Raw genomic sequence first — 144,179 nt, forward strand, 5'->3', positions numbered from 1 at the left:
ATGGCTGAAATGACTTGTAATGACTGCTGATGACTAGGATATGACCAACCTGTCTAGCGATGGCTTGAAATGACTACAATTGATTTATCATCATCAGCTTGATTACGCCCACTGCAAGGTAAAGACCTCTCCCATACTTCTCCAACTGTACCGGTCATGTACTATTTGTGGCCATGTTGTCCCTGCAAACGTCTTAATCTCATCCGCCCACCTTATTTTCTGTCGCCCCCTGCTATGTTTCTCTACCCTTGGAATCCAGTCCGTAACCCTTAATGACCATCAGTTATATTCCCTCCTCATTACATGTTCTGCCGATGCCCATCTTTTTCTTGATTTCAACTAAGATGTTATTAAGTCGCGCCGGTTCCCTCTTCCAGTTTGCTGTTCTCTTATCGCTTAACATTACACCTATCATTCTTCTGATTGTTCTGAATTCTGATATTCTGAATTGATTACAAATAACTAAAAATGCTTAGTAGTCAGTAGTAATGACTAATCATGACTGAAATGATTTGTAATGACTAGTAATGACTACGAAATCATAAATATGTCTATTGTCGTTAACAACTACAATTCATTAAAAATGAGTAAAATGCATTATAATGACCAGTTATAGTTAATAAAAACTGAAATGACTTGAAATTACTACTAATGACCAAGATATGACCAACGTGTCTAACGACGGCTTGTAATGACCACAATTGATTACAAATGACGAAAATTGCTTAGTAATAAGCAGTGATGACTAAAAGAAAGAAGAGAAAGGGAAGAGTGAAAGAGAAAGAGGCGAATGCTAAGAGGAGGAAGAGTAGGCTTCCGCCATTCATCTCTTATTGGAGATCTTAAGAGCACCTGTTTTCTTTTTTTGGAAATAAAGGTGCAGTAAAGTAAGACACTTTACAGTGAACTATAGTTCGCTGAAGTAAGTTCGCTGGTAAGACTAAACAGTTCATTCTCCTTAATTCCGACCCAATATGAACCTTTACTAACCGGTCCAAACCAGTCAGAACCATTATATTTTTACACATTTTTTCACCGTAGCTGAAGTCGAACAGAAACGTAAAATATGCATAAGTCTTAAGCCTGACGGCGAAACAAACCCTATGGCTTTCCTGTTTGACACCCTGCTTCTGGCGGCTTTTACTCTGCAACGAGATGTCCTCTAAAGCAATAAATCAAACCTAATCAATAAAATTTTGTTCCTAAATTTATTGCTGATAAATTTCGCACAAGTTCTGATACCCCCCCCCCCTTTAATGAAGCTTTCACAGCAATAAAAGGTCATTTTCTCTTGAGTTCCTAATTTTGGGCATAGATCATCGGCCGTCTCATACCAAGGAGTTCTGGACATGCGTTTAGTTTTTTTTTTTGGCCACCGCGTGGCGTTATCAACCTTAAAGATTTGAAATTCGTGCCATGACGTATGCCATGGCGCACAACTAAAGAAAACAAAATAAAAAGAAGCAGACTCTGAGACTCTTGCTTCACCTCGGCACTTGGAAACGAGCGCGCTTATGTATCAGCGTTATCTTGAAGACAACCTGCTACTTGCTCGACTTGCAATGAATCGACGATTTTGCTAGGCACCTTGCCAGACAGTTTGTCGGCCTTCCGGGTGAGATGTCTGGCCGTAATAACAGCTCCTGCAAAGCTTCCGTCGGGTTTCCTTTCTTCATTGTTTTTTCTTATTATTTGTTCGCCAGTGGGGCCGCGGGCTTCCGTATAGTCAGCGTTTTTTTTCTTGCGTTTTCTATGAGCCGGTGTGATTCAATAAAAGGAAGCTTTAGCTCGGGCCCTTCTTCGATGCCGGCTGCTATAAGACATGTCAAACTCATAATGACTTCATGAGAAAATCGCTGAACCGATCTGAATGAGAATTGTTGCATTCAAGAGGGAACGTTAGATCACAGTGATCGCTGCAATAATAATTTTGATCTAGGCCATGGCATTATTGACTAGAATTATCGGAAATTGGCAAATCTGAAAAATGAATAGAAGTACGAAGTTTACAAATCCGTTAGTTCGGATAAAAACTGATATCGCATCCCTCTAAACTGCATCCCTTGGAGTATCTTAACCGGACAAATTCGATGCATGAATTTATAACTTATGTGCGGTTACAATGCCTGTAAAGATTTTGCGAATACCATATTCAGGAGTTAGCGGTGTATTTAAGGGTCGCATATGATATATCATTTTTGTCTGCATTAAATGAAATATTAGGTGCAGCTTACAAAATTCTGATATCATGTTTAGTTGCTGAGGTACAGAGTACAGATTACAAATTTCGCATTTTTATAACATAAAAGAAGTGGAAGCTAAATAAAAATTTGCTTTCTGAAATCTCATTTTAACTGTTTCTTTCAAGTTCAACATAACTCCTGAATTGCGCAAAAGCTTCCCGTTAAGTTAGGTTTAGAATAATATTGTTATGGAGTTAAAAACAGTCAGACGTGTATTTACAGAATATTTACAATAATTATATCAGCTGACAAGATGGTAGCCAGCGCGCGAAGCCCAGAACATTGTCTTCTTCTGACGATGATTAAAACATTCTCTTCGTCATCGTGTCACATGACCCCCGGCGGCTGAAGCACCGGCTCGGTGCTGGTTAGGAGGTGGGCGAGTGATACAACTTAAGACGCGCGACGTGGACCACGTCGGAGCGATGCGGAGCCACGGTTAGCTCAAGAGGGGCGATTTCGTACGTGACGTCAGTTACTTGACGCAAGATACGGTACGGGCGGGAGTAGCGTGAAAGTAACATCTCGGAGAGGCCAAAGCATCGCGACGGCAATCAAAGGAGAACAAGGGCGCCCAGAATGTAAGGGACTTCACGATGGCGGGCGTCATATAAGCGCCGCTGATTCTCCTGCGACTCCACAAGTCGACGTCGAGAAATATGGCGTGCTTCTTGTGCTATGAGCATGACTTCACGGGCACACTCCGATGCGGAATTCAGACCAGCAGGCAGAACGGTGCCGAAAGGTAACGTAGGGTGATGGCTAAACAAGAGGAAGAATGGAGAGAAGCCTGCGGTATTATGGCGAGACGTATAAGAGGCGAAAGTAACGAACCGCAACGCAACGTCCCAGTCACGATGGTCATAGGAGACATATATGGACAGCATGTAAGGGTGCGATTAAGGCGCTCGGTTAAACCGTTCGTTTGTGGATGGTAAGCCGTAGCAAGTTTGTGTTTAGTCGCGCACGAGTGTAGAATGTCATTGACAACTTTAGGAAGGAAGTAGCGGCGTCGGTCGGTGAGGAGCTGTCGAGGGGCGCCGTGGTGAAGGATGACGTTTTCTAGGAAGTTGGCGACGTCGGTCGCACAGCATGTCGGAAGAACCCGTGTGATGGCATAACGGGTGGCGTAGTCTGTTGCTACAGCAATCCACCTGTTTCCCGAACCAGACCTAGAGAAAGGCCCTAAAAGATCAACACCTACACGGAAGAATGGTTCTGATGGTACGTCAAGTGGTTGAAGGTGACGAGCAGGGACTGTGGTCTGCTTTTTGCGTCGTTGACAGAGATCACACGCAGTGACATAATGGCAGACGTCATGGTATAGACCAGGCCAAAAGAAGCGCCGACGAACGCGGTCATAAGTCCCTGACACGGCAAGGTGACCTGCAGTCGGTACATCATGAAGCTGGGCGAGAACAGTCTGACGCAGATGCTCAGGCACAACGAAAAGTCGGGCAGGGCCGTCCGGGCACATGTTAGAGCGGTACAATATACCATATTGAAGTTCAAACATTCGAATGGAAGAATCGGGCGTCGTTGACGTGAGCCGTTGAATAAGGTGTTGCATGGATGGGTCCCGACGTTGTTCGGCTCCAATGCCGCGAAAAGCAGCCAGAGAGAGAACGGTGACAGGTATGCCGGCCGCAGAAACGTCAGGAGGGTCGACAGGATGGCGCGACAAGCAGTCCGCATCTTGATGCAACCGGCCGGTCTTGTATACAACAGAATAGTTGTATTCTTGGAGGCGCAGAGCCCAGCGGCCAAGGCGCCCTGAAGGATCTTTCAGGGACGAAAGCCAACACAGAGCGTGGTGATCAGCGATGACTGTGAATTGGCAGCCGTACAAATCGGGGCGGAATTTACCCACTGCCCAAACGAGAGCCAGACACTCGCGTTCGGTGATAGAATAATTGCTCTCCCCAGAGGAGAGAAGACCGCTGGCGTAGGCAATAACACGTTCTCGCCCTTGTTGTTTTTGTGCCAAGATAGCTCCAATACCGTGGCCACTGGCATCGGTACGAACTTCTGTTGGAGCTGACGCGTCAAAGTGAGCGAGAATGGGCGGGGACGTAAGCAGCCCAGTCAGCTCAGTGAAAGCACTAGCTTGCTCAGGGCCTCAAATGAATTGAGCGTATTTCTTGAGGAGCCGATTGAGAGGGCGCGCAACGTACCCAAAATTTCGGACAAATCAACGGAAGTAGGAGCAAAGGCCCAAGTAGCAGCGGACATCTTTGGCACATGTTGGCACTGGAAAGTCTTTGACAGCCCGTATTTTATGGTGATCAGGGCGTACACCAAAAGAATCAACGAGATGCCCAAGCACAGAAATTTCACGACGACCGAAGTAGCACTTGGACAAATTTAGTTGTAGCCCCGCCTGAGGGAAAACAGATAGGATCGTTGACAGGCGCTCGAGATGTGTCGCAAAAGTCGAAGAAAAAACGATCACGTCGTCCAGGTAACAGATGCAAATTCACCACTTGAAACCGTGTAGGAGGGCGTCCATCATTCGTTCAAATGTGGCCGGGGCATTACATAAGCCAAAAAGCATCACTTTGAACTGATACAGGCTATCGGGATTAATAAAAGCTGGGTTCTCGCGGTCCATGTCATCGACGGAAATTTGCCATTAGCCGGAGCGAAGGTAGATGGACGAAAAATATTGTGCTCCATGCAGACAATTCAGGGCATTGTTAATGCGCGGTAGCGGATAGACGTCTTCTTTTGTGACCTTGTTGAGGTGTCGATAATCGACGCGAAATCGCCAACTGTTGTCCTTCTTTTTAACTAGTACAACACGGGATGCCCATGGGCTGCAGGCTGCAAGAAGGTTCGATGATGTCTCGTGAAAGCATCTTGTCAACTTCGTGTTGGATGATATGTCGCTCAGTAGGCGAGACGTGGTAGAGTCGCCAATGGATCGGGCTCGCATCACCGGTGTTTATTCGATGTTTTACGACAGATGTTTGTCCTAAAGGGCGTTCTCCACGGTCGAATATGTACCAGTATGAGGCAACGAGGCAACGTAGTTCTTGAGCACGCTGGGAAGGAAGGTCGGAAGCAATCATTTTTGTTAGGGCATTCAAATCTGAAGGACAGGGGGAGAAGCAAGCGTTGAACATGAGGAGCTGTCACAAGTTAAAGCCGAAATGTGGCAGTCTGTGGCTGGCGTTATTAGCGCCAGGCATATTCCGCGCGGGAGTACTTGTGTACAGAGTCCAAAGTTCACAAGCGGAAGGCAGGATGTGTTGTCCGAAATGGTAACGACGGTGAGAGGAAAAGTGACGTAATGCGAGAGCAGGACATCCGGATTAAGAGATACGATGTAGTCACCGTCGGGGACAGGTAGAACGGGGGAGACACCTATGTAGGTAACGGCACGATGAGGGAGGCGAATATGCTCTGTGGAACACAGCCGTATCGGATCACTATCGGGAGAGTCAATAGCAGCAGGTAGAGCGAGTTGCACAGCACCAGCAGAACAGTCTATCAAAGCGGAATGTGTAGACAGAAAGTCAAGGCCCTGGATGAGGTCGTGAGGGCAGTGCTCTAGTACATAAAATAAAACAGACGTATGACGTCCGGCGACACTCACGTGAGCCGGGCACATTCCAATAACGGCTGGTGTTCCATCGTCGGCGACTTGGACCATAGGCGAAGGGGCAGCAGTTAGGACTTTCATGAGACGATTCCGAAGCTGAGCATTCATCACAGATACGTGCGTGACAGTGTCAATCAGAAACGTAACAGGTACACCATCCACGCTCACGTTAATGAGGTTCCGATGTGTGGGCAAGGTCGAAAGAGGATTTTTACGTCGGGTCGGTTTGGCAGCATCTCCTCTAGGTACTGCACACGTTAGTTTTCCGGAGGGGTGCGCCGGAAGAAACTAGGGGATGGTGATCGGTGAGATGGGGACGATCGGGAGAAGCAGCGACGTGGTGAAGGAGAGCGGCTAGAGCGGGTAGGACAATAAGTGTCGCCAGAATTTGCTGGCTGCGTTTGCGGGGCGAAGCGCGGAGCAGCATGAGGGCCGTGGCATGAGTGGTAGGACCAGGGGGTCGAATTCCACGAAGACCGGAAGTGACGTGAAATATGGCCGATACGGCCACAAGTGAAGCATATAGGCCTGTCGTCTGGAGTACGCCATTCGGCCGGCTTGCTATACCGTGTTGGGGCATTCAGGCTGCGGGTGCGTATGACAGTGCTGGACGGAGTGTAGTCAGGGAGATTAACTGAGCAGACGTTGGTCATGCCAAAGTTGGCCAATTCTTGACGCACGACGGGCTATATCAATGAAACGGTCGCCTCGCAATTGTAGGGGCCATGGGTTGGAGTCATGACAGAAGATACGGCTTCTATTTCACGTTCGATGACATGGAGGACGTCATCAGAGCGATTAGGTGTGGGTGGACTGCGGAGGTCTTCGCAGGTGGACGTAGCAGCTGTGTTGGGAAAGCGGGGAAATGGCTGGGCAATGCGGCGACTTTTGGCTTCTTCAAAACGCCGGCATTCGGTAATGATGGCTTGCACAGTGGAAGAATTCTTGAAGAGAAGGATATAGAAGGCATCATCTGCTATGCCCTTAATGACATGTGCAACCTTCTCTGGTTGGGACACCTTCAGATCCACTTTGCGGCACAGAGCGAACACGTCCTGGGTGTAAGTGAGATAGGATTCTGTGCGCGTCTGGACACGCGAAGCGAGGTCTTTTTGCATTAGTAAGATCTTGATGAGGGCTAGTTGGTTCATACTTAGAACTGAGGTGAAACAGCGCGAAAAAGACGAGGACACAAGGAAACAAATACCACAGACAAGCGCTGATCACGCAAGCGTTCACACAAGCGTGATCACAAGCGCGATCTAGTAAGCGATCGCACACGCAGGCGTGTGCGATCGCTTGTCTGTGGTGTTTGTTTCCTTGTGTCCTCGTCTTTTTCGCGCTGTTTCACCTAAGTTCGAGGTCTTTTTCGGCGGCGCGCTGACGTCCAACTGGCTTGCCAAACAAATCTTTGAGTTTCTGTTTACAAATGTCCCAGCTGGTAAGTTTTCCCTCGTGGGTCTGAAACCAGACGCGTGCCATGCCCACGAGGCAAAATATCAGATTCGCGATCATGATGGTCTGGACCCAGTGGTTGCTGGCGCTCACCCGGTCAAATAGTTGAAGCCAGTCTTCAACATCAGTGTCGTCGGTGCCGGAAAAGGTTCCTGGGTCGCGGGGTTCTGCTAGAATGACGGTGAGCGACGGTGCCGACGGGCCCGTAGCATCCTCGTCTTGAGCTTGCATTGTAGATGCAGCCAAGAAGCGCCCGTTGCGTAAATCCGTCTTGATAATGATACCGCAACCTCCACCAAAAACGTTACTGTGCTAAAGACAGTCAGACGTGTATTTACAGAATATTTACAATACTTTTATCAGCTGACGAGATGGTAGCCAGCGGGCCAAACCCAGAACATTGTCTTCTTCCGACGATAATTAAAACATTTTCTTCGTCAGCGTGTCACAATATTTTTGCTGAGAGAAGAAGCATGGCGGGTAGCGCATATAAAGTATGGCGGCCGCAGTTCGATTGGTGCGAAATGCGAAGATACACGTGTACTTAGATTTAGCTGTACGTTGAAGATGTCCAGGTGGTCGAAATTTTCCAGATTCCCCAACTACGCCGTGCCTCTTAATCAGATCGTCGTCTTGGCACGTAAAACCCCATAATTTCTTTTATTTAGAGAATGCACAGTAATTTAAAATAATTGACAAAGCCAGGCCTACAGCAGGCTAGTCATTAAAGCGTTCACTTCTTCATACCTAAGCTCGTGCTCATCTTCCTCAGCTTTGTGCAGAGCTGCGCAACATATTTCCACTTCGTGTGGAAGCGCCGTCCCGCTGCTTTTTAGGCAGAAAAGTACTGGTAGCGTTTTAGGCGGCTGACCTCAACGACGTGATGTGAAGTTTCGATGGAGCGAGTAGTAGGCGTGACCGGAGACAAATTGTTACGTGTAGCTGAAGCCCAGTGCTATATACACTCTATTTACGGACACGCTAACGGAAGGCCAAAATGACGATGCTATATCAAGCGGGCCCACGTCGTCTTCCTCCTCCTCAGTGCAGCCACCCTGTGGCGGCTGTTCCGTAGCATCACCCCCGGCAGTAGAAGCACCGTCCCGGTGCTTAATCTACACAACCGCGGTTAAAGGTGTGTGGTATGACTTTAGTCTCGCCACGTGAACGATGTCACTTGCATCCGACGATGACGCTGAGAAGTCGCCGGAGATCACTTCATACGTGACACCGATCAGTTGTCGCACCACACGATATGGGCCAGTGTAGCGCGACAGCAGCTTTTCGGAAAGGCCCACACATCGAATGGGTGACCAGAGAAGCACCAAAGAACCCGGAGTAAAGTGCACGTCGCGATGGCGGCAATCATAGAGGCGTCTCTAATGCTCCTGTGAAGCCTGTAGACGGGTGCGGGCGAGCCGGCGCGCGTGGTCGGCGTGTGCGATCGCGTCGCGGGCGTAGTCAGTGGCTGAACGTGCAGGCGACGGCAGCGAAGTGTCCAAAGGCAACGCGGATTCTCGGCCATATACGCGATAGAATGGTGAATAGCCAGCGGTGTCGTGACGCGATGAATTATACGCAAACCTCCCATATGGTAAGTGAAGATCCCAGTCGTGGTGGTTGGTCGCGACGTATTTCGAAAGCATGTCGGTGATGGTGCGGTTGAGGCGCTCCGTGAAGCCGTTTGTCTGTGGGTGCTAGGACGTGCTGAACTTGTGCTTCGTCGAGCAGGAGCGGAGGATGTCCTCGACGACTGCCGACAGAAAGCTGCGGCCACGGTCAGTGAGTAATTGGCGCGGAGCACCCTGCCCCAAAATGATGTCATAGAGCAGAAAGTCAGCAACGTCAGTAGCACAACTTGTCGGGAAGGCTCTGGTGATTGCGTACCGCGTAGCATAATCAGTAGCGACGGAGACCCATTTATTTCCGCAGCCCGAGAGAGGAACTGGTCCAAGCAGGCCTAGGCCAACAGGGAAAAAGGGTTCCGGTGGGATGTCGATCGGCTGGAGACATCCAGCTGGAGGTGTGGAGGGCTTCTTCTGGCGCTGACAGGGCTCACAGGCGGCAACGTAGCGCCGCATGGAGCGGTCGAGACCCGGCCAAAAGAATCGACGTCGTACACGGTCGCATGTGCGCGAGACGCCCAAGTGTCCAGCCACGGGAGCGTCATGAAGTTGTTGGAGGACAGTCGAACGCAGGTGCGATGGAATTACGAGTAGGTCAAGGCCGTGTGGATCGAGGTTGCGGTGGTATAATGTCCCCTCCTTAAGGAGAAACATCCGGAGAGAGGCGTCGCCAGGTGTTTACTCCAGATGGTCGATGAGGGCTAGTAATGAAGTATCGCGGCGTTGCTCGTTGCCGAATTCAAGCAACTGGGACACAGAAAACGCAAGCGATGGCGTCCGCATCAGTTGGTTCATCGACGGGGTAGCGGGACAAACAATCGGCATCCTGGTGCAAGCGTCCCGTCTTATATACCACGGAGAAGGCCTATTCTTGCCGGCGTAAAGCCCATCGAGCGAGTCGTCCCGTGGGGTCCTTAGGCGAAGACAGCCAGCAGAGCGCGTGGGGATCAGTGATGACACAGAAGGGGCGTCCGTACAAGTATGGACGAAACTTCGCAATAGCCCACAGAAGAGCGAGGCACTCGCGCTCTGTGATTGAATAATTGCGCTCGGCGTGTGATAGAAGTCGGCTGGCATAGGCTATAACGTGATCATGTCCACGCTGGCGTTGTGCTAACACTGCTCCTATGCCGTGACCACTGGCATCAGTTCGAACTTCCGTTGAGGCAGACGTGTCAAAGTGGGCCAGAATTGGAGGCGTGGTAAGGAGAGTAGTGAGCTGCGAAAAAGATGCGGCATGGTCAGGTCCCCAAGAAAATGGGGCGCCTTTCTTCAACAGGTCGGTAAGGGGACGTGGGATGGTCGCAAAATCCTTCACAAAGCGTCGGAAATAAGAGCATAGCCCTATGAAAGTACGAACGTCCTTCGTAGACTTCGGAACAGGAAAGTTCGTAACGGTGCGAATTTTTTCCGGGTCAGGTCTCACGCCTCTGGCGTCCACGAGGTGTCCATGGACGGTGATTTGGCGGCGAGCGAAGTGACATTTTGACGAGTTCAACTGGAGACTGGCGCGGCGAAACACATCAAGAATCGCTAAAAGACGGTCTAGATGCGTGTCAAATGTGGGCGAATAAACGATGACGTCGTCCAGATAGTACAAACAGGTGGACCACTTGAACCCCTGAAGCAGAGTCCATTCGTTCGAAGGTGGCGGGCGCGTTACACAGACTCAAAGGCATCACCTTGAACTGATAAAGGCCGTCAGGGGTAACAAATGCAGTCTTCTCTCTGTCCATGTCGCCGATGGATATCTGCCAGTAGCCGGACCGTAAGCCGATAGAAGAAAAATAAGTGGCACCGTACAGGCAATCCAGAGCGTCATCAATACGTGGCAAAGGGTACACGCCCCTTTTTGATATTTTGTTGAGGTGGCAATAATCTACGCAATAACGCCACGTTCCATCCTTCTTTTTGACAAGTATGATGCCAGAAGCCCAGGCACTACAGGAAGGCTCGATAATGTCCTTTGCAAGCAACTCTTTGACTTCCTGTTGGATAACAGCTTGTTCTGACGCAGAAACACAATATGGACTTCGGTGAATAGGGTTCGCATCGCCAGTGTTTATACGATGGGTCACGACGGACGTTTGACCTAAGGGTCGATTGTCAAAATCAAAAATGTCGCGATAGCCTTCAAGAACGCGGCAAGGAGCTTCAGCTTGAGCAGGTGTAAGGACAGAGGAGACCATCTTCTCAAAGTCGACGTCAGTAACGTGCGATGATGTCACGGTATGGGCTGAGCTGTGACGATCTTCCACTGTGAATGGGTCGATCTCATCATCCTGCAGAGTGCTAATTATAGCCAATGAAATCCCCTGAAGCAGAACTTGCGTGGTTAGCGCGAAATTGACAAGGGGAAGGCAGGTGCGGTTGCTAGTAATTGTCAGCACAGTGTGCGGCACGGTAGCACCATGTGTAAGTATAACTGCCGGAATTGGTGCGACCACGTAATTACCGTCAGGTACAGCTGGTGAGGACAAGTCGACGTGTGTCACAGAGTAAGGTGGTAGGCGAATAAAATCCTAGCAGCTCAAACGGCTTGGAGGCGGGTCCACAGGGTCGGCAAGAAGAGGCAAGTCAAGTCGAAGGGAGCCGCCCGAACAGTCAATGAGGGCACAATGATTGCCAAGGAAATCCAGACCGAGAAAGAGTTCGTGAGGGCAATGCTCGATGACGGTGAAGAGAACGGCGGTGTGTCTGTGAGCAATGGTGAGCGGGGCAGAGCACATGCCAACAATAGCGACAGTCCCTCCGTCGGCGACTTGTAAGACTCGGTTCGGGGCGGGTGTCAGAACTTTCTTGAGCCGACGGCGAAAGCAGCACTCATAATGGACACATGCGCCCCGGTGTCAATCAACGCGCACACAGGAACATTGTCGATGAGGACGTCCAAAAGATTCTTGTTCGTGGGTAATGTGAAGCGAGGATTTCGTGCTAATGTCGTCATTGCAGCTTCACCTCCAGAAGCTGCACTGTCTAGTTTTCCGGTCGAGGGTGCGGCGAGTAGGTCGAAGAAGGAGCACGGCGAGACGGGGGCGAGCGAGATTGACGACGGGAGGGAGGAGGCGAGCGGGAGTAGCGGGGTCGTGTCAAAGGCGTCGCAGGGTCAGATGATGGAGCGGGCATAGAAGGGGCGAAGGAAAAGGATGCACTAGAAGGACGAGGGTGGTAATTAGGAGAATAGCGTGTCGGAGAAGTCCAGCGGCTGCGGCAGTGGCGAGCGACATGTCCATGCGGCGGCAGTTAAAACAGATCGGCTTGTCGTCCACGGTTCGCCATTCGCAGGGGGTGCGCTGTCCATAAGAGTAAAAAGGGCGCGGTGGGGCCGTGCGTGGAGAGAGAGGTTCCGAACATACGGAACGAAAGGAGTGCAGGCCGACATTGGACAACTATTGACAGATGACGGCCTGGATCAAGGAGATTGTCACCGAAGGATGATCAGGTGACGGGAATGAAGTGGCCGCCGGTTGTGCCGCTTCAACCTCACGACGAATGATGCGGGTCAAGTTGTCACATCGCGACAGCTGGCGGAAGAGGTCCTCACAGGATGACGTAGCAGCTGTGTTGGGAAGTCGCATGATGTGCTGGGATACCCGGCGGCTTTTAGCATGATAGAGACGGTGGCACTACTTGAGCATCGTATCGATGCTGGTGACGTTCGTAAACACCAGTAAATTGAAGGTGTCGTCAGCAACGCCTTTGAGGACGTGATTAACCTCATCGTCCTCAGACATGGTCGGGTCAGCCTTGGCACAAAGGGCCAAGACGTCGAGAATGTACGACACGTAGGACTCGGTCGAGGTCTGTACACGTGTGGAAAGGGCTTTCGTGGCATTGACTTGTCCACCAAACGGATTGCCAAAAAGGTCGCGGAGCTTGTCTTCGAAGAGATCCCAGCTCGAGATCTCCTCTTCGTGGGTCTGGAACAATGCAAGTGGAGCTCCGTCGAGGTAAAAAAGGACGTTCGCAAGCATAATAGTCGGATCCGACCTGTGACTGGTGCTGACACGTTCGTATAAGCGGAGCCAGTCGTCAACATCAGGACTGCAGACTCCGTTGAAAACACGAGGATCCCGAGGGGCGGAAACGGTGACGTAGGTCGGGGCTGCAGGCGGAGACGGTTGTGTAGATGAAGTGCCGCCTGCAGGAGCCGAAGTTGCACTGTCGCCGTTGCGACCGCTGCGAAGCTCCATGATGGGTACGGGGAACGTCCACCTCCACCAAATTAATGCTACGTGTAGCTGAAGCACAATGCTATATACACTCTATTTACAGAGGCGCTAATGGAAGGCCAAAATGGCGACGCTTTATCAAGCAAGCCCACGTCGTCTTCCTCCTCCTCAGTGCAGCCACACTGTGGCGGCTGTTCCGTAGCAATATCGTAGGTTACGTAGGTTACTTGACAGAGGACCCGGTAAGCGCCGGAGTAGCGGGATATCAGTTTCTCCGAGATGCCAAAAAGGCGGGTGGGAGATCACAGAGGGACGAGATCCCCGGGAATATAATCTGCGTCCCGGCGACTACTGTCACAAATGCTTATGCTCTTGTTCAGAGAAGCACAAAGGCGACCGGGAGCAACTTGGCGTGTTTCTTGGGTCGAGCAAGGACATTGCTTGTATACTGAGACACGGCAATATTGTATTAAAAAGCAATACTGGATCTCAGCCGCACAACAAACAAAAATGGCGAGTAATGTGCAGTGTCATGGCGGGAGGAATTGTACGCGAATAACACAAATGGGACAGCATTATCCCTGTCAGGATGGTCATCAGAAACATATATGAAGAGCATGTCTTTTATTATTCGATCAGGCCGATCAGTAAGACCATTCGTCTGCGGATGGCATGCATTAGTAAATTGGTGCTTGGTAGAATAAGCACGAGGGAAGTCGCCCACAACTGTAAAGAGGAAGGAGCGACTCCTGTCAGGTAAGAAGTTGACGAGGAGTGCCGTTGCGAACAATGACGTTGCGCAACAGAAAGTAGGCTGCGTCTGTTCGTAGGGCTCTGGTGAAGGCGAACCACGTTGTATAATCTGTTGCGACGGCAATACACTTGTTGCATCAGTACGATCTCGGGAAAGGCGCCAAGAGATCTACACTAACGCGATACAAGGGTTCGGTATGAACGCCAAGAGGTAGGAGTAAACCAACAGCGAGCTCAGATGGGTTCTTCTGGCATTGACATAACTCACAAGAAGCGACGTAATGGCAGTCAGGTCGGTACTTACCAGGCCGAAAGAATCATCGGCGGATGCGGTCGTATGTATTGATTCCCCCAGGTGACCAAAAGTTAGTAGATCGTGCAGCTTGGACGGAATGGTGGTGCGAACATGACGTGGAATAACCAGCACCATCTTACATCCACTGGGGTACATGCTACGCCGATATAAAGTGCCGTCCTTGAGTAGGAACATACCAAGAGAAGGATCACATAACCTGTATGGGAACTTTTCCATGATGCTACGTATGCTTGGATCTTGGCACTGTTCGGCAGCAAGGTCAGCTAAGCATATAGAGAAAATACAGAGCAAAAGCATAGGTCGTAGGAACATCGTCTGGGTAGCAGTACAAGCAGTCGGCACCTTGGTAATACGGTCGGACTTGTAAGCAACTTGTGTACGAGTATTTCTCTAGGCGTAGCGCCCAGTGACCTAGGCGATCGGTAGGGTCCTTGAGGGATGAAAGCCAGCAGAGCGCATGGTGGTCTGTGGTGAGTCTAAAAGGCCGACCACATAGGTGAGGGTGAGATTTCGCCACTGCCAAGAGAAGTGCAAGGCACTCACGTTCAGTAATGAAATAATTCCGCTCAGCTGGAGAAAGCAGACGGCTGGCGCAGGCAATCACGGGGTCGTGGCGTCGCTGACGTTGGCAAAAAATGGCACCGATTCCATGACCACTCGCATGAGTGCGGACCTCTCTTGGAGCAGTCTGGTCGAAGTGCGCAAGAAGAAATGGAGATGTAGGGAGAGAGATAAGCTTCGAGAAGGCAGTTGCTTTTTCAGGTCCCCAAGAAAACGAAGCATCTGCCTTCAGAAGAGCAGAGGACGGGTGACCTCTGAAAAATTGGGCATGAAGCAGCGGAAATACGAGAACAGGCCCACGAAGCTCCGGACATCTTTAGCGCATGTTGGCACGGGAAACTTCTGCACGGCAAGAACCACTTGAGGTTATGGAGAAGTGTGTCCATCATGCATTCAAAAGTAAATGGAGCATTACATAAGCCGAATGATATAAATTTGAACTTGTATAGGCCATCGGGTGTTATAAAGGCGGTTTTCTCTCAGTCCTTGTCGTCGACGCAGTCTGCCAGAAACCGGAACCAAGGTCGATGGAAGAAAAGTATTTCGCACCATGGAGGCAGTCAAGGGCGTGACCAACGCGTGATAGCGGATAAACGTCTTTTGGTGATTTTTTTGAGGTGCCGGTATTTCAAGCAGAAGCATCAGCTGGCGTCCTTCTTAACTAGAACGACAGGGGACGCCGAAGGACTGGATGATGGTTCAACGATTCATCGAGAAAGAATCTTCTCGACCTCCGTTTGAATGACTTGTCGTTCTTGCAAGGACCGACGGGATGGTGGCCTGTGAATAGGCTGTGCGTCAGCCATGTCACTATGGTGTGTCGTGAGAGAGGTCTGGCCTAAAGGGCAGCCAAGGTCAGAAATGTCGCTCAACGCGGAGAGCAGCTAGTTCATGTGGTGAGGCGGAAGTCCGCGAGCAATAACGTTTGTGAGCTGAGGAAGGACAGCCGGGAAAGAAAAGTCAACGGAAGACGACGTAATGTAAGCAGCCGAGGCTGAAAATAGGCAAACTTGAGAGGAAGACAGCGTACCTAAGGCTATGCCTTGTGGTAGGACGTGGTGACCGATTCCGAAGTTGACGATTTGAAGGCTGATAGAGTTGTTGGTGATACTAACGACGGTTTGCGGAAGAGCAAAGTGATGAACGAGCAGGACTTCCGCGGGAGGAGACAACACAGTCAGCATAAGGCTAAGGTTTAGCTGTATAAAGCAGGACGCTGGTCATGACTTGTGGGGCGAATCCAATGTGCTCAGCGAAGCAGGTCCTGCTGGGAACTTCCTCAGGAGGGTCAGGGCAGGTAGGTAGGCGGAGCTAAACTATTCTACGCCAAGTAAAAGATGGCGGCTTCCTACACTAACGACACTCTTGTAGCCAGTGTAGATAAAACATAGCCCTATTGACTTCAAGAAGCACAAAATTTAAACCGTAAGGTGTTTTATTAGAGCTCGCGCTGGAACTGTAATTGCAGAGCAAGTGTGATTCACTGTGCACGCAGTAGCGTCTTGAGAGGGAGCAGGGAGGGAGAGGGAGTGTATATGCATGTACACATCTTGAGTGTGCATGCGCGTGTACTTGAGTTTGTGTTCGCCCGTGCTTGTGTCTCCGTATTTGAATCTGCGTGCGCAAGAGCGCGTTTATGCGTCTACGAGCATACGCGCATTTGTGTATGCGTGCATTTTAGTTTGCGCGCGTGCGTGCGTGCGCACATTTTCCTGTGTGTTTACATGCGTGGGCGTGTGTAAATGTGCGTGGAGGCGAAGATGCCAGTTATCTGTACGTCTGTATGCTTGAGAGGGAGAGAGAGTGGTGAAAAGCTGTTTGTGTGTATAGGTGTGTGTAAGAAGCTAGCATTTCGTTAGTTGCACCTATTCTCGGATACAAATGAAATATCTACGTTAAAATTACCGGCTTTCTACGTGTCAAACTCACAATCTGATTATGAGGCACACCGTAGTGGGAGACTCCGAAATAATCTCGACCACTTGGGGCTCTTTAACTTGCACCTAAATCTAAGCACACGGGTGTTTTCGCATTCCGCCCCCATCGAAATGCTGCCGCCGTGGCTGGAATTTGATCCCGCGGCCTCGTTCTTAGCAGCCCAACACCACAGACACTAAGCAAGCATGGCGCGGATATAGAGTTTACTTGAATCCTATTTATATCCACAGAGACAAGAACTAATGGCACTGCCTTTATACCATTATCACTTTCCGAAAGTGAAACCGATGCAAAAAGAAAAAAAATACATTGGGAGCCATTCGACTCCGTGAAGATGGATGAACAGCTAAGCTGTACCACATCCCACAGGATTAGACAAGGGGTCATATAATTATTTTCACTATTTGGTGGCAGTGACGATAGCCTTGTGATTACTGTGAGATATACGGGTCGGCCCGGTTACAACCTTAGACAGAACCTTGGCCAAAGTAGAACTTGTGCACGACCGTTGTTACTTAACTGAGTTACTTCGATTGGTCTAGCACTTCAAACCAAATTCTTCTTGCACAAGCTCAGTGAACCATTTCTTGTCTGGTTTTCAAATGCCCACATTGAAGTCTCCAATGTTGATCATAAGGGCAGTGTCATCGTGGCTAAACAGTGCAAAGTGCGTGGCCACGAACTTCTTGATACCACAGTTGGGTGTGCCTGAATATATTGACACGTGTACTTATCTTTATCGGGCAACCACGTTTCGCCGCCTTTGTGAGAGGCACCCGGGTCCGAACACTAAGTCTGGAAAATTCGACGATTGCTGTGTAAAAGCCGACGCGCTTGACCGGCTGATCAGATTTTCGACGATCGCCGACCGTGTTCGCCGCTGTCGTTGTGCTATAAGGGTAGCCTGTTTTTGTGGGCACAGGTTCGCGCAATAAAAGTTAGTTTTGTCTTTCACAGTATTGCTACTGTGTTCTTAACGTCCCCACCACGTGACAATATATAGACAGTGGATATTATAATTCTGTCTTTCGTTCGTACGGCACAAACTACCCCACAGTCGGTGCACCTCTCCCCTTACGAGTAAAAAAAATTAAATTATGGGGTTTTACGTGTCGAAACCACTTTCTGATTATGAGGCACGCCGTAATGGAGGACTCCGGAAATTTCGACCACCTGCGGTTCTTTAATGTGCGCCTAAACCTAAGTACACGGGTGTTTTTCGCCCGCCCGCCCGTCCGTCCGTCCGTCCGCCCGTCCGTCCGTCCGTCCGTCCGTCCGTCCGTCTGTCTGTCTGTCTGTCTGTCTGTCTGTCTGTCTGTCTGTCTGTCTGTCTGTCTGTAATCTTACGCTGACCCAGGAGTGGAAGTAGGAAACCTGCATGGGCCCCTAGGTGTGTGCTCCTCCATTCTTGATGGCGCGAGGAAACCAAGCCTGATGCCACGAACGCTCAGAAAGCTATTAGGGAAAGCAAATAATGCTCCCGCACACCTTTTTGATGTACCGTGGGGCTGAGGCGTTTAATGTACAATGTAGGATAATACATTGTAAAGAGAGAGGTGCACGGTTGAGGGCATGTGTTCTAAGTTCTTCAACTTGAATTGCGTCAATAAAACCTGTCCAAATATTCGCTTTATTAGCTGCCTACTGCACCATCAATATACAGGCGGTCATTTTAGCCGCACCAAATTTTAAGAAATAGATCAATGTAAATCATCCTGAAATAATTGTTGTCATTCGAGTGTTCAGATGGTAACCTCCGGATACGGAGAAAGTTGAGCAGTTGTGTGCGTAATTTACGAAGGTATGTTATCTTTCAAATAATTGATTTTGGGTGGCTAAAGCAAATCCGTAGTTTCGAGCCTGTCTTTCACATTGTGTAGTTGAGCGAATATATGCTTATTAATCATGCTTCTGTAAGAGCTAAGAACAAATTTTGCAATTAGGCGTTCTCTGAAAGCCTAACTGATGCGGAAAAAGATCGTGCGTAACATCGACCTGACCGCTTCCAGCCTTTCGAGATATTGTCATGAATGGCACAGCTCCGTGAGCATGTTACTTGCGGCCAGACGACTGTCGATATTTATTTACATCGTTTTTCCGAAGCCAAGTCGTTTTAAGTAGAAATTTCAATGTAGCAACGAACGTGCGCTGCCGAAAGCTTCCTTGGTCACAGAAACGATACACAATTAAATGATAGTGCAGATTTAGCGCGTCATTGCCCTCAGGACGTTGAGCTGCCACCGACGGAAGCAAGATAAAGAAGTTGAACTGATTGGCAGCTTGTTACGAGGCTGTGCCAGCCAAGAGCGGCAATACTGACGTCACAGGCGCTTTTTTTTGTTGATTTCGCTTTAACAAAGAGATAATGCTACAAATGCAGTGTCATTTGTTCTTGTCTGGAAAATTTAAACACGGCTTTTAATGGTCTCCGCATTGCCTTTGTTTCCAAGAGCAGGTGTAAGGAGGAAAATATTCGCTCACACCTGAAAACACACACACCCTCGCACGCACACACACGCACTGTCTCTCCCTCGCACGAGCACACACTCTCTTCCTCACAAGCACTCACACGCTCTCTCCATCACACGCACAGATATCCATGCGCACACAAACACGCACACTTTTGCCCGCAGGCATGCATGCTGAAAGACGAACACGCACGGTCGCTCACGTGCACATTCACACGTCGCCATGCATGCGCCGCAAACACGCAAGCGCTCACACTTATGCACTAATACGCAGATGCAGGCACGCACACACGCCGCGAACGCTTACACATGCATACACGCACTCGCATGCAAGCATACGCAAATACGGAGGCACTAGCCCGCGCACACACGCTCGCTTCGCACGGACACACACGCACAGTCTGTCTCTCCCTCGCGCATGCACAAGCTCTCTCTCCCTCGCACACACGCACTCTCTCTGTCTCCCCCGCATAGAGGCGCACTCTCCGTCACGCGCATGTACTCTCTCTCCATCCGTCATACACACACACACACACACACACACACACACACACACACACACACACACACACACACACACACACACACACACACACGCACGCACGCACACACTACACGCACACACAGGCACCCATGCGCACACAAACACGCACACATTTTTTCGCAATCGTGCATGCTAAAGTTCCAAAACACGTTGGCACGCGTACACGTTCACACGCGCCCACGCGTGCACGGCAAGCGCGCGCACACGCGCCCGCACACGCAGGCACGCACACGCACCGCGAACGCTTACACACCCATGCACGCACTCGCGCGCATGCAAACGCAAATACGGAGACACACGCCCACACACTCATACACAGAGCGCACACGCGCATAGAACCCTACCAAGGCACGCTCAAGACATGCACACACATAACCACTCTGTACCATCTCGGCTGCTTCTCAAAAACCTGCACGTGCTAATAGGCTGCATAACACTCCCTCTACCATTACCTTCTCAATGCCAACTGGAATAAACCGCTTTACGGTTCAAATTTGGCGCTTCTTCAAGTCAATGTGCCCTCTGGCGGGATGGTGCAAAACCATTTCCTCCTGTAGTGGGACTTCACCTGCTCTACCTGACCTGCTTTGCCTGCGTTAACGCACCCCCAATGTTCTAAGTGCCAAAATACATATGTTGTTAGAACGGGCTACTCTGTTGTTGTAGTCAGTTGAAGCTTTTTGACCCTCTCCCGATATTCTGAAATATAATTTTGAAAAAAAAAATTCCCATTGAGTTACGCTTGTGCGTTGCTGTGAGTTCCGAAGGATAAAGTCCAGAATTCCTGGACGTGTTTTTGTCCCTTTCAGTATAAGCACATTTCATAAATGCATCTAGTCCTCTGCAGCGTCCTTCGGGACATGCCTACGAAATTTCGACATTGCTTCGTCGTCCATACGTCGCATTTCACCACAATGCACTAGAGTAACTCTATCAACAGCACCTTCGAAAATTGATATTTAAATATATCGGCCGAAACGCAACAATTTCAGTTCGCAGTGCCCAAAAACAGATTTGTCTGATAACATACGCTTTTACGGCAGTTAGTCGTAACTTCCCTGCTGTGTTATAGTAGTGTTTTAGTCCTGACCAAAATGCTGCTACAACGCAGCAAAGAAGTTTAGACTAAGTACCGTAGATGCCTACCTTATCAGAAGAGAGTAATTGATAACTGAAAGTTGTTTAAATTCGGTTAGTCTATTCACATGTTAGTCTTATAAAGTATTTCTCAGTGAGCTACGCTAGTGCGTTGTGGCATGTTTAACGGATGGCCGAAGGAGCAATGGCTGCAATTCATGGGCAAGCATGGAAGGATACGCGGGGGAGGAATTGCAAGGTGTTATGCCAATACGAAAGGCTACGATTATAAATCCGCTACAGCAACCGCGAAGGTAAAATGGGTTAGTTGCGCCTGTTCTGAAGCTTACCTATAAATATTACCATGTGCATTTTAATATATAGGTGCACAAGTTTGTGAGAATGGGCCCCTTTATTAAAGATTAGTATGTAACATGTATTTATAGGTGCAGAATATTGTGAGGTTATTGCCCTTTATTGAAGATTACTTGAGCTAAGATTGCTCAGTAACTTATAATAATTTATAGTCGCATAAAATTGTCAGGAAGTGCACTTTATATAGACGTTATGCATGCGAAGAGTATAGACATGCCTGTTGGACGCAAGGGCGACGTTTCTGCTTCGCAGCAATGGTTCCTTATAGCGTGACAAGACAATGTGTCATCGCTGTGTATTGTTAACACTCCGTCCGAGGAGCTCGAGCGCAACGCTAAGCCTTTTTTCTCACTTGCTGTGTTTCCTCTTTGGGTGAAAGTGCAAATATCAGTCAAAGGTAAAATATAAAGCGGCTCTATGGACCTGTCGACCTTTATGACCTCTATGGACTTTATGGAAATTTCTGAAACTCGATGTACCTTTTGATTTCGATAAGGCGAAAACAATGCACGAAGGCGTTGAAGCAACAGGAGCTGCAATTAAGTATATATCTATGGTCTACTCTGCGATAACAGGGTACTGACCAAACGCTGTCTAGTGTGCCCGTGCTCTGGACTTTCGGTAGCTTCGATGTAGGCCTTCGGCGTGTTCCCATGGATGTCTGGAAAAAAGAAGGTCTTCCCTTTTGTTGCTGTAGCAGTTTTCTCAAGCTTGTCTTCAGCCTTGTCTCCTATTGCCATAGCCAGAACTTGGACCTTTTCCTCTAAGAGTTGCGGCAAGACGTCGTCAATGTAGGGGTGTTCATTCTCTGAGCCGTCGGTCAAAGCCACTATAACTGCGCCCTCTGGAGTCTCGTCAACAGAACGCAGCACCTGCACACAAGAAAGATGGAATCAATATACTAGGGATGTAATAATACCATTCGTAATGACACTGATGATACAGTAGAACCTGGTTGATACATTTCCGCTACGTTCGTTCTTCCGGCGCCAACGTTCACATTCGAGAGCACATAAAATTACATAACAGAGTTACGCTCATTTTTTGCAGGATCATACGTTCCCGGAAAACACACATTTTCGGCACCGACGTTTAGTGCATCGCCAAACGGCGATCGTATAATACGTTTTCCGGCCGCTAGATCCCACGTGAACAAGAAAAGGCGCTAGCTGCGCAGGTGATCGAGCACGGTATATAGCCGCCTGTCTCACTGGAAAACTACGGCGCGCGCAGTTCCTTATTCCGGTCAAAGCGAATCTCCGCGTGGGTCGTCACACGCCGAATTCACAGCTATCACCGCCAAACCTATTGCAATAAGCATATTCACCTGGCTATTTTGCAGCGCGTGGTGCGTAGTGTCATTACTAGCGTACTGCACGCTTTTAGTAGGCGATAATCCGAACGCAGCGCCCTTCCCTGCTGCAGGCCACGTGATGTGGGCATCACGCTTCGCGTCACCGGCAACCGGTGTCACCCACCAGCGCGATTTTGTTTAGAATCCCCCTCGCCCTCTTAAAATACCGCGCAAGAACAAAACAACAAAACGCGTCTCAGGCCTCAGGAGCATCACCAGCTCGACGCGTGTCGGCGTCTCGTGCCGTAACAATCCGCGCTAGGCTTCGCATTATGTAGATGTCAACAAAAGTTGAGTCTGTCAATTTTTTTTTGTTATTCGGATTGTACGTTTACCCGGTAAGTACATTTTTTCTCGCGGTTTTTCCCGAAAACGTATGAACGAGGTTCTACTTATATTTAAGTTGTACCCTTGCCGGAATATTGTATCGGTCTTGGACCTAGATCATTTGGCGGCACAGCAAATAAAAATATATTGCCACATCAGGTAAAAGCTTTCTGCCCATTTCTATGTACAATCATTCTCTTATCGTATTCGTGTAGCGCGCCGAAAGGCTCGTGTACTGTAAATACCGATTTAAGCTCAGATTTCCCCCTTTCTCTGTGAATGAAAAACAATTTCTTTAAGTGAGAAACAAAATAATGGGTGGATGAACATAAAAGCAGCTAGAGATTACACAAGGATGATAAGCTCTCACATGAGGGACACAGCGTCTGCACAGGCACACCCATCCTTGAATATCGGAGCACTCACACTCAAGTATGTTGAAGTAATACTTATGTTTCTTGAACAAATGCCGCCATGCACGTGTGTTTCGAATAACTCATTTTTTCCGCAGACACACTCTTTTTCTTACTGCAACTATTACATAATATAACTGACTGCTCAAATCTGGGACGGCAATTTAGAAGGTTCATACAGCGCCCCATAACCGCCTCCATTAAATTATATCTGACTCGTTTTTCTTTAAACGCACAATTTATTTTTCAAACCATCCTCTCGATAAGCGTGCAGCGTCATTGCTACAAAAGGGGAAGGGGAGGGGGGGATGGCTGCCGTGCAAAACCAAACATAGAGAAACCTAGTATGATAAACCACATGCCGAGCATCAGAATAAGGTTGCACAGAGGCGGCAAGAAAATTATCTGCGCAATTCCAAGGCAAAGCACAGCAAACATTAGCAGTGCACCGACAAATACGCTGGGATGTATACAAGCCACTTATTTATTACCGATGCGTTTGACCCGCACATCAAATTTCGGCGATGAACGCAACGCTTGTGGCGAGCACGGGGGTTCAACTTGCGTTTGTACGCACAAGATTGCCCGAGAAAAAAGGTTTGTTTTGCGACATTCCTAGTTCTGATTCTTCACAACCAGGACAGCGCGACAATACAGATGCTTTTTTAAAGGGTTGGTAATAAAATTTTCACGATATAGCGTACCTCAAGCGCCTTCTCCAGAGCGCAACCAAAACAGGTGCCGCCTGCCGTTGACATGTTGTTCACAGCAACGCGAAAGCCTCCCACGGTTGCTTTATTCACAGCCGTCATCGGGTGCTGCACCTCTGCCACCCTGCTGAACTTGACGATGGCGAGCCGGATCGAGTCGTCGAGTAAGCTCAGGAGGAAGCCAACAACTGCATTCTTCACCATTTGCAGTCGCTTGTGTCTCTGCAATATGGAAGGCATACAGTGCAGACATAGTCCAGAATAGCAAGGCGGGAGTAAAAATGTTGCGCCTTGTGTGGAGTGGTGTGGTCATGGCACTGGCGTGCCACAAGTTAAGGAGAAAGCGGGACAAGTAATCGACTAAAGAGACATTGTTAGTTTTAAATATTTCACTAGAAGACGCTGCATAGACAACTCGTTTAACACAGTGCGACATCTGACACAAGATCGATCTAATGTGTATTTACAGAACCAATTTTTTATGTTGCTCCTTGAATAAAAAAAGCGTTAGAATTCACAAAACGCAGGTATCACATTTGAAAATTATAATTAGCAACATTATTTCAAATTGGCAAGATCCCAAAACAATCTATGGCACGGTGTTTTTTTCGGAGTCAACACACATACACGTTTTAATATACCATGAACTTCATTCGGTCTAAACAGTCGATTGGGCAATTTCACTAAACCTTACGCAACGTATGATGGGAAACTCAGTCCGAACGCGAAAATGAAGACCCCCCATTTTGACTTAACAGCTATGCAGCGTTCTGGGGGCTCTAGGAATCGCACCAGCGACTTCTTACTGAGAAGGAGACGGGGTAGTTGGAACAATTCCCGGCCGCTGCATTCTAGAGATCATTTAAACAAACAGTGGCACTCGGAACATGTGTTTAGATTGTAGTGAGAATAGAGAAGATTGCGCGTTATATAGAGGGACACGAGCATGCTCGTATCTGATAAACAAGATATATTATCTTTAATTTGGCTGTGAAAGTGGTGCAAGCATCACATGCATGTGACGTCGCTCGACAGTGAAAAAGTGTATGGAACCACTGCACCGTCACGTAACAAAAAATTGTGCAGGAAGAGTTTTCTTACTTAGATGCAATATTGTATCAATTGCCTGAACTTGAATTTCATCTTGTCCTGCTAACTTAACACGAGAGAGGTATTTCTTTCATGTTTCATGTTACGCATGTCGGAAATTTCCACCGCTTGTGAAAATGAATGGAGCCACAGTGATTGGAGTAATGCATCGACACGTGGTCTCTGAGATTGCCATCGCGTCCAATAATTACTATCGCCGCTATCCGTACACACTTTTAAGGGGAAGCTATGGAGATACAAAAATTCTATTGTAAAAATTTCTACTCACTTACCGCAGAAAACATTGCACATTGAGACACTCCAAATGGAGGGATTTCTATTGTGCTATAAGATAGAAGGTCCTTGAAAAACGGTAGACAGTCTCTTTAACATGTATGCGCATTACGTACGCGAGAATTGATGCAGTCTGATGGGTGCCGAGTGAAAAAAAAGCGTTGAGCGTCATTTATGTGCATGTAACGCCCCATGGATGGCAGAAATAATCGCAGAACCCTCCCCTGCGACGTCCTCTGAAACGACTCTCTGATATTCTGAAGCGCAAATATTTATATTTTCAATTCCACTTGTAATAAACCTATCCAGAATATATAGAGAAGAAAGCGGGCTAACCGAGGTGCCCGTTTTATTAGTCAAGTTTTATTATTAGATAATATCGAGTTATTGAATCAAATATTTTAAACAGGTTGTGGATTTTCGCCCTGCCCCCTCCCACGGCAAGAAAAATATTACTACCACTGGCACATCTTTTTAGAGGCTTTGTACTATTATAATATGAGCTTAAATAATCAGTCAGGCCTCCATCTCGCGATCTTGAGGAAAACAGTATCGGCCCAAGGGCTGCCTCCGATACTGGCGCAGTGGGCATTTTGAGGCCACGTATATCATGCACCATTCCCAATGTTCGAATAAAGAACAAGACAAACGCAAAATGTAATAGCCTTTTAACATAAATTCACATCACTACGGCGTGCTAGATGCCTTGATGCCATTTTGCGTAAGGAGAAGCGGCCGCTTAATATCCATACGGCGTATACATTCTGCATATAACATGTGCGCTGGCAAACGTGAGAGCAAGAGAACCCGCACGCGTATTTCCAATTGCTATAGTAAGTACAGCGGGGTGTGAATTTGCGGAGACGACGGACGTTTGCGCGCATACGCGAGTAAGAGCGGGTGCGAAAGAGGAAATGAGGGGATTTTTGCTCGTTTAATATACGACTCTACCTACACACTAAACATTTTTACACCCTTATGGGTGTTGGGATGGGTGCTTTCTGCATTTACACCCACGTCCACACCCTCTTAGCGCCCTTTTCGGTCAAAACACCCTATCACAAGGGTGTATACCACACATAAGGTGCGACTTTGCTAGAAGAAGGGTGTTAAATCAGCGACTGAAGGGTGTTGAACGCATTGATGCATAAACCTAAGTAACGTGTACACGTCCACGCATTGAGCAAGGCGTGTATGTGTTGCATTTTTAATGCGAAAGCATTTTATGGACTTTCAGGTAGGAAAGATGGCGTTCTCCGCAACAACCATCCATACGGGACCCTGCTCATGCCAATGTTGTCATTTCCCTTGAAAGCATTCAGAACCGCGCCGACTTTTATTCTCTCAAATTATTTACGTCATTCTAGCGTCACGTCCATGAAAAGAACAATAGGTCAATCTGACCTTTGGTTACGTCGTAGGTACCTTCTTCTCTGTATTTTTCATAGAATATGGTACTTCAACCCTTCTCTTAAAATATTTTCACCCCACCAAGTTATATCTCGTCTAGCATGGACCATCAACACAAAATTCATGTGCAATTCTTCCTTTTTGCCAAGAACAGCCACTGAATGGAACCGCCTTTCCGCCTCCACAGTCTCAATTTGTGACACCACTAATTCAACATCGCTGTTCAAAGTGTCTTACAGTTTGATTTTCTATTCTTACCCTGCACTGCAAATATTGTATACTTTCATCCCTTCTTTCTGTTGTATCTACTAGGCCTTGAAAGTATGTAAAATAAAGCAATAAAATGTGACGTCATCAGCGTCTTGTATGACGTCAGTAGTGATACAGAAGGTAGTAAATAGAACAACGTTAATTATGAGCAATTATGGGTCAATAATGTGTATTAGGGTGGAATAAATTCGGTTAAGGTTCGTACAAACTGTAGCAAGGTGGATTGCGGCAGATGAAGGTAGAATTGTAAAGGACACGTGACAATGTAGGACGTATCACGGTCACGTGGTAATTGCAAGTGTACATCCATGAAGTCATTAAGTTCCTAAGTGACTGCCCATCTTTTTCTAGGATTCTGATGTTACTGGCATGACAGCCACTCCAAAATGTATCATTGAGAAAATGTACGCACTTTCACTTACAATTTAATTATCACTATATTTTGTGCTCACAATTATATTATCATGCAATTAAACACTTCTAAGACAAACTGCAATAGCAGAATGAAAACGCGCGAGCAACCTGCACAATTCTGCACGAATGTTTCGGTGTCCTTAAAAGCCCAACAAAAAGTGGCGAAATTAAAGAGGCTGTGTGGATACATTGCTGAACAAACAGGGACGTGCTGTTAGACGAGCCTCTGCTGTACAATGGCATCAACGCACAATTTGCTTGGTGAAGCCATAACGAAGACATTTAAAGCGGCGAGATCACGCTGGAAGTTCTCAAATCCGAATCTCCACGTACCTTGCCTAAGTTATTCAGAGTTTTACTAAGCTGCTGGTCTGCTTTCTAAGCGCATCCTCGGACACAGTTTGTAAGGCTCAGCCTATATATTAGGGGCTGGTGTCGTCAAAGCTGTAATTGCTTATCCACAGCATACGCTCTTACAAACACATTCTTTAGTCGCCTCATGAATGCTTACGCGTCGCTGTCGCACGACCAAGATGTGAGGGTCTTTATCGAGCCAGGATATCGCTGTAACTACGCTGTGAGCTCGCAAGGTTCCTTCGTTCGGACGCAGCAAATAATCTAATCGCACCAGCAGAAGAGCGCCGATCGTCTCGCTCACGGTCCCCATTTTTGTACTGTACCCTTAGTCATGCAGCACAGACTGCGCCCCCCCCCCAAAAAAAAATGCTCGGCACAAAACGTAGTAACAACTACCCGCCTCACCGCTCAAGTTGGGAACCAGAACGAAGCAGCAACAACATAGAGTTTCTCACTATAACACCTAGAGGGTAATCTGGCGCCACCGTCTATGGGAGTTTCTTAAGGGGGCACCGTGCCGTCATGGAATCGCGGTATATGTGTCTGCGAGGCTCGTGTTGGCTGGTGTTGTAAGAGGCTTCGTCTAAAACGTGGATATGGCTACGCAAATAACGCGTTCTCAAAGTAAAATCTTCATAAAATGTTTCCATTCACGCATATTACATCTTTACTCACCCACGATGCATGACCAAGCGAAGAAATGCAAGAACAGACGACCAACTGTTTCAAAGCGGGCGCGAACCTTGTCGTCTGTCCTCCAACTTTAGCGGCCCGCTGATACTTTTTACGTAACATGTAGTCGTACACAGAATAACAAGTTCTCATAGTTAAACAAAACATGTTTTCGCGTAATAATAAAGCTTAAACAGCTTTTTACGTGCTGTTCTAGTAGAAAATGAATCATTGTGACAGACGGAACGGTACTTGCCAAGCGCGTCTTCAAGGTGTCCTGTCTCTGCGAGAACGATGCCAATCCGAATCCACAATATACCGGCATTCCCATGCATACCACAGCGCAGCAGCGCCAGATTCCCCTCTAGGTAATGTAGTGAGAAATTCTATGAGCAGCAAACAGGCGGCCATACGAGCAAGCAAACCTGTCAGAATAAACGTTCAATTTGCGCGGCCGCCCCCTGCCCAATGAAAAGCGACCGGAAGTGACGGGAGGACGCTGTACAGTCACATGCCGTCACTTCGGCGCGTGGCAGGACGGGAAGGCGGAAGCTACGCCATTATTGCATTCTCTCGCTATATGAAATGCGTTCGCGTCTCGCGCTGTGCGAAATAATTTTACACGTGTGATTAGTTTTGTGCGCGGTGTAGAAAAAGGTGTGGCCCGCGCTTTGTGTGTTACTCGTGCTCCACTTCAAAGCAAAGCGTTCGTACGCACTGGAAGATGGATCCACGGACGCTGAGACGAGCAGTTGCAATGTGCCCTGTGTCGGCGGTCGGTAGTACTGCCATAATGGGAATTTTCAGGGAAACGCCCATTTATTTGGTATTTCTTTGGTGGGTTACGTGTTTTTGTTCGCTCTAGAAGTTTCTTACTGTGATCTCGTAGCATAATTCACTAATGTAAGAGCAAGAGCAGCTGCACTCCTAGTAGGGCAAGTTAACTACCATCGCGCCCCTTCTTATATCGGGCGCGGTGCGCCTGCATAGTTACGCTTTGTTTCTCAGCGCTTGAACGTTCGTAGATGTGATTCTTTTGTGCGTTCAGCGTGGCTTCTTGTAATGTGGTCGACCACTTTTGCGTCGCGTAGAAAAAGGACGACTGACTTTGCCACCTTTCGAAAGAACTGGCGCGGTATTGGTTCTCCCTGATGCAGTCGCGTGCTGCTGTTGCTGCTTGCCGGGCGCCTTTAGCATGTTTTCGGCTCGTTTTGTCTGTGCGTGTGTGCGTGCTCGCGCTCGGCTCGATTCGTGTGTGCGCGTGCGCTCAGCTCGCTTTGTGTGCGTGCGTGTGTGTGTGTGTGCGCGCGCGCGCGCGCGCGCGCGCGCGTGCTGTACATGCCGGTTTGTATGGGCCGGCGTGCTTGCGTGTGTCTAGTGCGTACGTGTTTTGTGAGCTTGTTTCTGTGTGGGTCGCTGTGTGTGCGTGCACGTGATAGCGTGCCTGCCTGCATGTATGTGTGCTTGTTTGTGTTTATCAATGTGCGCGTGCGTGCTTTTGTGTCTGCGCTTTGAGAGTGCGTATATTTGTGTGCGCGCAAGTGCGTTTTGTGTGCGTGCATATGTATTGCATAAGGCCGGTAGAGTTTTACTCGCAATGAAACTCTTCCAATTTGGTGCAGCGAGTGTTGCCGCCTGAAACCCGAGTTTGATTTCAAGCCAACCTGGACAACTGCTGTATGAGGCGCCGTTTCTCAGGAGGATCAGTGGGAAGGCGTCAGGTATACGCTTCCTCCTTTTTCCCTCCTCTGCCCTGATGAATTGATATCCTTGATTGTTATTCTAAAGGGAACGTTACATCCAGAGCATAAATAAATGAATAAGAAATCTGGTAGTGTGTTTCACCATTACACAAATTCTGATCTTAAAGACGTGAATTTCCCATTAGCCCACATTTCCGTTGATACAGACAACCGCTGAAATTGTGAACAGCAGGTTATTCGAGACGTCCTACGTTTATAGCAATTGTCCTCAGGAGCTCCAATGAATTTTGAAAATTTGGAGTGTTGTTGTTGTGCTTTAGAGGTATCATATGCAAGCTTTAGGTCTTTCCTGGTAGTTTGCATGCCCTTCGAGAGCTGTCGCCTATAGCCCTATTGAAATGCGTAACTACAGTTTGGAGAACTGGGGAAGCTGGAAGGCTTGTACTGGCTCTCGAGAAAGTGTTGAAGCTGGAAGTGTAGGTTGAGGAGTTTGGGGTTAGTCACACGAAGGCTTTTTTATGCCTTAGCAGTAGGAGTGTCAAAGGATAAAAAATGCAGTGTGTCAAGCGTGGGAAGCTGCTAATGTGGCAGAGGCTTGTGTGTTTGTTGTGTGTGCGTGTGTGTGTGTGCGCGCGCGCGCATGCATGCGTGCGTGTATGTCAATTCGCTCCTCACAAGGGAGTGTGTGTGTAAGTGAGCTACTTCTTTGCTGGTGCTATTTGCCAAAAATTGGGAAGAAAACACAATGATCAATATAACTTGAAATAATAAGCTATGCAAAGCATGCTGGCAGTGTAGCAACAGCAGCATATAAGCATACAAACGTGCAGCTGTGTGACAATGTTAATGCATGACTGCAACATCTGGAAGGAAGCTTGCTTCTTTTTCAGTAAGCAGCACAAAGTCCACATTTTTTGCTTTTCTCGTGCAAATCAAAGCGAGGCTCATTGCCAGTGATCTTGTCTTTCATTCTATTAGCAGTTGTTTATCTTGAACTTAGAGCGTTGTTTCTCGCAGGTCATGCAGATGATAGCAGCAATTTCACAATGCCCAGCCTTAGTGCCCTCCATCAAGAGCAAGCCACTTGCGTTCGCCTTCAGGCAGATAGATGGTTGATGTCTTCTAGGAAGCAGTTGGGAAGACAACATTGTAAGTAGATATAGGTGTGAAGTTTAATATAGTAAGTCAAGTTATAATTTAAAACTCTGAGGCTCCTTGGCGGCCTAAGCTTGATATTATGTGCAGTTGTGTGTGTTTTTAAATATTGCCGATTGTACTGCATACTGCAGGTATGACTGCTGATCCAAAGCATACACTTGCATTTTCTTGATGGCCTTTCATAATTACGATTTTCTTTGTGCAAGAATATTCACAGACTGGAGCATTCCAGCATGATATTCTTTATTGTGCATTCAGTGCTAATTTCGTATGACCTTCCTGCTACCAATGTTTTTGCAGGAAAGGAATATTTCTTTACTCTATGCAATGAGCTTGTTATTTGCTCGTTGCATTACTCTGCTACCTTTAATTTAATCCCGTATAATTCTCAAAACCTTAAAATTTCAGCTGTTTTTATTTCAAATACAATATCAAAATGCGCCGGATTGCAATCTAGACTGCAAGGGATTTGAAGAAATTACAAGAAACTAGGACCTCTCATGGGTGTTAAAAAACATTTCCGCAGGCATTGCGCCTATTTCTTGTACTGAGCTAGCTGCTCATGAATATTGCAAGCATATGTCATTTCACACAGTTTTGCATGATATAGTAGGCCTATCATTGTCACTAAGCACAACCTTTCCTCATTTGCATCATGAAAATCTGCCTCATGCTTAATTTGGGACAAGTCTTGAAAAATAAATGTTTCATAATTTTGAATCTACACAAAGTATTGGTTTGGGCTTGGCAGTTTTCAGACAACTTGACCATGTTGAACCTAGCCATTACAAGACAAGAAAAAAAAACTTGCACAGAAGGACTCATTCAATCAAATGCAATGCTGTGGTGATTTTCCATGTGGAAAAACGTACTTTTAGGCGGGAGAGGGTGGGTAGCCAATTTGCAACCATAGCGACTCATGCGGGTAGTGGCAACACAGGATGAGAAATGGTTGTGGCTGTGAGGTTCATTGAATATGAACACTTATATACAATTCCCAAAGGTCATAAGTTTATTTAAACTTATGATCTTTGGGAATACTACTTGTCACCATATCGCCAAGCTAACCCATTGAAAGAAAGGGGCCTGCTCTAAGGAAAATAGTTAACCCATGCTAAATTTTCAAGTAAAGTATGCCGAAATGTCAGTTCTTACTAAATTATTAAATAAGAAATACACAATAAATTTCAGTATACAGAAATGGTCTAATAAACTGCATTGGAGAGTTGGAGATTGTTGGGCCGGATGCAGATATTGCAGGGCAAATGAGAATGCCAGTGGGGGTTCGCTCATTTTCATTTTGTGTGCACTCTCTGTAAAACTACTCTTCGTCTCCTAGTGTAATAATGTTGTGTAAAAACAGCCATTTTTAATGTCTTGTGCATGTCAGTCTTAATGTGCCATATCCCGTAAGGTTCTCAGCTGCAGTACTTATAAAGTGTAATGCAGGGATATATTGCAGATTTCATGTCAATTTATATTAAGGTCACATACACACTCTTGGACAAATGTCTGTTGAGAGATGTCATTGGTAGTGTCATTAAATTTAGTTCACTCTTATTTTCTATGGTGAAAAGGCTACTGTAAATTTATTTGCTTTTGCTGCTGTATGTGCCTCGTATTCAAAGTGACATAGTGGTTTAGTGTTCACAGTAAATGCAATTCCTAAATTTGCAAAATAAAAATTTCTCCTACCTTTCACCTGTCTTGCCCAGTTGCTTGAGCTGTGCATTGTTCCCAGTCACATTAATTAAGTTTGTTACTTTCAGGAGCTTGTTGCCTTATCAAATTTTCCACAGTGTACATGTGTAATTGCACAGACTGAACTCTCATGATTCTCTTCTTATTTTGCTAATGCAGGACGCAAGATTCCAGCAATGCCATGCGCTGCATTTATTGGTCAAGATGCTCAGAGAATGGAGTCCCTGCACCTCGTGGTTAACCGTGAACATTTTTTTCTTTTGGCAAGCTAAACGTCATTTGCTGCATCAATTGCATTTTTGCAGCTCAGATGTGTAGTATATTTTTCTAATTTTGAATCAATTAATATTCACTGTGCAGAATAAAAAATGATGTACAGTGGGAAGGACAAGGACTGCGAGAGATGACATACACTGCGCTGACTTCCAACAATATTTTATTGCGTTGCCACATAGTGTGTTTATACACAAGAGGGGTCATGGGGGGCGCAGAAAATGAAAGGCAGTCACAAGGGGTGTTCTAACAGCAAGTAAATGTACTAAGAACATGGTCACGAAAAAAAAATCACAATCTCTATCTGTGGAGATACAAGACTTCACTAGGGGTCAGCGTGATAGAGGGGGAACTAACGCACACACTACCCAATTTCCTGGTGCAATCAGCTTCAATAATGTACCGGGTGAGCTGTGTCTCGCTAGAACTTGCGTATCTTCAAAGAGGGGCATGCAGCGGCAGTCCCGGCAATGAATGTCCAAGTGGCCTTGAACAGTGTTATGGACGTTATAGTGCACTCTTAAACGATCATTTAGGCACCTGCCTGTCCGTCCAACGTATTTACTGCCTCAAAACAGGGGAATATGGTAAACCACATTCGGTGCACATATCGCAAAATCTTTTCTGTGCCTGACAGAGCAAGAACTCTTGACGCGATTTAGGCGCGTTTGCATGCTTACAGAGCTTTGCCAGCTTTTCCGGGGCTGAGAAAAGGACTGGGATTCCTGGAGGTTGCCGAATCCTTTTTTAGCCTATCGGAGACATCATGCACATACGGTAGCACTGCGAACCTGTGTCTTCCAACCGGCTGGTTCCTTGACTGTGCTCATCACGTTTTGTGCCCTTCAGAAGCTGTTCCGCTATGGCTGAAATTAAGGCCAAAGGGTAGCCAACCCAAGAAAGGTGATCAACCTGTGCAGCTATACTATCTTGCATTTCATGTAAGCAAGATTTATTGAGGCTGTTAATGAGGCAAAACTTCACAATACCTCGTTTAACAAGCTTTGAATGTGCAGAGTTAAAGGGCAAGAGTGACTTCTTACTTCTCGGTTCAAAGTACTAGCACACCTGTTTGTTTTCAAGGCACTGCCTGAGATCTAGAAAGCGCAAAGAATCAATGGGGACCTCATTTGTTAGTTCTAGAGGCTGCAGCTCTTAAAGATCTCCAAGTCTCCCAAAGCAGCAGGCTCTAAAGCGTGATCAGTGCAATCAATAAATACGAAGTAGTCGTCCACAAACCTGCACACTTTGACAACATGAGACGCATCCAGGTGACCTTGAATGTTTCAATCATGATTAGCTAGATAAATATCAGTGGCGGCGCCAAGCATGATCCTTCACAATATACAAATAAATGGTGTTTGTATAGGATCATGCCTCACGCCGCAACTATGTGATATTTATCTAGCTCATGATTTCGATATTGAAGGTCACCTAGTGCATCTCCTGTCAAAGTGTGCAGGTTTGTAAATGGCTACCTGGTATTTATTGATTGCACTGATCACGCTTTCGAGCCTGCTGCTTCGGGAGTCTTGGAGATGTTTAAGAAAGCCTCTACAACTAGCGCATGAGGTCCCCATTGATGATTCCTCGCGCTTTGTAGATCTGAGGCTGGTGCTTCGAACCGAGAAGTAAGAAGTCACTCTTGCCCTTTAACTCTGCACACTCAAACCTCGTTAAATGAGGTATTAAAAGTTTTGCATCCTTAACAGCCTCAATAAATCTTGCTCACACGAGATGCAACATAGTCTTGCTGCACAGGTTGATCGCCTTTCTAGAGTTGACTACCCTTTGGCCTTAATTTCAGCCATAGCGGAACAGCTTCTGAGGGGCACAAACTGTGATGAGCCTGCTCAGTCAAGGAACCAGCCGGTTGAAAGACATCGGTTCGCAGTGCCACCGTATGTGCATGATGTCTCCGATAGGCTAAAAAAGATTCGGCAACCTCCAGGAATCACAGTCCTTTTCTCAACCCCGGAAAAGCTGCAAAGCTCTGTAAGTGTGTAAACGCGCCTGGATCGCGTCAGAGTTCTTGCTGTCGGGCACAGAAAATGTTTTGAGATACGCGCAACGAATTTGGTTTACCATATTCCCCTATTTTGAGGCATTAAATACGTTGGATGGACAGGCGGGTGCCTAAATGATCGTTTAAGAGTGCACTATAACGTCCATAACACTGTTCAAGGCCACTTCGGCATCCATTGCCCTGGAACTGGCTGCGTGCCCCTCTTCGAAGATACGGAAGTTTTTGCGAGACACAGGTCATCCGGGAAATTATAGAAGCAAATTTCACCAGAAAACTGGGTAGTGTGTGCGTTAGTGCCCCCTCTATCACGCTGACCCTAGTGAAGTATTGTATTTCATGATAGAAATTGTTTTTTTTTTTTCAGGTGACCACGTGCTTAGTACAATGACTTGCTGTTAGACGCCCCTTGTGACTGATTTTCTGCGCATGCCCGCTCTTGTATACATACACACAATGTGGCAACGCAATAAAATATTATTGGAAGTCAGCGCAGTCTGTCGTCTCTCGCAGACCTTGTAATTCACGCTGTACGTAATTTTTTCTCATTAATTGACAACTATCCCAAGAAAGCACCTTTTTCAGTATATTTATAATGTTTGATACGACCGTTTGCTGGCAAATGTTAACAGTGTGATATTTAACTTGATCTTTTACATGACTGCCTGTGTTCTTTTAGTAACCAGAGTATGGCTAATTTATTAAACCATATTTGCTAATTTGCATACTCACATGCTACAGCAAGCCCTAATCTTGTATTATTGCATCTAAGTGGAAATAATTTAGAAATGTACTATGTATTTTAAAACACTGTCCACCTTTCGTGCTCAGCAAAATCGTTTACTCAACAGTGGTTTGCTTTTATCAGGCCTTCTACTGCACTTTGCACCCACACAATAGCAAATGTGGAATATTCACTCTTGATTTATAGTAAGAAAAGAACCTATTTTCAAACTACATATTGTATACGTACCAGTGCCTTCGGGTTACAAGACAAAAATTTATAGAAACTGGAATTGTAGTTAAAAAATCTGCTACACAGCACCTTAAGCAGAGAGAACTCTCGTTTCACAAAAGAGGGCAAACTATGTAGGCACTAAAAAATTCTACATATTTTTCGTGCTCAAGTAATCTTGTTAGAAAGAGAAAATTAGCAATAATGCTGCTGGCTTAAGCCTCACTTAAAGCACGTCTACGCTTGGAAAGTATTGTTTCAGTTCGAAAAATGTTGGCCAGTTATGCTTATATTGACTTTCCAAACTTTTCATAATGCTTTGCGATTACATTAGCTTACAAAATAACAGGAGTCTTGTGCGTTTGCTCTGCATTTCAATTGCTTCCCTAATTCACCTTTGCAATATCCCTTTTTTTTCAAGGCATCAAAACTTGAATTTTCTTTCATTGAGCCTTATACTGAAAATTTATTCCTTTATGTGGCCCGAAACACTGCGAGGTCAACTCAGGCTCTTTCAGTGCCGCTATACATAGTTTCTTCTCTAATAACAGATTCGATCAATACATATATTTTACATACCTTTGTGGGAAATGTACATGTTCTTGTAGTTACCGATGTGTTTGGTGATTGTGCATGTTTATATTTCCTGTGATTTATGTATATCTTGTACTCTGTATTGCAGCATGCAATAAATATATTTCCATTTTTCTTGAAAATGCAGCATATATCATACCAGTCTGTGTTGCATGTTATGTGGATCTGGAAATCGTGATAACCGTTGGTGTTGATATATGTGCTCAAAAGTGACATTTGCTAGGTTGTATTTGTGCAGCGAAGACAGATTTTGCAATATACACCGTGAATTACTAATATGTAATGTGATCCACACGTGTAGGTCTGTGTGTGCCCATAGAAGCTTCAAGGCCGGCTGTTCGATGGTGCATTTGGTAGCCGAACTTGAACCTTCGGACACACGCGAGAGTTACGCGTGGATCGCTGTACATAGTAGTAATTGAAGGCGTGTACTGCCGAACCTGCCTTCCATACACACTAGAAATAAAAGGGGTACACCCTTCCAACACCCACATAGATGGGTGTTAATATGGACTTGGACCCCCACACCCTAAATTTATTTTGCTGGACACCCTGCCTCTAGGGTGCTATAATGGCACCCCAACTGTAGGGTGTAGACAACAGCACCCTTAGGGTGTTCGTCTGGCGACGAACTGATTTACACCCTTAAGGGTGTTAAAATGTTTAGTGTGTAGGCTCTACGTTGGAGTTTCTTAGCGCGTGTTGTATGCCCTTGTCCCTGGGCGTGCCGGCAGAAGTAATGGGGCGTGGTAGTGCTGAACTTAGCACCGCAAGTGGGTGGCTTGACGCAAATATATTTATTCAATCGTGTTTTTTACTAATTCAAACAACGTGCCATTATTTCGCACTATTGGTGGCGCCTCCAGGACACCAAAGCGGCAACGGGGACATCAAAGCTAGAACCCGGACTGGTCCGTGGGTTGGGGCTCGCAGGTCCGCGAGAGCGGACAGCCCAATTTATACTGCGGTCTAGTTTGTTTACGCTCCACCGCTGGTTGCCCGCGCGGTGAGACAGTAGGCACGGACGCCCCATTTGGTGATTGCTGCGTCTGAAGGGGCAAGGTTCTGACTGGTGTTGTTTAAATCAGGGGTTGCTGTTTTCGTCGCGATGATAGATTGGATTTTTTACAAGCACTGCTCAAGGAGTGCACATGTAACCGGCAAACGGAGGCCTCAGGAGGGCACTTGAGCTTATATTAAAGCAGACGGCGCAGGATACCCAGGGCACCCAAGGCGTAGAGTGGGTATCAAAGCTAGAAGCACGGCGGCCTGTGGGTTGGGGTTGCTGAGGCCGAACCGTGCCAGGGCGTGTTCGCATAAAAAATTGGCTGTCCGCGACAGCGGACAGCCGCTCTTTCGCACGTGCAGCCCCGGAAAGCGCCAACCGACGGACCAGTCCAGGTTCCAGCTTTGCATGGTGTCTCTGTTGCCACTTTGGTGTCCTGGAGGTGCCATCAATAATGTGAAATAACAACACGTTGTTATAATTAGTAAAAAAACACGATTCAGTAACTAGTGACGCTAAGTTCAGCACTACACTACCCCACGACTCCTGCAACATCAGTCAGGACTTCGCCTCTGAAGGTACGCCGGACATATTTTATCGCGTCTGCGGCGCGGGTGCTGAGTCAGTCATCGTTATTGGCGGCCTTTCACTCAATTCAAGCGTGATTGCTAAGGCACTCTGCCTTCTAGATTTTCAACATATGCGGTCAGGGCTCTACTACGGTCGCTACTGTTCCCACAGAAACTTCTGTAGTGTTATTTACAAGGTACATTGCCGGAAGGCGCGACAAAGCTATGATCCGCCACGATTGAGTTAGCACGAGCGCCGCAGGTGAGAGACAGTCTGTCCGACGCAACGGTCACCAAATCAGCCGTCAGTGCCCGTTGCTTCACCTAATTTACTGCGCCAGCAGCCAGCGTCCGAACGCAAACGAACGACCCCACTCCGCAACGCCCGCATGCCTAGGGACAAACGCCTGCATTGAAACCTCCTCCGTAGTGCCTATGCAGAGTAATAAATTCAAGGAGCAAAAGCACCCAGATTTTCTCTCTTGCGCCCGCTCTTACTCGCGCTTGCACGCAGACAGCTGTTGATCCCCCAAATGAACGTCTCATAAGAACCCGGTTGGCTGCATTAGCATAGAAAAGCGAGCAAGTTGGTAAGCATTCATGACGACGCATTTTTGTGCAGCGCTCACAATTCGACAAAGTACGAAGCGGAAACACACATGCGTGAAATAATTGAAGCACTTCACATCAGAAGAAAAGGGGCTGTCGGTCAACCGTCAATTCGGCTATGGGACAAGGAATTTGAATGTCGGACTAGCACGCGAGGCAGAGTCACATAGGAGCCGACGACGGGCTCCAAATCTGGGTATGCACCAATAAGGCAGCAACGCTTCGGCCGTGGTTCATCGCGTGTCCAAAGACTACGGATTGCTCTCTTCCTCGATGTTTTTCAAAATGAATGTCAGCTGAGATTCAACGCATGTGTGTTTCTGCTTCGCCCTTCGTGGAATTGTGAGCGCTGCACAAAAATACACCATGAATCCCGTCAAGCCTATTTAGAAATGCTGGCTTTTGAATTTATGCTGACGGTAATCTTTTTAGATGCAAATTGACGTTCAGGAGCTGTTTGCGTAGCTGTGTTTAGGAGTTTCCTTAAGCCCTGCTTTTGAGCCTCATCACTTTCCAAAAAGATTCTTGGATAGACTTAGGCTATTTATAGTGCAGACTGTAGAGAGATTCTGGGAGGCCATTCGAATGACTAAGCAACATGTGTTGTGGAGGAAGGTGTCTTATTTTGGCGTCTTCCGTTTATAGGCTCTTGAATAGTATGTGCCGTCCGTTGATACATTCTTCTACGCCGTGCAATACAGTACAGCCACGCGTTTCCGGGATCCTCCAGGAGCTTAATATTCGCGCTACATTCGGGTGGATAACATTATCTTCCCTTTCAGGAGCTTAATATTATTTCAGAGCTTTCGGTCAGAGCGGGAGTGCGTGTGGAAGGTGACGAGCAATTATTTTTCATTTTTGTTGGAGCGCAATATTCTGCAGTACTATAGACAACGCCGCTGCTCTTCGCTTGAATTTCAAGGGAAGATCATGTGGCTACGGCTCACCGCGAATATTTCAGGAACGCTGTACCTTGAGTGTTTAATTCATTTCTTGTCTCGTTGAGAACTGCTCATTTGCCGGGCTAAATGATACTGTGACAACCTCTAAAATAATAAAGTTTCCAAACTACGTTAACAACATCGTGGCTTACTGCCCTCTGCAGAAATTTATTAAGTTTCTTTTACGAAGCCTGTTTTATAAATGCACTTAAAAAACAAGTCGGTACAAAATTCTTGTCTACATGAGCTGGTTAATGCGCTAGGTATTCAGTAATTTGCAATGAATGCTCAGTAATCGCTTAACAGCTTATGCCAGGCCAGAGTTTCAAATGTGTGGAATGTTGCGGAAGGTTAGTAATAACAAACAGCGCAAGAAGCTGAAAAAACTTACCGACATGCTACGGGAAACGTCCAGAGCAAAAACAATTCGCTGGATCGTTTTAGGTTTTTGCTGAACTTCTTCAAAATCCACCTGGATGAGTTTGGACATGTTGGGTGGGGGCAGCCTGAATGCAAATGAAAGCTTGTCACTTACTAAGAAGGGGTGCCAAGACAGGTGTCTACAGATAATACGAGGAACAGCGAGGGCATAGTTCGAAGCAACCGTAAGAGTTTGATGTAATAGTTAGGTGGAAACCCGCAAGGTGGATAGAAGTAATTGATGAACGCAAAATTAGACACCCACTAAACTGTAGCAATTGCTGCAAACGAAACCCATACGGGTTCCTCGAAAGAAAAGCCTGGCAGTTGAGGAAAAATTCGCCCTGTTCCGGGATTCGAAACGGAAAATCAAATTCTTGCCTTTGCTTCGAGTGGTTGACAGATTCAACTTTGCCCGGATACCTCAGATAGTAGAGCGTCTCTCCCAGAAAGGGGGTAGTCATGGGTTAGAGTGCCGGACCAGGACGAATTTTTCTTCACCTGCGAGGCTTTTTTTTTTTTTTGAGGAACCCGTATGGGTTTCTTTTTTAGCAATTGCTACAATTCGGAGGGTGCCTCATTTTCTCTTCATTAACTACTGCTGTCCACATTGCGGTTTTCCGCAGAACTATTACGTCGAACCACTTTCATGTTGCGGTGCCTCCTGATGCTGTGACGCTTCAATTCTTATTCTCGCCATGTCTGCCGTGGTGTGCAGTCGTCAGCAGGCACACGTTTTTCAAGGTATTTTGGCGGGGTTCTTTTTGTACTTTCTTTTCTTTTATGCTGCTCATGAGTTTGGGCTGGGCTGGAAAAAGGCTCGTGCACAACGCAAATACAGAATGGTTTCGGCAGTACACTTCAAGGCATATCGCCGGTGTTTCTCGTCGGGATAGTAATAAACTGACCCAATTGATGCATGGCGAAGACGAGTTTGAATAGCTGAACTGCAACCCAAAACAAATGGCGATAGACAAGCGACCTACCTGTCTGTCTCCCGCTTTCCCGTGTTTCAGTGCAGCTTCTCATGCCCGCCTTCGTCTTTCTTGTGCTGTGATTCTCCCCGTCCACAGGTTTTTTTGCACAACGGCACAATGGTTTCAATGGTTCCGGCACACGTTTTCGATAGTGGTGCTCGATGTTGTAAGATAGTCACCATTTATGCATTGCTTTTTTTCTGTGTGCTGGTGGAGGGCTTTTGTAATAAGGGCTGTCTGTAGAGCTAAGTGATCTTTTGCACGCTTTGTTGCTCTTCTGTATGTTTACATAGTTCCTTTGTACAGCGTGCACTATTACGTGCTTGCATCGTTTGTAGGCACAAGCTATATACTGCCACGTGTTCTTGAACAGTCAATATTTTTGCACATTACATAAAGCTTCGCTGTGCTCTACTGCTTGTAAGGACAGATTTCATTGCCAGTGGTACTATTTAAGCAGATGCCTTAGGTCTGCTACAATGATACAGCAGATGCTATAGCTGTTGATATCTACTCTTGGATTTTATCCCAATCACTGCATGTAGAGAAGCTAAAAACCGGTCACTTTAGGCGTCTCAGGCTACTTCGTATACCTTACCCCTGCATTTTGAAACGTGCCTTAACTTGAAGCCCACACGTGATTTGGTCAAGATAAAGCCCGTCATGAACGCGTCTAAGGAAAGGCAATGATTATCTTTGCAACGTCCACTCCTGTCGATATACTGACTAAATCAATCATAAGCTTCAAGTAAACATGCATATCTGAATGCGGGGTAAGTAGTAAGCTATGTGTTTGCATAGTTGAAAAGTTTCTGTCCTTTTTTCATGTTTAGGGTGCTCAAGCTAGCCAGCAAGAGAGTGGTCTTCCAAATACGATTTGCCCTCCAGGCCCACATAGCATCGTACCATGTACCTTTAGGAGTTCTGACAAATAGGCAGCTGTCAACTTGCAATGACAGTAATGGCTCGAAGGCTAAACCTCCCTATGCTCAGCGCAGCACAATAAAATTCCCTTTGAAGTGGCAACACATTGCAAAATGTTTCCTTTGTAATACAGCTGCGAGGGCAAATGCAATTAACCACTACTGCCATGTTGAGCCCAGTGTATGAACACCAACCTGATAACGCAACGGAGATATAGATGTAGCAACTTGTCTTCAGCATCAGCTGAATCTATGATTTGACCTTTCATGGCACCTGATCGATCGCAAGTGCTACATAGGAGGAACTAAGACAAGGAGTAGCGAGCCAAGTGTTTCGAGGAACCCGTATGGGTTTCATTTGCAGCACTTGGCTACGTTTGGCTGTATGTCTCATTTTCCCCTTTATTAATTACTTCTCACCACCTTGCGTGTTTCCGCAGAACTATTACATTTTACATGTACAGCTAAGAACGCTACAGGAACATATGAGGTGTGACCCCCTGCCCAGACAGCTTGCACCAAGAAATGCGCACTACGCTCCTTAGAAAGAGAAATCTTTTTTATTGCGCAAAATGCAAAAAGGAAAAAAGAAGGCGACAGGAAAGAACGTACTCTTGTCGCCTTATCATATTCTACCTGCATTTTGCTCAATAAAACAATTTTTCTTGACTAAATAATGTTTCATCAAGCAGCCCAAAGCAGCCACCCTTCAGCCGCGCTACGCGACACATCCAAATATCCACTCTGTTCCAGCTCATATAGGCATGCTCTGGGCCGCGTGACTCAGCACAATTGCAACAGTATCTTGTTTTGAAACAGACCAATTTACTCAGGCATACGAGCGCTGTGCCTTCGTTCCCTTCTGTTATCTTCGTGCTTTGTTGTGCTCTGCCTCAAGTTAAGCGAGATATCTTGGCCGAGACTTGCCTGACTGGTTAAGCTGCACACAAGTGGTAACCGAAGATATTGAAGAAAGGAAAAAAATCTAATTTCGCTCTCAGTAGCGAGGACAAAATTTTCACATACACTTTGGACACCAATTTTCTTAGAATGAAGCAAAATTCTGTCTTGGACCTTACAGAGAAAGAAGTGATTCCTTAAAAAATGAAATATCGGTCTTCCATTGAATTACATTTCTTTGTAAGAACGCTTCTGTGATTTTTCTATTTTCCCATTAATGTTTAGTGTAAATATTCCAAAAGGTATGAGAACTCTTTTCACAGGCTGTCTGCTTTTCTGCGCAAGTGGCGGTTTTTTTGCTTGTTTTTGTTTTAGCCATATGAACCCATGCTGTTGACATCAACTGTTAGCAGTTGAATGGGAGTCCTAATGGCCAAGTTCGTTTTACCATTGGTATGGCGCTAAAATCACGCAACGACATGCGAAGTTCAGCCGCTAGAAAGGTGTCGGAAATATGCTGCATGAAGTTTCTGTTTATGGGTAGTAGTTTGCATAAACTAATTACATAAATAATATGTAACTGATGTACTGCCAAACGAGCACCCGGTATAAGCCAGAACTGTATATTCATGGCTAACGAATTCGTGCTTATAAATGAACATCTGCGAATTGGTTATACTTATTGTGAATATTATTCTCATCAGCCAAAAAAACGAGTGTGTTCTATGCTGTGTCGTAGTTCAATGGCACTAAAAATATTCTGTAGATGATAGTGCTGAAGGTCGCCAGAATCTGCTAGAATAAATAGCTCTTGTGAAACTATAGTCTCCTAAATTAACAACGAGAAGTGGCAAACTATGTTTTGATTATTTATGTCGGCGTTATGCATCGTAACAACAACTTTTTCCTGAGCTTAGAAAAGAATCAACAGTTATGTCAAACTTCAAGCTGTGCAGCCTCTACCGAAAGTGTACATGGCGTCAAACGTAAAAGACAGGCGTTGATTTGCAGTCAGAACTGCTTCGCGTATTCTTATGATGGCAGAGTGCAACACTGTTTTACACTTTGACATAAATCATTATAATCCCCATACATTAAAAATCTAAATTATTCCAAAAAGGCGTTTTATGGCTCAGCAGAGGCATTCATACATTTTAATTTTTTGGTTCATACCAACACAAACAGGACTCTATAAAAGCATACACCACTGGCACTTTTCTTCCACAGTGTGATGTTAGTTTTAGATCATTCATCACTTCACCTGAAGCAGCCTTCAAGCCCTAATAACTCAATTATGTTACCTGCTCTGCAAATTCAACAACTAGTACCCATGCATTTCAGGGTGAGCTCACTGGGAGGAAACATCCGTCGATCGCCTTAAGATGGCGAAAGAGGTGTGGAAGCAGAAAGCTGTCAGTTTATTAAAAAGAAAGATTCCACGTACTCTTTGAAGTCATCATTCTTGCTGATGACCTCCCAAGTTGAAGCACCATCGCACATCTTGTTATGCAGGTTCGGCGCAAAACGGTTGTGCGGGTGGCTTCCATTCTTGCCTTCACAAAAATGACTTATCTGTAATATAACAGCAGGCGCCATATTACAGCGTCTAATAATAGCTAAAAATTCACGAATATTAAATAGCACTCAAGTTTGTGTCGCGTCTGAAAGAAAACGTTGGTCTGTTTGGAATACATGACGAAGATCTGACCGAGAAAGGATTATCAACGCGTAGGTTATCAATAAAGAGGCACAAAGGAAAATTAGACACTTCCTTTATTTTCCCATTTCAGTCACAGTTTAGGAAATCTCTCGCAAGTTTCAAGACCCGCTGGTAAATAAAATAATGCAAGTTGGTACCATTCACTGTGATTCAGTAAAGCTTTTGACATTCTCAATTCATGCTTCTGCTCAAGTTAACGCATTTTGCTATAAAATTTCCAGCTGCCATACTTTTATGTTGCTATCATATTGACAGCTTATGTTATCTTGGAATAATTTGCGAGCTAGCGGCGTGTCTCGTGTCAGTACTAGGATTCAGTTCAGTTTGTTTGAGTTTATTCTCCATTCAACAGCAAAAAATAGCAATGAATATATAAGAGATAGTATGCGGACGACAGTCCCAAGGTCAATGACTGCAACGGGGTCCTTGTTAAATCACTTGTTCACTTCTTAAATAGTGTCTATTCCACTTGGATTTCGTTCCGTCTCTTATAGGCCGATTCTCATTAAAATTTACGTTGTTAGTTACTCGTGCCTTGCAGTGCGAGTTTTATTTTTCTGAATGGTGTAATATCATTAACCTCATGTTCATCGCTGTTTAGAGCAGAGCTGTGAGTTTTTCTCGTGAAACAGCAAGTATCACGTTTCCTGATTCTGCAGATTCTGTGCCGCTGTGTGAGGCCTTTATGCTTAAAAATATTCGCGAACTCCTTGCTGCAACGTTCAGTTTTCTGCTCGGACTAAACGCTATGTGGGTTCTGCTTGCAGACTATAAAAAAATACAATTCTTCACCAATTGTACGCAACAATGTGTTATCCTTAACTTCAATAAGTGGACTACGGAATGACACCTTTAAATACTACTGAAATTGTAAAGAGGGTCCAGAATAAAATTGGCATATGGCATTTTGCTTTCCTAACACCAGCCCTGCAACATTTTGTTACGTTGCCTAAGGCACACATAATAAAAATGTATTTACAATATTTACAAGTGAGACAACGATGCATAAATAAGACGGCTGTCGAGGCCGATTCCGCCAACACACGTTAAATCGTCTTCTTCTGACTGGCGCCACTCTTGGTTGCGTCGTAACAATATTGGCACGTGGTAGTGACGGTCAAGAAGCACAGCAGCAGAACTGTCAATAGTTTGACTAATCTTTTTATTGGGCGAACGTGTGCCCACAAAGGCAAGTTGCACTCAAACCGCAACGATGACCGCTAACACAGTTGGCGATCGTCGAAAATCTGAACTGCCGGTCAAGCGCGTCGGCTTTTATACATAAGTCATGGAAGTTTCCAGAGTAACTGCCGGTGCCCACGTGCTTTCCAGCAAGTACCACACCATTCGCTTCGCTCATACAATCAGATTACAGAAACCCTGGCGACAACCTACAAGGCATAGAACCATCGATAGCATTCCAGCATAGAGAAAGGAATATAACAAGAGCGGACACTCGGCGAAAATTGGAAACAGGAAACGCGTCACTTAACGCCGATGAATTGGGGCCGCGAGCATCGAAATAAAAAGAATGTGAAATGAGATTAACAGACATTGTTTTATATTTTTATTCTTTCCCGGAGAAAGTAAAAATATCTGCGTATAAATAAAATTAAACTTTGCGGCTTACTTCCGTTGCCTAGCGACAGGCGAACCGGTGAATGACGAGCCAGATGTTTGCGTCATTCGTCAGACACACCGCCGAAGCGCGAAAGACCGGCCACGCATCTGAGCGTTAGATTGTTCGGGCACGCGTCTGCCTGTTTTTCTCTTTTGCGATTTAGCCTGGTTTGGCGGCCTCCCGGCGAATTATTGCGTTCCTTCGCAACTTCGACATGGCGCCACTGCACTATTGGACTACGGCTAGGTGAGAAACTTTGTTCGATAGTCTGCGACGCACTTCAAGCAATCAGGCTTATTGCCCGACACCTAGGCTAAACTTGTGGCGACGGCCACTCAGAAACGCAGCGTGGCCGTCGTGGGGCAGTTAATTTGAATTAATTAATCGTACTGGAAGCTGTTTGCGACGCTTTCTATGAGCCCCAATATTATTTTAACTAATTTCTGTAGTTTTTGGGCATGCTAGTCGCACAGGGTGCTGTGACGCAGTTTCGCGTGTACTGAATTTTACTGCGACAAGTTTTTGCGCTTTCTCTGAGTGCCAACATTATTGAAACAAATTTCATTACTTTTTGGGGTACCTTTCGAGCGCAGTGGGCACGCCTGGCGCTGTGACGCAGTTAGCGAAAATCAGCTCGGCCGTGGTGCGCGGTTTCGCGCTTTAATGCACTGACAAGTTCATGGCCCTTTCTCTGACGCCCAACATTGCTGAAAATTATTTTCGGTACTTTTATGAGGGCCGCTCGCCACGCCTGTTGTGACGCAGCGAAGAGCAGCTCAGCCGTGGTGACAAAGTTAGTTAGGCGCGTACTGAATCTTACTGAGACAAGTTTGTGGTAATTTTTGTGTCCCCGCAACAATTTAAGCCTTCTTTCGGTACCCACGCTTGTCGAAAACTCGACGCGCAATCGTCAAGAGTGATAACACGGGAGTGCGTTGCTTGCGCCTGCAGAACGCACAAGACATAAGCCAAGGAGCTCAAACGCCAGGAACTAGTAACTCGGAAATTCTGTCTTCTGAATGGCACCCATGCATTTGTCTTGAGTGCGAGTAGAAGGAATTCTGCGAGCGTCCAGCATGCTCTGGTTGAGAGCCTGTGTTGTGCCCACCTCTGTATATTCGTAGCGTACTATCGCGTCCGTTGTAGCCAAGTTCGCGAAACGCGCCGGAGCCCGCGCATTCGGTCCATTAAAGTGCAGGAAATAAGTCTTGGGAAGAGGGGAATGCTTGGAATTAGGATGTGTTTGTGGTATGTACGGTATTGCTGGGGAGGGGGGGGGGGAGTCGGGTATTTTCTACGCCGTGTGTGTAAATACGAACTCCTTTTGTTTGTAATGATGTCCGTTCACCACTTTCGCGTGCTTCGCCCATACAGGCATTATTCTTACATGTTAATACCAAAATACCGTCTGGTGGAGCTTCCTGCGGAAACTACTGCTGCTTACCTGGTGCCACAACGTTGGATGAATGCACAAAAAGCCCGCGACGAGCATTTGTAAAGAATAAAATAACCATTTCCTCATTTCACAAGGTGTCTTGCGTTTTTATGAAATTGTACGTGGCACATGTTCAGTGGAGGCTTGCGAAGATCGTTAGCAATCAAATTTACTTATCAATAAAATGATTTGCAAATACACATTTAATAAATAAAAAAAACAAATATATTAATAAATATTTGCTGCAAAAAATAAAACCAATGGAGCCGGCGTGACGCGCAATAGCTAGTGTTCAAAACGCGCGCGCCCAAAACAGAAACCGGAAGTGTGCTTCAGGTATTAACGCCCACGGCTTGGTGCGCTGCAGTCAATTCGGCCACTGGGCTCTATGGGAGTGTCCGCGTATTCCTTTCTCTATGATTCCAGCAAGTTCCAATCATGCAGGCGTGTCTTGCGCTGAGCGTTAACGAGCGTTAACGAGTTGTTATTGAGTGAAATACAGTCCCCGAGAAAAGAAAGGATAAATAACCACACGTGTCAACGCCCCCCCCCCTCTTAAAAATCATGATTCCGATGCTACAACCAAGAGCACAAGAAACTAAGGCACATACAGTGAAGTGAAATAAAGAAACGAAGTCCCTAGCTAGCGTTGGTAGAAGGGTTCAACGCGCAGAACATGGACTATTTCAGGCCGTAAGAGGCGCCACTGCGATTGCGAAATGCCGTCTCGCACGACTTCAAACTACAGCGCGGCAATATGTCGGATGACCTTGTAGGGTGCGAAGTACCATCGCGAAAGCTTCTCGCTAAGCAATCGACGGTATACTGGAGTCCAAACACGAAAACGGTCGCTGGGCTGGTATTCGACGTAGCGTCGTCCAAGATGGTAGCGTCGGCTGTCGCTCCTATACTGGTTTTTGATCCGCAGGCGGGCGATATGTCGCGCTCCTTCGGCGAGCAGGAAATAGGCGGCGACGTCGAGATTCTCTTCGTCGGTAACGTATGGCAGCATGGCGTCGAGAGTCTTCGAAGAGTTTTTGCCGTAAACCAGCTTTAACGGCGTGATCTGCGCTATTTTTTTCACCGCCGTGTTGTGAGCGAAGGTTGCGTACGGCAGGGCGAAATTCCATAATCTGTGCTCATTGTCGACGTACATCGCTAACATGTCGGTGAGCGTCTTCTTCAGATGTTCCGTTAGGCTCTTCGGTTGCGGGTGGTAGGCAGTGGTAATCCGGTGACCTGTCTGACTACACTGCAGTATGGCTCGAGTCAGCTCAGCTGTGAAAGACGTTCCTCTGTCAGTAATCAGAACTTCTGGCGCCCCATGTCTCATCGAAAGGTTCTCGATGAAAAAGTTGGCTAATTACGCTGCACTACCTTTGGGCAAGGATTTCGTTTCGGCGTAGCCGGTAAGATAGTCGGAAGCCACGACGATACACTTGTTTCCAAAGGTAGACGTCGGAATGGCACCCAACAAATTCATCCTCATCTGCTCAAACGGTAGGTAAGGTAGCTCGATCGGCTGTAGTAAACTAGCTAGACTTGTAGGTAGTGTCTTGAGTAGCTAAGAGTCTCGGCATGTCTTCAGCTAACAGGCGACGTAGGTGGTCAGAAGCGGCGAGTAGTACTTCTCTTGTAATCTTACAAGCATACAAGGAAATCCCAATGTGCCCGGCAATCGGATCGTCATGCAGGGCGTGCAAGACTTCGGGCCAAAGTGCTGCTGGAACAAGGAGAGGGTCGCTTGCGTGGACTGGGGCGTTCTTTTTACGAGGACGTCGTTGCGCAAGGAAAACGAAGACAGTCCACGCTGAAATACCCTAAGGACAACGTCGGTGTTTCCTTCTGAGCACTCCGCAAGGCTTCGTAACTCCGGGTCCACTCGTTGCTGCTCAGCGAAGTCGTCTGCAGTTATTGTTCCTGGGAAGGCGTTCATCGAATAATGGATGGGAAGGTCATCTCAAGCGAATAGGCACTTTTCCGGCTTCTGGGTGAGTCCAGATGACTTGATAGCGCCCACTACTGTCTGATGCCGCCTCAGGTGAGCTTCGAAATTAGTGGCAGAGACTACAACGTCATGCAAGCAGACAAGACAAGTCGGCCACTTCAGTCCTGCCAAGACTGACCATTACGCGATGGAACATTGCAGGCGCAAAGTCCGTATGGCATCACCTTAAACTTGAATATACTGCCTGGCGTGATAAAAGCGGTCTTCTCTCGATCCCTTTCGTCGACTTCAATTTGCGAGTACCAGGCTCGAGGTCCATTGACGAAAAGTACTTAGCATACAGAGTAATTCTGCAGAGTCGGTCTAATGGGTCATCTATGCGTGGAACGGGGTGTACATCTTTCTTGGTGATCTTGTCCAAGCGGCGATAATCGACGCAGAAGGGCAGAGTTACATCCATATTCTTCAACAATACCACAGGAGACGCCCACTGGCTTTTCGAAAGCTACATGATGTCACGCACCATTTCGTTGAATTGTTGCCTTATAGCTTCTCATTCTCTCGACGACACGCGGCATCTTCTCTAGTGGAGTGGTCGATTAGATTCTTAGGTTATTATGCGATGCTTTGCAAGGGGCGTTTGCCGAGTCTGATGGCGAGGAAAAGCAGTCATTTTATTGTCGGAGAATACTTTCCAGCTATTGTGGCTTACGTCACGGGGAGGCTTGGATTTATTTCGAAGACTGTTTCGGCAACTATGGTAGTCGAGGTGGATGTGGCAGAATTGGAGAGGAGAAACGCATTGCTGTTTTCCACAATTTCCTCGAGGTATGCGATCGCGTTTCCTTTTTGACTTGCTCGAACTCCTGGCTGGAGTTGGTCAGCATCACTTTCGCTTTTCCTCCATACAGTCAGGTGATCCCTCTTGCGACACAAATTTCATGATCGAGCAGTAGACGATGAACGCTCTCTATGGCACCTTCTAGGGTTTGCGGATGTTTTGGTGGCAACGGAAATGAGAATGCTGGAGCGAGGTGGGATGCTCACTTGATCTTCGAGCACATTGAAGGTATGGCGACTACGAGATCTCTCCAGCGGTATCGCTTCAACTTCGGACAGCATCATCGACGTCGACTTCAGGTTGATGATTGCGCCATGCGTCCATGCTGAGAATAATGTTTCGTGAACACTGTTGGAGGATAACGAAGGTGGCAAGAACCGTAATTCTTGCCATGCAGATTCCATTCAGCCTTATTAGGTGTCCTCCATAGGCAGAATTTGAGGGCCTTCCCATGCAGTCTTGACTTTCTTCAACTTGGCGGCGAATAATCCATTGAGGAAGGAATGGTTGGCTCCATTGTCTAGAAGCCCGATGACTTCGTGGCCGTCGAGAAGCACGTCGAGGTCACTGGTTCTTTATCTTGCGTTACAGTTAGGTCTTGGCGCTCGATCACGGCTGCGTCGAATTGACCTGTCACTGGAACGTCGCGCCATCAGATCTTTCTTGTCGGCGTTTTTTTTTTCTTCTAGGCTTCGTCGGGATGGCTGCATGTCGTTGATGTGTCGTCAAGATACTCTTTTGGGCGTCTTCGTTGTCGGCGGGGGATCTCCGTCAGTTCGACGAACCGGAACCGCACCTCTATCAGATCCTGCTTTTAGTTTTCTGGATATGGGCTGACGGACCGGCCCCAGGCTCCGCCATTGTATGGTTGGCGCTTCAGCGACAGGTAGCGGCCTGGTTACGCCAAATGATATCGTCGTCGAGGGCTCCACTGAGTGGCGGCGAGGTAGTCGGCGATATCGCGCAGGCGTTCACCTTGCTGCGGGCGCAGATGGTTGACAGAGAACCCTCGTAGAACCATTTCATGGTATGGGTACACGCAGTAGACATGACCCGTTTCTCGGCAGTGATAGCAGAGCGGACGGTGGATGTGAACGACGGAATTACGGTGCTGTGGGGCCCTGGCGCGGGCACGGAGGGGAACTATGGAGGCGAGCCACGGCGGTGTTTGTGATCGTTTCTGGCTGGGGTCGCGGCGATGGCGGTAGCACCTGAGGAACTCCAAGTGATCGCTGTAGTTGCTTGTAGAGCATGTCAGAGACCGAGGCCGCCTGAGGTTGCGATGAAGGCAAGATCTTGCGCAGTTCTTCGCACACAATGGCCCTGGTGGTCTTTTGGAGCTCGTAGGAGCCCAGTCCTTGGATGGCGCACTGCTGCGTGTGCACTTGGTGGTAATATTGCCTAGTGCGCATTTGCAGAGGTGCAAAAATGATCGATTAAATTATGGTGTTTTACGTGCCAATACCACGATGTGATTGTGAGGCACGCCGCAGAGGGGGACTGTCGTTCTTCGGCGGGTTGCGGATTAGTCCGGCAAAAAGTTCTTCCTTGATGTCCCGCATCAAGGAGCGATCTTTCTTCTCCTCCGACACTAAAAGACGGCACTCTCTTCCATGAAATTCGTGATAGCCTCATTGGGCAGCTGCACTCGGATTTGTAGTAGAGCTTCGGCTCGCCCTTTGCGCACGACGCTTCTGAATGTCTGGAGGAAGCCGCTGCGCAACAGGTCCTACGTTGTTAACGTGGTGTCTAGGTTCTCGAACCACGTCCTGGCGAACCACGTCCTCGCGAACCACGTCCAATGCGAAATAGACATGTCGCATTGCTCTTCCAGGTGTTTCTTCCAGGTGTTAAACGTAGTGACCTTCTCATACGTCTCCAGCAAGCTTTCTGGGTCCTCAAATCTTGATCCGCGGAACGTTGACGGTTCCCTGGGAAGCTGCAGCAGGATGTATGTTGGCGATGCTGGCGCTTCTAATGTAGCTGCTGTCGTGACCGGGCACTTCCTGGTATTTTCAGGTAGCAGTCCGTATACTGGTAACAGTCCTTGCTGCCTACGGCTAGCTGGGCGGTCTTCGAGGACGTTGCACTTGTCCTCAGGTGTCGGGTTTGTATCGCGGCTTTGCGGGGGCATTCGGTACATGAACGCACTAGCACCTTCACCAGGTGTCACGCGGTAGTGACTACCAAAAAACGCAGCGGCGAGACTGTCAATAGCTTGACTAACTTCTTATTCGGCGAACCTGTGCCCACAAAAGCAAGTTACACCCAAAGTTCAAGGATAGCGACCAGCACAGTCAACGATCGTTGAAAATCTGAACTGCCGGTCAAGAGCGTCGGCTCTTCTGCAGGAATCGTCGGAATTTCCCGAGAAATTGCCGGCACCCAATTATCTTTTAGAAAGTACCAGAAAATTCGCGTCACGCAAGCAACCAGATTACACAAGCTTCGGTGACCACAGACAACGCATAGAACCAACGATAACGTTTCAGCAAGTTATAATTATTTAGGTGGGTCTTGCTCTGAGCGATAAGTTTAAGTTCTTAGTGGGTGAAATGCAGTCCCCGAGAAACGGATTGCTTAAGTATACGTGTCAATATTGTTATCACTGTTGGATTATTTTCACCGCCATTACTTCATTGCCAATGATATTGGAATTACCTTAATTTTCTGTTTTCATCGCCTTTGCGCTGTCCTTGCCCAACCTGAACTGTTCAGTTGTATCGACTTTTAATTGCAACGCAAAACCACCAGGCCGTTATACCTTTCCATGTTCCCGCCTGTCATAGTCAATGCTCAGCTGTCCACACAATACAATATAGTTATGCGGCCAGTTTGCTTGAACTACGCATTGTTTCTTGCGAGCTTGGCGCTTTTGCAGTATGGTTCATTATATTATTCGTCATTTTCTCCCCGATTTTCTATTGAACATAGATATTTTGTTGTCGGTGTATTTGTACATACTTAATGTGTTTAGTCATGCACACTATGTCCAGTTGTTCTGTCCTTTTCCTCTTCTTTTCATATTAAAAAAACATTTTACCTAACGTGTGCGCTAACATTCAAGCATCAGGTTTGGTCGTGGGTAAGGTATAATAATTACTGATTGACTGATCATTTTATTTAGCATATTTATTATATCAACACAGTGAGACGATAGCATTTTCCAGAACCGGTATAACAGCTTTAAGCAGGGCTTCTATGGAAGTTCTGCTTCGTGCTCATCATTAGTGGAAGAATATATGTGAAACACGTTACACTGCAATCGGGTTTTTGCATTTTAATGTATACTTGAAAACGCTAGTCCAGTGAATAATTGCAGTATACAAAGTAAAGCGTCGGAGATGGTTCCAACGCCTTCCAACGCAAGTGCTCTTTGACATTCTGCGGATTTCTTTTAGTTTCTATAAACTTCAATAAATATTCATTTGAAAAGCGAATAAATATAAATGATAGCTTTTATTGAATTTGCGCAGCGCAATACGATGTCGTTCAGGTTGTCACAAAACATAGTCCCGAAATATTGCCCATTTTCACATCGTTTATTCATGTACTGAGCTGGAACGAATTTGCATTTCAGGCACATAGCCTTTTTCTTCGCAATGTTACTTCAATATTCTGAGACTCGTTCAACTGCTAAGGTTAAAGAAGCATAATTTTGAGGGGACCATTTCACCACGCGATCCACTGGTAGCAAAATAAAAACTCAGCAGTGCAAAGAAAAATTCTGATCTCATAAAATAAGTTTAAAAGACTTCTTTCACAATACCGCATTCTCTGCAGGCACTCAAAAGCATAATGAATCTGTGGTAGACATGAACGACATGCGTACGAGAAGAGGCCCATATTACAGAAATACTTGCATTATGGAGATAAGGCATAAACATAATGGACGAATCGACAGGGTTGTCAGTTCCTTGGAAGAGCACCACTTGGCAGTGGTCGGTAAACTGGCAGTTTTCCCGGATCTTGCATGTTCCTTCAACACTAAATAAAATTTTGCCTGAGCACGAGTTCAAGGTGACCTGAAACAGTGCAACACAAAAAGGAAAGTAGTAAAAAGAAAACAAACACATTCTGAAAGTTTGCATATATTATCCACACATATATATATATGTATATATATATATATATATATTGAAAATATGCATTTTGTCCTTTTGCCATCTTGAATCCAAGCGTCGGCATGATTCCTTGAACTGTATGCTTGCATGTATGTACTTGTATGATCCCACCCTGCTAAGATCTTGTACAAGATCGGAGTATCTATAAATAAATAAATAAATAAATAAATAAATAAATAAATAAATAAATAAAAATATATCTAAGCAATGTGAACTTGCCTTTGTCCTCAAAGCTTCACTCTGAGACAGAACAAAACACCTCAAATCCGCTTATGAGACATGCTTGTGTAAAACAGAGAGAATGTGATAACAGCGCGCTTTCACCAGAACAATGCGAAAGCCAAGTTTTCAGCAAGCGACTCGACAGAAGTAAGCGCGAGCCGCAGTCTCAAGTTCGAGACCCAAATAGTTTTACTTCAGAGGAAAAATTCGTAAATTTGGGTTTTGCTGGCTTATTGGTATAACAACATAAAACAGTAAGCAGCCCAAGAACGGGACTTCGCAAAGAAACTTATGACGCAGTAGCCATTTTCACCTAAGAACACATTGCAAAGAAAAAAAAACAATAACGTCAGTCTGGACCAGTTTGAGCGCACGCGGTACAGAAAAGGTTGAGGAGGGTGAGTAATCTTGTGAATTTGGAAGCAATTCGTCAGAGTTGAATATGCATATTGTCACGCAGTAGTGACGGTTAATCGCAGCGCCCAATGTCTGAATGACGAAACTAACTTTTATTGGGCGAACTTCTGCCCACAAAAATGGCTCGGGTAAGCGCCGCTGTAAAGGCCGTTCCTCTGTCGATGATGATGACTCCTGGAGCGCCATGTCGCAGCAGGATGTTCTCGACGAAGAATTTCGCCATTTCAGCTGCGCTACCTTTCGGCAGAACTTTCGTTTCAGCGAAGCGAGTCAGGTAGTCCATCGCCCCGACGATCCGCTTATTTCCGGATGTTGACTTTGGAAAGGGTCCCAACAATGGTTTGATGGCCTCTAGTACTGTCGCAAACCGCCTAAGGTGATTGTCGGAATTAGCGGCGAAGACGACGACGTCGTCCAAGTAAACAACACAGGTCTGCCACCACAATCCTGCTGAAACCGTGTCCATCAACGCCTTGGTACGTCGCAGGTGCCGAGCAGAGTCCAAATGGTATAACCTTGAATATAAAGAGGCCGTCTAGCGTGATGAAGGTGGTCTTTTTGCGATCTCTCTCGCCGACTTCTATTCGCTAGTAGTCAGACTTGTGATCTATCGAAGGGAACTATTTAGCGTTGCAGAGTCGAGGCAGTGCGTGTCATAAGTAAGAGCCATGCAGCGAAAAAAGAAACGAAGAGGACGGTGCCTGCGGATCCGTCCGAACGGAACGAGCCCTCAAGGTTCTGTCCCGAGCTGTGATCGGGAGAGAAGCGGCGCTGAGCTGGCATTATCGACGTTGCTCTGGACCAAGAACGTTGGAGCATCAGCATTGCACTGGCTACGGGAGCCATGGAGGTTCGGTCAAGCCCATGACGCTGGCGATCCAGGCTGTGGCCGTCAACCTCGACGACGTTCGAGCGAGGCTCCTTGGACCTGCTGCAACCTCTCACAGTAGTGCCGCGCATTCAAAGAAGGATCCCCTTTCAGAGGCGGACCAGCATGTACGATAGTCCCTGGGGCGTCTCGTCAGCACACGAAGAAGTAGCGGCGGAACCCAGCGCTAGGCCTAGGCAGCGAGGCTGTGGTGCCACGTCACCGACAGGGTTCGGGACACCGGCATGAAAAGATGGACAGGTGGACTGGCCGACATCAAGGCAGCTACGCCTACCGCGTCGGCGATGGGGAAGATCTGACTGGCATCGGACTCAGAGGACACAGGTGACGACAAGATGCTGCAAGGACGCTCCTTTCTGGTCGTGCGCAGCCATAGGTTAGGGTTGCCTCACTTTCGCCTAGGAACCGCTAAGGAATAACGTAGGCGAGGATAAGGACATATTTAAGATACAAAAGTGTGGAGTTTTCTTTTGGCCAATTGAGTTTTTAGTTTGGATAAATTGAGATCTGTTTGCAGTGTTGCCCTGCGTCTCCATCTCTCCTAACATCCGCACGGCCCGTAGATCAGGGACACGAGACACAAATTGGCGAGCCTGCCAGGATAGAATCCGTACTAGGATACGTCCCAGGATTCTATTTTGGCCTATCACTGATCTTGATCAGGAATCCAACTCCTAGTTCTCGTCTCTCCGCTAAGCCCCGGTAGTACAGGACGTGCCCGCTTTTTTTAGCACTGTATATGCTTCTTTTGTCCTCCTAACTTCACTCATCCCTATTATATCCCATTTACTGCCCCCTAATTCCTCCAATAGCACTGCTAGACTCGCCCTAATACATAACATTCTAGCGTTAAACGTTGCCTGGTTCATATTCCAATGGCGGCCTGTCCGGAGCCAGTGATTCTTAGCACCTTCTGCTGCGTCGCAGGTCTGACCGCCGCCGGGGTCAGTTGCTTCGCAGCTGCCGGGGACTGAGGGCCGGGGTTTAATTACTGTGTTCATATAGGAGGTTGTGGCCAAGTACTGCACCAGGGTGGCCAATCCTGCTCTGGTGAGGGAGTGCGTTACCGGTTCTGGTCACCGCGATCAGGCTACACTCCAGGCCTGTTTATGCAATTTTATCAACACGCCGATTTTTTTTTAATCCGGTGGAAAATTGCCGGCACCGGGATTCGAACCACGGACCTCTTGCACGCGAGGCGCGTGTTCTACCGCTACGCCACCGCTGCACCTGCAGTGCAGCTGTGGCGTACAACTCTGTGCCCTCGATGGGGCCACAGAGTTCTACACGCGCAGTGCGAGTTGCGGCGTGCATCCGTGTCCACGCGCGAGAAGAGAGCGCGCGGCGCTGGCGACTTTCCTTGATTGCTTGCAGATGTGGGAGAGGGCCGCATTGAAGTTGACGCGGCAGTCGATCTGCAGGCCGAGGTAATGGACGCTCTTGCGCCACGGGAGAGGGCAACGGCGCAGAGTCAGTGGTGGCGTTTGGGAACGTGCTCGCGTTCCTCGTGGGTGTACCAGTAGTGCCTTTGTTTTGGTCGCCGACAGCTGGAAGCCGATGCTTCCCATGTACTGGTCCACCGCGTCAATTGCAGTCTGGACGGATGCACGCACCTGATAGCCGACTTCAGTAGGGCCAGTCGCAAAGAGGCCGATGTCGTCAGTGTAGATGGCCACCCGTACTTCGTGCGGCATCGCTTTTGGGATGTAGTCCAGAAGTCGCGCGAGGGCAAGATTAAACAAAAAGGGGCTCAAAACGCTGCCGTGTGGAACACCAGAAAACCCACTGCGCGGCCGGCTGAGCGCACCTCCAACCCGCACCCGAAGCGTGCAATCAGACAAGAAGGCTCCTACGTAGCCGAGTAGCCTGTCGGTGATGCCGAGCTCGTGCAGCACACTGACGATCGTAGAATGCGGCAACCTATAGAAGGCGTCCTGTACATCAAGAAGGACGAGGTAGCCGGCCTCGCGACGGCCCGCCGCCTGCTCCAAAGTAGCGACAACCTCGGACAGGGCGTTAGTCCTTGCGCGTAGCCGGCGGAAGCCGCTCTGCAAGGGAGCGAATGCGTCGAGTGCCGCCGCAATCCACTCCAGACGACGAAGTGCCATGGCTTCGAGTGTCTTACCGGTGACAGACGTGAGTGAAACCGGCCGGTAGGAGCTCACGCTGCTTCGCGGTTTGCCACTCGTGAGGAGAGGTACCACGGTTGCTTCTTTCCACTCGGCAGGGACGACCCCGGTGCGCCAGACGCGGTTGTACACCTCCAACAGCGATGGGAGCTGCTCGTTGTCGATGTTTCGCAGCGTCTGGTAGGTGATTCCATCTGCGCCCGGCGCAGAACGTCGCCTCCGAGCGTTGAGCACGATGCCAAGCTCGCTCAAGGTGAAGTCCTCCGTGCACAGCGCCTTCACCTGCTGCTGAATTCCGTTCGTCGGGAAGTAGCGCAGCGGCGCGAGGAGAGCGGCTTTGTTGTGCTCAGGAAGCTCGGGATGCTCGAAAACTGGACCATCCGGCGGAAGCAACGGTGGCGGCGGTGCAAAGGCAGCGGCGAACGCGTCCGCGAGCTGCGCTGCGCTCAAGCCCTGGGCGACCACGACGGAAAGCGCAGGACAGCGAGGGACCTATGGTCAAAGGAGAGCGCCGAGAATGCGCCACGGGCGCGATCTGTTGAGCGTATCGTCGAGCGACACACACAAACTGTTCCAGCTCTGATTGCGCCGCTACCTGGCATAACGGCGGCAAGCCGCATCAAGGCGATTGTAGAGAGTCCAATCCTCTTTCCTGTCACACTTGATGGCTCGATGTTCAGCGCGGCGCCGGACAGCTCGAAGGTTAAGCAGCTTGATGTCGGGCACCGGCGTTCCCGCAGGCGCAGAACAGCATCTCGTGGCGGCGTCGACACTCCGTGTCACGTGAATCAGGAAATTTATGTTCGCAGTACGGGGCGTGGCACAGAGTTTCCTAAACTGTGTCCAGTCGGTGACACGGTAGGAGCGCCGCGGTCCATGGGCTGCAGCGTGCGGCTCGAGGGAGATCGGGTAATGATCGGAGCCCTGAGTGTCGGGGCTGCGTCGCCACTCGTAGTGGCAACCTTCGCTTACAAGCGACAAGTCGATGGCGCTCTTCCGCGCGCCCCGGCGCACGAATGTGGGGCTGCCGGTGTTGAGAAGTAGGAGGCCCGCAGAAAGGATGGATTTCAGCAAGTCCCTACCTCGCGGCTCGGTGTGCGGGCACCCCCATGTTGTGTGGTGACTGTTGAAGTTACCCAATACCACACAATCAACCCCGATGCGAGCGACAAGCGCAACCACGAACGAACTGTCCCACCGACGCAAGGGCCGAACATAAACACTGGCGACACAGGTGTCGGCACCCCCAACACGCACAGTCACGGCCACGCATTCGATGCCACTGGTCACGATGTCTGTGACATTTACGTCGGCTTGCGCGAGACATGCGCGAACATACAGAGATGCGCGGGACCGTCCAGGCGAATGGAGTGGGTCACAGCAATGAGTCTTTTTGCAGGTCTGCGACTGGCATTCGGTGGCACTGTGATAGGCCACAAATCCGGGGAGGTTAAACTCGCCGGGACGCGCGTAAGTTTCTTGTAGCGCGAGCACGTCGTATTCGTGTAGTGAGAAGTGCTCGGCGAGTTGTGCGTGGCGGCAGCGCATGGAGCGGACATTCCACTGGAGGATGCGCGGCCGACGTTTTGGAGATCGCCTATCCATGCTGGGGTAGGGTTGCTGGGCTGCAAGGGCCGCGACGCACATTTGCCGAGTGGTGTCGTCCATCGCTGCTGTCTCTATGAGAACGCGCAGTGCTGCTGCGAGGGCCGCAATAACTGCATCCTTTGGATCGGAGGTGGCGGAGGTAGTAGGCTGTTGAGTCTGCGCTTGCCCCGCCGGCTGGGCGCCGCGACCGCTGAGCGCGTCCCTGAATGACAACCCAGGTTGTACGACCGCGGAAGGGCGGGTTGCTGCTCCTTGCTTCCGTCGGATGGCGTCTGATGAGGCGCGAGCTTTAGCGATCGCCTGCTCCCCTGTCGTTTGCTGCCGTTCGGGCGGTGTCCGGGCGCCTTCTGCAGTGTTTCCGTTTGCTTACTCTCGTTACCTGTGCTTTTATACTTATGACGGTCGTCTCGAATATTTTTTGGTGACGCATTTATTAGCGAAAATTTATTAAAAGAGTCTACTTCCTTGATGACAATAGATTGCTCAAAGGTAACGCTACAGTACGAGCTGAAGGAGCCGAAACCAGCCCACTGCGGCTTTTTTTAGGTGCGGTTATACATATTGCGGCCGGTGCTCAGGTTAATAATAAAAGCATAAATGCATAACATAGCAGATAAGAATCCAGTTAAGACATCATACCAGCCGTGATGAACAAGCATCTCAGAAACGCTGGCGATATATGACTTCTACAGCATTTACTTTGATTTTCGCCCGCTTAAATATGTTTGGTCACTACAAACAGTTCAAGGTATTATTTTCACAGTAGCGCTCTGCAGCAGCCCGAGGACTTATCATATAGTGGTTGTTCTTTTTTATTAAGTACAAGAGTCACATTGCTATTTAGGTTCTACCATCACCACTTCTTTAACCCTTTCTCACAATTAGGCCTTTCTTCACCGATATTAGGCGGCGGTAATTTCATGTAAAGCTAATTGAGGCTTACAGCTGTTTGCAACGTACATAAAGAAAGATACCAATATTTATTCCCTTTTCTGTGCTACACGTTCAACTCACTTATGTAATTTACTGGGGCTTGTTGCTTGAGGAACCGACATGACGCATCTGTCTAACAAACTGACACAAGCTGCTTGGTCCAAATTTGATTGCAATGTCTTTTCCGTCGCATGACCGCAGCCAGAATGAAACGGAAGCCTCATTTACTAGTAGTAAAGGGAAAATATTGAACATATCGTGAATGCGCGGTGGTCAAAAATCAAGAGAATTCATGTGAGGCCTGTGGCGTCTGATGAGGCGGGTACGCGAGGTCCTCTTTGGTGTACTCACGAAATGAATAGTTCTCAGTTTGTATACTCAAATAACGCACGTTCGAGACGTGGTGAGGCACAATGTGTTCGAATTTTGCTATTCTTGGCAGCCTATGCTGCGCTGTAGTGCCTCGAGCATAGCTAAGGCACTGCAATTGGCATTGTAAAAAAGCTGCACCAGGGTTTCAATTCGAAGTTGTAGGGAAATGATGGATTTCGCGAAAAAAAGCGTGCCTCACCATAACGACAGTCGGTTGCTTGCGTCGCTTGAGAGGTATGTCATATTGTCGATAAAGGCTACTGAGGGCAACTATGAAGGCCACTATGATAGACATACTTAGCGCCCGTTGATTAGCTCTTGATCTTAATTGCGAAACTTTTCTCTCAGGTGATCGCTGTTATAATATTCGTGAAGCAATTGGATGACCCACCGTCGTGTTAACCACCATGATCAATGCGCTTTCTGGGTGCCTGTTTTAGAGACTGGAGAAAGTATAGTAGCAAGCTTTTTCGTGCAAAACGCGCCTAGCTCTTCGTTTGACGCAATAATAAAGCGGCCTTATTTAACTAGAACAACTCGCAACAGTAATAAGAATAATGACGAAAGCTTCGCTGCGCAGTGCCTTATCGCGGAATAATGTCGACACCAGATAAGATTTTTCTTCCATGTAAAAATGCAATATCCCTCATAGCTAAGTACTAAGGGAATGTTAAGTGTTTAGCTGAGCATCATACACAACATCGCGGGTTGAATTCGCAGATATTCTTTTTAGGCAAAATTTATCGACACAGCGTATATATGCATTGCAAAACTAGTAGACCCCTTCAACGCTACATAGCTTGCGTTATCTAAGCCCGAAATTTTCTCGAATTTCTCGACCAGAGTTAAAGCTTTTGCCACCACGAGCACGTTTATATCATTATTGAAATGCACGCAGTCAAGTAAAAAACAGATTTTTTTGTTTTTTGCGGGGGGAGTGGGGTGCTTGTGTTTCAGCATAAAACCAGAGAAGGACCACGCTAATCACGGACGCTGGTTAGGATACTGCTACCCATTTCTGTAGCTGGTTCTCTCGGCTGTGCCAAACGACATGGATATACTTTTTTTGTTCAGTAGAGCAACAATATAGAAACAAAGCCTACATGAATGCTCAGTGTAGTGTTTTCTCGTAGAAGCGCCGATGCCAGCTCTGACACGCCGCTCTTTCGAAAGTCCCATAACTTTCTGCTTGTTTGGAAAAAAGGCTAACGCAATCCACCTGACGAAATCAATATTTTAATATCAGGATGCGTGCCGATCGACACATCCAAGTAGTTACATCTTAAGAGAACTGTCGGTTAGTGTGGCTTGCGGGCATGGCAATGGCATGTATGTTAACAGGGTGTCGCATCGGTGTTGCAGATTTTATGTGTGGACACCGTAGAGACAAGAAGTAAATGCTTGCATAAAACCTTTGACATGAAAGTAGAACTTTAGAGCCATTACTCCTTGTAAGAACTGTCTATTCTTGAAACATGTTGCCCTGTTCGTACCAATGGACTTGACCGGTGCTCTAGGTTAAACCTGCAGCAGAAGTGAATAGTACAGCTTTAACCACGCCTATTCTGCCGACAATGGCTGATAGCACTCTCGTGTACTATCCTTTGTGTAAAATCGCGCATTTAGAATATCGCATAAATCTATGTCCATCGCATTGTGTCTTTCTTGCATTCTCTCTCAGTTAATGTACTGCCATAAAGATGGACCATTACTACCAACGTGTCCATTTACGATTCTTCTTGGCGTGCATTGGAGCTTCATAGACTTGATACTGTCGGGAACAGAGAGGTTGCAGCGGAGGGCCAGGACCAGAGGACCAGCGTAGCAAACTCTTAGAACGGACTAGCGCGTGCTGCACTTGTGCCGCGAGCACGCTCCGCCCAACTTCATTTTCGCCATCTTTTGCAGTGCCGACCTTTAGCGTCCGCACGTAGTGGCATCGGTGGGCGCTACTCGTCGCCCAAGTGGAGAAGGTGCTGTCTTGGTTCCATGCAGATCCGCGGATACACCGCCGACATCCCCGGGTAGTTTCGTGGAAGGCGTCCGGAGGGAGGCCGGTTTGGTGCTGTCTAATGAGACCACCTCTTCGAGACCATACGATAGTATTCTAGAAGAGTTGATTGATGGGCTAGTTGGTTTTCCACAGCTGTACAAGTAGCTTAGCCCAATAAAAACCACAGATACAAGAAAGGTGGACAAAAACAAGCGCTACTGACAATTGTTTATTCGAAGGAAATAGTTGTGCATATATATCCTGTGGTCACGCATGCGCACACCGAGCAATAAAACAGGGTATATGTACATTAAAGGCGGTTGCGCAAGAAGTCCGATTAAGCATCGAGTATTGAGATATGAGGCTCACTTATACGCCGATATCTGTTCTTCTCGATAAAGAAGGTCTTGAGTGGAAGTCTAGAAGAGGCCCTACTGCACTTGCCCAGAATAGTAATCTTAGAAAATCTAGCATCACGCGCACACGTGTTAACATGAATCACCATTTGTGCGCCCTTATCCTCCTTTTGTTTATTTCTTGCGCATGTTTTCTTGAATGGTCGTTCACGCAGCGCTTGGGTTAACCGATGTACAGCTGCCCACATTGGTGCAAGGAGATGGAATACACAACCCCGTTGGAGCCCGTAACAAAGCGCTTCAGTGCGGCAGCCCCGCCTGCTCTCACAGCTGACGAGAGCATAGCTTCGAAAGCATGTTGGCCACAAAAAAAATATGAAGCTCTCAGTGAAGTGCTCTAGAGAGGTTGTTTATGTCATCCCCTTGCACTATTGCGGGCAGCTGTACGTCAGACAAACCAGGAGTTGCGTGAATGACCGTGTAAAGGAACGTGCGCAAAAAAGTAAGAAGGAGGCTAAGAGAGCACATATGGCGGCTCATATTACCGCGGGTGGGTGTGGCGCTTGATTTTGTGAGACCACCTTTCTAAGCCGGAGTGGTAACACTTCTTTTAGACTTGTACTCGAGGCCTTCCTCATCAAGAACAGAGATCGGCGTATAGGTAAGCCTTCTATCTAATTACTTGATGCTGAATGTGACTTCTTACGCAACCGCCTTTGATGCACATGTGCCCGGTTTGATTGCTCGGTATGCGCATGCGTAACAATAGGATATATGGGAAATTCTGTACTTGCGTTAAACAGTTGTCAGTAGCGCTTGCCTTTGCACACATTTCTTGAATCTGTGGTTTTTATAGCGCTAAGTTACGCGTTCAGCAATATGATGGTGGCAGTCTTCGGTGTCTTGCGGAGGACAAGGTACGGCCCATCGTAGAAGGGTAGAAGAGGTGCCTTTACAGCATTTCGTCTGAAAAACGAGGGTCGAAGACACAAGATCCGTATCCACAAAGATGGTCCTTAGAGGCGGTACAGGACGCAGTTGCTTAATGCAGTCCTGTAGGCATTAAAAGTACTGCAGCGGCTGGGAAGAGGGTTCAACCAACAAGTTTCTCGGAAGCCACAGAGGTGTACCATAGACGAGTTCGGCCGGAGAGCATCCAATTGAGGTCGGCATGAAGGACAGGGTGTAGGCCGAGAAGCGCCATATGTAGGTGGGCGACCCACTGCTCCAGATCCAGGCGCGCAGTGAGGGCCGCCTTGATCTGACGGTGGCGTCGTTCAACCAAACCACTGGCACGGGAGAATATGTAGTGGTATGGCAGTGTTTAGCGCTGAGGACGCGGCGAAGAGAACTGAAGACGCAATAGTCAAATTGCCGGCCGCGATAAGTGGTCACGATGCTGGGGCAGCCGAACAGGAAAACCAATGCTGAAACGAAGGCTTGGCCACTGTTTCCGCAGTGATAATCAGAATGGGCACGGCTTCGGACCAACGGTTGAAGCGGTCAATCATTGTTAAAATGTACCTGCAGTCATGACAGGGAGGAAGTGGCCTAGGCAAATGAAGATGGACGTAGTCAAAACGACAGCCAGGTGGCAAAAGATACTTTGTGGGAGTCTTCGTGTGGTGGGTCACTTTGGCTGTCTGGCACGTGAGGCACGAACGTGCCCACTGGCGAACATCGTCCGTCGTTAATGCTTGGTCAGACGTAGCGCTTTGTAACGAGGCGCTACGTGACGGTTATGGCGAAAAAATTAGAACACCGCACGTTGGAAGGTAGCCGGAATGAAGGGTGAGCTGCAGCCGTTGACACGACACACCAGAGTGAGCCAGGTACAAACGGTTGATGAACGAGTTGCAGACAGAGAGAACAGAGATGATCACGCAGCGCTTGCAGGTCACGGTCGTCCATGTAGGCCCGAACTAGACGTTGCCAGTTCACAGTTGATGCGGGAGAGAACATCATTTGCTTAATTTTCGGTGCCTTTGATGGGCCGGATATCCGTAGTGAACTCAGATATATAGATGAATTCACGAAGTCCACGTGCGACGTACTTAGAAGAGTTTGTACGGAAAACATAAACCACAGGTTTATGCCCCGTTGGAACATGAATTCATTGGCGTTCCTAGAGTGCCGGAAGTGCTGCATGGTGGAGTAGATAGTGAGCGGCTCAGTTGACGCCACTCGGAGCCTATTTGCTGCTGGGGAACAGCGCCAATGCCCACACTGGCAGCATCCACCATGATGCGAGTAGCCACATCAGTTCTCGGGTGTATGAGAAGCACCGAATCAGCGTCGGCTTGCTTACCAGCCCCGTAAACAGCTTCACATTCTGGAGACGAGGAAATCGCGGACGAGCAGCCCTTGGTCGTGCGAAGAAGGTCAGTCAATGGGAACAGCAGCTCAGCTCAGTCCGGAATAAAGCGTCGGGATCAATTCAGCAGGCCAAGGAACTCACGCAGATGACTTAGGGCAATGGGCGTCGGGAAGTGATGCATGACCTGGACGTGGGAAGGCAATCGACAAAATCCGAGAGCCGAGATGTGGTGACCCAGGAATACAAGCTCGGAAGACGTGGAGATGCATTTCTGGGGTTGAGAACCAACGCAAATTGTTGAAGGCGTTGAAAAAGCTACCGGAGGTGAAGTTCATGATTTTGTGGATTAGCACTCATGACGAGGATGTCGTCGGCCTACGCAAATACAGCCAGGAGTCCACGTACTACCTCAGCAAGGAGTCTTTGAGACGTTTGAGCAGCGTTGCCTAGCCCAAATGGCATGCGCGCATACTCAAACAGGACAAAGGGTGCAGTAATGGTTGTTTCCGAAATATCGGCAGGCTTAACGGGGATTCGGTGACGGACCTTCACAAGGTCCACTTTACTAAATATTTTGCATCCTTAGAAGTGGCCTGTGAAATCTTGGATGTGTGGAAGGCGATAGCTATCGTGGACCGTGTGAGCATTGAGCACCCGGTAGTCGCCAAATGGACGCCGGTCACCTGGTTCTTTCTTGGGCACCAGGTGGAGTGGGAGGCCTAACTACTGGAGGAAGGGCGGATAATACTCATCTGGAGCATGCGCTCGAATTCCCGTTTAGCAATGACCAGGCGCTCACCGAAGAGGTAGTGCAGACGAGCTGCGACGGTTGGACCACCCATGACAATTTGGTGGGTTACGCTGAGCTTGGGTGGCTTATTTCAAGTGCAGGGCCTCGTCACCTCAGGAAAGTCATCGATGATGCCAGCGTACAGGCATGGTAGAATCAGCGTGCGTATGCCAGTGGGAGAGACAGCAGACAAGACTCCAGAGATGGAGAGTCCCCTTTTGCTGTCAATCAGGCGACGGAGGCGCATGCTGCCGTCGAGGCCGAAATGGGTTAAGAAGTCCGAGACGAGGATACGCTGATTGACGTCGGCTATGATGAAAACCCACCGGAACGTGCAACGCAGGCCAACGTTGAGAGTGAGGGACCATAGACCGTGCGTGGCGATAAAGTTTGCCGCGCAGAGCGTAGGACCACTTAGAAGGGCTGTCACGTTTGGTGGGCAGCAGCACGCGGACCTCGGCACCCGTGTCTACAAGGAAACGCAGGCCGGAAATACGATCCATGAGGATGAAAAGGGTGTCGGGTTGTAAGCCGAGGTCACATGCCGCCGTCAGTGATCTCACAGTGCATTTTCCGACCACTGGCATGGGGACTTGCACTGGCGGGCGCGGTACTGGAAAGTGCAAAGATACCAGCAAGAAGGGGAACTTTGACAACAGCATGAGCAGGGACTCTACAGAGAAGAGAGACAGCGGCTGGAACGTGAGGAGGAGCCGCACTGGTCATCACAGGACGCCAAAAGGGTGATGATGGAGACGGCGAACTGGTTGATCCGGGGCTCCAAGCGGGCCATGATAGATGATTCTGGTACTGAAGAGGGTGGCGACAAAAATAAAAGTCGCGCCGTGGACTCGAACAGCGGGCTCGACGAGACGGTCAAGGGTCAAGTCTGCTGCAGCAGCCAACACAAGGTGGGTGACTGCGGCAAGCACTGCAGGTAGAGCTCCTTCAACAGCGCACTGTACCCGTCGATGTTGCTGGAGTCAAGGAGTCGTCACATGCTATTGAGCAACTGGAAGGGCGGCGATCTCAAAGCTTCTCGAAGGTGCGGTACAACATATTCGGCTTCAGTTGCTTGTATGCGGCATCCCCCAAACGAGCAGCGATGACGTCCACCACCTCCTGAGCAATCTCAGAAGACAGGTTGGCAAGTAAGCGGTGATATCGAGAAGTCTCCGAGGTAATGCCGTGTAGATCGAAGGACGCTTCAACCTGGGTGAACATATTTTGTGGGTTGTTGCGCCAGAACGTGGGCTGGCGATGCTGTAGAGCTGCGACGTCCTGAGGGCACGAGGTAGCGTCAGGCGCAACGTTGCGGGAGGGCGATAGGTAGCTGGGTTCGGTCATCTCGTAGTCCGGAATCACCAACGTCAGGAACCGAGGGGTTGCAGCGGAGCGTTAAAACCAGAGGACCAGCGTAGCAGGCTCTTATAACGGACTAGCACGTCCCGTGCTTGCGCCGCGAGCACGCGCTACCCTATTTTATTTTTGCCATTTCTTCAGGGACGACAGAGAGCGCCGAGCTCTGCGTCCGCGCGTAGCGGCATTAGTGGGTGCTACAATACTATTCATGTTTCACTAAAATGAACCAAGTGAAAACGCAACACTTGCTTCAGCTGGTTTCTTAGTACGATGATTGCGTGCAGTGGCCGGCTTCTCGGGGTCTTTTTGAAATATTGTGTCGAGCTTCCTAATAGCGCCATCATCACATCATTCTAATAATTCGCAGTCGTCGGTGGCGTCAACTCCCCCAATTTTCCAAAACGCCATTACATAAGAATTACGAGCAACGCACCATAGATGTGACACTGACATAAATATGGTGAATGAGCGAGAAAAGGTGTACATGCATTGCGGTTCTCCCCATTGCCACAAGCCTAAAAGAAAAAAAAACATGATACATTAGCCGGATTTGAGCATTCTCGTTCAATAACGCAATGCTGCGCAGAGTCAAAAGCGCGTCAGAAACGAAACTGATGGTTAGTGTCGTAGCGTGCATAGCGGGAATATCGCGGCTAAGTGCACGTTCACATTTGTGAAGCGACACGCACATACGGAGCCTCAAAATGTATCGTTACTTTGGAGAATGGTCCGCTGCCTCTAGTAACATCGAATCAATTATTTTATTTTTCACTATACTGGCTTCTTTCTTCCGCCGAATTTTACAATTACACAAGTGCAAATCATGTGGAGCCAGCCGAGGTTCCTTTTCGCGCCAGCGAACTCCATCAAGAACCAGTGTATCGCCCCCACCAACCAGTTCGCGCCTGTGCACATCGTTGTAGCCAGCGTCTCTTCCAGGGCGTGCCAACTATGCAGCCTCCACGCCGTTGGGGAAGAAAAAGAAGCGCCGAGCAATGCAGATGGGGAAACATGGGCTCATATTTCTCAAATGTTTTCACCCGTGAAATAACCTCCGATCCTCCGAAAACATGTACCAATCGACGTGTAAATTGCCGTGGATTACTCCGGTACCAAGATTTTCACGGTGGGTGGACAATTTCCCATTTTCTGAAAATTTCTGTGATCGGACTGCACCGCCGCTCTGCTAGGCTTAACGTCGACTACGAGCCAAACGGCGCTGCCGCTGGAAGGGCCGGAGATGGCGGATATGATTGTGGAAGGGGACGGTTTACCCCCCGGAGTGTTTACTGAGGAAAATGGCTGGAAAACAGCACCTTCAAAGAGATCGAGTGCCGTAGCTGGCCGAGTAGACCGCAACGTACGCACTTCGAGTCTGGCTGGCCACTGCATCAGCGGGTCGTCCAGGTTGAAGACCAGTGGGGACAAATGGAAGAACCGGAGAGTGAGCGCACTCCGGCATGGCCACTGATGCCGAAGGAAGACATTAAAATTGTGCTCCGACCAAGGGGAGGGCCTAATATAACCAAGACTGGGCCCACCGTCATCGGGAGGGCCATCGTTGAAGCGGTCGGGCTTAACCCATCGCGGACTAGCGATGACGTAATATGCCCCAACTATCAGCCGAATATCATGATTCCTAGCACACAACGCGGACAAGTACTAAAAGATCAGGCTGATCCTAATTCGAGGCAATGACTTCAAACTCAGCCGCTGCGAAATGGCTCCTCACAGACCCAGTATTCCCAACTAGATGTGGCTCATAGACATGTCGAGATACGACAGCTGACCTCACTTTTGTTCGCAACGTTTCGGAACCCATCTGGGCTAACTTGCACCGTGACTTGGGTAGCACTCATAATATAATAACAATCGCGTTACAGATTGGACACAAGAGACCAGGCTAATTCCCGGTCGTACACTAGGATGAATTCCGTAAAATCAGAAAGAAAATGGTAATTGGCGAAGTAAACCGCACATCTGGACCGTACAACTAAGGAAGGACGTTGGCGCCGCGACTAAAGAGGTGCTAACGGATCTCCCTATCGACAAGATGTACCGCCGATTGGCGCACCTCATGGAAGCTAAACAATCCCTACTCGACAGATGGAAGGCTCAGACAATCAATCGTAGGCTGAGAAAGAAACTTGCCGACACCAATCGAGCTATAGAAGGGCACTGCAAAAACCTCTCTAAGCAACAGTGGCATGAGGTTTGCAACTCTGTAGATGGCGGAAAGCGAAGCAGGAACCTGGAATCTACTGAAGCACCTACTAGGTGAAAGCGGCACAAAATCGAATCAACGCTACGCGTTAAGTAAAATCTTGCGCGTGGCGCAGAATGACTTATCCTAGTCAGAAGTCATTGCACAGCTAGCCCTATCCTATCCTATCACCTATCCGCCGATGACACGCAGCAGCGCCCCCTCCTCGATTGGAATATATAGGAACAAGCATCCCAACTTCAGATGCTGAGTTTACAGTAGAAGATGTTAGGGTGGCTTTACAGGGCGTCAACGTAAGATCTGCCTCATGGTACTGTCAGTATAACAAAATGCTCCGCCATGTGGATGACGACTCAATGAGTACTTGACACAACTAATTAATGACATGTGGAGGGGCGATGACGCTCCTGGCAAATGGAAGACTGTCCACACTATTTTAATCCCCAAACTGGGCAAGCCGCTTGGCCTCGAGAATCTATGACCAATCTCACTCATATCGTGCGTAGGAAAGGTTGCTGAACATGCAATACTCAACCGATTAGCTCGGTACCTGCAAGAGCACGATATTTGCCCTCACACGACGATCGGCTTCAAACCTGGTCTATCTATGCATGATGCCACGCACCGACTCAAGGATAAAATAATGAGCCACAAGACTAGGCACACGATAGCAATACTGGGACTAAGTATGGATAAAGCTTTTGATAATATCCCAACGTTTACACTCAAACCATTTTGAACCTCGGTCTGCGTATTCACTTTCATCAATATGTCGAAGCCTTTCTCAGTGGAAGGATTGCCACGCTCAAAGCTGGGGACCTAGCATCACAGACAATGAAGCTAGCCAACCGAGGCACACCCCAAGGAGCGGTCATGTCACCCACTTTTTTCAATATCTCAACGATGGGTCTCACCAGAAGACTCGAAGACATCGAAGGCACAGAATACATGAGCTACGCGGAGACGACACAATATGGTGTACTGGATACAGCGACGGAGAAGTAGAAGAAATGTTCCAAGACTATGGAAGCGTCACTGAAGAGCACCTCGTTCCAATCGGACTCCGATGCTTACCCAAGAAATCGCAACTCCTACTAGACCGACTTAAGCAACCAGGCCGCAAACCGAGGGGATGGCTTGATCGTAGGGAGGACGACACAATGCTCTATAGCAGCAGCGAAAGCGTCATCCCAAGGGTGGGCTCCATGCGCGTTCTGGGCTGGGTGATAGAAGCCAACGGGTCCAATAATCAAACGATTGTACGTATCGCTAAGGAAATGGACAATGCAATCAGAGGCTCACCAAACCAGTAACTAACCACCGGCATGGGCTTGGAGAAGACAACGTCATCAGACTAGTTCACACCTTTGTGCTACATCACTTCGCCTATGGAGCCATGTACTAGTGGCAGAGATCTGAAAGAGTCAAGCTCAATGCATTGTTAAGGAAGATAATTAAGGTAGGTTTTGGGTTACCTATATACACAGAAACTGAAATATTCATGCAACTAGGGCTGCACAATACACTGGAGGAAATAGGCGAGGCACAAAAAAGAGCCCAGTTCATTAAACATCCCCAAACAGATTGGTATACGAATTACATAACTACGTAGTAAACCTAGAGAAATTCTCGAAGACCTGCGGAACAAAGCTGAAAGCAAGCCAGAGCCAACGCCCTACTACCGAAAGCTGAAAATCAGACAGAAGAATGCTTCTTCGTCGACGCGGCTTTCGTGTCAAATGGACGAGCCTTCATAGTGGTCCTTCGGAACGGCAAAGGTGAAGTCAACTCGGCTTCCACGTGCACCACAGAACAAGAAATTGCAGAAGTGGTAGCCATCGCATTGGCGATTTTAGACCCAAAGAGATCCAGCATCTACAGCGATCCTTGGGCAGTAGTCCGAACATTTGCCAAAGGAGTCATATCGACACAGGCCCTAGCCATTCTCGACGCAAAGGTCGTCAAACTCCACACGATCATCTGGTTTCCTGCTCATATGTGAGAAATCGCCGGTGCTCCCACGAATCTCAACGAATCTCCCCGCACTGCTGCATGAGGAATTGCCAACCGCGCAGCCACAAGGCAAGAAGATTCTGAGGTTCCAGATTGCAGGAATAACCTATTCACGTACAACGAGCTAACCAAGCACTCCTACGTAGGACGCAGGGTCTTCACCCCTCCACACAGTAAACTTAATAGAGCTCAGGTCATTCCGCTAAGGCTATTGCAAACAAGACCCTATCCGAAACCGCTTCTAATCAACAAGATCTATCCCAAGTTCTCTACACCTACGACACGCTATCAATGTAACAACACCACAGATGTTAATCTCATGCTCTGACATTGCTCCGAGTTACGCTGTGACAAGACAACACTGAAGCGTGGTGGGGCGCAGCTCTACGCATTCTCACATTCGAAGAACAGCTACGGGCATTCCAACGGGTCCGCGAAGCCGCCCATAGGCTTGGCCTTTCGGTCCCAACTTGGGAGTGGCCCGCATCGGTCTAGGAAGCTAGTGCGACCTAATGGACCACAGTAAAGATTTCCATTGATCGATCCATCCATCCATCCATCCATCCATCCATCCATCCATCCATCCACGCCGTCCTGGCAAATTCTAGCGCACACTACATCTATAATGATTCTGTCGAAAAATGTCCTTATTTTACGCTGCACGACACTGCAAGACGGTTGGGTTTGTAATAAGGTGAGCCTAAATTGTGTCTTGTACAGACACGGCAGCTCGACGTGCATTTCTATCAAGCGGCCGTGTTTAGGTCAATAAACAGCGCATTAGACAGATCAAAACAAAGAAATTTCCATGTTTTCGATTGGTGCACATAATTCCCTTTGCTCAAAGGAATTTTGAGCATTTCGCCCTTTAGTATCTTCTTTCCGATGCACCGTTCCTGTACTTACCAAAGCTCGATTTCATTGCAAAGACTACACGTCGCGAATTCCTTGTGTCGCAAGCGTTAATCCGTGAATGTATCCGTATTTTTGTGATTCTCTTTGTCTAGTCATAACTTAAGAGGACTTGTCGAATCTTTATATAAAAGAATTGAGTGCAACGTTATCGCCTTCAAAGCGCGCACAAATTAAGTCAAAAGATTGCCACCAACCTTTCCGTCAGGCGTGCAGTAGGTAAAAGGATAGTCGTCGTCATAGATGCTGCCATACTCTTCGAACACACCATACCTGAATTTCGCCCATGCGTGAACGAAGGCATACGCTGAAATAGAAAACGCGATCAACACTTTGTCAACGAAGAGTCGCGGTGCAGCGCTATTGCTATAGTAAAAATACGTTAACTAGCTGCCTCTCTCGCTTGACAATAACGAATACCATACAAGCATCCCTTGGCTTCATCTAATCAGTCTACATGATATGCTGCTTCGGCTTTTCATTTATGACAAGCAACACGGCGTGATGTTACATTGAATGATTTGTGTTAACGACCTGTACAAAGTGAAAACATGCATCAGTCTATTGTATGCCCACTGGAGGACGCAAATTTCCCAATTCCATCGCCAGACTTCGTCTTTTGCCTTCTTCGAGTGCAGTTCCCTTGGAGCCAATTCTGCAAACGTAATGGTCCACCGGTTATCTTACTTACACGTTACCTGCCCAGATCTATTTTTCTCTTAATGTCAATAAGAATGTTGGCTATCCCCGTATGCTTTCTGATCCACCCCATTCTCTCCCAGGCTCTTAACATTAAGCCTAACATTCTTCGTTTCATCGCCCTTTGAACGGTCCTTAACTTGTTCTCGAGCTTCTTTTTCAGTCTCGAAGTTTCTGCCCCATATGTCAGCATCGGTAAAATTCACTGATTGTACACCTTTGTTTCAATGATAATAATAAGATTCCAGTCAGGATCTGAGAATGTATTCCGTATGCACTCCAAACCATTTTTATTCTGTGAATTTCCTTCTCATGGTGGGGATCCCCTGTAATTAATCTAGGTAAGCTACTCCTTCACAGACTCTACAGGCTGACTGGCGATCCTGATTTCTTGTTTCCTTGCTAGGCTATTTATTAACTTTCTTTTTTGCATAATAATTCAACCCCACTCTTACACACTCTCTATTAAGGTCCTCAATCATTTGTTGTATCTCGTCCCCAGTGTTGCCGAACAGGACAATGTCATCCGGAAACCGAAGGTTGCTGAGATATTCGCCGTTGAGGCTGACTACTAAGCCTTCGCTGTTTAATAGCTTGAATACTTCTTACAAGTACGCCGTGAATAGCATTGGAAATTTTATCTCCTTGTTTGGCTCATTTCTTTATAACAATCTTCCTACTTTTTTGTGGAGGAATATGGTAGCTGTGGAATCTCTGTAGATATTTCCCAATATATTTACATAAGTGCCCTGTACTCCTTGATTACGTAATGCCCTTATCACTGGTGGTATTTGTACTGAATGAAATGCCTGTGCGTAATCTATGAGAGCCATATAGAGAGGCTGAATGCTATCTGCGGAATTCTCAATTACCTGATTGATCACATGGATGTTATGCATTGTAGATGATCCCTTCCTGAAGCCAGTCTATTGCCTTAGTTGACTGAATTCCAGTGTTGCCCTTATTTAATTGAAAATGATGTTCGTGAACATTGTCACGGCCTAGTCGGAGACGGGAAAGCCGGTGTAGAGGATGTATAAAAGTACTTTATCAGAGCAGTGAACGCGATGTCGTTGTCGTCTGTTTTCCTACCCGCGCGCTACTTCAGCGTCGTTTTCATCGCCTGGTACATACCCGCGGCGACCATGTAGCATGTGGCATTTGCCCCGCCTTTTAAAAAAAGGCATCGTCCCGATGCCACAACCTCCGCAGGCAGTGCACAGATGGTGCAAAGTTGAAGCCATTAGCAAAAGTATGGATTCATAGGAAGCACGTGCACAACCTCGGGCAGATGCCGCCGGCGTTTGGCGCAGTTATGACTGTCGGAGACAACTTCATAATTCACATCACTGATGCGGCGCAGAAAAGTGTACTGCCCGAAGTATTGAAGCAGGAGCTTCTCACGTAGCCCCCGACGACGAATAGGAATCGAGACCCACACCTCAACACCGACGTTGTACGTGACGGGTCTGTGCTGAAGATTGTAGTGCCTGGCATCGTAGTCCTCTTGTTCTTGGATTGGCAAACACGCAAACTTTCTGGCTTCCTCTGCGCGTTGCGTAAACTCCTCGGCAGCAGTCTAGTCGTCACCGCACCCGTGTTGCAGCATCGCCTCCAACATTGTTGTCAGTTCCCGGCCGTAAACAAAGTTCAAAGGTGTCACGCGAGTTGTCTCTTGGCGAGCCGTGTTATACGCAAATGTAACATATTGCCACATGGTGTGGCGATCGGCGCAAGCCGCTCCGACAACCTCGCCACCGTATTTCGACGACCGCCGAAGACGCGCGAGGAAATCAGAGGTTTCGCGAGCACCCGGTCGACGACCGCTGTGCTACCACAGCGGCGAAGCTGATAATGTGTATCGGGAGTGCCCCTACCGACGACTCAGACTGTGGGTTTTTTCTATCGATTCACCTCGACCTAGGCTCGGCCAAAGACCACCCGACATCGCATAATTCCTCGAACAGCAGCGCATACCGGGCTCATCGCAGCGGCAGTCACGCTCACCCTCAACGCGGCGATATTTCCCTGCTCGCGATACCACCTCGAGGACGACGCAAGCGCGATCACCAAGTCCAAGCCGGGGAAACTGATGTCAGCGGCCTTGCGAGGCGAGGCCGCTGATACTCGTCGCGCTCAAGACCTCGTATCGTGCCGACCGCAGAATAACGAAAACACGATGACGCCAGAACCAGTTTCCGCGAACAAGATTTCACTGGACATACCTGTGTTGATCGACGGCCGAACTTGTAGATACCGGCGCCGATTACTCTATTCTTAGTGGAAAACTGGCGAGCGTTCTGAAAAAAGTTACCTTGCCCTGGAACGCGCCACCAGTTCGTACGGCAGGTGGCCACGTCGTCACACCGTTTGGCCTGTGCACGGCCAGAGAAGAAATTCGCGGTGCGGCTTTTCTCGCCACTTGTCTGGTTCTACGCAAGTGTTCCCGCGATTTAATCCTTGGGATGGACTTCCTCCGGGAATATGGCGTCATTATTGACCTCCGCGAGCGCTGCATCACTTTCTGAACACAAAGGGCAACACCGACTGACAATGAAGGTTTCCGACGCTTCCTGGGCCTTTGCGCATACTACCGGCGTTTCATAGAAAATTTTTCGGAGATGGCGGAGCCGCTGATTTGCCTCACGAGGGACGATGTATCGTTTGTCTGGTCCTCAGAGCAAGAGACTGCTTTCACCGAGCTTCGACAGCGTCTGGTGTGAGCACCAGTTTTGGCCCACTTTGACGAGGAGGCGGACACGGAAGTTCATACAGACGCCAGTAACGTTGGTCTTGGTGCGGTGCTTGTACAACGGCAGGAAGGTATTGAAAGAGTGATCGCCTACGCAAGTCGCACACTATCGCGTGCAGAGACCAACTACGCCACCACGGAGAAAGAGTGTCTTGCCGTTGTATGGGCGCTGACCAAATTTCGACCTTAACTTTACGGCCACCCATTCAAAGTTGTAACTGATCATCACTCGTTATGCTGGCGTGCAAATCTACGGGACCCTACTGGACGATTGGAACGGTGGAGCTTACGTTTGCAGGAGTACGACGTGACCATCGTGTACAAGTCGGGCCGCATACAACAACACGCTGACGCACTCTCGCGCCTTGCCTTGCACTGCCCGTAAAGTGCAACCGCCTGTATATTGATTCAGCTTGTATACTCCAGCAGGGTATACGCGACAATTTGGTACAATCTCCTCCCTGTTCTTGTGGTCGACGTCGATGTACATACTCATCATGTCTGCCAGAGTCTTATTCTTATTATAACGTTCTGTCAGCCCATTGGTTTGGGGATGACAAGCCGTGGTCTTAGTCGCAAAACGGTATCCAGAAGCGCGGCCGTGAACGCAGTACCTCTGTCTGTTATGACATCTGCGGAAGCGCTATGCCTTAGGATGGCGGTTTCGACAAAAAATCCCGCTGCTTCTGCTGCCGTTACCCGTTCAATAGCACCTGTTTCGGCGTATCCAGTAAGATAATCTGTGACAACGGTTATCTTTCTATTACCGACAGCAGACAGTGAAATCGGACCTACAAGGTCTAAGCCTATTTGCTTTAACGGCGCTTGCGGGGTCTGAACAGGATGCAGCAGTCCAGCGGCCTTGCCGGGTAGGGCTTTGCGGCGCTGGCCGCAAGTCTGGATGTAACGTTTCACGACCGCGGCAAGTCTCTGCCAGTAGCAGTTTAGCCTAATTCTTGCCAATGTGTGGGCGTAGCCAAAGTGAGCACAGGTTGGCTCGTTGGGACAGGCATGTAGGACTTCGTCACGAAGAAATACGGGATTGACGAGTAGGTATCTGGCGCCACTTATTGAATAATTCATTTTATAGGGAACGTCGTGGCGCAAGCTAAATGAAGGCAGCTATCTGGCAAATAACCTTGGCACGATGCTGGTCCTTCCCTCTAAGTAACTGATAAGAAGAAACAGTTCTGCGTCCTCGCGTTGCTGGCGTGAAACTCATCACTGACACCGTTGTTTCACCGTTGTCATCACTGACAACGGTGAAAGACCGACCATACAAATATGGGCGAAATTTCAAGACGGCCCATACCAGTGCGAGACATTCTTTTCTGTAGCGCAGTAGTTAGCCTCCGTTCTTGATAACGTCCTGATGGCGTAAGCAATCACTCTTTCGGTGCCGTCCTGCAGCTGTACAAGCACTGCGCCAAGGCCGACATTACTCGCATCGGCATGAAGAATCGTCGGAGCGTCTTCATGAAAGTGTGCGAGCACAGGAGGCTTCTGGCAGCCGTTGCCGTAGGTCGCGAAATGCCCGTTGCTGGTCTTTGCCCAACACGAGGGGAACATCTTCTCTGGTAAGATGAGTTAATGGCCATGCGATGCGCGAAAATTCCGCAATAAACCGCCGGTAGTAGGCGCAAAGGCGCAGAGAACGTCACACGGCCTTTTTATCGGATGATGTTGGGAAATTAGGGACGGCAGAGATTTTATCAGGGTCAGCTCGGACACATTCACAGCTAACATTATGATCGACGAATTGAAGTTCTTCAAAACAAAAATTGCACTTTTTCAGATTTCAAGTTTAGACCAGCTCAGAGTATTGCTTCAAATACCGCCTTTAGTCTTTGCAAGTGTTCCTCGAACGTGGCGGGGAAGACAATCACGTCGTCAGGGTACACTAGGGAGGTTTGCCATTTGAGGCCTGAGAGTACCGTGTCCATTAGTCGTTGAAACGTTGTTGGCGCAGAACATAAACCGAAAGGAACACCTGAAATCCTAAAGTCTGTCGGGCATCACAAAAGCGGTGTTCTCACGGTCTCTCTCATCAACTTCTGTTTTCCAGTAGCCGCTTTTCAAGTCCATCGATGAAACGTAACGTGCGTTTCGTAGCCTGTCGAGTGAATCATCGATACGCGGTAGCGGATAAACGTCTTTCTTTGTGAAATGGTTGAATCTTCGATAGCCGACGCAGAAGCGCAGGCTACCGTCCTTATTTTTCACCAATACGACAGGTGATGCCCAAGGAGTCTTGGATGGCCAAATAACCCCGTCCTGAAGCGTCGTCTTCACTTGTGTTTGTATTGCCTCGCGCTCTTTCAGCGCTACACCATAAGGACTATACCGAATTGGTCTGGTGTTGACTTCGGTGACAATACAGTGCTTAGGGGGCGGCGTCTGGCTAACTCGTGCCGTAAATGGGAAGCAGCTCTTGAACTCATCGATGAGCTCATGAAGGCTGTTGCGTTCGACGGGTGATAAGGTGGGACTGACATCGGCTACAGGGGCAGGCATAGCCAAGGTGGACGCCGCATGCTGCACTGAGAGGCTGTCTTGTATTGGGGGAAATTTCTCTAAGTAAGCAACAGCCGCGCCTTTAACGATGTGTCGACGTTCCCTGCTAAAATTCGTCAGTAGGAGTTCAGCATGTCCATCGATAACATTAATTGCGGCCCTGCCGATGAGAACGTTTTGACTCAGTGCCAGTGCGTCGATGTGTTCAGCGTCGCCAGACCCTGTGTGAAAGTTGTCGCAGATTACAGGCACGAGGGAACAGCTTCGCGGTGGTAGCGGGACGTCGTCGTCGGCGAAACATAAACGGGGTCCCTGGTGTTCCGTAGGGTCGACGTCGTCTGAGCTCGTAGAATATGTAATGACGAGGTTTTGGACGTTAATCACTGTACTATACTGTCTCAAAAAATCCATTCCCAATATAATTTCCTTGCAGCACTCAAAGAGAAGGACGAGGGTGGCGACGAAGGCTGAACTGGCGATTACTATTCTGGCTGTGCATTTTCGAATCGGCGTCATCAATTGGCCGCCGGCAGTTCTGATGTTGGGCCCGGTCCACAGCGTCTTCACTTTTCTCAACCTGTTGGCCAGCTTTAGACTTTTCGAATAATGTGGACCAGTATCGACGAGGGCGGCCACTTGGTGGCCGTCAGTGCGGGCGACAAGATCAGCACTCACAGCGTCGGTTACAAGGGGGTGCGGTTGGAGTCGTCGGAGTTTTATAGTCGTCGATCGTCGCCGATGGGGGCTCTTGGAAAGCTAGGCGGTTTGCAACCTCATCCCCGCAGATCGCTGCCTTCTAGTCTTCCCGGCGCGGGCTAGGGGACCACGCCCCTAGAGGCGTGAGGAAAATCGCGAGGGATCGGTGGGGTGTAACGAGCCGAAAATGGCGAACGCGATCAAGGCGTCGTTGAATCTTCCGGCCGGGAGTTCGTAGAATTGCTGTCACAGGTACGTGCAGCATCAAAAAGAGGGTAATTGCAGTTGGGAAATCTTGGATACCCGGCTGCGCGGTAGTGACACGCGTGGCAAATATATCCTGCTTCGCCACCCATGGAAGCATAGGAGGCGGCGGTCAGCAGTGTGCCGAAACTCGGTCTTTTCGAAGCGGGTAGACGGCAGGGGATTCGCCGTAAGACCCAGGCGGAGTGATCGGCTATTGGCGATATGCCGTAGCTGGCGGAGGCTGTCGAATAGGGTCGGTGGTGGCGGTGATGGCTGCATCGTAGTGGTTGACGGTGTCAGCAGCATCGAAATGGCGGGAGGTGCACGACAAACAGCTTCTGCGCTGCTATTCCACCTGCTATTCCGGCGACGAAAAGGCCTGTCGAACTTCCTTCTGAACAATTTCAGCGACAGAAGCCACCGCTGGGGCCTTGGGAGAAATTCCGAGCTGCCTGATCTCCTCTCGTACAGTTTCTCGGATGACTTCACGCAGAGACGTGCCGCAGTTCTCAGGTAGCATTGAAGCATTCCTCGAAGAGTTCTTGCGGTCATGTTGGCGGTACCGCTGCTGTAGTGCGCGTTCGATAGCGTTGGGCGCCTTAGGGAATTCGGCCATTGTCGTCGGTGGATTCCTCACGAGTCCGGCAAACAGTTCCTCCTTCACTCCGTGCAAGATATAGCGTAACTTCTTTTCTTCAGCCATCTAAGGGTCTGCTCTGCGGAAAACGCGGGCCATATCTTCTGCAAAAATGGCAACGCTCTCGTCTGGTTCTTGAATACGGGATTCGAGAAGGCGCTGCACGTTCTCTCTTCTGGTGCTACTAGTGAATGTGTCTAGCAGCTGGTTGCGGAAGCCATCCCATGTGGTGAAACTCCTCTCCCGGTTAGCTAACCACGTCCACGCACTGTCCTGAAGAGCAAAATAGACATTAGCCAGCTTTTTCTGGGAGCCTCAGTCATTATAACTGGGGACACGCTGGAATTGGTCCAACCAATCTTGGACATCTTCAAAAGCATCACCATGGAAACTTTCTGGGATCTTAGGATTCTGCGGTGTAAGCTACAATGTAGTTGCAGTGGCCATGGCGGAAGTAGGTAGACGCGTTCCTGCAGGGTCCTGCAAAAGATTGAACTCGGTGGTCAGGCCTAGCAGGTGGCGACTGCACCGGTGAACAGGGGTTTTGACGAACGAAGGTGATGCCGCGTTCGATGTATGGCTCCGTGAAGGAGTGCCAACCATGAGGCAATCCTACCCCTCACCTCCACCAGTGTCACTAGTAGAAGACGGGAAAGCCGGTGTAGAGGACGTATAAAAGCACTTTATCAGAGCAGTCAACACGACGTCGTTGTCTTCTGTTTCTTTTTCTACCCGCGTTCTACTCCAGCGTCGTTATCATCGCCTGGCACATACCCGCGTCGACCATATAGGATGTGGCAACATTTTATATAATACTGGAAGCAAGCTAATAGACCTATAATAGTTAAATTCTTTTTCTACTTTCTTGAGGATTAGTATAATGTTTGTATTGTTCCAGTTCTCTGGCAGCCTTGAACTCGTGAGACAGTTCGTATCAAGGGCTACCAGTTTTCCAAGCATTATGTCTCCTCAATCTTAGAATAAATCGGCTGTTATCCTATTCATAATGGGAACAGCGCGAACAAGACGACGACGGAGTGAAAGGACACAGGACGAGCGTTGACTCACAACTACGTTTACTGAAGCACCCATCAGGTATATAGCGACACAAGCGATCACATGGTCAATCGAGGAACGCAAAACCGGGACACGTGTATACCAAGCAAATGTTATCGTATCGAGCTGTCTAGGTACGTTAATTTTTGCTGAGAAAGCGCGATCGAAGGATGGCTAATGCACCACGGGCCCTAAGCATACTCATGCATCCATCAGATTAGTGTGGAAGCAGCCCACATTGACCAAAAGGACACGTGGTGCATTAGCTAGCCTTCGATCGCGCTTTCTCAGCAGGAATTGACGTACCTAGATAGCTCGATACGGTAACAGATGCCCTGTATACACGTTGCCCGGTTGTGCGTTCCTCGAATGACCATGTGATTACTTGTGTCGCTATATACCTGATGTGTGCTTCAGTAAACGTAGTTGTAAGTCAGCGCCCGTCCTGTGTCCTTTCGCTCCATCGTCGTCTTGTTCGCGCTGTTCCCGTTATGAATGTATACCAACTCGCCCAACTTTCCAATTTAGAGTTATTCTATCGTCTACTGCAGCCTTTTCCCTTTTCATGTCTTTCAAGGCCCTTCTAACTTCATCACTAATGATACAAGGAGCCTCTATGACCTCTTCAATGCTACTTCGAGTGGAGGTGTTGGGGCTGTTCTGGGTACTGTACAGGCCAGTGTACTATTCTTCCGCTGCTTTTACTATATATTCGAGATTGCTGATGACATTACCCTGCTTATCTTTCAGTGCATACATCTTGGTTTGTATTTTGCCTGATTCTCACTGATTTCATGCTGCGTCCATTTTTTACTGCTTCCTCAGTCTTACTCACGTTATAATTTCAAGTATTCCTTACTTTCTCCTTGTTGATCAGTTCTGACAGTTCCGCGAATTCTATCTCATCTCTTGAGTTGGACCCTTTCATTCTTTGTGGTTTCTTTATTGTGTCCTTTGTTACATGGGAGAGCTTACCCACTGTTTGCATTGGTGCGTTAACTCCCACTTCAAATGCCACTTCTGAAGCCAGCCTTGTTACCGTTTCATTCATTACCTCTATGTCATCTTCATCTCTCTGTTCTAAGGCTCCATATTTGTTTGCCAGGACCTGCCTGAATTTGTCCGCTTTTACCCTTATTCAGTCTAGGTTGGCCTGTTTTTTTTCTGACCGATTTTACTCTTTCTTTCTTCAAATCGAGGTGAATCCTAGACCTCGCTAAACTATGTTCACTGCACGCAACCATACCTAACACTTCTACATCTTGCACTATGCTGGGATCGGTAGAAAGCATGAATCTATTTGATTGCCTTGTTCCACCATTAGGGTTTTTCCAACTACACCTTCTGCTGCTACTCTTCCTACAGAAGGTGTTCATTAGCCGCAGCTTATTCCTTTCCGCGAATTCTGCTGGCATCGCTCCTATAGTGTTTCTAGAATCGATGCCGTAGTTGTCAGTTGCTTGCTCATCAACCTATTTTTCCCCCACTTTTACATTGAAGTCGCCCATCACTACACTGTACTGAGTTTGCACTTTTCTCTTGGGTAATTCAACATCTTCATAAAACTAATCTATTTCATTATTATAATGACTGGAGGTGGGAGGGTAGATTTCTACTACCTTTATTCTATACCTCTTACTAAGTTTTATTGCTACTACTTCTACTCTCTCATTGTTGGTTGAGAATTCGTCAATGTTGCCCGCTATGTCCTTAATGATATCCTACGCCGTATAGCTTCCTATCTGGGACCCCTCTACAGAAGAGTATGTGGTCATAAGTCAGTACTGTATAAGCCTCACCAGTTCTTCTAACCTCACTAAGGCCAATGATACTCCAAACAATGCCTGATAGCTCCTAAAAAAGTCCTCCTAAGCTAGCATCACTCGAGAGCTAAGGTGTTACACGTTGCGAGGGTCAGTTTTCTTTGGCGGGCTGTCCAGGTACCGAAATTCATAGCATCCTCTTCTGCACCACAGCTCTAACCACAGCGTTGGTCAGGTGCTGCGCAGCTGCTGGGGACTGTGGGCCATTGGCTGATCGAATGAGTTATTTGCGAGCGAGTGACCGAATACTGCACCAGGGAGGCCAATTCCTGTACTGGTGAGGGATTGTATTTTGTGGAAGCTTAGTGGGTGTTCCTAATTTGGTTGTACCTGGATTAGTATAGGCCCACTGGGCCTCGGCATCTTTTGCCGGCGTCAGACGCCACTCGAAGCCTAGAGATGTAGTGCACTGGAGGAAGCGAATTCGAGATTACCACCTTCAGATTAAAAAAATAACCGAGGATTCGAACTCCTGAAGTTGGCAACCAAGCAACCGAGATAGCTGAATCAGATAATACTGTAGGCGGCGAGGCCCCGTTATCTCTGAGAAGTCCAGCCCAGCGGAGCCCACATGCCTAAAATCTACGTTGATTTATGCATCTATTCACGCATTAAGTTCCCCGAATACGTGTGTGAGGTATGCATAAGAAAACTCTTATGTGTGTATGCTTACGAAGGGATTAACAACAAGGCCATCTCAGCATTTATACCCGATGGATGAATACTAAGACAGATGCCAAGAATTTGTACTTTTCGTATTATTTGTAGAGTTTTCAGTAAAATGTCCCTAGCGTAAGTCCAATCCCTTCTCGTAAATCTGACATGCCTAAAATCTCCCTTGATTTCTCCGCGATAGACGGGTTTTCCTTTCGCGATAGATGTCATAATGTAGTATTATCTCAATAGTTTTAACATCATGGTTCCGGAATTTCACATACTGTCATATTGTAGTGACGGTAAAAAACACAGCAACGATACTGTGAGTGACGAAACCAACTTTTATTCGGCAAACCTGTGCCAAGAAAAACAGGCTACACTTGAAGCACAACGATAGCGGTGAACACAGTCGGCGATCGTCGAAATCTGATTACCAGGTCAAGCGCGTAGTCTTTTATACATGAGCCATCGAACGTTCCAGAGTAATCACTAGTGCCCGTGTGTCTTCGACTATTCGACACTATTCACGTCGCGCATACGCGCAATCAGATTACAAAAGTTTCGATGACCACAGACAGCGGAAAAAACCACCGATAACATTCCAGATACCTCCGATACATGTAGGCACGTCCTGCGCTGAGCGATAACATTCGTTACACGATGAAACACGTTCACTCGATAAAAGAAGTACACGTGTCAACTCCCCTCTCTTTAAAAAAGCATCCGGCCGAGGCTGCAATTAAACGAAAGTAATAAACAAAAACACCCATAGTAGAACAACAAAATAACGAACTTCGTCCGCGTGCGTAAAAGGGCTTAAGACAAACCACGTAGACCACTTGACATCATGCGCGGCGCCGCTGTGATTGGGAAATGCCGTCTGGCACGACCTCATAGTCCAGTGTGCCAATACGTCGGATGATCTTGAAGGTCAACAAGACTGATTATTGGGCTAGTTGGTACGGTTTACTCATAACGGCCAAGCCTTTAGCGCAATTCAAAAAGACAGGGACGTGACAGAGACGCAGGACAGCGGTAAATTCAGCTGACGTTTATTGAAATACAGAAGCAGATTTAAAGCCAAGGAGGTATGAAAGACACAAAAGATACAAAAATACAAATGAGAAAGCATACTCTACGCATGCGCACATCATCACCGTCCAGGAACGTGATTTCGTTGTGAGAAAGTTTAACTGGCGATGTACCTACACAGTCCGCTCCCTTTTTTTTTTCGAATCAGCCGGGCTTCCATTGTTTCACGCATGCAACCGTCGTTGCTTCTAGCATCTACTGTGCATGCGCCGAACATCGGCTTGCACGTTTTGCCGGGACAATCATGGCAATTTTCCGAAAGGTTCCCGTCCCTTGGTGTTGCCACATTTTGTGTGTGTTCTGCAAGCCTTTCATTGAGGCATCTGCCAGTTTGCCCTATGTATACCCGACCACAAATTAACGGAATACGGTAAACGACCCCTTTCGGGCACTCCACAAACTTATTTCTATGCTTCACTTTACATCCTCTTGATCGCTTGGAAAAAGGGTCCGTGAGCTTCCACAACTTTGATAGTTTGTCTGGGGCAGAGCATGTCATCTTGGTATTCGCCTTATTGGCAACAACTTCAGCATATGGGAGATACCGTGTATGTACGGAATCACCGCCGTCTTTTCCCTTCCGGTGGATTGTTCGCTGCGGCTTTTCTTGCTCTTCTTTCACCAAGCCTTCCGTCACGGAAACAAGCACATCTTTGGAATCACCAGCCACAGAAAGCCGACTGGCTTGCTCGCTCAGGCTGACGGGTATCATGACAGGACAAGGGGTGGTTTACCGTATTCCGTTAACTTGCGGCCCGGTATAGAAAGAGCAAACTGGCAGATGCTTCAATGAAAAGCTTGCAGAACACATGTGAAATGTTGTAAAACCAAGGGATGGGATCCTTTCTGAACATTGCCATGATAGTCCCTGTAAAACGTGGAAGCCAATGCTTGGCACATGCACAGTGGAGGCCAGAAGCAAAGACTGCTGCATGCGTGAAATAATCGAAGCCCGGCTGATTCGAAAAACGGGAGCAGACTGGGTTAGTACATCGTCAGTTAATCTTTCTGACAAGGAAATCGCGTTCCTTGACCGTAATGGCATGCGCATGCGTGGAGTGTCATTTATCTTTTGTATTTTTGTATCTTTTATATCTTTCATACCTGCTTCACTATATATCTATATTGCCTATATTGCCACCATATTGCCACGATATTGCCGTCCGTATCTTCGCGACACCAAGTTTCTGGTACGGCCTAGAGATAGACTAGAACGGGAGATATTATAAGCTTTTACATTGCAAAGGCCGAGGGCACATCCATTAGTTGCCCTTCAGTGATGCTTACTGAAAAAGAGATAGCTTTCCTAATAAGATAGGGAGGTTGTGATGTCACGATGGGCCATTCGTGGTTGTATCTATTTAAAGTCATGTTTCTTCAAAAAACATTTAGTTGGAAGTAGCATATTGTCCGTCGTGCTTGTTCTTCTTTTAGTCCGCGTCTTCGTAGCGCTCTTTTCTTCAAGTGCATATCTGCCCCTGTGTTTCAACAGACGTCAGTTAAAAGTTAGCGCTGCCCTGCGTCTCTGTCACGCCCCTGTCTTTTTAATTGCGCTAGAGGCTTTGCCATTATGAGTGATATTGTAGGGTTCGAAATACCGTTGCAATAGGTTATCGCTGAGCCCTCGTCGGCGTATCGGAGTCCAAACCCAAAAATGGTCGCCGGGCAGGTATTCCACGTAGCGTCGTTGAAGAGCGTAGTGTCAGCTGCCGGTCCTCTGCTGGTTCTTGATGCGTAGGCGCGCGAGCAGTCAGACTTCTTCGGCGCACTGGAGATAGGCGGCGACGTCGACATTTTCTTTGTCAGTGACGTGCGCCAGCACGTCGTCAAGAGTCGTCGTCGGGTTCCTTCCGTAAACCACCTTGAACGGCGTGATCTGTTGTTTTTTGGCACTGCCGTGTTGTAAGCGAAGGCAACTTACGGCAGGTCAGCATCCCAAGTCTTGTGTTCGACGTCGACGTACATTGCTAGCATGTCGGCGAGAGTATTGTTCAGCCGCTTCGTAGGACCATTCGTCTGCGGGTGGCAGGCAGTTGTCCTCCTGTGGCTTGTCTGACGTTGACATTGGAAAAGGTCCCAACAAATCCATCACGATCTGCTGATACGGTCGGCAAGGTGGCTTGATCGGCTGTAGTAATCCCGCTGGCCTCATTGGCGGTGTCTTGCGTCATTGGCAGCCACGGCAAGACTTGCCATAACGGGCGACTTCGGCGGTCAGGCGTGGCCAGTAATACTTCTCTTGTATTCTTGGGAGTGTACGGAAAAACACGAGATGCGTAGCTTTCTGATCGTAGTGCAGGGCGTGCAGGACTATTGACCGGAGTGCTACAGGCACAACGATCAAGTAGCTTGGACAGGCTGGGAAAAAGTTCATCGCCAGGATGTCATTTCGCAAGAAGACAGAAGAGAATCCGCGCCTAAATGTCCTCGGGACAAAGTTGGTCTTGCCTTCCATGTACTCAGCAAGGCTTCTTAGCTCGGGGTCTTCTCGCGGCTGCTGGGAAAAGTCGTCTGTGCTTATTGTTGCTAAAAAGGCGTCATCGTCTTATCATTCTTGGGCGGAGGGTCCACGGGAGTGCGAGGCAGGCAGTCGGCATGAGAGTGTTTTTGTCCTCACTTGTAAATTACAGTGATCTCATATTCTTGCATTCTGTAGCTCCACGGTGTCAGGCGTCCTGAAGGGTTCTTTAAGGTCGCTAGCCAACACAAAACCTGATTGTCGCTTACGGCTTTGAACGGTCTGCCATATAGTTAAAAGGGAAATTTTGCTGTAGCCCTTATGGTGGCAAGGCATTCCTTTTGGGTTGTAGAAGATTTGCCTTCCGCTTTTGGCAACAACCGGCTAGCGTAAGCTGTCGCATGTTCAGGGCCATCTTTTCTCTCGACAAGGACGGCGCCGAGGCCTAGGCTAATGGCGTCAGTGTGGATTTCCGTATCAGCGTCTTCATCGAATTTCGCAAGTAACAGTGGCGAATGCATGCGTCGTTTGAGTTCTTGACATACGCCAACGTGTGGCGTTTCCCACTTGAACTAGACATCGCATTGGGCTAGATGTGGCAGCGGTGCAGCGATGCACGAAAAGTCCTTGACAAAGCGTCTGTTGTAGGCACACATGCCAAGGAAACTACGTACTGCCTTTTTACCAACGGGCTGCTGGAACTTTGCGATGGCAGATGACTTCTGCATTCGGGGTGTACTCAGGCTTGCTGATGACGCGTCTCAGGAATAGCAGCTCTTCGTACACAAAGCGACGCTTTTCCGGTTTCAAAGTGAGTCCGGAAGACTTGATTGTCTTTAGTACTGTTTTAACGCACTTCAAGTGCTCGTCAAAACTTGCAGAAAAAACGGCATCATCCAAGGACACAAGGCTGGTCTGCCACTTCAACCCTGCAAACACCATGTCCATCACGCACTGAAACGCTGCAGGCGCCGAGCACAGTCTGAATGGCATGACCTTCAACTAACAGGGACATTGACGAAGGCAGTCTATTCGCGATCCCGCTCGTAGTCTTCTCTTTGCCAGTAGCCAGTCTTGAGAGCCATTGATGAGAAGTATTTGGCGTTGCAGTGCTGATCAAATGCGTCGTCTATCCGTGAAAGGAGGTATACTTTTTTCTTCGTAATATTGTTGAATCGACAACAATCGATGCAGAAACGTAGGGTTCCGTCCTTTTTCTTTACGAAGACTACAGGAGATGCCTACGGGCTTTTCGATGACTGGATGATGTCGTCCCGCAGCATCTCGTCGACTTCTTGCTTTATAGCAGCACGTTCTCGTGATGCAACTCGGCATGGGCTCTGGCGGAGTGGTGAAGCACACTCTTCGGTTATTATGCGATATTTCGCAGATGGCGTTTTTCGAATCCTCGATGACCTCGAAAAGGAGTCTTTGTGGCGTTGGAGAATACATCTGAGCTTTTCCTGCTTACTGATGGGGAAATGTGGATTTATGTTGAAGTTTTTTTCGGGAACTATGGTCGTCGAGGTAGATGCGGCAGAATCCAAGAGGACAAACGCGGTGCTGGTTTCCAGAATTTCCTCCATGTATGCGATCGTCACGCCTTTGTTGATGCGCTTGAACTCCTTGCTGAAGTTTGTCAGCCACACCTTCGTTTTTCCTCCGTGCAGTCGAGTGATCCCTCTTGCGACGCAAATTTCATGGTCGAGCAGTAAATGCTGGTCGCCCTCGATGAGGCCTTCTACGTCTGCAATTGTTTCGGTGCCGAAGGAAATGACAATGCTGGAGCGGGGCGGGATGCTGACTGTAGTTTCGAGCTCACTCAAGGCATGATGACCACGAGAGCTCCCCGGCGGTAATCTTGATTTTCGGATAGCGTTATCGACTTCGAATTCAGGTCGATGACTGCGCCGTGTTGGTTCAGGAAGTCCATGCCGAGAATTTCGTCTCGTGAACACTGTTGGAGGATTACGAAAGTGGCAGGGTAGGTGTGGTCATGAACGGTAATTTTGACCGTGCTGATTCCGGCCAGTGTTATGATGTGTTCTCCAGATGTCCGGATTTGAGGGCTGTCGCATGGAGTCTTAACTTCCTTTAACTGGGCAGCAAGTGGTCCACTCATCACGGAGTAGTGGGCTCTTGTATCCTCTAAGGAAGTGATTGCGTAGCCATTGAGAAGTACATCGAAGTCGGTGGTTCTTTGTAATACGTCACAGTTGAGTCTTGGCGTCGGATCACGACGACGTGGTGTTAACGTGTGGCTGGAATATCGGCTCATCAGTTATTCTTTTTTTGACCTAATATTTGCTTCTAGGCTTCGTCCGGGTGGCGGCCTCTCGCTGATGTATTGTCGAGACGGACTTTTAGGCGTCTTCGTTAGGGGCGCAGGATCTTCGTCAGCTCGACGAACAGCAACCACACCCCCATCGGCTCCATGGAGTCCGGATATGGACTCGCAGACAGGCCCCGGGCTGGGCCAGTCTATGGTTGGCGTTGCGGTTGAGGGCGAACAGAATGGTAGTCGAGAACCGCTGACTGCCGATGATGTAGTCGGCGATGTTGTGTGTGCGCTCCCCAAGCGGTGGAGCGACGCGTTGATGGCGAACCCCCGTCGCAGTCGCAAGTCGCGGTATGGGCATCGGCGGTACACATGGCCGGCTTCCCCGCAATTGTAGCAAAGCGGGCGGTTTTGGGGCGTTTCGTTGGTCGGCAGGTGGGCGAGGTGGCAGCGTCTGGCGACAGAATCGCGGAGTCATGGTCGCGGGCACGAGGCGGAATCTGGCGGCGGGTGACGGTGGCGTATGTCATCGCTTCTGGCTGGGGCTGTGGCGATGGCGGTTGCACCTAAGTAAGCCCAAGTGATCGCTGAACTTCTTTTTTGACGATGTCGGCGATTGAGGCCTATTGAGGCTGCGACCTTGAGCAGAGCTTCTATAGTTGCTCTTCCACCACCACTCTGATGCTCTCGTGCAAGTCGTCGGCGCCCACTGGATGAACATCGGCGTAGTTCACTGGAAGCGTGCATGGGTTGAACTGCTTGTTCCTAATTTGGATTGTTTTCTCGATAGTTGTAGCCTCGAAAGCAAATTCAACAACTGACCTGGGCTGGTTGCGCACCAACCAGGTGAGGAGCCTTTGCTTGACACCGCTGATCAAGAAGCAAACTTTTTTCCCTTCTGGCATGTCGGGTCGGCGGTCTGAACAGGCGAGTCATCTCCTCCGTGAAGATCGCAGTGCTCCCGTTGGCAAGTTGCACTGAGGCTTCCAGCAGAGCTTCGGCATTTTTCTTGCGCATGACAGTCGTAAAGGTCTGCAACAGGTCCCATATTGTCGGAGGGAATTCTCGGTTCTCAAACCACGTTCTGCCTGCGTCTCCTAAGGTGAAGTATACATGGCGCGGTTCGTTGTCGGAGTCCCAGCTGTTGAATGTGGCGGTTCTTTCGTTAGTCTCAAGCCAGGTATGATCCATGGAAGGGTGGTGGTTCCCTGGGCTATTCCATCAGGATGGGCGACGCTGGGGCTGCCATTGGAGTTCACTTAGCGACGATCTTCCTCGTTGTATAAGGCAAATGCCCTTGTAACGGGGTCAGTCCTTGCCACCGGCGGCTACCTCTCTGGTTCTTGGCGACCATGATCTTGTCTTTCGATTTCGCGCTTGGGTAACGGCTTTGTGGCGCCTCCGGTAGATGAAAACAAACCACCTCCAGTAGATGCTACGTAATAGTAACGGTAAGGAACACAGCAGAAATACTGTGAATGACGAAACTTTTATTGGCCGAACCTGTGCCCACCAAAAACAGGCTACACTTAATGTAAAACGATAGCGGCGAACACTGTCAGTGATCGTCGAAATCTGATGAGCAGGTCAAGCGTGCCGGTTTTTACACATGAGAAATCGAACTTTCCAGTGTAATCATAGAGAAACAGATTCAACAAGAACGGACACTCCCATAGAGCCCAGTGGCCAAATTGAGTGTTGCGCACGAAGCAGATGGTATTAACACCTTCAGGTTTCGGTTTTCGGCGCGCGCGTTATGAACGCCAGCTGGTACACACCACGCCGGCTTCGCTGATCGGCGCAGCGTTTATTATTTTTCTCTTCTACTGCTGAACCACGCTCGGCCTTGCCGCAGAATCGTTTTATTAATTAGTAAAAATGAGTGCGGACGATCTTTACAAGCCTCTGCCGAATCTTTGTCACGTGCAATTTCAAGAAAAGGCAAGACGTGTTGTGAAATTATAAAATGTTTATTTTGCTCTATATTAATTCTGGTTCCGGGCTTCTTGTGCATTCATCCTAAGTTGTGGCAATAGGTAAGCAGCAGTCAATGCCGTACGAAGCTCCACTCGATGCCATAAGCTAAAAAGAAGTGAATTACAAGCATGTATCATTTGGGTATAATGACCTAACAGGAATATTGCGTGCAGAGGCTAAACGTGCGTAAGTGGTGAATGAGCGGCATTACAGATAAATTCACTTTTACATGCATTTCATAGCAAATAGACTCCTCCCAAATAATGCCATGACATATGAAGAAAACATCCGATTTTCGAGCATCCCTGCCTTCCTGGGCATTACTTCCTTCACTTTAAGAGCACAAATACACCGGTGACCGCGCGTTTCCAAAACAACTCGGCCTCAGTCGACGCGAAGGTACGCCAAATGCACAGAGGTGGCTACAACACAGGCTCTCAGCCAGACCACGTTACACGTTCGCAGAATGCCTTCTAGTCGCACTCAAGAAAAATTCGCGGGTGCAAAGCCTGTTTTCAGTCGTTCTGAAGAGAGAAATCTCAAATTCTTTGGGTCATCGGCGTTATCTTTTACTCGTCCTGCCGGCACAAGCAACACACTCCCGTGTCATCACACTTGGCAATGGCGCGTCGCGTTGTGTGCAAGCGGGAGTAGCGAAATAAGGAATATGTTATTTCAGAACCGTAAAAAGCGTCCGAAACTTGTCCCACTAAATTTCAGTACACGCCAAACTGACTCACCATGGCCGGCTTGCTTTTTTGCTAAAAGCCTCACAACCCCACACGCGTCAAGCATGCGTCAAAAGTATCGAAAAATGTTACGAAATGAATGACAATAATTTTTCGGGTCAGAGAACTTGTCGCAAACTTCTTCCAGTAAGACTCAGTACGCGCGAAACTAACTGCGGCACACATCCGAGCTGCATTTCGCTAACTCCGCCACTTTAAATGTACCCCGAAAAGTAGCGACATTAGTTACAACAATGTCTGGGGTCAGAGAAAGCGCCATGGCTTGTCCCGGTAAGATTCAGTACACGCGAAACCGCGTCACACGGCCGAGGTGCTTATCGTCACAAAGCCAGGTTGCGGCGAGCCTTCCCCAAAACTACCGAAATAAGTTACAATATTGCTCGGGCTCATATGAAACGCCGCAAACATTTCCCAGTACGAGTAATTACCTCAAATTCGCTACGCTTGGACGGCGAAGCTGTTTTGCCATAACTGAGTCCCTATATAGGTTCAGTTTTGTGCGGTAAGCCTAACTGTGCTTCAAGTGCGTCATAGACCGTGAAACAAGATTCCTCACCTTGCTGTAGTCCAGTAGTGCAGCGATGACCGCACACAAGGGAACGTGAGGACCCAAAAAATGGGCTATATCCAAAAAATACGGGTCGCCGAGCACGCGAGCTTCACACGTGCGGCCGGCCTCGCTCGTTCCTGTGGCATGTCTGGCGCATGACGCATGCACGCGCGTCTGACGTGCCGCTAGCTTGTTGCTAGGCAACACAAGAAGAATAGGTCGCAAAGTATAAGTTCATTTTACATTCTTTTTTTTATGTTCGCGTCAACTAACGGATGGAGTTGAAACTAGGTGTAACGTGTTTCCTGTTGCCAGTTTTTGCCGAGTGTCCCCTCTTGTTGAATTTCTTTCCCTATGGAGTTATCGTTAGTGCCAGCGTGTCTTCCAGGTAATTCTACACCATTCGCGTAACGCATACATGCAATCAGATTACACAAGGTTCGGCGACAGCAGAAAACCAATAAAACCATCGATAACATTTCAGGAAATTCCGACACAGGTAGACGCATCCTGCACTGAGCGATAGCATTTGTTAGGCGATGAGGAGGAGGAGGAAAAAGCTTTATTAATTACTGATAGGGAAGAGGGTAATAAGGAAGAGGGTAGGCTGGGCGGGAAGCGGTTGGGTGGGTCCCTATTCGCCGGCGCCAGTGATCCTGGCTACTCTCTCCGCCTGGTCCAAGAGGACCCTTTCGGCCCCCAGCGCCGGCCGAGCGAGGAGGATCTCCCACGGCTCCCTATTGTAGGTAAGCATCTCAGGAGAGTTCGCTTCTAGTGGTGTTTTTGTACATTCCCACACCACATGTGGCAGCGACGGCCACGCACCACACCATGCACTAGCGCCGGCATGTAGTGTGGGATTCATATGGTGAGCTCTTTCCAAGTGGGGATAGATATGTGTCTGTATTCTTCTGTATGCGCGGGCTTGTACCCTCAGTTCCCGATGCGAGGGCAAGCCGCTCTCTCGTGCGACGTTGGTGTTCGAGGGTGTCTCTGGGTGTGAGTGGACTATCTTGGAAGGGGCTGTGGTTCCCCGCTCGATTTTTGAGTTCTCGAGCTAGGGATTGGGCCCTCTCATTGCCTGGGATGCCCTCGTGTCCTGGACACCATATGAATGCAAGTTCTTCTTGGAGTGCGTCGCCTAAGGTTCTCAGCGCTATTCATGGCAATCTGCCTTGCATGTACATTCTACATGCTGTTTGAGAGTCGGAGATAACTAGTGCCGAGTGCCCGGCGCTGTTGCTGTGTTTGATTGCCATCGTGATTGCTGAGGCTTCGGCAGTGGCTGTGAATGTTGTGTTTATTGAGGCCGTTATTTCGACTCTTTTCCGCTGCTTGTTGCGAACTGCTACTATGAAGTGTCCTCTAGTAGTCCGAGCGGCATCCGTGTACTGCCATTCTTGATTATTCCCAAAGCTTTTGCTAGGTTACTTGGCTCGGGCTTGTTTTCGGCCTTTGTGGTATTCGGCATTCATGTTCTTTGGTATCGGTGTGGCTTGCATTTACTTCCTGATGTGGCCAGATAGCTGGTGGATTTGGTCAATGCAATATGGTGGTTTCACGGAACATCTTAATTCAGTCAGCAGTTGTTGTCCGGCTTGTGTGAGACACAGGCGCTCTGTCCGATTTATTATAACCACTGCCTTGAGCTCTTCAAAGGTTTTGTAAACTCCTGTGTGATGTAGGTTTTCATTTACGGTGTTCATTGGTAATCCTAGCGCCACCTTGTACGCGTACCGTATGATCTGGTCCACCATCTTGATTTCTGCGCGATTTAAGTTTTGATAAGGTAGAGCATAAGTTATCTGGTTTTTGACAATAGCTTAAACGATTCGTATTCTTTTACTTTCGTATAGGCCTCTCCCTTTCGTTGTAATTATTCCTACTAGTTTTCCTATTTGCTTAGTTGTCGCTTCCAGGGTCGCGATAGTTTGTTCCGCTCGCCTGTTGCTTTGTATCCAGAGGCCCAAGACACAAACCTTGGTCTTTTCTGGAAGCATGCGGTTCTCTAGCTGGAGGTGTAGGTTTGGCCTGTTACGGTAGTTACATCCATGGACTCTGATTCATTCGGACTTTTCTGGTGCACACGCCATGCCGTGTTCTGCCACGAAGTTTTGGACGGTGTTGATGGCTTCGTGTAGGGTGCTTTCTTTGTGGCCTAACAATCCTTTGTGCATGCATTAGGTAATATCATCCCCATAGAGCGCGAATTTGAGATCTTGGATTGGATGCAGCCTTCTTGTCAAATTGTTCATGCCAATGTTAAACAATAATGGTGAGAGTGTAGCTCCCTGTGGAGTTCCTTTGTTGAGGAGGTTGAGCTTGGGTGATCGTATATCTTCTAAACCTATCGTGGCAGTGCTACCAGTTAAGCAGGGTTTGACGTAGTCAAACATTATCTTTCCGCATCCCATTTCTTCTAGTTCCTCCATGATGAGCTTATGGGACGTGGTGTGTAATGCCGCTTTTAGGTCCAACGCCACCATTATGATTTCTTCTCCAGTTACCACGTTGTTTATTACTTCGTCTCTCAGCCTAAGGAAAACATACTGTGTTGAATGATGTTTGCGGAAACCGTACATGTACACCGACAGGAGCTTGTGACTTTCGAAATAATCGGCTAACCTGGTGAGTATCACTTTTTCAAACTTTTTCACTTTTTCCCGAGACATGACGTAAGTGAGATTGGTCTCAATTTCTGAGTAGTTTCCTGTTTTCCCGGTTTAGCGATTAGGACTATGGTGGCTTCCTTTCCTTGCTGTGGAATAGTTCCAGTTTCCCATAAGCCCTTGTTGAAGTAGTCGACTAGTCGTCCGAGTTGCTCATTGCTGAGGTTGCGCAGCATTGCGTTGGGGATGCCGTCCCCTCCGGGTGCTGTGTTTCGTGTGATGTCCTGTGCCGCTGCGTATAGTTTTGCAACAGTAACGGGCTCATCTAGAGGTTTGTTTGTCGGCCCTTTGTAGCCGAGAGATTCGAAGCTATCGCCCCCTGTTTTGATGTATTTGACCCTGAGCACTTGGATCAGTTTATCGGTGTCACCTTTGTATTCACCTACTAGGGTGCGTATCGTTCTCGCTGTTGCCGTCTTTGTAGAGTCCGGGTCTATCATGCTACGTAAGATAGCCCATGTCTTAGCGGTGGATAACGTCCCTCTCAGTGAATCGCAGTATTGGAGCCAATTTTTCGCTTGCAGCTGTCTGGTACACTCATTTGCTTGTTCCGATAACATTGCTATTGTTGACCTAAATTATCTTTGATTTTTCCAAGGCTTGGTTAAGCTGCGCCATCCCTCCCACAGGTGCAGAAGGTGTGGGTCGACTGCAGGTCTTTTCACGTTAATGGATATGTTTTCTGTTGTGGCTTCGTGTGCGACTTTGAGTTCCTTTGCCCAGTCCTCAGCTGTGTTGGGAGGTGTTATGGACATTGGATATTTTCTGTACGCCGTCCAGTTTGTAATTCTGGACTGCTTTGGTGGAAGTTTAAGCAGGGGTGTGATCATTGAATAGGGTTACCTATCGCCGAAACTGGAACTTTAAAGACATGTTAGGGCACGCAAAACTCAGCCAACAGCATTCCCCCGTAATAAAAGCATGTTGTCGCCCCAGGTGCAAAACCTGCAGGCATCTTCAAAGTGACATTAAAATTAGAAGCACCGCAAATAGTCATACACATGAAGTCAAATCCAGCTTCACTTGTACAAGTTCGGATGTTATTTATATGCTTAAATGTTATATCGGGGAAACAGGACAATCAATGAACGTCAGATTAAACGGACATCGCGCGGACACAGCTAAAAAGCTTCCCAAAGCCGTCGCCAAGCATTTCAACCAAGCAGGTCATAACTCTGATAAACTTAAACTCTACATCTTACAAATTCCCGTTCTGAACGAGAAAGAAAATGCAGACAATCATACCGTATCCATAAGTTCAAGACTTTGCAACCAATAGCCATAAACGTTTCAAAGGGAGCTTTAGATTCTATTCGCTATGCTAAATTTTAAGCTATATGCAACAACACTTAGTTTGGTTTCTTGGCGTTTCCTTTTTTTTCTTCCTTTCCTTTCCTCCTTTTTTTTCAACCGGCGTGTCAGACGCAGTTCACACGCCGGCTAAAACACGTGGTTGACAAATGGAGTGAGGGGGGGGGGAGTCCCTGGCCTTGACTTTGTGCTCAGTATTCCCTTATTCTCAATCCGACACGCTAACACACCTTCCCTCGTTGCCGCACCCACTCGCCTTACACCCTCTCTCCTTTAGAAGAACCCACCTATATATACTGTGGCGAGGAAAGCATACGTAGCCATGAAGAAGACAAGTCCACGTTGGCTCCTGCTTTCACCTTGTTCTCATTTTGCTCATTGTAATAACATAGTCGTCACTTCCCAGATTTTCGTTTAAATTCCTGTACTGTCCATCCGCTACGTTTAGCGTGAAGGTGAAGTCGGGTTAGGTGTCCCCACATACGCTATTTCCTAATCTAGTGGGTGTTAGTGGGAGAGTTACTAGTTCTAGATGATATTTGTAATTTCTACGTTGCCCTTTCGGGGTATATCGTCGGTATCCCCAATTGGTGTTGGGAGCATTGTAGTCGCCTAGCAGTACGAATTTGCCTTTTCCTCCCAGATCACCTAATGCGTATCCAACATTTGCCGCAAAGTCCGGTAGACGTTCATTGGAAGGGTTGTATATGTTGCAAATAAAGGTCTTTGCTCTCCCTTTCTTCGATGTCTGTAGTTCAATGATTTGGTGCTCGGTTGCGCATTGAGCGACATAGTGTGAGCTCATCGCTATTCCTTTATGCGCTAATGTAGCAACCCGCGGGTACTGTTGATTCGTAACTGTGCAGTGATCCCTTTCCTACTTCTTGGAGGCATATATGTCGGCATCGTGTATGTCTGTAACGCTGCCGCTCTTTCCAAAAAAGAGCGGCAGTTCCAGTGCCATATCTCAGCGTGTCTGCGGTTCTGGGCGTTTTACTGGCCATTGTTGATCACGCTTTCGACGTCCGTCGAGTCCGACATTACGCCATTCTTAGCTTTTCTAGCCCGCGGTGCGCTGGGGTTGCTATTCGTTCTTTTACGCAGTGGTCTTTGTCGGGCTAGCGTCTCTTCTACGTATCCTTTAAGTTCCTGTAAATCAGCGTACAGCTGTTCTTGGAAATTTTGGATGCTTTGCATCTGTTGCACAAGCAGTTGTAATGTTTTGTCCGTAGAGGATGTCGCTTCCGTGTGTTCTTGTTGTGCCGCATCTATGGGTTTTGCTTGTTCCGCCTTGGCTGTGAGTTTGCTTTTAAGTGTGGCGATCTCCATCCTAAGTTCTTCTAAGCTTCGTTTCAGTTGCCTATTTTCTTATACAATCTGTTGGTATTCCGGGTTCGATGTTATGGGAGTCGTATGAACCATCACCACCCAGCTCACCTTGTCGGTGTGTTCCTTCTTCCTTGTTGGAGTGGGAGATCTTTGCCTGGATCCCGTAAGAATGGGCTGGCAGTTGAAAGTGGGGTGGTCTGAAGAGTAAGAGTCCTCATGTCGCCTTCGTCACTCTCGTGATCGGGATCGCTGTCGTCGTGGCGACACCATTTGTAGGTCTTCTTGGCGCTTTAATGGTGGCCATCCGCCGCCGTCCGTTTCAGCCGTGTCGTACCACCGTGGCCTTGGTACAAACTCCTTGATCGCAGTCTTGGCTAGTCAGGATGAAGACTTCCTAGGCGTTTTGTTGTTCTGCCTTGACTGTTTGCACCGTTTCTTGCAGTCCTTCGATCCGGCAGGATGCTCCTCTCCTCAAGTGGAGGAGGTGGGTTTACATTCGTGCTCCAACTCTGGCTCATAAGTGCCGCATTTGCTGCATACCGAGATATGAGGTTGAGGGCACGCGTCCGTCCTGTGGCCTCTTTGTATGCAGGCGTTGCAGAATTGTATGGTGTTCTTGAACGGGTAACAGGGCATTCCTCCTCCCACGAAGTAGACAAAGCGTGGTGCCATGGGGCCATAGAATGTAATGACCGTAGTCTTTGTTTCCGCAAGCGTGCGTGCTCGTAGTATCTCCACTCCTTGCGCTCTGATGCGCAGGTTGGATTGGAATGCTTCCGGACTCGTTTGCGGTGCCAATCCGTGCACTACACCTTTCTTTGTGTCGTCTCCGGCCGTCACGTAAGCGTTTAGTGCGTGTTGTTTGCCGTTGATAACGAGTGTCGTTATCTTCCTGACTATATCTGCTACTTCTTGTTTAGGGGTAGATATGATAAAGATGTTTGATCCTGGCTTTAGTCGTAACAGGAAGTGTTCCCCTCTCACCTTCCTTTGTGTGGCCATAATGACTTGACGAGTCGTAGGCAGCCCTGCTGCCATGGTTTTTCTCCCAACTCTTGCGAAAGCCTTCTTCTGGCGAACAGTTAACACCGTTTGCCTCTCTCCTCCTTTGTGCTCCTCCTGCCCGACGCGTGTGACGGGCATATCGGTGTCTTGTAGGATGATACCATACCTTTCGTCGGCGTCTGGGTGTTCATTTGTTCCCGGTCCAGGCCTGAGAGCGTCGCTCGTACTTTTAGTGGTTCGTGCGAGCTTGAAGCTTCAATATAGTTTGGTTTAGGCATGCTCGTCGAAGCGTTCGTCGCCCCCGTGGGCGTCGCAGCTCCGGCCGCAGATGCCGTCGTCACCTGTTGCGGCAGCGCGCACGGCGTCTCCCGCGCAGCAGCCGACGCCTCCACCGTAGTCGGCGTAAGTGTTAGCAATCCGCACACGTGTGGCGGGCACGTCCTGGCCCGTATCTACGAAAAGACGAAGGGCTCACCGCTAACACTGCACAGTGCACAGTCTGTGGATGTTCCCGAATCATGTGTTCTACACGAAATTGAGCACATCATAGGAAAAGCTGGTCAAAAGATAGGAAATCGCGGAGTTCTACGAAGAGCCAACCGCTCTGCTCGGCTCAACCTCGGCGTCTATCCGTTAGACCTATGGTTAGACGATGAAACGCGGTCACTCGGTAAAGTACACGTGTCATTACGCATGCAGGTATGAACGCGGCTATGTGCACGAGATATTTTCGCTGAATTTGAGCAACATTTAAAACGTGTCTAAAAAAAGTTTTCATCGCTTACCAGGAAACTGCCAGTCGCGTACGCACGGAGATATACTTATCAGGTTACTGTCGCGTCTGCCTGCCTCTGGCACGGGAGAGGTCTTTAAAAAAAACAGACATTAACGACAACAACGAGCCGTAAATCCTACTCCCCGTTTCGTGCGTCCCCGAAGGCCGAGCCATTGGGTGTGGTGGGAAAATCCTAAGAATTGCGATATGAGCCACCTGAATATTGTGGTTGTGAGCCTCATGTATAAGTACCTGTGTGAAGAGTAATTAAGTGTATAAGTGGGGTGAAGAACAGTGAAACTAGAAGGTTGCGAAGTCTTGCACACAACTTAAGAAACTTTATTAATGCTCGCCTCCAGATGGAGCCATAGCGTTTACAACAATCCGAGGACACCTAAACACTTCTTATTCTTATGCGTTGTGAATGCAATAGCAAAAAATTAGAGGCTTATCACTGGGCTTAACCTTAGCGTATCCTTAGCGTTTGGAGGCATCTTGACCGCATACACGCCCGGCGCAAAGACGCTGGCGCGGTTGCGGGCACAGAGACTGACGCGATGGCGGGCGCGCGCCGCTTCATCCCTGGCGTGACATCACATATCACGTGATGCAGCGATGGTGGCGCCGCCGCCGCGTAGCGCGTGACGGCGCGAACCGAAGCGTTATGGCCTCCGCCTGGCGACGTCCGACGGCGCGATATGAGGCCCCATCTGCAGCCGGTGTGACGTCATCACGTGATGCCATGTCACGTGACCTACTTGAAGGTCACTTGAAGGTCAATGGTGGCCACCGCCGGGAGGCGACCGACGGCGCGATATGAGGCCCCATCTGCAGCCTGTGTGACGTCATCACGTGACGCCATGTCACATGACCCCACTTCAGGGTCAATGGTGGCCACCGCCGGGCGTCGCGCGAAGGCCCGAAACCTACGTTAATATGCTTCGCATAATAATGTCATTTTGAACACCGCTGAACGGTCCTTCGGGTTCACGAACTCCTCGTGTGGAAGCGAGCACGCTGAGACGCTTGGCGTGTTTTGATTTTGACTTACCGAGGCGCAGTCAGAACGCAGGCGAGAACTTGCAGGGGCACAGAACGCGCGGATAAGACAGGCTTCTCAGATCCAGAGTGAGGTTCACGTGGCGTCTCGGCCATAGAGAGAGAAATTCAACAAGAGGGTACACTCGGAAAAAACTGACAACAGGAAACATGTCCCGCCTAGTTTTAACTCCATCCGTTATAGTTGACGCGAGCATCAAAAAAAAAAAAGAATGTGAAATGAACTTACAGACAACGTTTTATATTTTATTCTTTCCCACTAAAACTAAAGAAGTTTTGCGTGTAAATGAACTTATACTTTGCGACTTATTTGTCTTGCGTTGCCCAGCAACAAGCTAGCGGCACGCCAGATGCCAGACGCGCGTGCATACGTCATGCGCCAGACATGTCACAGAAACGAGTGAGGCAGGCCGCGCATGTGAAGCTCGCGTGCTCGGCGACTCACCTGTTTTGGATGTAGGCCGTTTTTGGGGCTCCTGGCGTTCCCTTGTGTTTCGTCTGCTTTTCGACACGACACCGCTGCACTACTGGACTACAGCAAGGTGAGCAATTTTATTTCACTGTCTGCGACGCACTTCAGGCACACTTAGACTTAGCTCACAAAACTGAACCTATTATGGACGCAGTTATCGAAAAACAGCTTCGCCATCCAAGCATAGTTAATTTAAGGTAATTACTCGTACTGGGAGATGTTTGCGATGCTTTCTATGAGCCCAAGCATTATTCTAACTTATTTCGGTAGTTTTTGGGCACGCTCGCCGCACCTGGCTTTGTGACGAAAAGTACCTCGGCCGTGTGACGCAGTTTCGCGTGTACTGAATCTTACCGGGACAAATTCTGGCGCTTTCTCTGACCCCAGATAATATTGTAACTAATTTCGCTACTTCTTGGGGTACTTTTCAAGCACAGTGGCAGCGCTCAGCGTAGTGGCGTAGTTTTGCTTGTACTGAATTTTAGTGGGACAAGTTTGTGACGCTTTTTATGGCCCAGCAACAACATAACGCAACAACATAAAGGTATTATTATTATTATTATTATTATTATTATTATTATTATTATTATTATTATTATTATTATTATTATTATTATTATTATTATTATTATTATTATTATACACCTTATTTCGGTACTCACGCTTGTCGAAAACGCGACGAGCGATTGCCGAGAGTGATAACACGGGAGTGTGTTGCTTGCGCCGGCAGGACGCGTAAAAGATAACCCCGAGGAGCTCATAAACTTGACATTTATATCTTCTTAGCGACTGAAAACAGGCTTTACACCCACGACTCTGTCGTTAGTGCGACTGGAAGACATTCTGGGAACGTGTAACATGGTCTGGCTGAGAGCTTGTGTTGTAGCCACCTCTGTGTACTCGGCGTGCCATCGCGTCCACTGAGGCCAAGTTGCTTTGAAAACGCGCAGTGACCTATGCATTTGTGCTCTTAAAGTGCATAAAATAATGCCCGGGAAGGAAGGGATGCTTGAAAATTGGATATTTTCTTTGGATTTTATGGCAGTGTTTGGGAGGAGTCTATTTGCTACGAAATGTATGTAAAAGTGAATTTATCTGTAATGCCGCTCATTCACCACTTACGCACGTTTCGCCGCTACACGCAATATTGCTGTTAGGTCAATATACCAAAATGATACATGCTTGTAATTTCCTTTTTTTCAGCTGATGGCATCCGGTGGAGCTTCGTACGGCAACGTCTGCTGCTTACCTGGTGCCACAACTTTGGATGAATGCACAAGAAGCCCGGAACAAGCATTTATATAGAGCAAAATAAACATTTCATAATTTCAGAAGACGTCTTGCGTTTTCTTTATGAAATTGCACGTGACACATATTCGGCGGAGACTTGTAAAGATCGTTCGCAATCATTTCTACTAAATAATAAAACAGTTCACCGCCAAAGCCGTGCGTGGTTTAGCTGTAGAAGCGAAAAAAAAAATAAAAGCCGCGGCGATCAGCGCAGCCGGCCTGGCGTGTACCAACTGGCCTTCAAAACGCGCGCGCTAAAACGCAAACCGGAAGATGTTAATACCATCCGCGTGGTGCACTACAGTCAATTCGGCCGCTGGGCTCTATGGGAGTGTCCGCTCTTGTTTAAATTTATTTGTCTCGATAATATCCTTTCGCCTCCTCAACAACTGGCGTGGCAGCGTAGCAAAAGGTGTACCTTTCCTTCCCCTGCACCTTCGAGGCGCGCTGATGAAGTGGCGTCGCTGCCAATGGCAGTGCGGCTTTATGTGCCGTTTCGTTGCTACAGACGACAGACGCCGGCTTTTTCAGTCAATGGGCCATTTGAAGCTTTCGCATCAATAATACCGTCCCAGTAATATTAAACATGTGGCCAAAACAGTAAAAAACACGACAATCACAAATATTTGCGGCCACTTTCACGGCAATGTGTTCATATTATTAGTCTTCCCCGAAACGGGATGTGAGGTTCGCAGCTGAAACTCAAGCTCTTAGAGCTTAAGGCGTACACGGGCAGGCCTGAAAACCAACAGAAATACGGAGACTGCATTTCAGGTCAATGCGTATTACTTGAGACTGAAGTGAGGGTTGTCATTTTGATAAGGCCTTATGACACTAACATGTCGCGTAAGCGAGTTTGGAAATCAAGTGAAGTAAACTGAATAAAGAGCACTCATTTTAAGCACCATACAAAGGGACAGCCTTTTATGGTGCGCGGGAAATAAATGACTACATGAGGAATCCCCGAATATTACCGGTATATATTGTCAACACGTCTGTTACAGACCCAGAAATGGGCAAGCTCAATCTTTAAAAAACAGGAAACAATTGATTGGCTTAGGACTATTGCTCGCAGTAAATCGACAGTAGTAGGAAGTATTATGCACTTTTCTAGTGTCGTAACATAATCCTAGCGATTCTTGTATAACCGATTTCTTAAAGAAACAATAATAGAACCTCTTCCCAGGCAACAGACATTCCGCTCACAAAGATTGATCAGACACCAAAGAAAGTGCCTTAGACAATTATTTGTGGAGCAGTCTCTCTACACACGGGCAGCATGAAGCGGCCAGTATACACGAACTGAAGCCCACCATAAATATGAGGAAATAAGCGACTTTCTGGTATACGGTTGCCATTGACCAAACGAGGCGTATACCTAGAAAAAAATGCTGTCTGTATACAGCTTTGTATTTGCTTTTATTTATTACAAACCGCCTGCGTTCTTTCACTTCTGCAGCGGTACTTTCACCGTGAGTACGCATGTTTTTTTTTTAATGCGAAAGCATCAAATGGCCCATTGAGCAAGAAAGCCGGCGTCTGTAGCAGCGCAGCGGCCCTTAACTTCACATTGGCTGCGACGCCACGTCACATGCAGGCCTCGTCACAGCATCGCCATGACACCACATCACCCTCACATTCGCAACCGTACGTTATCCGTACGTTCCTTCTCCGTGCAAGCTATCGCCTGCGTTCTAGCTTCGCCTCGGTAATTGCTATAAAGAAATTAATGCACAAGAACAGAATAAATTCGAAAAGGAAACGTTGGTGGTGAATTTTGAACCTAGGCCAGACGCTCAGAAACTGAGTGTCTTATCCACTTCGCTAAGCCAGCGAACCGGCTCTGCGCTGTCTAGGAGGCGCTTGCCAAGCGTCTCAACGCGCTCTCTCGCCCGCGAGGAGTTCATAGCTCGAGGTGACGTCGCAGCGTGTGGACGTTTCTCATCGGCCCCGTGAGTTTTTGGGTGTAACGCCAGTCTTTTTTGTTATATCCTAGTGGCTCTTTCACTCGACATGTGTGAGGATTTCCGCGACCTATTGAGACTATTTTTGAGGAGGTTTGTGCACTAGAACGCCGTCTATTGTGACTTTTGTGGTTCCTCTCCTACAAGAGCTTGGTGACTCTCCGACACCGTAGGTGTTGACACGCCTCGTGCGGGCGTCATGAACCAGGTTGAGGTAGTAGAAGGGGCAGATCTATCCCCGGAGGAGATGCTCAAGTGGCGACAAACGCACATATCATCATCATCATCATCATCATCATCATCATCAGCCTGGTTACGCCCACTGCAGGGCAAAGGCCTCTCCCATACTTCTCCAACAACCCCGGTCATGTACTAATTGTGGCCATGCCGTCCCTGCAAACTTCTTAATCTCATCCGCCCACCTAATTTTCTGCCGCCCCCGGCTACGCTTCTCTTCCCTTGGGATCCAGTCCGTAACCCTTAATGACCATCGGTTATCTTCCCTCCTGATTACATGTCCTGCCCATGCCCATTTCTTTTTCTTGATTTCAACTAAGATGTCATTAACTCGCGTTTGTTCCCTCACCCAATCTGCTCTTATCTTATCCCTTAACGTTACACCTATCATTCTTCTTTCCATAGCTCGTTGTGTCGTCCTCAATTTGAGTAGAACTCTTTTCGTAAGCCTCCAGGTTTCTGCCCTGTAGGTGAGTACTGGTAAGACACAGCTATTATATACTTTTCTCTTGAGGGATAACGGCAACCTGCTGTTCATGATTTGGGAATGCCTGCCAAACGCACTCCAGCCCATTCTTATTCTTCTGATTATTTCCGTCTCATGATCCGGATCCGCCGTCACTACCTGCCCTAAGTAGATGTATTCCCTTACGACTTCCAGTGCCTCGCACATATACGACGCCGTATATCAAGACTCATTCCGCAAGGACGCCATCACTGCCACGGCCAAGGCTGCTGTATGGAAACAGATGGTCTCCAGGAATAACAAAATCAGGCCTCTCAAGTTACCTGAAAGCTGATACAAGGCTATTTTTCGTATTCGCGGACGTTTCGGCGCCTCCCACTTCAGCCACTTCCAAGTCACCAAGCTTCCCTCTGCAGCAGCCGGCTTTTCAGCCATTGTGGAGCTGCGCCAAGACGTCGTTACCATCAACCCCACCACCATCACAGGTACCCTCAACACGGAAAGCTGCGATCGCTTGAAGAAATATCTCGCCACCTAGTCTTTCATACCGACGGCCAGGAACATGAAGTCATATCATACAGTGTTCCAAACTCCAAATCACACCAAGGCATTATCTACATCTACAGAGTATGCATGGGAAAACTTATCTACGAAAAAGACATTCTATCCATGCTTCTATCCGGACATTCTATCCAGGCTCACATTGCAGGTCCACCTCCTCCTTATAAAAATTGTCGAGGGATCAAATACATTAAACGTTATTAATAACTGCGTTGCCATTGCCAAGGATGCTGCGAAAGAATTCTTGAACGCTACGCACTGTCAAGGCAAATAAAATATGTAATTTTCATAAAAGAATATACCCGTATGTCTCAAAAATTGTGCCCGAAGTAACTGATATCAATGCTTCCATGTTTTCAGTGTATTTATTAAGTAAAGCCAATATCACACGAACTTCGGAACTGTATCAGTTTGAAGCCATCAAAACAATGCATGCCGCTGATATAAAAAATGTTAAGGCCAGAAAATGAACAATTGGAGGAGAACTATTTTATTAGAACGTTCTTATCCTCTCTCCCTTTCTCTAATTCGCATCTCTCTGTCATTCAAGAACCTTTTTTACATTTTTGTACATACGCAGAGACCAGGGAAAAATCTCAATGATGCTGTCCTTTGTTAGAATGTATTGCATAGGAGCAGCTGTCGCCGGTCGTGTATTTTGAGTAATCGCTCCGAAATTCCGAAACGTAGCGAGAGAGAGCAACATATAAAAGCAGGAGTTCTGCAAAATATACGAGGATAAGTCAAATGAAAGCGAGTTAATCCGAGTATCTGACAAACGGGCTACATTAAAACGTCTCCATGAGCATTTAGACATTTGTCCCACTGACTAACGAGTCGCGTGATTCCCGTCTCATAGAACCCCTTGGGTTGCTGCTTCAAAAAGTCTTGTAACTGACTCTTTCACGTCATCGTCCGACATGTATCTGGTTCCCTTGAGCTGTCTTTTCATATGCTCCAAAATGTGGAAGTCGCAAGGTGACAGGTCTGGGTAGTATGGTGGATGTTGCAGTGTTTCTCACTTGAAATTTGCCAGAAGAACTTCAGTTTGACCTAGTTGGTGTTTACTGCATAACAGTACCTGCGTAATAGTACTGCGTAGCAGTACCGCGTAGATAACAGTACCCGGCAGGCAACTACCTGCCGGGAAAGATTCATCGGCTTCTGTATCAAGCGCGGCCTGATTCCTTTGGAAGTGAGTGCCCTGTTTAGGTGTGTCGTTCCGTCGTGGGGTCACATCAAGCGCCTATGCAAAATGCTCCGGGCAGAGTTGTGGCGGCAAGTTAGACTGCTCGAAGATTGGCTTCGCTTCATATACTTTACTAAAGCTACAGAATGGCATGCGGAAAGGAATTTGAAGTCTGCTAGACTTCCTCTCAGAAGTCTGCCTCTCATCAGTTGACCGAGTACTACTGGAACAACATGGTTGGTCATTTCCTTAGGGCATGGAACAGTACGAGGACTAGTCAGGGACAAGAAAATAAGCCGCTTGTGCTGGGCGACGCAAGCATCCCAGAAGACGTGACCGCCCTGCTTGCTAAAGGAGCGAAGCACAGCGTCGAGCATCAAGCTCCTGCCCATGAACTGGCTGCTCTGAAGAGGCGGGTTGCGAACATGGCTCCACAGGATCACCACGACAGGTGCCTGTTGCATGCTGTTGTCTGTCCTTAGCAGGAGTGTCTCGAAATCGGCTTCCAATGAAACAGTATCTGCCATTCATAGGACTTTGACGTTTTGTAAAAACAACGAGCTTGTTCCTTTGGGAGCAAAGAGGGGGGGGGGATTTGTGCTCCCGAAGGGCATGTTTGGTGCTAAAGCCTCTGAAGCACTGAAGAAGAATTTAAACCTATTAGGAACTCTGAAACCAGAGTTAAAAGCAGGGTTATAAAATGTGCAAGCCTCTTAATCTCTATAAACTAGCTAGGAATATCAGTAGCGCTTAAGGCGCCGCGCTAAGTGTTTTCTTTACTGCGAAGACGCATAAACCCGGCATCCCATTCAGGACAATAGTTAGCGAGCGTGAAACATGGCTGGTTGAAGTTAGCAGCTTCATTTTAAAGAGTTTGTAGACGCATGTATTATCCGACTCCTTCATTACAAAAAAGCTCTGACGAGGTTGTTGATTTTCTAAGGGCTAACCAGGACATAGGTCCGGCTTTTTCAGTTGGTGCAGAAGATCTTTTCCACTCCATACCTCATAAAGATCAGTTTGTTGCTGCGAGGATGTGTATTGAAGAAAATGGCACTATTCCCTTCCAGAATGCAGTTGGTATTTCGGTGGAAGATTTTTTAACTCTTTTAGAAGCCTATCTTAATATCACTTTTATCAGTTATGACGAACACTTCTATCTGCAGAAATGTAGGATCTGCAACGGCTCGTGCATTGCGCCGATTTTGTGCAACATTTTTTTTAGCTACCATTGACAAAGCGCTTGATCAGGCGTTTGGGGAGGGGGCGTTTTTAAACATTTTAAATGTTTTTTTAGATATATGGATGGCATTTAATGGTTTTTAACGGGCAAGGAAGTTTAACTTCTTGTGGCAGCATTGTAGCCGTTGTTAAATAACTCGGTAAAGGGCTTTCGTTTACACACAAACTTCCGCGTAACAATCCCCTGCGTTTCTTAGGCCTACGCATTTCCTTTGCTAAAGGCCACGCGTGCTGGCAGTACTTCCCTCGGACACAGAAGGGTTTGGTGCAGTCTGATTCCTCCCACTCAAAAATTGTTAAACGAGGAATAGTGATGCTCTGCTTAGAATCGGCTCTCCGCAAGTCGTGTGTGCACAAGATGCAGCTTCCCTTTGTTAATCGAGAATCGGCTCTCCGCAAGTCGTGTGTGCACAAGATGCAGCTTCCCTTTGTTAATCGAATTTCCCGTCTTAAGACGGCTGGGTTCCCTGACTCGATGGTAACGCCAGTGGTGGAGACCCTCCTGCAGAAGGTAAAAGGATCTAGCAGCTTAGCAAGGGTGAGGACGACTACTGTGGCGGTAAGACCTGAAGTGGTGCCATATATTCATAGGCTCACTCACAACCTAAAGAAGGTGGCAGGCAGGTTTGGAGTCACCTTGTCTTTTCAGCGCCTTTTGAGCTGGCGCGGCTCTGCCGCCGCACCTCCAGTGATTCTAAAGGAAGGCAAGGCTGTGGCAAGAACCACACCGAGCCGTATGAAAAATGCAAAGTAGGAGTTGTGTACGAAATCCCTCTGGCGTGTGGCAAGTCCTACATAGGGCAGACAGGACGGTGCCTGAATGGTCGAGCCAGGGAACATGAAAAAAGTTAACGAAAGATGAATTGGCGCACTTGTCTGCACACTGCAACGCCTGTCACTGTGCACCTCTTTTTAAAGAGATAAAGATTCTAGGGAGAAGCCGGGACCAGACTGCACGCGAACTGATGGAGGCTTACCACATAAAAAAATGGCCAAGAGGGTGTTAGTGACACCTCCACTAGGTTGTTTCTATCGGAAAAAGATTTTTTTTTTATAATTGGTTGCCACGCTAGGCTGATGAGTGTTCTTGTTTGCTGCGTTTGCGCAGGTTCTATATGTCTATATATGCCCACGGCCTGCCGTGAATGAACCAGTTGAAAGTTACCGCCCTTGTTTATGTGTACACCCCCGCTGTCCCCGTCTTTATTTGCGGTCAATATGTTATGCAGTGAACTTTGCCAGTTTTGTACTGTTACGTGTAGCCGAGGCCCAATCCTCTTTACAATTTATTTAGAGGGGAGCACACGGAGGCCAAAATGGCGACGCTACATCAAACGGGCATACACGTCGTCTTCTTCCTCCTTAGTGCAGCCACACTGTGGTGGGTGTTCCGTATTGTCACCCCCGTCAGTTGAACCACCGTCCTGGTGCTTAATTTACACATCCGCGGTGAAATGTTCCTAGTATGGCTTTAGTCTCGCCACGTGAACGATGTCATTTGCAGCTGACGATGACTCTGAGAAGTCGGAGAGGTTGATTTCATACATGACATCAGTCACTTGTCGCACCACACGGTATGGTCCAGTGTTTGCGCGACAGCAGCTTTTTGGAAAGGCCCACACGTCGAATGGGTGACCAGAGAAGCACCAGAGAACCCAAAGAAATGTACGCGTGGCGATGGTGGCAATCACAGAGGCGTCTCTGATGCTCTTGCGAGGCCTCTAGACGGGTGCGGGCAAGCTAGCGTGCGTGGTCGGCGTGTGCGATCGCGTCGCGGGCGTATTCAGTGGCTGAACGTGCAGGCGACGGCAGCAAAGTGTCCAAAGGCAACGCGGGTTCTCGGCCATATACGAGATAGAATGGGGAATAGCCGGCGGTGTCGTGACACGATGAATTATTTGCGAACGTCACATATGGTAAGGGAAGATCCCAGTCATGGTGGTCGGTCGCAAAGTACTTCGAAAGCATGTCGGTGATGGTCCGGTTGAGGCGCTCCATGGGGCCCTTGGTCTGTGGGTGGTAGTGCGTGCTGAGCTTATGCTTTGTCGAGCACGAACGGAGGATGTCGTCGACGACTGCCGAGAGAAAGCTGCGACCGCGGTCAGTGAGTAATTGGCGCGGAGCACCCTGCACCAAAATGATGTCATAGAGAAAAAAGTCAGCAACGTCCGTAGCACAACTTGGCGGGAGGGCTCTAGTGATTGCGTACCGCGTAGCATAATCAGTAGCGACGGCTACCCATTTATTTCAGGAGCCCAAGAGAGGAAATGGTCCAAGGTCTAGACGAGCACAGAAAAGTGGTTCGGGTGGTATGTCCATCGGCTGGAGACATCCAGGTGGAAGTGTGGAAGGCTTCTTCCAGCGCTGCCAGGGCTCAAAAGCCGCAACGTAGCGCCGCGCCAAGCGGGCGAGACCCGGCCAATATAATCGACGGCGTACACGGTCGTATGTGCGCGAGACGCGCAAGTGTCCAGCCAAGGGAGCGTCGTGAATTTGGTGGAGGACAGTCGAACGCAGGTGCTGATAGAATGACGAGCAGAAGCTCAGGGCCGTGTGGATCGAAAGTGCGGCGGTGTAATGTTACGTCTTTGAGGTGAAACATCCGGAGAGAGACGTCGCCAGGCGTTGACACCAGACGGTCGATGGGGGCTCGTATTGAAGGATCGCGGCGTTGCTCGTTGGCGATTTTAGGCAAATGGGACACAGAGAAAACGCAAGCGATGGCGTTCGCATTAGCCGGTTCGTCGACGGGGTAGCGAGACAAATAATCGGCATCCTGGTGCAGGCGGATGCTGACAAGCATCTTATACACCACGGAGAAGTTATATTCTTGCAGGCGTAACGCCCAGCGAGCGAGCCGTCCTGTGGGGTCCTTGAGCGAGGATAGCCAGCAGAGAGCGTGGTGTTCAGGGATGACGCAGAATGGGCGTCCGTACAAGTATAGATGAAACTTTGCAACAGTCCACACAAGAGCTAGGCACTTGCGCTCTGGGATTGAATAATTGCGCTCGGCGGGTGATAGAAGTCGACTGGCATAGGCTATAACGCGATCATGTCCACGCTGGCGTGGTACTAGCACTGCTCCTATGCCGTGACCACAGGCATCAGTTCGAAGTTCCGTTGAGGCAGGCGGGTAAAAGAGGCCCAGAATTGGAGGCGTGTTAAGGATAGTAGTGAGCTGCGAAAAAGATGCGGGATGGTCAGGACCCCAAGAAAATGACGCGTCTTTCTTCAAGAGGTCGGTAAGGGGATGTGCGATGGTCGCAAAATCCTTCACAAAGCGTCGGAAATAACAGCACAGCCCTACGAAACTACGAACGTCTTTGGTAGACTTCGGAGCAGGAAAGTTCGTAACGGCGCAAATTTTGTCCGGATCAAGTCGCACGCCTCTGGCATCCACGAGGTGCCCAAAGACGGTGATTTGGCAGCGAGCGAAGTGACATTTTGGCGAGTAAACTGGAGACCGGCGCGGCGGAACACGTCAAGAATCGCTGTAAGGCTGTGTAGATGCGTGTCGAATGTGGGCGAATAAACGAGGACTTCGTCCAGATAGCACAAATAGGTGCACCACTTGAACTCCTGAAGCAAAGAGTCCATCATTCGTTCGAAGGTGGCGGACGCGTTACAGAGACCGAAAGGCATCACCATGAACTGATAAGGACCGTAAAGGGTAACAAATGCAGTCTTCTCTCGGTTCATGTCATCAACAAATATCTGCCAGTAGCCGGACTGTAAGTCGATAGAAGAAAAATAGTTGGTACCGTACAGGCAGTCTGGAGCGCCATCAATACGTGGGAAAGGGTACACGTCCTTTTTTGTGATTTTGTTCAGGTGGCGATGATCTACCCAAAAGCGCCACGTTCCATCCATCTCTTTGAAGTGCGACGGGAGAAGCCCAGGGACTACAGGGAGGCTCGATAATGTCCTTTTCAAGCATCTGTTTTACTTCCTGTTAGATAACAGCTCGTTCCGACGCAGAAACACGATATGGATGTCGGTGAATAGGGTTCGCATTGCCACTACTCCACCTATTACCCTAGTGTCTGGCTTCTATTGTTTGAGCAGGATTTGAAATCTCATGAGCGAGTCATATAGATGGATGATTTTTGTGACGATAATGATAGCGCTCAATAGAGTTCACGAATATTTGCTAGCAGCGACCGGACCGAATCTCTACACGTTCTCTTATAGTATGCTCGCTTTTGGAAGATTACTCACGTTCGACCTCCTGTTCACCTCCATGTCCTCCACATCCATATTTTCGTGAAACTATACCGCTTCCTCTGAAGTGAAATGTGTGATTCTCTTGTCACAATGCATCACCGCTAGATGGCGTGACTCTGGGTGGATGTCGTAATGCCACCGGTAGTAGACCGCGAAAGATGGTGCCAGTGAGAAACATGGTTTGAAAATGGGCATTCAGTGAGAAATCAAATTACAGCGCTGTCTTAGCTCTCGTTCTGTATACGTACGTGCCACGCATGGGGACCACGCTTGAAAATGAACTTGTCAGTACCAATGAACAAAGAACATTGGCAGCACCGCAGTCCTTTATTGCGTTCGGAGAATGCCACGTCCACTCACTTATTACATCAATTGTTTTGCTGCTGCTTGTCGCCGCCAACACTGTATCGTAAGTTACGTTATATTAACCACGTATAAGCGCCCTACTGAAAATCTTGTACACATATTTCGACAACAAATAAATTTGACGGAGGGAAGGCCACATCTAAACCTGATTTTAAAACACAGGTTTCGTTGACTTACGTTTACTGATTATCGATACATTTCAAATAAAGAAAGGTGACAATTTTCCTTAAGAGTTTCTAACTTTATTGCCTTTTTCATGGGGTTGTCTCTAACAATCTAACAAATAATTCACTATGCCTTTGGTTCCTAGTAGTATTATCTCACACACGCACACACACACACACACACACACAAACATGCACACACAGGCACCCATTATATATATACATATATATATATATATATATATATATATATATATATATATATTACGGAAGGATGAACTGGTCACGACATGATACCACAGGATGTTCACCCTTTCATCTTTTGTATGGCCGCAACCCCACCTTGCCTTTTGACACCATCCTCCCTTTTGTACCGCGTGTTACAGCTGAGTACGCTCGTGAAGTCATCGATCGTGCTCACGTGGCACGTCAAGTCACCCGATATCGTTTATTAGCCTCGCAGCATATACAAAAAGAGCGTTATGACCGGTGCCATCGAGTTGTTAGCTTCACGCCAGGTGTGTCGGTGCTTCTTTGGGCACCACGTCATCGGGTTGGCCTCTCCCAGAAGTTTCTCTCGCGCTACACTGCACCTTATGAAGTCCTATGTCAAGTTAAAGACGTCAATTACAAGATTGCGCCATTACAGTTTGATGCATCCTCAAGTCTGACGCCTGGCAATCGTGGAAATATATATATATATATACATATATATATATATATATATATATATATATATATATATATATATATATATATATATATATATATATATATATATATATATAACCACGAGCGAAGTATGGCTTCAGCCGCGAAACGTGGACGAGGTCAACAGGCGTCAGACTTGAGGATGCATCAAACTGTAATGGCGGATTCTTGTAATTTACGTCTTTAACTTGACGTAGGACTTCATAAGGCGCTGTGTAGCGCGAGAGAAACTTCTGGGAGAGGCTAACCCGATGACGTGGTGCGCAAAGAAGCACCCACACACCTGGCGTGAAGCTAACATCTCGATGGCACCGGTCATAACACTCTTTGTGTATATGCTGCGACGCTAATAAACGAAATCGGGTGACTTGACGTGCCACGTGAGCGCGATCGATGACTTCACGAGCGTACTCAGTTATATATATATATATAGACTGCCAGACATGAGTTACATTTCTATATGGGCGTACCTGCGCTCTTGAAGGTCTCGGTAGCTGAAGGCTTGAGGCTTCCAAGGAAGCTGGACGACAGCCCGATAAATTTTCCCCGCTGACCGCAGCGCCTCGATGGCTTCGCGAAGACGGGGACATCAGTTCGCGTGGGATTCTCGATACGAACGTCACTCAAAGTGAAAAACTTTGACGACACGCCCCAGGCGCCTCTTCTTTTCGGCCACGTCGCCGGGAAGTCGATGATTACGTGCCTGAAATACACTCGGCCATTTGTGGCACGGTGGAGGAATTCTGATGAAGCCCGAAGCACAACCTGCATGTCAGGATGCATCGTCTGCATTACGGGCAAGTTCCGTTAACTGGAAAACACGCCTAACAAACGAGTTTTCCACGAAAGCTACAAAAAGGCTATGAATCCTCGACCTTTTGTGATAAGCCTGAATCTGTGTTTGACGTGCGTATATATTCACATAGGAAATGCTCACTGTTCCCAAATTTTCGAGAAAACGTCTAGTTAGCGCTTCACCACTGACTATAGCTAAAGTATCCGATTTATAACAGCGCTGCCTAGCTTACATTAGATAGACGTAGGTGTTTTAAGCTTTAGAGCTCATTATTATCACCCAAACTATACGGTATATCACTTTAATATTTCCTGCGCTGCGACTCCTTTACCCGAATATAATTTAGGCTTAGTCAGTGCGGATATACCCCGTAGAGCAGGTGGGGCTCAGTTCTCTACAAAAATACCAGGGCATGGTGCTCGCATTCATTAGAGAAAAGAACCTGCCTGAAATGGAACCTACACTTAGACAAGAGACATTTGAGCTTCCTGCTGCAACCAGAGTATGCAGGCTCTGCGGGTAGGTTTGTGCTTTCTTCGGAATAGTCTCATTTTATCCCATTTAGTTACGCGTGTCAAACACATGTGCCATCCGCCGGGTTGCCCTAGCGGCTATGGTGTTGCGCTGCTAAGCACGAGCACACGGGTGGAGTCCCGGCCGCAGAGGCCGCATTTCGAAGGAGGGCGAAATGCAAAAACGCTCGCGTCCAGTGCAATGGGGCACGTTAAAGATCTCCCGGTGGTCGAAATTAATCCGGAGTCCTCCACCAGGGCGTTCCTCATAATCAAATCGTGGTTTTGGCTCGTAAAACCCCAGCATTCAATTCAAACACGTGTGCCAATGCACCTCTACCACTTCGTACGTGCGCTATCTTAATCACGGTAAGAGAAACAAGGAATGTGTGATTTCGCATGCTCTGAGCGAATTCTACAAGGTGCAGTAGATGGCTGCGCTCGTGTAGACAGGATTATCTAGAAATGCATGCATCGCATCATTAGAGAACTTTAGTGAGTGAGTGAGTGAGTGAATAAACTTTTATTCGGTCCAGCAAAGCGCGATAAAACGCGCACCCGGCTAATCCCACGACGGGACTGACAGATCTAGTCTGCCGGCCCGATCGCGGGCGCGCTGGACGGCCAGGATTTGATCCTCAAAGACAGGACTTCGCAGGAGCGCGTCCCACTCTTCCTTTAGTGCGTCTGGTATTCCGACAAGCACGGGAGGTTTGCCGGATGAGTGGGAGCGTGAACGTGAGTGGTCAGATTGGTGGCGCCAGCTGGTGGCGCAAAGCTCAACCACAAACACAGAGCCACTTACGATATCCTTAGCTGGGGTGTAAATTTTCGACAGCAGCTTAATCATGTTCACAATTACGACACTGCAAAAATGTAATGTGCACCAGCAGCGATGCAGACTATTGTAGGTTACTGCAATTTTAGCTTTGTGTTTGGTTGAGTTATACACCACAAGGCGGCTGTACTGCTCCGGACGCTCATGGTTACGCCCCCGACTATCCGGCAATCCACCCAAACCACCCCGTTTGCTGGAATGGCGGACAAGCTAAAAGTATCTATTTAAACGTTTTTGTGTCGTCTGCCAGGTTCGCTTACTGAAGCCTACTGTAAATAAAGAAGTACACATATTCCAGATATGTATACACATCTGAGGAACTTCTAAGTGAGAGACAGCTTGCGCGGGAGAGAGAGAATTACTGTAAGGCGAAAATACTATTTTTCTAATTAGTCTACCTTGAGCGAAAACGTGTCGGTGACGCAAAAGGTACAAAAGGCTAAGAACCCTTGATCGTCGGTTGCAAACTACGACCATTTGTGGAAGTTGAAGCAATGATCTTTTGTGCTAATGAAGGGGAAGTTAATGATGATGGAGTTAATTAAGGCACTTAAATCCACGATTCTAAGTGGGAGTTGAATCCACGATCTTTGGTCGAAGTCGAACCCTCGGCCATTGGTGGGAGTCGAACCCTAGACCTTGAGTGGGAGTCGGACCCACAAGCTTAGGTGGTACTAAAGACGAAGTTAATTAAGGTAGGCAATTAAGGCAGCGTTATGTGCGGCACTCGAACACTTAACCTTTGATGTTAATGAAGACAAAGTTCATGAGGACTCAGGTAATTAAGATATAGCTAATTAAGCCGTTCGAACCCAGGACGTTGGCTGCCAGTCGAACCCTTGATCTTTGTAATTAAGAAGGATGACTAAGCGAAGTACATTAGGCAAATTAACGGGCATGACTAAGGGAATTAAGAGGATGAGTAAGAGAATTAAGAGGGATGACTAAGCGAAGTAGACCAAGCGAATTAAAAGGCATGTGCACGCAATATGTGTCCATGTTTAAAGCATCGGCACTTGAGCTTTCGCGTTCAAGTCGCCTTAGGGATGACATATTAGACCCTGTGAATTTTTTTCGCATCCGTTTATTAGGAGGGGGCCCTTAGTAAAGTGCCGCCTTGCCGATCAGCTTTTTGCTTGACCCGACGTGGTGTGAAGTTAAATTTTCAGGCAACTCCTGACCTAGTTGCGTGTCGACACTCTGCTTTGACACATGCAGCCCTATAGTGTAGCACTCTTCAACTAAGAGCACTAAACAAACTGGCTTCTTGTGGGTGAACTTGTGAGTTCAAACTCAAGGCTAAAACGCTTCTACACAATTTGATAGCAGAGTTAGCTGGAGCCTATCCAACAATTCCCCCTCCTCCCCCCAAGAACGTCTCTCCACCAAACCACGTTCCCCGCCTCGATAATCAGGAGCCATGCCTGACTCCTCATTGGACGGGCGGACTCGGTCGCTGTCGCGTGCGCGTGCCCGAGAGCCACGTGCTGGCTCGCCATGCGCGAGGCGTTGCTGGCGCTCTTTGAATGGCGACGCGATCAGGCGCTGGGAAGGGTACTTCGGGAGAGTGCTCGTAACTTGCATGTGGAGAGCTCTCTGCTGCATTATATTCCCTTTTATATATCAGGTGCAGCGCTCTGGAGGCTAGAGATACTTTTTGCTGTGGCTGCGTTCGCGGTTAGAAATAGTTGGGTGTCTTTTGACCGCTTTTTGCGAAAATGTTCCTTATATAAGCTCGGTTCTGAATGAAAATAAGAATTTACCCTTAGAAGCAAATAAACCATGCGCTTATTTGGATGCTACCACGTGGTTTCACATCAATCTTCATTTCGTTGTTTTTATTTGCATACCGTCGCGGCAGCCTCACCTGCATGCTCGCGCGAGCAAACACCGCTGGCACCCAGCGAGGCATAGACGCTAAGCACGGAGTGATAAAATTTAGAGACTGCACTACGTGCGTAGCTTCCACAGTGTTGCATCTGATGTATGAATCTCCCTCCGAAAACGCATCGTCCCTGTGCGTGCGAGGTAAATTTGATAAATAGAAGTGCTTTCATTGCACGTCGCACTCATGCCTGCTACGTGTACGACCTTCGCAAGGATGTGCCGGTTCTACCTTCTTGTCCATGAGGGATTACTTCGTAATTCAGGTCACCCACTCGTCGAATAGTGCCGTAAGGACCAAAACATCGGCGAAGGAGTTTTTACAGTGAGCGAGGATGCACTGGTGTCCATACCCACACTTTATCGCCTGGCTGGTACTAAACTGCTCTGCGCTGCAGGTTGTAGTTGTTCGCGCCCCTACGTTGTTGCTTGCGTATACGGAACCATGCCAACTGCCGGGCTTCTTCAGCTCTTTGTAGGAAGTCGTCGACGTCGTAGGGGTTGTAGTTTTCATCATCTACTGGTAACGTAGTATCCTATGTGGCTGTGACTGTACGACCATAGGCCAGTTGAAATGCAGTGACCTGAGTTGTTTCTTGTAGAGCTGCATTTGAGGCAAAAGTAGCGTAAGGCAAAATTGCGGCCCATGTCTTATATTGTGGTTGACATAGGTGGAGAGCATGTCGGCCAGCGTTTGGTTTAGACGTTCTGTTAGGCTGTTTGTTTGGGGATGGTATGCAGTGCTTTTCCTGTGACTGGTGCAAGTCATCTTCATCAAACGCTGCATCACCTCAGCTGAGAAGGCCGCTCCTCCATTGGTAATCACAACCATTGGTGCACCATGTCACAGGGCCATGTTAAAAAAGAAGAACTTGGCAAGTTCAACTACTGTTACTAGCTCAAGGCAGCCAGTTTCAACATAAAGTTGTTAAATAGTCCGTCGCTACAAAGATCCATCTCTTTCCTGACGATGACCTTGGGAAGCATGCAAGAAGATCTCTTCCAATTTGTTGAAATAAAGCCTTCGGTGCGTCTATGGGTTATAAAATGCCGGCCGGCCTTACACGTGGTGTTTTGCGCCTTTGATATGAGGCCACGTCCTCACGTAATGCTGAACCGAGGCTAATAATTTATGCCACAAGCATCCAAGACAAAGTCTGGCGAACAAATTCTGACACATAAGTCATCCTACGACCGTTCATTACGGCAAGCTTCCAAAATTTTCAGTCGCATTGCTGAGGGCACAGCGAGTAAAAATATTTCCTGATTGTGTTCAAAGTTCCTCTTGTGGAGATTATCTCGGACGCAAAATGATGACAGACCTCACACAATCACGCACCGGAATCGGAGGTTGTGTCCTCCCAGGTGCTTGATGAGTGGGAGCAGTTCTGTGTCAACCGGCAGCTGCTCGGCGATTTCCGAAGCGTTCAGAACAGTAAAGAACAAGAAATACTATGAGATCGACTCCGCTGGTGAACGAGACAAGCAGTCAGCAGCGTTATGTTTTCTCCTAGACCTGCATACAAGTGTTATGTATTGGTTTAGGTTACGGAACCAAGCTGATTGGCTCTTAGAGGGCACTGTGGCAGGGTTCAGAGCCTATTTTAGCGGCTCCTCGCCAAATAAAGGAGTTCTCCACCTCGGTAGCTGCCTGTGTCCAAGTGCTGGATTCAGGCCGCCGTCCCCGCGTGCCCTTAATTCTCCGTGCCCGGCGTGTCATTCATGGCGGCCACACCGACATAACAAATAGTAATGCATTCTCGAAGGCTAAGGCTCCACCTCGCAAGTCGCCCAGATGGGCCCTTTAGGCTTGCCAGCCAGCAACGAGAATGGTGATTGCACGGTACGGCCTACCGTAGAAGTCGAGGTATCGTCGGAACTTGCTGATGGTCCATATGACAGCCAAACACTCCTTTTTTGACGCAGAGTAATTTGTTTCAGCTTTCGAGAGAGTGCAGCTAGCACACACTATGACTTTCTCTTCCCCATTTCGCCAATGAGCTAAAACCGCACAGAGACAAAGATTGCTTGCATCTGTACAGACTTTTGTGTCCGCCGTCTCATCGAAATGGGTGAGAATCGACGGGGCTTGCAATCGTTCCTTTATTTCATTGAAGGCAACCTCTTGTACAATATGAAAGATGAAGGGTATGTATTCGTTAGTAAGTCTTGTTAGAGGTTCAGGAATTTTTGAGTACTTTTCTGCAAATCGCCTGTCCCAGACCCAAAAATCGCCTTCTTGTCTTCTTGCCTGTCCACTTCGGAAATGGCGCAACGCCAATAGCTTTTTCGGGTTCTGGGCCAGCACCTTGCGCGCTGATTACGTGTCTCAGAAAACAATGTTCTTGAAATACAAACTGGCATTTTTCCAGTTTAATGATCACACCTGCCAAGCGGATAGCTTGAAATAATAAACGCAGCCTCTGTACATGCTGGTCGTATGTTTTGGAAAACACCACCATGTCCCCTAGGAAAACTAAGCAGGACTGCCATTCGAGAGCTGGGAGCACACTGTCCATCATGCGCTGGAATGTCACCGGTGCACAACATAGGTCGAATGGAAGCACTTTGAACTCGTGCAGGCCGTCTGTGATTACGCAATCAGCTTTTTACCGTCTTTCATGAACTTCTATTAGCCAATACCCGCTCTTGAGATCTAATAAAGAGGAAAATTTGCATGTTGTAGCCAATTCAAGGTGTCATAAATGCGCGACAGGGGATATACATCACGCTTGGTCACGCTGTTAAATTTCTTGTAGTCAATGTTTCTCAATGTTTTGTCCTTTTTTCTCACAAGTACTACGGGTGACGCCCACGCGCTGTTTGAAGGCTGAATGACATTGTCCTTAAGGATCTCTTGCACCTGACCTTTTGTGATCTCTCGTTTAACCGGTGATACTAGGTACGGGTGTTGCTATTCTGGTCGAGTCGTTTTGACTATTACTATACGGTGCTTAACAACCGGTCTGTGCCGTACCTTTGACGAGTTGGAGAAACATTCTGTAAAGTCATTTACGAGGTCTTCCATAATTTCTTTCTGGGCGGGCGACAGACTTTGGCTGGTTGCAACTGATGTCATGGCGTCATCCGTAGTTTGTGCGGCAGGCGGCCTTGACGCTAAGCTACATACATCTGTGACTTCGGTAACGCTGTGCAGAAAGGCGATGCCTATGCTCTTTCCGACATGATGAAATTCACTTCCCAAATTCGTCAGCAATACATTAGCACACCCATTGCGTAGCTTAACAATTCCGCGTGCTGCACAAGTCCCTTTCTTCAACAGTAGTGCGACTTTCGCATCCGCTAAGTTTTATGAGTCGATGAAAGCTTCGTTTCTTACGCGAACCAGCGTGCTACATCATGGTGGCACGGTTATATCATCGTTGGTAACCCGCAATGCAACGGGCTTTGTCTCCGGCGATTTTTGCATATCTATAGCGGGCTTCGCAGAAGAGGGCACACTAGAGTTCGGCAGGTGATTATGGCACCGTTCACCAGAAAAAGTCCATCCGGGTATTACCTACTTTGAACATGCCGATAGTGCGAGAAAATCAGTGACTGAAGCAAAACATAATATTCCGATTCTCGCTGTGCATCTGCCCAGAGGTGTAATGAGTTGCCAGCCAGCCGTACATATCTGAGATGCACTCCACCGCATGAAGCTTTTTTTTTAGTTCGTTTGAGAGTGCATATCTTACTACGCAATAATCAGCACCTGTGTCCACTAAGGCATTCAGTTCACCACCGTCTATGGTAATATGCAAGTCTGAACAGATGCTTTGTTTACTTATCGTGTTCATCCGGTCCTATTCGTCGTTGCTATCGGTAGACGAGATGGAAGACATTGGCTTTTTGGAACGTCAGAGGCCTTGCATCGACAGGTCACTCGCTTTAGTTTTCCTGACCTGGGCTGAGTGAACAACACTTTGATGAAATCGCGGCTAGACAGCGTCATATATTCAAGGAGCAAAAGACCCCAGATGTTCTTTCTTGCGCTCGCTCTTACGCCTGCCTGCGCACAAACGGCTGGCGATCCCACAAATGAACGCCTCGTCCTGTTTTGGCGGCCGCGCAAGATGGATGACACACGATTTCTCTTTATGGCCTCCGTTCTTTCACGCTGCATGGACCGACCCTCTTTCTCCAGTGCTGTGCTGTTCCGCGATGTTGTGCGCGCACACGCTTGGGCAACTCCGAGTAAACAAGTAGAGCGCTGGCTCTGCGTACCTTTGTACTGCGGCTGCCTCTTCTCTTAAAAGCAAAACGGTGTGCTCTTTGCTCAGTGTGCGTAAGTGTTGCATCGCCATGGTCGAGGCCAGCCTCCTACAGTTGAAGCTGGCTCTGCGTACCTTTGTACTGCGGCTGCCTCTTCTCTTAAATGCAAAACGGTGTGCTCTTTGCTCAGCGTGCGTAAGTGTTGCATTGCCATGCTCGGGGCCAGCCTCCTACAGTTGAAGCAGGCGCTTACGCTATGTTTTCTTCTCTATTGCCACGAGAGTTGAACGGGCATTCTACTTTCTCTCAAATGGGCAGAGTGAAAGGAACATTTCACTCTCTCCTTGCTGTTGGAGCGAACAATGCATTTCATTCCACAAGACATTTTGCGAGAGTGAAACAATGAGTTGAAGAGAAAATCGGCTCCTTTATCTCTGCGATACTCACCCTAATTTTTAGAGTGCACATTAGCTTGCTTTCATTAATGTATAAAATATACACCAAGATAATTTCCAATAGAGTCAGGCAAATGCTTGACTTCAGTGAACCAGGAGCTGGCTTCAAGATGGATGACGTTCCTGTCATCAATCAGGTAAGTGAGAAATCTGCATAGTACAATCAACTTTTTATATGGCTTTTGTGCATTATTAAAAAAAGCATTTGATTCAGTACAGATACCAGCGCTCATGGAGGCAATGCGCAATGAAAGATTACATTTATACGTGAATATCTTAGAAAATACGTACAGAGACTCTACAGCTGCCTTGCATCCCCAAAATAAATGTGGAAAAATATCTATAAAGAAAGGATCAGGCAAGGAGGCCCAATCTCTCCTGTGTTATTCACTGCATGCTGAGAAGTATTGAAGCTATTAGAAGGGGAAGGCTTAAGAATGAGAATCAACGTCGAATATCTTAAAAACTTTCAGTTTGCAAGCGACACTGCAAGAAATGATTGAGGGCGTCAACTAAGAAAGCGTAAGAGTAGGGTTGAAGATTATAATGCAGGCGACAAAGGTAATGTTCAGTGGCTTGGCAAGAGAACGAAAATTCTGATGCGCCAATCAGCTTCCAATGTCTTTACAGGGGCACGTTTATCTAGGTCAATTACTCAACAGGCGACTTTGATTATGTGAAAAAAACTCTTATATTATAACCATTTATTATTACGCCGCCATGGAAAGCAAACTGCGGACTCCGCTAAGCATTTCATTGCATTTACACTTGATATCGACTGGGCCGTCATACGCCGGCATTTACCGTTCCACGCGGTGGCGTTGCCATGAAGTGGAATACCAGATATGTGCCTCCCTCTGCAACCCCCGGCCACTGGAGCTTCTGCGCTAGTATACAGCCACCCACGCCTCCCCCCCCCCCTCACTATCAGCGTAACCTCTAAAGTGCGTCCCTCCTTCCCCGAAAAACATTTCTGGCTACGCCACTCATCCAATAAAAACCATGGCGCTATGATGCTCAACAGTCTCGCTAGACCCTCCTTCCGTTGTAAATCTTCACATATATATGCCAAACTGACAAGTGATAAATCGAAAACAGTCAAACACTATACTCAGGTCCTCAAACGTTAATAATAGAAGAAGTCTGTTTTGTGCCTCACAGCCTCAATCGATGACAGCTTTCGTTGAAGCAGCATTCGAGAGCGGTCTTGGCTGTAGCTGTTCTTAGTGACAGCTTCCAGGCCCGCCTCGTTACAAAAACACACTCTGTGCTTTAACCGCCGCAACGATTTAAACTCAGTTACCTGTAACTTGTAGATATAAACAAGATCAAGAATTGTAGATAAAAACAGATAAAGAATTGTAGATATAAACATGATAAACAAGAATTGGGGGTTACACGTAAATAAAATGATTCATACAAGTTGTCCTTTATTCCAGTGTGATAGGGTTAAGGTAACATATCTGTAATTATGATTTGTTACGATGCAAGCGACTTTCGACGCTGTGAAACACGCTATGCTTAAATTACATCTTATATTGGCCGCACCGTCGCACTGCGGCCTTCACTACCGCCAGACAATCATTGCAGAAGTGTCCTCATAGCTCCGTTCTATAACATACTGTATGCAGTACTGTGTAAAAAATTGCATACTGATACATTAGGGACACAGTGGTGTAGGTCTCCGGAATAATTTGGACCATCTGGGGCTCCTTGGTGCGTGCCACATACATGGTATACGAATGATTTTGCATTACAGGGCACTGTTAGGAGAAAGGTGGAGCAGTTGCCTAATCAAGCAGGTAACGTCATGCTCAGAAGCGCACGCAGTAGACACTGAGCCACCATGTTGAGTTGACAAATAAAGACGAAACCTGTGGAGAACGCTTGCATGCAGGACGCACGAGGGCAGCGGTGAAGCCACGCTCGCAAAGATTACGCTATAATGATTTGTGTCAAGTGAACCTGCACGGCGTTCACTGCCTCGCTCTCTGAGAGTATTGAAGAAGAGTGTACGTCCTTCAGATTTTGAGACGGCCATGAACAAGATGTTATGCTGTTTTGTGCAGACATAAGTTCATGCAGATGACTAAAGATAATATATTTATTATGAGGGTTCCCTGTTTTGGGAACGGATCAGAAATGCCACTGTTTAGCTCAAGGTGGATGCCTCTTTCCAGGGCTAATGACAGTAGCTACCTTCTGTCAGAACCGCGAGACATCGTCACTGGCGGGGTTATTTACTCTTCCGAAATTCGTACAGCATTTGAGTGTGGCTTACGTGCGTATTGCGCCTAGCAGGGTTAGAGCACGCGGGACACTTCTTTTTATTCGATATCTTCATCCTTACCCTTTGCAAAATAACTCTAGAATTCAGACTTCCCTTTGAAGGATGCTAGAAATTCCCACGATGTAAGAGAGCGACGTCATTACAGATGACGGAGTCACGTGATAGTGACGATAATGAAAAATAGCACAGTTACGTGGCTCAGTATGTGGCGTGTCTCAGTGGTCGTGCACATACCGCCACATCCCGAGTAAAATCCACCACCCGAGTTTGCCCATCCCTATCTCAATGCTTTTGTAAATGATTACGTTCCCGCGATATGATCCCTTAGAGCAATGTTACCACGTAGGTAGCAAACGGGTGCCGCAGCTAGGTTATCGCAACACGGCAGCTTTTCTCTGAATTGGTAGCTAGGCGTGACATTGGCTACAGTTTTGATAAGTCGTCAGCTACAAATGGTGTTGCGACGCTCATATGAAGATGAAATTATTTTTTGCACATTTTGGTGCGTTCCGGAAGATATATAGCTAACCAAAAAAACTCGTTGTCATGAACGACATCTAGGCGCAATCGCTGTTACCATTCCTTAAGTAGCCGCAACATTTCTTGCCATCACCATATGCGTCTTGTATGGCCACATTAGGGGCTCAGGTGCATAGCAAACATCAACGCCGAAATATATACACCACATTCGTACCGTTTTTCTAGTTTATGCGGTGAAACAAAACTATAAGCAAAATCTGCGCGTTCACCGATTTACTTGCTCACGTCGTGGTGTTAATGGAGTGCAGCGGTTGAAGCTTGCTGCTCTGTTTCTCGCCTATAAAACGGCGGTAGCGTGGGGGAGAGAGACGGGTGTGGGGTGTTCTAAAAAGTGGTACAGTAGGTACTCTTCGATTGTTGGAACGGTTTCAGTTCGTGCTAAATACCTTGAGGTTCTCCACAATAGCCTCATCTGGCTGGACGTCATCATGGATGGAGATCAGCATGTCTTTGTAGCCACCGTCGGACTTGTCGATCACCAGGGCGGCAACGTTCACGAGTAGGCTCACGAGCGCGAACACTCCAACACTGTGCTTAGCCATGTTCAGGGATTTCTGTTGAGAGAAAGCAATTACGAGATTAGATAATCATATATTTATAACATGGAAACATCACAAGTAGCTCAAAATGGTTATTTGTAAATTGCACGCGGGGCCTTTTACGTGAATATTTATTCTTTCCCCCCACATAGACAGCGGTTCAGCCTAAACATAAAAAGAATTGTGACCTAAGTTACGCAAATCAATTAGAATGGATGTCTTCTCACAGGAAATTATTGGGACATATAGTAAGAGAAGGAATCCAGAAAAACTAGCCCATAGCTTATATATCTAGAAAATTTCTGCGATGATTTCAAAGCTATAAATAATACCATATTTTCTTAGCGCCTGCTTAAGCGCCTGTTTAAGTTTTAGAAAAATATAAATTATGGCAACGTTATGTTTACCATATGAATGTACGGATAGGCAGCCTCTAGATACAGAAGAATTTACGCAATAACGTGCGTAGTTAGTGAAGTTACGGTAATTAACTTTGTAATTTTCAGCAATTAGTGGCTACAGGAAATGAGTGCGTTGGGGCCCGTCTTCGACATTACCTATCGCAACGACAAAATTTTGAATAACGGATTTCATGTGGGACCTACACGAGCCATTAGTTCCCTAGGCTCTTTGAAAGTGGAAGGGGCTGGAAAAAGAGCGTCTATATCATCGATGTCGCTTATCCAACGTGCAGCGTTATACGTCACACGAAAGTGATATTGTCGCAGGAAGCGATTCGTCCCAAATCCCCGTGTTCGGCGCGATGGAGCAGTTTTTGTAGTGCTAGTAACAGCTTGCAAGAATAGGGAACACACGCACATCTGTCGCGGAATACAGCTGCGTAGGTCGCCCAGACACACCTATTTACCACGCTGCACGCGTGTGAGGCTCCGAGTACAGTTTGCTGACATGCTTGCATTTGCTTGCTCATGCTTTCTTTTTTTCACTCTGCCAATTTTAAGAAAGCGCTTAAAGCGCTTGGATGCATGAAATGCCATTTGCTTTTTTACGTACATGAAGTCACCATAGATGAAGTCAGGCATCAAGTATGCATATTAAAAATTAATACTTGCTGCTTGTAAACTTCAAAACAAAATATAACCTTAAATGATGTTCTCAGTCGTGGATGACGTTCTCACCATGTGCAAAAAGGTTGTGCATAAGTGGTTAACTTGGTGCAGAAAGAATCGCAGGTTAAGCAGCGAGTGTACAGTTCATTACCACTGGCATAAAAGCAATATGTAGGTATGTATAACGGTGACCTTATGCAGATATGTACTCATGAGATGTTTTCAAGGAGAATATCTATTTGAAATTAACTAATTTATATTGCTGATAAGAAAGCTGATTTTGAGTGAAATCAAACAATCGTATTCTTTCTTGCCAGGCTGGGTGGTCAAGCTGTTGCCACTTTACTACTTATACATACATAAATTAAATTTCAACAACGTACAAAACATTACCAAAGTGCACAAAATTAAGCAGTATCATGACAGGCATGCTCCCTCTCTCACCCATGGCAGCAAACAAGGATGATCGACTTGAGGCTGATACCGTCAGTATCATACATGCATGCTCTATTTTGATTGCCCTACATAAAAAATGAGCTCACACAGGATGCACATGATACATGAATTATTGTAAGCTCTACTCAGGTCAATTGAGTTAGTTGGGCATCGGTTGCATGTTGTTTATGTATTTATGCAGTAACAACCTAGCTAGCTGATGCAGTCATACTTAAGGAAAATGAAAAAAATGCATAGCATAACAAACAGCTGACCAACACCTGTATTTATTTGAAAGCAAACGGAGATTATCAAGTGACTTAGCTTAGCAATGAGTTCAGCCACCTCTTGTGGTCTGACAAGGTTGATGTAGTTAGTAGTCTTGTGTTTGTATTTCTTAATTAGTAGCTGCTTTAACATGCACATGACAATGAAATGAAGGCTTATATGGCGGAAGACGGGCCACACTAAAGTGAGGAAACAATTCATTGCCATTTTTTATTTGCATAACAAACCAGCAAATAGCTACTTAGGTTCAGTTTCGTGAATAGAGCACAAGGTGTTCTGCGTAAAACTGCAAGATTGTTGTGCTCCATTATCTATCCATTATTCAGCTGGCCAAATGAATGATACCCCATTAGCATTGTGAGAGCACAGAAATTTGCAGTCAGGAGGCCGCAATGGTTCAGCCTCTGTGCAAAATGTAAGATTGTTGGAGAAGAAAGCACCCATACTTGTGAATTGGGTATGCATTCCCATATACTATTCAAATCCACATATCACAAGTAATCTTTCATTCCTTGGCACATTGCTCACCATTGTACAGACTGTTTCAGCGCTGTGTGTGTGCAGTAATATAACTTGGCAAATCAAAGCTGTGGTTATTAAATACACTAAAAGCAACTTTGTATGTGTGTTAGATAATAATATGCTCCTACAAATGGGTCAGCTTAGTATTATCAGCCACTTTGATTACTAGTTCACTGTTACGCCTCGCCTATACGGTGCCACTGGACAATGCTGTATTCCTGCAGGCTCGCTAGAACAGAATGGCTATGCACAAACAGCCCTTTATATCGCACTGAAATTATGGTTGTGTAGATTTGCTGCAAAAATATGTTTATAGGCATAACTGCCGAGCATTCAAAGAAGTGTTTGAGATTTAAGGGTGAATGCTCAGCTTTACAGGTGTAACCTTTTACATATATAGTGCAAGGGCACATTGATGGACAAAAGATACCACACAAATCCTCGTGTTGTGATCTCGCAGTAACAATGCAAGTAGTTTTCTGTAGTTTTTAGCCATAAGCATGTGAAGTAATCTGTAAATTCAGAACTGTAATACGTAAACTGAAACACCATAAAAAGCAACATAACAGTAAGGTGTATATATTTTGTTGTCACATCAGCTGTTTGTGGTGCAGGTCAAATATGCATATGCGCTATTTGTAGCTGAAAACAGCATGCATAGAGCTCATAATGTTCAATGGAAAAAAATTTTAATGTGTCAGACATCCATATGGTACCTTGTCCAATGCTTTGCACACAGGTAGCTATGTTTGGCACAGCTTGTGCCAAACACAGTACACTCATAGTGGACTACTCCATACAAAATCTGTCTTGCACCTCTCCTTTGATATTCTACCCTCCAACGCAGAAGTACAGAGTGGAATTCATCTTTATGTCAATATTCTAAAGGCAAACAGGTTTTTGGCATCACAGGTCGCGATCTTCCGCACAGGGCCCTTATTGCATGTTCTGAATGTTTATTCATTGCCAGTCGTATATCTTCTAATGTGAAAATAGTTTGTTCAACGTAGTTTTACCTGTATGTTTTTGAACTTATCCACAAGTTCTCTGCCCTACTTGTATATCCCTCCTTGACTACTGGTATCTGTGATGTGCCTTCATTAGCGCAGTAAATGTTGTGAAAGCTCTTAATTCATAAAGTAGGAAGCCTATCCAATATATGCAAGAAACTTGCAGGAAAGGTTATCACGACAAACCAGCCGAGATGGTGGCAATATTCTACTTTTTTTCACTTGTGATAGCACAAGTGTTCCCACTTTCGCTGCCGGGTGGTTGTGACCGATATGCTTGCGAAGGTTTGGATCATTCACATTTCATGGGATGAGTAACTGTTACATAGGTGCAACTTCTTTCTCTGCCTATATCGATGATTTAACTATATGTGGTAGGTTTAGCTGTTTGATTATTGGTGTAGCTGAAGTGATGTATCACACATACTGTCTGCACACTAACCGATTGGCAAAAGCATGCAGGAATTGGAATTTGAGCTATTGGTTCAGTGGTGGCTTTTCACTAAACTGACTGTAGAAGAGGTAGATTTCACTTCATCGAAAGGCCCATTTGAAAATGAGCCTAGAACTCATCCCGCCAAAGAGAGTCACCATGTGCGACTGACGAACAATACGTGATAGAACGATGAATAGTGGAATTCACCTCACTAGTATACGAAGAATTGCAGCTGCATTCAGTATTTCACTGCTGGTATGCTAAACACAAACCTATATATGAGTTGTTTGGATGGCATAATCAACAAGATCCCTCCAATAAGCGGTCGCAAAAGCTAAATAAAAAGCTGCTGCTTCAGGTAGTGCATTGGCCTAAAATATGCTTTCTCACATGCAGTTGATAGAGTCCATAAATTGGTTTACATGCAGGTATGAAATGTTGTAACTGCACCGTGTGATAAAATTTAAATAAGATCAGCTGAATACCACATAGAACATTTTAATGGGATATAGTTGGTCAATATGCCTTGATATTAGCAGGGCTGTTTTGTTCACACACACATGAACGTATATGCAAGGTACACATACATTTGTGTTTACATGTTACTTGTGGGCATCAAATGAACAGCGCAACTTATACAACAAGACATAAAGACAAATAATTTTTTCCTACCAGTCCAATTCCTATTAGCTTTACAGTGATGTTTCTCTCACATGCAGCAACTCAACTACAGGCATAAGTTAAGCTGATGTTGCTAATCTAACCTAGACAATGGTGTCATGTCCAGAATATGATAAAATAAAGAAGTGAATATGTGTATAGGCCCACAATTGATGGTTTGACCATATCTTATCTGGCTTGGCAGCAAATTTGTGTCAAAAAAAGATAAATTCAGCACACTGACAAAGCAATGTGGCTAACATAATATAGGGAGCGGACACTCTGCCGGCAGACTCACTTGAAAATTTTGCCAGCAGTTCGTCCGCATTGGCTGCTTCGATCACATAACCAATGCTGATATTATTGTGAAAATTTGCATTCAGGATAAACTCATGGCAGCCAATAGCCACGCTTTATATTGTGATAGCAGCTGACTTCTCAGGGGCAACGCACTGTGGCCATAAACATGCTACAGAATGACAAGAAACGAGGCATCACTTTCCATAGTCTGGTAGCGCAGCTGAAAACTATTCAGTTAATGAGTCAAACGATGGCCTCTGAAAAATAAAGATCAGTGAGATGGCCTCTTATAGCGTCCAACATCCTACACCCACGAATAATAACTAGCAGTAAGTTTACTGGCAGATGAAAGTGCATTGGAAAAACATTTAATGGACACACTTTGCAGGCTCAAGTCAGTTTAATGCACATTTTGTTAATGACTGTTGGCAGAATGAACACGAGCAAAGAAAGTAAAGCACTCATCAGGCACATAATGATGCACTTATGCCACTGTTCACCTTAAACTCAAGGCTCCTGTCGAAACAGGTGACCCGAACCAGATAATACGATAGGGTGGATATACAAAGTAACGGCAAACTTCCGCTCACCCAATTATGCCTGCATTAGCAACGTGACCATAGCTAGCGACTGAGGTAGAATTAAGGGAAAAATTTCTTTAACGCAGTTCTGCTGGCTGCTAGACGAATATTATATAACAGCATACCTGTGACACTTACTTGTTATTACTCGTCTTACGTGTTCATTTTTACATTCATATTGCTTTTTGTCAGCAAACGTAAATTTTTTACTTAACAAGAAAGAAGTATCCAGTGTATGCCTCTAAGACATTCAACTACTATGCCACTGGGGTCTTCACAAACAGACTCTGTGCTTAGTGACCAGACAAAAACAAGCAACTCGGATTTTTGGCTATGTAAGCCGCTTGCATCACAAAATATAAGGCAATTTACTTTGTGAAATCTAGAGATTCTTGCTATTCACAAGAATGTCCACACAATAAAAAGCAAGGCTGCCCGAAATTTTCATTCATCACATTAGTGCTGTCAGCCATGTCCACATTCCAGGACAGCGCTGTATGTCTTGCACGTAACTATTATGATGTTCCCTAAACTCCCCCACAGTAGAACCACCTTCAAAAGTGTAGTAAAAGCTTCTAAAACAAACGATACATGCACGAAGCAGAAAAGGCCAGAGTGATAAGACTTATGCATTAGGGTACTAAATATGAAAACGCGATCGGAAACAGTTCTGCACAGTTCACTTCTGAGCACAGGCACATCGCTAGAACGAGCACTTCTACACCCAGCAATGCTGCGACACATCGCACATATACGTCGCGATTTGTAGCTTGCGAACATATTTCATAACAGCAAGAACACAGCTCGAATGTCGTGGTCACCTCGGCGCATTGAAGCAGGCAAACGGCTCACACGCAGTATACAACAAACTTCATAACTGCAAGAACATAGCTCGAACGTCGCGGCCACCTCGGAATATCGCAGCCAGCAAAACGGCTCACACGCAGAATAGAACCCACTTCATAACAGCAAGAACACAGCTAGAACGTAGCGGTCACCACGGCGCATCACAGCCGGCAAAAATAGCTCACACGCTGTATAGTACACGCGGAACGGCAGCGATAACTTGGCAATAAAATTTTATCGCTACTGATTGTACCATTACTTCTCAAAGTTGCGAAAGACTGGAGTTCACATCGCGGCAACGAACCGCATACACGGAACAGATAACAATTGCGAATGCTAGGTGCGCCGATCGGACACTATATATTTCGCCACGCCCTGAACGTGTGTCCTGCTTAGAATGCACTTGTATGTGATGAACTTCTCGTTTGCTACGCACACGCGAAGCATGGATCAAAAAATCACGAAGTCCACGGCTTCAAATGTTTCTTCCGACCACTCTCGTAAACACAACACACACTTCCTGCGCTCCGTCTGCTTTAGTCGACGATCGCACGCACTGGCGAGGCGTGGAAGGATACACCGGATTGCTGCCTTTGATGACTATCTTCGTGGGTGCCACATAGCTCTATTAAAAACCGCAAGAAAGAGAAAAATAAACTGTTTCTGACGTGGCTGTAGCTTGGGCCTCGCGTCCCCACTTCGCTTCGAGCAAGCGCCATGTTTGCTCTGACGACACCCGACACCGTCCGCTTCGGACCAGCCAATGAGAGACGAGCAGGCGTGTGGATGGGAAAGTTGCGACCGCTCGTCCCTCTCTACTAGAGAGCCATCAGCACGCAGGCGGACGAGGGCGGAACGGACGGGCGGATTGACCATGTTTGGGCTCTTAGGGCCGATTTACGCTCGAGCCGTCCATCGCCGCAAGCCTCACCGCAAGTGGGCGATCCGCCAGTAATGGCCGAACTCATGTCACGAGAGGAAGTCGTCAACTTTTGCCTCCGTGCGACGACCGTACAAACATGGCGCTGGTTCGAAGCGGAGCGCGAAGCCTAGGCCCCTAGGCTCCAGCGGCTGTTTATCTTTTGTGTGGTTTATTGTGACCTTTGCAAGAGCTATTCAGCAAACGCGAAGATATTTGTCGAACGCAGCTAGCCGCTGTACCCTTGCTGACCTCTTCAGTACGTGCGATCGCCGAAGGAAACAGACGGATGTGTGTTTTGTGTATACGAGGGTTGGAAGGAATGAAGCCACCGATTTCGTGTGTTTTAGGCCGTTTTTTTGCGTGGGCATTACAAACGCGAAGGCCATCCCATACATCTGTATTCTAAGTATGACACACGTTCGACACGCGCCAAATTGAAACATTGCGATCGCCCACCTTAACCTATGGTCTTCGTAGGTGCTCTATGTGCGCGATTCATCGATAGGAAGATTAGATGTTTGTACAGTGCTGCTTTGTGTTTGAGAAGTGATGATACGATGTGTAGCGATGAGCTTCATTGTCCTGTCATCGCAGTCATTCGTAATGTGCTGCTTCTGTCTTGCCTCGCGTGAACTATTTTGTGGGCTGCGGCGCACATTCGTGACCCCGAACACGTAGAGAACGTTCGAGCACTAGGGTGTGAGTGTACTGTGATGTGTACGTGCAACGTTTCACAGTGCTTCTAGGCGTATAAGTTTTCGTTTTATGCTATATGCATATGCTCTGAAGTCAACCGTGCATAAAATTGCAGCCGAGTTTTGGTACCGCCCGTTTCTGCCTCGTTCACGCATCTTGTGTGTTTTTCAGAAATTATTTCTGTGCTATGGATGTACTTATAATCGATGAGGGCAATATAGGGAACAGCTTAAAAATTGCATGCGTACATGCGCACAGTCGTGAAATGTGGACGCGCTTATGCGCAGTTCTCATGAACGCAAATTTGGGGCACTCTTCATTTCTCTCATGCGGACATTTGTGTGAACAGCAGAAATCCAGAGGAATATTTCTAGATTAAGCAGAGTATACAGTTTTGTACTGAGGGATGTGAGCGCCTTGCATGTGCAAGAAATTAAGGTGCTTCTTGTTAGTGCCCGAGTACACAGTTTAAGCCAACACCATTGGCACGGTATGATAAACATATAATGTGTGAAAACTAGAAACATCTTTGTGCTTCTTCAGAAATTTGCATTTTTGATAAAAAGCCATACGCACGTAACAAAGTATCAAGACAACAAAACTACTGGTATGGTCCATATATGATTCGAGGATTGTAGCAGCAGAACTTAAGGAACACGGACACAGAAGGAACGACTAGACGAGGAGGCAGTTACACTGTCAACTGATTTCTTTATTGAAATTCCCACTCTTATTTATTTCGTTGCCATATCTCTTCTCTGGTCTATCTGAGGCTGTCTCAAAAAGGTGACTTCCTTTCTTGTGAATGCGAATGATGGTGTGCTTACATATTGCTTACTGTTTTACTTAACTCAAATGCCTCAAGAATCTCCCGAGTTAGCCTATCGTTGTTCCTTTTCAGGACTTGAACTTGATGAATGACTCGTTCGCTCAGTTTAACCGAGCGAACGAGTACAGCAAAAGATGAGAGTGAACGCAGCATGCATTCCGAGATGAAAAGAGGAAAAAAAATGAAAGTGAGAAGAGGCACGAGGAGGAAAGCGGAGAGGAAGGTGGAGCAGAACCATGAGGCAAAACGCACTGGAGTGTATGACGAACGCGTGAGAATAAAAGCGAAGTGTGGTGGCGGTACCTATGAGAGAGTGCAAGAGTAGCACCAAATGGCTGGGAGGAAAAATGTCCGGTGGCTTCTGTGAATAACGCCCATCCGTCACCTATGCTCTGGCTCACGCCATCTCCAGATTAGCAAGGCAGTGGCGCCCCACTTCGCTTCGTTTGCAACCTGCCACACGTGACTGATTGTCCATGCCAGCAAAATGACAATACGGGAAGAGGTGCACTCCAATTTCGTATTAGGTAGTATCGTAATCGTCTGTGATTTTTTTCTGTAAATTCTATCTGCGCTGAAGTAATAAACATTGCAGAAGCATCACTGCAAGCTTATGCTCTTATGCATCTCAATATATGTATTGTATCAAAGCAGATTTCTTGCTTTGTACACATTTGTTTCCAGAGCTGTCTCTGCACATTTTACACTTTATTAAGAGGGGAGACTAGGGAACAGCTTAGAGGTTATATCACTCCTGAACGTATTGCAATTATTGATTTTGTGCTAGATAATGCTGCAAAGCATTACCTAGAAGCTTCTAGGTAAATTTGCTGTAATGTAAAGTATGCAAATGCTCCTTATGCATTTTTTGCGCATGCGACGCCATAGCAAAGCACCTTTTCTGCCTCTACCCAACTGTCGTATACCTGTACACATGTACTTGTGTGATACCGTTTCCCTTTCTGTCACGTGGGCAATATCGTGATCACATCATCCTCGCCCACTATGTGTATAAAATCGCTGGCCTCCAATCTGTGGAGTGCTTTTTGTCCTTATATTCCTTCGTTGTTATTCTGCCACGTTAAGTTGCTGCCATGCAAAAAGCATGTTTCAAGTTCACTCTGCCTCTTCGTTCACGGAAGTCCTGGAAGACGACACCATTATTTCACGCTAGCAAAACGCGTTCTGTGAACTGTACTCCATCTTAGTACTTCCTTGCAGCACTGGAGAAGCTGCTGAGCTGAATGCCCCGCAAGATTTGCTCATTCGCGCCGCACGGTCTGCTCCGTGTCTGCTTTCCATCCTGTCAGCACCAGCTCCATGGTTGGAGGACTCAAGCAAAAAATGTTTTGACGACATAACCATAAGTCTTGTTTACGTGCACGAGGCAGCGGAACTTCGCTTCACTTGTACGCTTTCCCTCCATTTACATTGCAGGCTCCTTAGCAAGCAGCAAGGATGAACGCCCTCATAAATGTTCACTTTCAGCAGAGCGCCTGCTCGACATCTACTTGCTGGGATGGAAGCAGTTTACGAAACAATGTAAACGTGTATTTTACTAACTGCAGCATTTATCATGGATTCCAAATGGGTGTTGCAACATTAAGCCTGTGTGCAAATACAAGGAAATGTACTAGGATGCTGATCAAGATTTTCAAAGGTGTATTGTGTAAAACCACAATGACATACAGGAATGACATGACACTGGTCATGACTTAAAGCAATGGTTCGTTGCAGATGCGGTGCACATATATGGGCTCCTAAACATGATGCTGAATGCAAGTGCGCCACTTGCAAGCTTGACATGAAATGATAGTCACTTTTCAGATAGAAGTGGCATGATGACATACTGGTAATCAATTCCTGTTACTTCTTTATTCCCACAATGATCAGTTGTATAATACTTGTGCCCAGATACAATAACGCATCTCCGAATCACAGATGTCACATCCCATCTGCCCTATGCAACTTTGCCACATGAAATGGGAAGCTCATTCGCATAATCAATTACGGATTATGCCAAAGTGTTATGCCGTTTCTTGCAATTTTGTCTTTCATTAGTATTTGGCGTAATGTGGAAAATAGTTCCCTGATGTTCTATGTGTTATATATACGACGATTCTATGAAGAGGTCCTTCATTAGGTCAATTTTTTGTACAACTGTCTCTGTATTTAATTGCGCATTTTTGAAAGCTCTTTATACAACAGCCATACAATCTTGGAAATCTTTGCGACGAGGCTCAGAAGTTGTTGATATGCTATTAAAGTAGTTTTATTAATATAACAATTAGTAGCCTTGCATTTCCAACTTATCCTTTGTCCCCAATAGTTACCACTCTCTTGCTTTAGTTGGTTAAGATGTAGTACCTAAATTTATGGAAATAAATAGTGACACTACAAGTACTTACGACGTCGTGTCACTAGTCAATATTTGACAGTTACTATTTTGTTCAGTTTGTGTTTGAAACAAATAAACTTCGCCCACCTCTACTTCTCATACAATGCACAAAGATGCTCCCATAATTGTGCTTTCGGAAGTTTTACTTTATGCATATAATAGTGGCAAAAATAGCTTTTCAGAGAGAACTTAACTTTGTTGTTTTGTGTATTCTGTTTTTCTGCCATAAGAATAGAGAATTGATAACTATATCACACACAAATACACCGCCTCTCAATGGAACAGACATTTATTTCGTACACACGAATTCGCACCCTGTTCATCTAGATTCGAAACTTGTGCTGATTGTCCCCAACCTCTAATATCTACAGAAGCATGTCTATGATGGGTGTCTGAGGGTACATATGCAGTGCTACTGTGACGCTAGTTATAGTTCTCACAGCAATGCATCAAGTAAGATTGTTGCGTAAATATTATAAAGCTGGGCTGTAAGGACGACGAAAATGATTTGTGCCATTCACCAAGCATACAAACAGAATATTACTACATGCTATGTGCTATTAGTATTTCGAGTGATTAAGAGGCTTGTATATGTAATGTTGGGTTAACCTGGTTTACCTGTCGTGGTAAAACACACGCTGCGAAGTTACATGTCTAAGTATTTGAGAAGTTGGGGAGGTGGCAGTGAGACTCCCTGGGGAAGCAATACTTCATATGTACAAATGGTATGGCCTGACTATATATTTTCATTATTGCTTGTTTTAAATATGTCGGTGGGTTAGAACTTATGAAATGCCGCAACACCAAGGCTCAACATCCATCCTTACTTCTCAGAGGCTTAAAGAATGATAAACAGTTATGCTTTAAAGCATGTTTTGTTAACAAATATACACCATATTCATTTTAGTGGAAAGGAAAGAGGTGGAGTGAGCACAGCCATGCTATTGTAACACGCATGACGGCATAGTGGAGAGCCCGGGGGCTAATATGTGTTCATGGAGTGAACAATTAGCTGTGACTTGCAATATTATTTTACTCCAAAGGGAATGCAACAGTAAAGTTCGTGGAACTGTAAGCAATACAGGAACGAGTGAAAGATTACTTGTTATATACGGATTTGTATGGCAGATAAGACTGTGCGCCCAATTTTCCACTACGCATTTTTTCTATCTCAGCTTGAGCACAAAGTGGGATGAGTCACTGTGGCTTCTTAATTTGCAAATTTCTGCGTTCCGTTTCACAGGGCTTACGGGGCTATCTGCATTTGTTTGACTACTTATGAAGTGACTGCATTATTGAACATGTCCGCATTGCCGATTTACAACGAACTAATTGCGAATTCGTCACAAAGCTCCACCCATGAAACTCTCTATTGGTTATGAAAGTACAAAATGGCAACAAAGTTCCCCTTACTTTCATGTACTGCTCCACACATGGTGCTAATGAACTAGTGTCTACAATGCAAAAAATTCTAGGCAATGAACATTCATTCATTGCCTAGAAGCTACTGCATGTTAGAATTGGTGTTACAGCAGGCACGGCAAACGTTTTCCTCTGCTTGTTTCTTGTGCACCATATGAGCCAGCATTTCATTTCATTGTCGTGTGCCTGTTTAAGCAGTGACTGATTAAAAAATGCGAATATAGAATGACTCACTACGTCAACCATTTCGCATGCAAGATCACTGCACTCATTTCAAAGCTGATTAGAGAGTTTAGATCAGGGGGATGCAGTCGTTGGGGTCCCAAGTACGTGCCAAAACCACTTTCTGATTATGAGGCACGCCGTAGTGGGGGACTCCGGAAATTTTGACCACCTGGGGTTCTTTAACGTGCACCTAAATCTAAGTACACGGGTGTTTTCGCATTTCGCCCCCATCGAAATGTGGCCGCCGTGGCCGGGATTCGATTCCGCGACCTCGTGCTCAGCAGCCTAACACCATAGCCACTGAGCAACCACGGCGGGTCCCAAGTACTAGGGGGCCTCAATGCTTGCAGCCCCTTAATCTAAATCTCTATAGTTGCTTGATATTCTTGGTTTGCTTTGAGACGAAATACAGGTACTGTGCCCCTGTTTGTTAGACTATATATTTCTCTTTCTTTTTAATGTGGCTGTGTATTAGCTAGCTAGGTTGTCCCTACATGACATTTGCACCATGACCCAACTCAATCAAACAAATCACTTTGCTATTGCTGACTGACTTCATCCGTCCTGTACAACCTTCTTTTTTATGGAAGGAAAAGAATAAAAAAAATGCATGCATAAGTTATGTTGGCAGCAGCCAACGGTCTCAAGGCAACCATCCTTGATTTCACAATTGCTGAGAGGGGAAGCATGCCTGTATTTACTTTGAGCACAGGCTGTACATTGTTTAAATGCTGATAGAGGTATGGATAAATAGTTAAAGGTTAGCACATTGGCCAACCACTCCTTTAATCATAGGAATTACTGCATTGTGTGCCCTCGTAAACCTTTCTCATCTCTTAAGGCATGAATAACACTACTTCTATCTGCAAGTACATTTTAGCACCAAAAAGAAGTGGAAACATTACGTGATTTCACACCTATATGGTGTGTCTTTTCAGCAATATGAATTATTATTTGTTTTCATGCATATATTCTTCTCTTGAAAACATATCTGATAAGCACCTCTGCCTGAAGAAGTAACTATGATATGTACACATCACTTTAATGTCTGTCATAATTGTAATCAATTGCTTAAGAAGTACTGGTGGGCTAGTTGGTTAGCCATGCTGTAGTATGGCAGCGCACTATAAAACAATTATGTAACATAGAATGAACAAATACTAGCTTTGTGTGTGTGTGTGTCGCACAGTGCTCCTGTACGTTGATTCGGCGTCACATCATTGTTCCGAAGTGCGATGTCCTATTACATCATGTAATCAATTGTAGGTCCACTATTAACTTGACAGCTACTAAAGAAACCTCACCAGGAAAGTGCAACTAAATCAACAAGCCATTGTTGAAGATTCAGACACGTGCTCGGTGCTGAAGTGACTGTTCAATCAACACAGCTGTTTGTTGCGATAATGGAACCATCTGTATAGGAGTATGTTAATAGATATTGCAGCTGAGCTTCAGAGTGCTACGCTATTGCTGCGACAGATCTCTTGTTCATTGGCTTAGATACAACTGTGTGGCCATATACGCGTGTTCTTGCAAGCTGTTACGCACAGGGTCTGGCCCCGTCCCTGAAAGGAATGCGCATTGGCTGATGGCAGAAAACAGACTGAGTTTATATTCTTCAATAGACGCAGACGAGAGCCGCATGTGTTCGAGGGGGCAAACTCTCGGTCTCTGTCCAGTGGCCAAGACTCTGGTGGTGATCGAAAATTCTTGGAACTCGACTCGAGGTGGGGTCGCTTCGTGTTTCGTTCGCACTGGTGCTTTGTCCAGCCGAGGAGCGGTGGTGCGTCGGTTGTACACAACACTTTCCTCCCTTCGCAGATGGAGTCGCCGTAGAGATCTCGAGGACGTGGTTTCCGCTGTGGGCATGGCTCTGCAGTCGTGTTTGGCTCGGTCTCAGAGGCAGTGCCAATATCTGGTTTGCTCACTGGTGATTGCGAAGGCTCCAGCGTTTCTGAGAGAGTGGCCTCCGACGACGTGGAGTTATTTTCTTTTATCCCAAGCATAAATGGGAGCGGGACACTACTCGCGGTTAGGGCACAGTCCTTATCCAGTGTCGCCGAATCTTCTATGGCGTGTCTCAAAGTGCCTTGCTTGACATGGTCACGTTGTCGTTGCAGAAACCCGGTAGGGCCTTTAATGAGCAACGACCTGTGGCCTAGCTATTCCAAAACAGTTCCCCGCTTCCAAATCGGTTTCCCTACGAAGTTTAGAAAGAAAACTACTTGTCCAGCAGCTAATACTCTCGACTTTGTGTCCGTGTTGAGTACAGTTGATATGGGTTTTGTTCGCTGTTGCTTGGGGCTGAGATGCGCGTGAGAGCTGTATCCAGCTCACGCCTGAGCGTAAGTACAGCTGGCCTTTCGCCCGTTGATTTGCAGATGATGGTGTGTAGCTTTAGCAAGAGCGGGGCCAGTCAACACGCGAATGTTCCGTCCTTGTTATCGGCTAATGCTTCTTTTCAAAAACCATCATTTCTGCTTGGCCATTTGTTGTAGTATCATACGGTGCGCTTGTTAAATGGGTCGCCTCATTCTTCGTTAGGAAGCTCTCAACTTTACTCAACTTTACTACGCCAACAACGACACGAAAATTTCCTTGGCCGGTAGAGGTATACAGCTTCACTGTAAAAGTGCTTTTCTAAGTTGTGAGGCTTATTGACGCTGGTACGGTGCTTGTGTTCAATGCAAGCTTTCACATACCAGCTTGAGCGCCCTCTCACCTCGTACTCTCGCCCCAACTCTTTTGCAATACTGCCCCCACCCCCACCCCTGTCTAGACACGCAGACACCTTTGCCCGAAAATCTGTCGACGTAGGTTTGCAGGTCAGCGCAGCAATCATACTTGATGAATTGAGTGCCCTCTCCCTTATATATATATATATATATATATATATATATATATATATATATATATATATATATATATATATATATATATATAGAATTAACTTTCGAAAGCATTCAATTGCGAAGCCAGCCGAAACAGGAGAGCCCACGTAACTGCGGCCACAGTGACGCTTTCCGGAGCCCCGACGCCACGATTCGCTCCGAGGGATACCCACGTTTGCTCTGTTTTAGGGTGGGGGAGGGGCAGAGGAAGTCCCGGTAGCGCCGACGCCGCGCTGACGCCTGTTGGCGGCTACAGAAGTCCAACGGTTCATTCAGTAGCTAGTTCATACTGTGAATGCTAGACAATACTGCGAAGCATCTTCTCGACTTTATGTTTTTCCACGGGCGCCGTCCTCTCCAGCCTTCTATTGCAAATAAAAAGCGTTTCCATAACGCACTGCCACAATGGCTTCTGCGTCCAGCGGCTCATCCACGCAGAGTCCGCTAAGATGACACGTTGGAAACAATTTTTAAATTACCTGAGAAAAAAAACAAACAAGCTGCATGTTGCAAGCTTTGCTCCCAACTATACATGCTGTTGTCGGAGTTTCAACTGATTTGATTGGGCCCCTAAACAGAAAGCGCGAACATGAATGCACGCCACAAGTGAAAGGGCTGGCAAGCCAGTCGAAGATAACGTTGGCCTTCACCGCTGGGTGCTGCTTGGTGTCTATTCATTAAAGGGCTGCTCGTGACGACAACATGGTTCAACATAATAAACATGATTTGCACTGGGATGGAGCACTTTCGTGTTGTCCAGAGGGAGGGATTCAAACAATTCGTAGCGGTAAGTTTGACTGCGTTATAAGCCGCCTTTCGTCAAAGTAGCTCATTTGTATTCTTTCAGATTCAAGTCCCTGCCCCGCCCTAAAAGTTGCCATCGTGGGAAGATTTCAGAGAGAAGTTCCTGCCGGGGAAAGTATCAACGCTGCAAACCAAAATATCGTCGTCTTTGGTGGGAACGCAGTACGTCTGCATCGCACTATAGACGTGTGGACGTCGCGGTCTACGGCGGGCTTCCTGGCTGTCGAAGCAACATTCGTGGAGAGCGACTTCACGGCTCACTCGTACCTCCTCAGTTTCACTCGCCTGAGGGGGAGCCACACAGCTGCTCGGATCCGCTCCAAGTTTGACGCAGCGTTGCTGCAGTGGAACATAGCTGACAAGGTGAAATACGTATTTTAGTACAATTTTGCCTCCATTAACTGTTTTTATTTCATTTTCAGGTCGTTCGCGTGGTGACAGGGAACGTTTTATCAATGGTAACGGCATTTTCATTTACTGGGTGGGAAACTGAAGTTGACGATGACCATGACAGTTTCGAAGACTGCCCCGAACGCTTAACTACGGAGCTGTTAAGTGAGGTCCATCAGTTCGAGCAATTTCGATTTGGTTGCGTCGCCCATAGCCTGCAGCGTGCCGTAAAAGACGCCATTCGGCAGGTATGCGCTACTAAATAACATATGGGTTTCATATCATGTGCATTGTTACGCGGTTCATTTATTGCTATTTTCACCAACAGTTTTTTGGGCCAAGCTTTGCTAAATAATTTGCTATAAATGCGTGGACAAAATGTATGAATTTAATAATTGCAGTTTGAAAAGTAAGGGCAGACAAGTGTGCTTATTACGCTTTTGGTATTTTAAACCTTTTTAATGCAACTGCCCCCAGCTCATGTTTAGCCGAATTTTCGAGTGTGCCTCGCTTTTTCATCTTGGGTATTCGTAGTGCATTTGCTGCCACGGCCGAGGTCACGAACTTTGCTTCCCATCAAATAATGGCTGCGGATACTTTTTCTCCCGCAGGCTAGGCACCAAGCATACGCAAATTCGTGGTCTCCTCTCACCACGTCAATCAACCACTCCGAAATGCCTCTAAAGACAAACAAAAAAAACTGGCACATCTAAAGAACGCCCATGATGTGCCGAAGTTCAATATTAAA

At 47.3% G+C, this 144,179-nt stretch overlaps 2 long non-coding RNA genes across 2 annotated transcripts; one reads left to right on the forward strand and one right to left on the reverse strand.

The window, feature by feature from the left end:
- The first annotated feature begins 30,054 nt into the window (after positions 1-30,054).
- Positions 30,055-33,508, forward strand: LOC142558072 (uncharacterized). Its single transcript, XR_012822945.1, has 3 exons — positions 30,055-30,162; positions 31,162-31,293; positions 33,163-33,508. It is a non-coding gene; the product is annotated as an uncharacterized LOC142558072 (long non-coding RNA).
- A 21,136-nt stretch (positions 33,509-54,644) lies between these two features.
- LOC142558073 (uncharacterized) lies at positions 54,645-101,811 on the reverse strand. Its single transcript, XR_012822946.1, has 3 exons — positions 101,744-101,811; positions 73,617-73,726; positions 54,645-54,783 (listed from the first exon to the last, which is right to left on the reverse strand). It is a non-coding gene; the product is annotated as an uncharacterized LOC142558073 (long non-coding RNA).
- Between the last annotated feature and the right edge of the window lie 42,368 nt (positions 101,812-144,179).

The sequence above is a fragment of the Dermacentor variabilis genome, chromosome 9 (genome assembly GCF_050947875.1).
Source record: "Dermacentor variabilis isolate Ectoservices chromosome 9, ASM5094787v1, whole genome shotgun sequence".
Taxonomy (NCBI): Eukaryota; Metazoa; Arthropoda; class Arachnida; order Ixodida; family Ixodidae; genus Dermacentor; species Dermacentor variabilis.